The sequence below is a fragment of the Cupressus sempervirens genome, chromosome 9 (assembly GCF_028749045.1).
Source record: "Cupressus sempervirens isolate cs-2001-9-10 chromosome 9, ASM2874904v1, whole genome shotgun sequence".
Classification (NCBI taxonomy): Eukaryota; Viridiplantae; Streptophyta; class Pinopsida; order Cupressales; family Cupressaceae; genus Cupressus; species Cupressus sempervirens.
The window spans coordinates 804,709,515-804,853,693 of record NC_143126.1 but is presented as its reverse complement, the minus strand read 5'-3'; the positions used below and the strand labels follow the sequence as shown (position 1 = coordinate 804,853,693).

The 144,179-nt window shown below is 35.4% G+C and overlaps 1 protein-coding gene across 5 annotated transcripts; it reads right to left on the bottom strand.

Moving 5' to 3' along the window:
- Positions 1 to 37,719: 37,719 nt before the first annotated feature.
- LOC149541147 (uncharacterized) lies at positions 37,720 to 136,846 on the bottom strand. Of its 5 annotated transcripts, none has more exons than XM_089802139.1 (9): positions 136,753 to 136,846; positions 136,536 to 136,630; positions 130,725 to 130,792; positions 129,630 to 130,611; positions 125,307 to 125,606; positions 124,733 to 125,110; positions 69,456 to 69,545; positions 39,440 to 39,667; positions 37,720 to 39,286 (listed from the first exon to the last, which is right to left on the bottom strand). In XM_089802139.1, exons 4-9 carry the CDS (start codon positions 130,560 to 130,562, stop codon positions 37,856 to 37,858), a joined length of 3,360 nt encoding a protein of 1,119 aa, XP_089658265.1. In that variant the 5' UTR covers positions 130,563 to 130,611; positions 130,725 to 130,792; positions 136,536 to 136,630; positions 136,753 to 136,846; the 3' UTR covers positions 37,720 to 37,855. The 5 variants fall into 5 exon arrangements, with proteins under 5 accessions (XP_089658265.1, XP_089658263.1, XP_089658267.1 ...); XM_089802137.1 differs by having other exon boundaries at positions 136,536 to 136,639; positions 136,753 to 136,819; XM_089802141.1 differs by having other exon boundaries at positions 129,630 to 130,593; positions 136,536 to 136,639; positions 136,753 to 136,786.
- Between the last annotated feature and the right edge of the window lie 7,333 nt (positions 136,847 to 144,179).

Below are 144,179 nucleotides of genomic sequence, written 5' to 3'. Positions count from 1 at the left end.
TTCATTGTCTAGAATTTTTCCCTAAAATTTTTAAGAATTAACTACCACTAAAGAGTAGAGCTTGGATACTAGTTATTAGTATCCAACTTGAATCAAAACCAACACATTTGACATAGAAATTTTGGTTATGAAAAAATCCAACTTGAATCAAAACCACAACGGGGATTAATATCCACAAATCACTTGTACTCTTCTAAAGTACACCTTATTAGGAGTTTAACCCTGTTAAGAATTTATAAAGACACAATTAAGTGACACATTGATAGGGGATTTACCTCTATCACTAATAGGATATTTACCCTATTAAAGGATTTACCATAAGGACCTATTAGAATCCACCTGGTTAAGGTATTTCACCTATTATAAATGTTGGGGGACAATAGAAAGACTGATCTATAAAACATCACTACATCTACCTAATCATATCTTCTTAAAATTTATTACTCTTCTCAACTAACGTCTCTTCTTCTTGGCTAGAGCACACTTCCCACTTCTTTGCACACAAACTAGACCATGATCAACAATATCAAATTTTCCTTCATTTATCTATTTATATTGGTTTATCGTTGCTTCCTTTGACTTAACAAAACCCTAAATATATTATAGTTGGGAAATACAAATATTCTTCTTAGGTCCAACTACCATAAGATATTATCTTATGTTAAATTTATCTTTACAAGACCACAAAAAATTAATCATAGTATTATGTTCTAGAGGTCAACATGTTTTGACCTGTCATAAGATTCCTCTAAAATCTTCTCTGCAAAATCAGTCTTGGTCACTATGATGCTAGATCAACACCTTTGCATATACATCCATGTCACTAGGTTACAACTAACTCACTAAATCATTGCAACCTTGTCACATATAATTGATTCTAATTTAATCATTGTCACTCAAGATCTCATTCTTCCTTAACATGTCTGTCACTTATTTAACTTGTTTTTCAAAGCTTCACCAATCACTTGTCTAATCTAAAATTGTCCTAGTTATCACCTTTCCATCATGGAAATCCTTTACTTGTCATAATAATGCATTGCTAGCATAACTATATCAACTCCACTATCTAGTAAATGTCATCCTACTCATAATCATGTGAGCTTCACTTCATTCACCATGGATTTGGTAAACTAATCAGATCACCTATCATTTTTCACTAATTTTTCTAGTAGTTGTACACTTACCTCACTAGTCATCTTATTCTTCTCTTCACCAATAGGAATAAAAATTTGCATCTCAAGAGATATCCCCAATGATACCTTTATGAGAATACACTTCATTCTCACTACAACACTCAAATCTTCATGATTATTCTTAGAAACATACTAAGAACACTAGGTCAAAGGTTGACATCAACGAAAAGAAAATGATCATCATGCAATTAAACACCATTCTTCTTGTTATCATCACATCATCAGTTATACCAAAACTTTCTACCATCTACATATGTTAATCCTCCACTTCAACCACAAACAAGCAAGTCTCAAATGAGTTTTACAAGGAACCCAATAGAAAATCCATCTCCTAAATTCAATGACTCATCTCATCTCATTTTATCATGTGAATTCAATACTAATGAGGCATTTCCATCTCTTGAACCCATCATTCCTCTCTCATCTCCCACACCTATCATCCCTCTTTTATTCACCACATGTATTGATCTCCTTTTATCTCCTACCTCTATTGAAACCCTTGCATTCATTGACTATGTTGGCTTCTGATCTGACAGAATTTCATATACCTTTTGGGATGTGAAAAATACCTAGAAATTGGCTACAAATCATAACAAGTATTCCCATCCAAACCAATAGGACCAACTGAGAAGACATTTAGTCTTCCTCCCTTTGAATTGTGTAGGATTCATGTGGGTATATCTTAGAATTGATCAATACTTCCCATTACAATAATATTTAACATTAATTGCCATTAAGAAGAAAATAGCCCTCGAATCGTCTAATTCAGGAACAAAAAGAGGAATACAAGATAGCCAACCTTACAATTCCTAAAGCTCTCTAAATCAAGTATGCTCTAACCTTTTGAAATCTACAATAAAACATAAAACAATTAAGAGTTTGATTTATAAGTTTTGATACTATGTAATCTTAGTAACTTGCTCAAAATCAACTTATGATCAGTGCTTTATCCATTAGGTTATCTGTTTACAAACCTTGACACCACAATTTTAGATATGTTCCCTCTCTTTGTGAGAAAAACCAATACACAACTTAGACCACATTCTTATCACAATCTACATATGAAACCCTTTTAATTATCTCATATCACATTAAGCATTTACTTAATCAATTTGATTAATAGAAAACTATGAGATGAGATATAATTTAAAATGGATTACAATTGAAAATCAATATTCTTGATATTGAATTACAAAAAACTAAAAGAAACACAAGAAGGGATAAGATCTAAACTAAGAAACTCCAAATAATTCTTCATTTGTATTAATTTTCTTGAAAATATACAATTGGAATATTAGGACTTATGAAATGAAAAAACTCAAGATAAATTTAAAACACTAGAACTCTATATTCCTTTCATACAAGCAAAGTCAAAAATTATAGCACTACATAGTATTGGACCAACTTAAAGCATGAAAATAACATTCATTTTATCAAAATTTGGACCCCCAATCCTAGTCTTGGAAATCCTATTATAAGAAAGGATTGCAACAAGCTTCAAATGTGGGAGAGAAAAGACACATGTCATACTTTCATTTGACAACAACTAAGTATTACAAATAATACAAATTAACAAGATCAATATTGGAGATAGTTTCAAAATGAATAAATGGCAACATGTGTCTTTAGGGTCAGCTTTTTATTTATAATATAGGTGTATCCATAGTAGGTGAACTACAAAAGTAAGATACCCCATTTTGATGAGTGTCCTCCCTCTATTGGCTCTTCATGTTTTGTTCCAACTATGTTCAATCACTATCTCCATTAGGAAAAGCCTTGATCTCTACTACAACCTCCCAGATGGTAATGTTTGTGTCTAGGTCTAGGTCTATCCATGTGGCATCCCTAACTATATTCAATTCATTTAGGCTCTTTACCCACCTAGAATTTATTATGGATTTTGCATCATAAACTACCTTGTTCATATCCATTAAAATTTTATATAGTGTATTAATAATCTCATAAAAATTTGAGACATCTACATCTCCATTGCAATAAGCTATAACTCTTTCATTGTTCAAGATATTCTTAAAAGATGTAGCTCACTCCTTCCAATCTCAACAATGGGAGGTATGAAGCTATGTGTTCCATCTACAATAGTCTTCATCTCATTTTGTATCAATTGTAATATTCCATTAATAAATCCATCTAACTCCCTGACACTATCAAGCATCTTTCTAGTAGGAATGATAATTTCCTTTAGAAACTCATTTTTCTAGGTTATTATTGGAATTATCTTATCAAAGAATTCATTATATGAGACCCACTACTTATACAAAGGAATTAGTAATGAAAGTGCCTTAGAATATCGGTGATCTGTACCTTGTAAAGAAATAAAGACACTATGTACACTTTGAGGAACATTCTTTAAGATATTTATTTTATGGCACAAAATGCCCTTCATTAAAGTTACCTCTTCCTCTTTGCCTGAATCTTTCTCATCAATTTCCATGCTCACTTGTTGCTCTAATTTTTCTACTCTCTCTATCTAAACCTATTTATCATTCACCTCAGTGATAGGACTACTAGCACTTTTCAAAGTTATTATTTATGTTTCTAATTCCTTAATCTTGTGTTCCATCACATAATTTATCTCCATTTCTTCCTCATATTGTTTCCTAGTGGAAACATAATTCTTGACAGTCTGAGTAAGTTGGTTTTCAATCTAATTCATCTTATCTTTGTTCAACTCTAATATTGCACTTAGTAGATCAAAAACTTCTCCACTAGATGAGGATTCCACACTCCAAAAGATTACACTCCCTTAAGGTGTAACTTTTACCTCCATACCTTTGGCTTGTCTGATTTTGGAGCTATACTACATACACCCATGGTCTGTGCATCAATATTGTAACTTGGACCTCTTTACAAACCACCTAGGCTAAAAGATTCAAGTGAAATTGACCTCTATTATCTTATGATCTGATCTAACATAAAAGAGGAGCTTAGATCCCATCCTGGGAGTAACAACATCCCACTCTTTTTAACTAATTCTCTGGCCTTCTTAATAATAAATGTCTCATTGTTGGAGTCATAGGCCTACAAATTTTTTTGCTAATTCAATAACCTTTTCATCTAAGTCATGAGGCTGTAAAGTCAAAGTCAATTCATTTTGTCTCAATTTAAACAAAAAACTTTTGAATTCATCACTTTTCACAAAATCATCATCCTGTAAATATTCTTATGCTTGGATCATTGTGGTATCTGATATTTTGGCAGTCATTTCTAGTTCTCTAGGAGCCTTCTCACTTTCAATGGCTTGATCTATCAAAAAACTATGCCTTAAGTTAGCAAAGTATTGACTTCTCCCTGGAAATATTTGTAAAGCTTTCTCTTTAGCCTTCTAAGGAATATCATTTTTTTTTCTTTTATCTTCCCCCTTATGCCCATGATGATGTTTTAGGTTGTTCCTCCTCATCTTCTACTTCAAGGGAAACATCAGGTTCAAGGGACATAGGGTTCACTCTCTCTTCCAATGGCTCTTGCACTTGATCAAGCATATGAGACATGATTTCTTGATAATATTCAATACATTTATTAAATCTGTCTAAATATTTGATATCATTGGAGAAACCTAGGAATGTCGGGTCATTTCTTCTCATCTCCTCCTTAACCCTCATAATATCCCTCTATTTTAGGGTTTTTTTAAATGTCTTCAAATAGACAATTCCTAATCACATTCTCTTCCCATAATTATTCATTTGGGGGCACATTGTATCCCCTCATTACCACAATGTCACCCTCACTACATCTGCAGGATCATATGTCCTATCAACTGAATAAGGAAATTTAAAATGTCTAAGGAATGCATCAATTTCATCAATTGCATCCTTACCAATATTGAATCCCCAACCTTCAAATTTCTGAATAAAAATGTCCCCTTCCTCCTTGTTGGGCCTAAGTGCTCCTTATTCATCAAAACCAATTGCCAAAAGAATTCCATGATGCCTACTATTCTAGGTACAAATCTAGGTAAAACATGGGGTGCTTGTGGGCATCCATAAACCCTCATGATAGTACATTCCTCAAGAAAATATATATCCCCCCCAATTTTGTTCTAATTTAGCATCACCATCATAACATAAAGTAGGCCTAAAAAAAATTCTCATTGTTCGTGGAATTGTCTCTAAATTGATTTCTAGCATATTCATTATTAGAAACACAAAACCATTATAAAATGAAATAGAATTTTCATAAGGGTAAAACCTATTCCATATCCTTGTTCATTACAAGAAAGGTTTCTCCAAACTCTTCAATCTGGTCAATGAAATCTAACTTGATATGGCCAATGTTCTTGTATAGAATCAAGTCCATGAGCAATGAATAATGGTGAAATTTAAAATTTCCCATTTCTCCCTGTTATATAACTATAATCTTGTTGTACAAAATTGTGATTATGTGCTGGACATAATCTTACTCCACATTAGTATACAAATCTTGAATATTTATGGCCATTATATATGTGGCACCAGTGGCATTCATCATTCCATCAACCCCTAGTACCTTGTCCAAACCAAATATTGTCTTCACGAAATATCCTCGAAAATACTCAAGATGCATGAGCTTGTCAATCTTTTTTGGTATTTTTCCCATCTCTTCTTATTCATGGGAATGTGTTGCCTCGTAACCCTACTAGCGAAGAAACTTTTATATGATTTGGAAAGCTTCCTTAAACTTCTTGAGATCAATTTCTACACCCATGGGTCCTTCAAGACCAAATACTTCAATAAACGACTCTCTATCTAATGTACATAGCACACTCTTCTCTCGTTTATGAAATGATTGGGTGGCGAGGTTATAAGCCTTGATTAAGGCCTTCACCAAATCTACTTCAACAAAAACTTCTAAGAAATTCAACTTACCCAAATATCTAAACCATGGGTTAGAAGACAGAGGGTTCTTCATAGAAAAATCAAAAGAGTTCTTCTCCATTGGTATCAGGGACTGTGGCATCCCTACAGAAACTATATGGGTCTCTTATCTCATGGCCATTTGAAGACTCTGCATTTGAAGAGCCAAGGAGAATTTTTAACCATTCTTCAGTGAAAGGACTCAGATTTTTAGCTCTTGTGTGCATCGGGCTTGCCGAAACTGCTTCAACTTCTGCTTGTGCAATCAACTCACCTTATTTCTCTTCCATCTCTAGGTCAACAATCAACTCTGCAATTCTCACTAAATTTCTTGTCTCTGCAAATTCCCTCAGCTCTAAAAATTTCTCTATAATGATGACTTCTATAGGTTACACAATAATACCTTTAGAATCTAAAGCCAACATTTATGGCATCAAACTCTGCATGCACGAATTCAATTTTAGAATCCTCAAAGTTACTTCATTAAAATATTTTGGTGACATTGCACAACGAGACACTCAAAATTTTGCTGTCAGCAATGGTGTTAAAACAATTAGTTGGACCCACCTATTCTTTCAATGTAGGCTTGCTGAGACTTTTTAAACTGAAAGTTGTGATGTTGTGCTCAACCATTCTCATAACCCTCATTGTTCCTTCGCATCAATTTATCTTTTCATCCCTTGAAGTCTTGTGAAGTCACATTCTTCTAATTTATGTTTATCGCAACCGGCTTCTGACAACAATACTTAACTATTGCGATATAGCGCTTAGTTGGTAGCTTTAACATTTAAATTCATCAGGACTTCACAATTGTCATCTTCAAACTCTGTAAGGGAACTGCAAGGGCTTGCCTAACATTTTATCTTCACTTCATAAGATCACAACTCCACGCCCTAACTGTGTGGCTAATCTCACTATGTCATGCTCAGCCTTATATTCCCAGATCGCAACTTTACTTTACCATTTGAACCTTATCCTTGTGAAGTAAAACTTCAACATTTTCAACCTTCATCATAACATCACGATAGTTTAAAAACTAAGTCACATTCAAGTGGAGATGTTACGCTTTCTTTCTTTTCATTATCAATCGCAACATCTCTACATAAACCCTTAACAATTTTATAAAGTTGTGAACACACGCGGTTGCCAAATATGATAGCCCACCTGATTCAGTGAGCATTATTTTCCACCATTGATCTTCCAGTTCTTCTATTTTGAATTCTCCATGTGCCAACATACCATTTGTAATCACCCCTTGAAATTTTGCACAGAAAATTTTTCCACTACATGAGTTAAACTCCTTGTTTAGACAAACCGTAGTGAGGTAGCACTCATAATAATTTATGGACCATAGTAACTTCGCAAGTTGCAAATTCACCATGGAGCTAACTACAGATATTTTGTTCTTATTCGCCATCATAAGTGTCACTACTTTGCAAATATGTTATTCATTTCACACTTAACTGTTGAGAAGTTACGATGTTACTGTTGAGAAGTTACGATGTTATGACAAAGGGGTACTTTTCAACTTCACAATCTTGAAGACTGATGTCTAAGAGAAACAAGAGATGTTATGATCAATTGTTAATCGTTACTTTGTAACTGAAAACTTATAAGACCAAATACATCTCATGAATTCATGCACTTCTTCATGTCTCTAGATAAAGAAACAATAGCTTTAAACCTTGGAATGAGGCTAGAGATGTTGTGAACAAAAGGATATCGCTGCAACCTACACCTCTTGTAAAGTCACAAACCATGGAGAAAAATTAAGGCAAAGGCTAGGAAAAACAAAAATTTTGAGGATTAATATGAATCATTTGATAAACCTAGGGTTTTATTCTTAGGGAAAAACATGACAAGGTTAAAATTAAGGTAAGCCCTCTATAGGGCAAGGTGAAAGAACTATCTCTGAGACATAACCAAAATTTATATCTTATCAAAAATAGGACTAACAGATTGCATCCAATTCCCATCCACAACTCCTCCTCGTAGCATTATCCAAATCCTATTTAATGAACCTCATGAATCCATCCTACATCTATCCATCTCCATTGAAGAACCTCAAATCCATCCATCTACCATATTTGAAGAGTCCATCCATATATCCACCACTAAACCAATCCAACATCTCCCAAATCTTTCCCAACATCATATTGAAACATCCATTAGCATAAACAAAGATCCCACCATTCCATGAACTCCGTGTCAAGAACCTATCATCTAAATTCTCCTACATGATCAATTGTTACCATCCACTCCATCAAAAGAGCATTCATCGTCCCCTCCATATCAAGATCCTACCAATTTGCCTACTCCATCTCAAGACGCACTACCATCCATGTAATGAGCCTTGCTCAAACTTGCCACAATTTGCCCTAATTTGCTGCTTGTAATTTTTTCAAAAATTCATGTGCAACCTTGTAACTTGTTGGTCTGAGTGCATAAATATTTTCCCAATGATATTCAATGTATATACTACTTGCAAAAGAGTCCTATGATGTTTAGACAAGGTCCTAGATGCAATGCAAATTTCTTTTTGTATTTTGAAATGCAATAGATGAAGTATCATGACCTAAATGTGCAGCTACAGCCTATAGTCATTATATCAAATAGTTGGCATACATCCCTTTTAAAACTTTCAAATAGACAATAACTCAAATAGAGAATTCCCAACTTCAGATATATTATTGACAGTGGAACAATTCTACAATGGCAATGAGATGAGACGCTAAGACTCTTGGCTTACATACATATGCTTAAATCTAATATGAGCTTTCACCTACAATAGTACCTCCTAAATTGCAACTAGATGAAATATAATAGCATGAATTGAACAAAGGAACCTGGTTATTGAAGTTGCCTTGATTCTCCAATGAAGATGCAAGCAATGTCCCAAAGAGTGATGGCCTCTAATGCCCAATGTAAATGTTTGAAGCAGCCACCCCTGTTATGATATAAAAGATTATTATAAAATAATTCCTAGCTATTATGGGCTCCAAAATGCAACTAGCTTCATCCAATAATCCTCCTATATAGTGTGCCCAAGGTAGGAAAGGAAATCAAATAAAGATGAGGGAGTAATGAACAAACCGTGGTCTCCACAAGCATCCCTAATGTGACTAAGTTTTTATTTTCAGAATCTGAAAATAATATCAGACCTTCTCCTTTCAATATTTGATTCCAAGGAAGAGTGTAATGCTTCTCCAAAATTGTGCCTAGGCTAAGAATGCTTGAATGATGCACCAAGTTACTGTAGCGAACACTGTAGTAGATCACTATAGCCCGACACTATTCATAGGTACTGTAGCAGCCAACACTAAATCTAATCTGCAAGTAATAACCTTTAAACCCTTTATTCAGAAAGTACAATAATACATCAGCTATTGTACTCCATTATTTTTCTCAATGTAGCACAAATAGAAGACTAAATTATCTTCCTCCCTGCTGCAATAATTTAAGTGATATTTCACACCCTCAAAATTGCTATCAATAGAAAGTTTTCATTTTCTATGACAAAGAATTAATCTGCAGAAACCCTAGGCTCCACAAGATGAAACAACAAGAAGAACATCAAATCTGCCTACCAAGAATGAAGCGCAGGATACCTATTTATTCTTTTTTCTCCACTTTCTCCAAAAAGTTTTACAACATTATTTTATTTATTAAGTGACTTTATGATTTTTTTTTAAGTCACTTTATTAAATTAATTAAATATAAAGTTACCTTTTAATATTTATTTATTTGATAACTTTATAAATAATTAACTTAATACCACTTTTTAATTTAATTAAAATAATCAATTAGTCATCCTCATAAAATAATCATTATATTGGACAACTTAATTAATTAGATTAATTAAATCAAACTACCTCTAAAATGGGGACATTACAATCCACCCATTCAAATCAAGAGAATATCGTCCCATCTTATCCCATCCCCTTCACTACATGATACTTTATTGGCTCTAATTAGAAATATTATACCAAAACCTCTATACCCCATTGATTCACTTGCTATCATCTATAGTTTTCCACTTTTAGTAGAAGAAATGAATTCCATATCCACAATTTTCACTCTATCTAATAATAGACTTGCATCTTTTTCACCAATTAATATGTGTCCTAGCTTGGTTTGAGTTCTCAATAAATAGAATTATCAATGTAGAGGTTTGGGACCACGTGAGAAAGGTACCATGGAGTCCATCCATGTCAAAGAACATCCACAATGTTATGGTCTTGAGCACACATACAAAGGCTCTTTATCCAAAAAAATTGGTACATTGCATCCAAAATCCCATTGCACTTCCAAACCCACAATTTCATCTTTCCATCATTCTTCCAAGATATCTAACGACACCCCATCTCCTCTGTCATTACATCCCAAAAAAATTATCATATTTCTCCTTCCTCCTCTAATTCCACTTTGGGTCCATATATCCAAAAATATACCACTGCATATCCTCCGCATGCCAAATGAAATTTGGGGACTTACATCCCAAAATCACATCCCCCATCTTATCCTACTCAAACCTTTATCAACGAAAGGCATACTTGTATCATCCATCACAGATATCCTACCCCTTACAGTCCCAATCAGGATTTACAAAAGACACATACCATCCCATAACCTCTTACTATAAGTTCCTCCATGTCCTCCCCCCCCCCCCCCCCCACCCCCATCTCATAAAACTTCTTATATCCTTCTAATGTTTCTCATAGTAATGTGGGTGAGAAATTAAAAATGCATAGAGATAACTATCCACAACAACCTAAACATTGTTATGTCCACTCTAAAAGACATACTCAAACTAAGAATTCCAATTTAAAAATGCACTAAAACCCAAATGCAAAAAAGGAGGGTCAAAGAAAAAGAAAAAACTATGTGGATCCCAAAGAAAAATGATGAAACGAATTTAAAATAAAAATGCACAATGGAATCCAAAGTTGTTTAACCACCAGCTAGTAACTCCTCTCATCCATTTTGGGTCCTTGTGTCCCAACACTCACTTCCATAACTTCTTATATAATTTCAGTGCTTCTCATAGTGATATGGATGATAAATTAAAAATACATAGATATAATTATCCACAACTGCCTAAAGATTTTTATTTCCACTCTAAATGACATACTCAAACAAAGAAATCCAATTTAAAAATGCACTAAAATCCAAATGCCATAAAGGCCCATCAAAGAAAAAGAAAAAATTATGTGGATTCCATAGAAAAAAGATGAAATGAATTTAAAAGAAAAATTCACAACAACATCCAAAGTTGCTAATCCACTAGCTAGTAACTCCTCTCCTCCATCCCCTAAATCATTTTTGAGTTTGTATGTCCATAACCCACTTCCATAACTCCTCCATCATACCCACATCTACCATCCACTTCTCATACACTCTTTGCACACCCCTCATATCATGTTCCAAAGTTTGCATACCCTTCTCACACATGTTTCCAATCATTACATCCAAACACTTCCTACCATATCCCTTTTCCCACATTCACACACCCCCCCCCCCCCCCCGCCTCAATCAAATTCATCTAATCCAAGTCTTTTCATAATCCCTCATCCCAAATAAGGTTGTACCAACATCCAGTGATGACTCCAAATGGGTTCCTATTACCTCAATATTGAACATTATGCTTGAGTCCATGAAATTTGTCCAAAAAGTCCAAAAATATTTAAAAGGGTCAAAAAAAGAAAAGGAGAAAAAAATCCATCCATTGGTGAAAACATGGAAAATAGGCACCTTGGTAAAGTACCATGATGAAAGCATGACAAACATGCCTCATATGTAATCCCTCCACACTTGGCAAAAAGTTCTTTTAGCCCATCCTATCCATCCCTTCCCTCATCCTATTCCTATCACATCTTAGACATTTCACCTTATCTGTCTACCTTTGGATCTTGATAATAAAAAAAGTTACCATTTATACAATCTTTTGACACCCATTGGCATCCATTCCCATCATCTTATCTTTCATCCACCTCTCTCATTCACCTTTCATCCTAACTTTCATCTACCTTCTTCATCCTCTTGTTGTCTTATATCCTAGCCTATCATACTAAAATGTCCCTTTTCTGATTTTATATGATATTTCCAACCTCTAATCAGATCTTTAAGATCAAACAACTAATATCACAAAGATCCACCAAATTTCTCCAGAAACCCCAAATCGGGTATGCTGAAAATAGTGCCAAAAGCTTCACAACTTCACAAATTATTAATAAATCTGAAAATGGACATTTTTATAGAAATTTCAGCAGAATAACAGCCTACAAAATGACATTTTCAGATCCATATAGCCTTTACACAACAGTTCACAAATGTAGGACAAAAACTATGCTCATCGGGCTCCTGAAATTAACACAAAAATGCCCGAAAACACCACAAAAACACTAATAATCTATCTCAGAAGTTTAATCACATCCCAATACATATATTCAACTCTATTTTAACACCTTAAAGTCTGAAATACAGCAGCAACCCAAACTGATATGAAATACTCAACTGGAAACACCAAACTCATACCAAAAACACACTCGAAAACCAACAAATCTGCACTGTTCAGCACAAGGCAAACTCTGTATGAGCATGCACATGGAATAGCTTCAAACTCCCGTCCTTAGCCTTCCTGAAAACCTGCAAACTCCCATTCTTGGGTCTCCTTGGAAACTTGCAAACTCTCATTCTTGGGTCTCCTTCTCCACAGGTTTGGCAGCCTCTGAAGAATAACAAAGAATGAGCAAAAATCAAGTTCTGAAATCCCCCCAAAATGCCTCCAAACCCCTTAAAAAAGGGCATAATTGTAACTCACGTCCAAGAGAGGTTAATGGAACATATTTTAATAATAATTTTCATTTATTAGTCCAATGGTTTCCAAAGATTAACCCCCTTTTTCCGAAACTTCACTTTCTTGGGCTTGCCTGCCTTAGCAAAGATTATTATTTTTTTAATTATTTGAAAAGGGGACATGACAAGTCCTCCTCTCCCAAATATTTCTTGTCCTCAAGCAATGGCTGAACAATAAACCAATCAATCCACCTGGATCCCAAATGTAGTCATGAACTATACTACTGCCAAATAACATAGGCTCCTGCAATATCCTCTGCAATATGACCAAGAGGAATCCATAATCAAACTGACAATTACAGCTCAACCAAACTCCAAAATCACCACTACCACAATCAGAAACCCACGAGACACAAACTCTTAGGACATTAGAACCCAAGTAAAGTGGACAAATCAAACTGCCAACACAATAAATACCATCAACACATCCTACTGGCCTATACAGAATGTATAATCCAACTCTGCAACAATGGTGAATGCTCTCAAATGAAACTATACCAAGTATGGAGAATCCACACACTGTACAACTTTTTCAATCAACACAACTCTATAGATCATCGGCCACTGTCTCATAACCATAACTCCCATGCACCCCTGATGGTGAAAAGCCCTCACAAGATAAACAACAAGAAATGGAACCCAAACCAAATTTTCCTGCCATCAACTCCTCAACACAAGGATCAATTGCTAACTGATGTACATACCCTGCAATATAATGTTGATTAAAAAAACCAACCTCAGTCAACAACTCACCATGAACAAGTGATACAACCCACTGTGACTGATCACTAGCTAAGTTAGGAGATGTCATAGCCAAAGGAGTAGAATCAATAACAACACCTGCTGAAGCATCACTCCAAAACTCCCGCTCTAAGTCATGTATTATCAAGCTATCAATTGTAGGACCTATCGCCATGTCGTGCCCATCACAACTCTCATTCTGAGGAATCAAACTATTCCATAACTGATGATAAGCACTAGGAACCAAAGTACATCTCTGTATCATAATCTCATCAACATGGTCATCAAAGGTAAATTGATGGGCGTACCTCACAGTGTAATGCCAATAGAATGCGCCAATCTCAGTCAGTGGCTCAGACTGTAATCCAGATGAAACTAACTGCAATTGATCATTAACCATGTTGGAACTAACTACTACCTCCGAAGATATCACCAAGGGAGTAGTATTACTAGCAGCAACCATGCCAACTGTCGACTCACCAACATCACACATGATCTTTGATACATCTCTAGTCTTCATGCCATCAGTACTAGAGGCCACCACCATGTCAGGCATACAACAATCTGCTACAACACCCAACTCAACTGAACCTGACTCTAGTGGGAATGAACTTGATATGCCAATGTTAGTATCAAGAATGGATGCATCCCCATCTCCACTGTCTCTGACAATCTCGGCCATGGACACCCTCGGATCACCAAACACCACAGCTTGTGACTGTATAGAATCAAGTAAAGACTGTAGTCGCTCTAACTCCATGGTCACCTTAGCCAAATGAAACTGTGACTCCTTGAAAGCCAACTATGTACTCTCAAGAATCTCAGAAGTCACCTCAAGCTGCTCAGTAAGCTCACTCACCTCATCTTCCTTGGCCAACAATGCATCATATGCTGTACTGCCCCACTTCATAAGATAATCTCTGTCGGCTACCAACTGCATATAATCTTGTCTCAGAATCTGGATAGCCTCCCATAAAGAGTGGAACTCTGTCAAGGAAAGATAATTGCCTCCCTGCTCATCACTAGTAGGAGAACCCCATCCATAAACTGCTAACAACTGACGAGCAGCATCGAAATGCTGGCAAGTGATAGAAATGTCTCGATCACTAACTCTCAACTGATTAGACACATGATGGCACTGTCTTGAATGTCTCCTACAAACCTCCCCTAATGTACTGTCTAAAGGAGTATCCTCAAAGTTACTAGTCTCTAGAGTATTACCATCCATATCCTGTGAATCAAATCTAAAACTCATATCAACATATAGAGTATCAAAAACATTAGCATTGATGTCCAACTCCTCTATACCCAAGGAAACTAAGTCTTCAAAACTGCCCGCTGCATCCTCCTGGATGTCATCAATGCCAATATGATCCTGGGACTCATCTATACACACTGCCAAATATGAAATATCATCAACACATTCCAACAAGTATGGTCGACTGGATATATGAACAAAGCCCAACATCGGTGTATAAAAACTAATACCAACATCAGACAAGATATTGGCACAAGAAAAGACAACACCGTGTAATCTGCTAATCAAATCCATGATAGCACCCAAACAAACACTGCTACCAAAAAGTGTTAAAGATCTCCAGTCAACTAAATCCCAAATGCCAATATAACAATCTCGAGTCCATATCTGTAAACTAGAATCAACTGGTAACTCAAGAAAACTCCTCACCTGAGTAATATGACCAATACCAAATAACTCCACATACCTGTCATGATGAGATAATGAAGTCACAATACTATCTTTGTTCACCTTCAGCTGGCTGGACAAATCATGTGAAGTACTACCAGCCTCAACCTCATGTGGTGAAACATCTAACTGTGCCTAGTACTCTTTCTCAGCAAAGTCATGAATGCTCAACGTCTGCTCATCTCTACCAGGTATCTCACCATCCTGCACAACAACATCCTCATAATCATCATCTGAACCCCCTACACTGTAGTCACTGCCTGTTGTAACTATACCATCCTGAATACCTGTGGCATCACCCTTTGACGACCTGTAAACAATTGTCTCAATTTGAGTATCAAGTTGACCGTTACTATCAATCTATGTAATATCCTTTCCCACCACCTCCTGTGGCAAACCAGAATCTGAGACCTCTACCTGGCTATCAGTTAGTTTCTCAAACTCCTCATGCAAGTTCTTGGAAATTGTGTCATCTATCCTGTGAGAATATTTGCCAAATAGAAATCCAGTCAACTTATCCACCTTAGCTGGGTCGGAAAACATGTCATTCATTATACGGTGGTGCTCAACCAACTGTTCAGACATGTCATGGATTATTTTCATAAGTTTATCTCGAATGTCTAAATAACCATCCTTTCTACTATTTTGACTCTGGATATCAATTGTCCAAGATCGTGTCCTCTGAGACTTTGTACTATACCTGTCCATTCTGGATAAAGTAGAGTGTAACCCCAATAGGATATAACTTCTTCAAACACCAAGAACTAACATGCAAATGATTAGAAGTAGCATGCAACCATAGATTTTGACATGCAACTGATTAGAAGCAACATGCAACCACCAAATTCACCAAGAACTAACATGCAAATGATTAGAAGTAGCATGCAACCATAAATTTTAACATGCAGCTAATTAGAAGCAACATGCAATCATAAATTATGACATGCAAGATCTGGGTAGTTGTCAAAACTGACATGCAAGATCTGGGTAGTTGTCAAAACTGACATGCAAGATCTGGGTAGTTGTCAAAACTGACATGCAAACTTCTACAACCACCAAATTCACCAAGAACTAACATGAAAATGATTAGAAGTAGCATGCAACCATAAATTTTGACATGCGGCTGATTAGAAGCAACATGCAATCATAAATTATGACATGCAAGATTTGGGTAGTTCTCAAAACTGAAATGCAAGATCTGGGTAGTTGTCAAAACTGACATGCAAACTTCTACAAACCCTCAGGCTGGCAAGATCATGGCTCTGATACCACTGAAATGTCCCTTTTCTGATTTTATATGATATTTCCAACCTCTAATCAGATCTTTAAGATCAAACAACTAATATCACAAAGATCCACCAAATTTCTCCAGAAACCCCAAATCGGGTATGCTGAAAATAGTGCCAAAAGCTTCACAACTTCACAAATTATTAATAAATCTGAAAATGGACATTTTTACAGAAATTTCAGCAGCATAACAACCTAAAAAATGAAATTTCCAGATCCATATAGCCTTTACACAATAGTTCACAAATGTAGGACAAAAACTATGCTCATCGAGCTCCCGAAATTAACACAAAAATGCCTGAAAACACCACAAAAACACTAATAATCTATCTCAGAAGTTTAATCACGTCCCAATACATATATTCAACTCTATTTTAACACCTTAAAGTCTGAAATACAGCAGCAACCCAAACTGATATGAAATACTCAACTGGAAACAACAAACTCATACCAAAAACACACTCGAAAACCCACAAATCTGCACTGTTCAGCACAAGGAAAACTCTGTATGAGCATGCACATGGAATGGCTTCAAACTCCCATCCTTAGCCTTCCTAGAAACTTGCAAACTCTCATTCTTGGGTCTCCTTGGAAACCTGCAAACTCCTGTTCTTGGGTCTCCTTCTCCACAGGTTTGGCAGCCTCTGAAGAATAACAAAGAATGAGCAAAAATCAAGTTCTGGAATCCCCCCAAAATGCCTCCAAACCCCTTAAAAGAGGGCATAACTATAACTCACGTCCAAGAGAGGTTAATAAAACATATTTCAATAATAATTTTCATTTATTAGTCCAACGGTTTCCAAAGATTAACCCCTTTTTTTTTGAAACTTCACTTTCTTGGGTCTGCCTGCCTTAGCAAAGATTATTATTTTTTTAATTATTTGAAAAGGGGACATGACACATACCCCTCCTAATGCCTCCTCGTGAATGACCTATCCTATGTAGGAGTACACTATTCCTTGGTGATGTTTTCCTTGGAGACACTCTTGCATCCATATTTTGATCCACCATCCTTGTTTCATTCTCATCTTTTTATTCCCAATCATTTTATCTCACAATCCCTATCTTTCTCCATTCCTATTCCCAAATCCTACTATTCATCACTCCTTGTCCATTAATACATCCATTGTTGCACTATCCAACATATCCTCTATCATTCCTTCACTTGATACATACATTATCATTGGTATCTAGCTCTAGACTATCCCCATACAGCCCTTTCATATCCCAATGCTCCTATAAATCTACCACTGTGTGCATCAAATAATCCATCTCCTCCATCTATACAAAAAATTAAACAACAATTAACCCATCCAATCTCACCCTTAGTCTTATTTCTATCCTTATTGTGATCCTTGATCATAATTCAATCATCATTGGGATGCATCGTTCCCAATCCTTTTATTGCTTTGAGATATATCATCCCTTCGTACACATCACTCTATCCACCATCAGTTCATCTCATCTTTTTAGCTTGACTAGGGCACCATCGTGTATTTCTTTAAACCATCATCAAGTTCCCTAAGGCCTTGCAACTAGTGTAGTTTATATAGTGCCTATTGTGTATCCACCTAGGCTCATTTATACATATGTGTCTTTAGGTCTCATCCTTTGTGTTATTTGGTCATTTATGTCAAATCAAGGTCTCAAGTTCTTCCAACTATGTCCTCTTATAATTCCTTATGTGAGGTCCTTTTCCATCATGATTGTCCTAGATCCTCTTTCTACTAGATTATCATAGATTAATCAACGGGTCCTTAAAGGATGCATCCTTCCTCATGTAGGACCTAATCTTGTTAGTATTCCATCACACCGATCTCTTTGGAAAAAGTTGTTTTTTTGGATTTTTTTAATATTAAATTTCAATTTTTTTTATTGATAATATTTTTTGAGTTTTTTGGTTGTATCTCTCCTCAAGGTTATTGTGATTCTTTTATATCATGGTGCACTGCAAATGGGGAAACTTGAGAGGAAGGTATTATTATTTTTTCTTATTTTTGACTTCTAAGTCAATCAAATGTAATGCTTGTATATCCAAACATGTGGTCACTTGTGATTGCATGGTGCACTTGGGAAATGTCACATGTTTATGGGTTCTCTAGTATCAATTTCACCTTGAATCCTTATGGACTCATGTGTAGTTTTGGAGAAATCTTTTGTGTGTATTTTGAGTCGGTCATATGCAATGTTGGTAACAAGGTCCCAATGTTCTTGGTAACCTTGGTAGGCATCTGATATTGCTACATCAAACTAAGTGCTCAACTACATGGCAGTGTTCCATTTTGGAGTGCCTCGTGCTCAAGCTTCAAAAGACCATGCCCCTATCAAAAATCCCAACAATTCCCTATCAAATTCCAATCAAAATCTATCCTAAATCAATCCAAAATCCAAAATCTTAACAATCAAAATATTAGATCCTACAACTTCTCCCAAGAACCCCAAACAAAACGATTAAATCCGAAAGGAGAATGCCCCTATAATCTCCCAAGAATTGTTTCTTTCTAGTTGGGTTGCATTTCTTTTTGAGATGTTGTTTGGGCCCTTTTTCTATCCCAACCACCTTCTCAAGGGGGCATCACCTAGTCCAACTAGCCCTCTTTTCACACAATCTATGGAAACTTTATTGCTTCTAAAATTTCCTATGTCATCTATTATTTTAAACTTCTTTAAAATATTGTTATTCTAACACTATACCAAAAAGAAAAAAATGTAGACACCTAAATATGATTATACAAATTCATAATCTAATTTAATCCTCTTCTAGGGCATTATTAATTAAATATATATTTTATAAGTAATTTATGTGAACCCACTAATCAATGAATTCAATTAATTAAGTACAGTCTAATTAATCATTTAAAAATGCAACCCATAGTCAAATAATCAATTAAGAAACTCAGTTGCTTTTAAAATTTCTTCTATCATCTATTATTTTGAACTTCTTCGAGCCAATGTTATTCTAGAACTATGTAAAGAGGGGGGGAAAGTAGACAGCTAAATCTAGTTACACAAGTTTGTAATATAAATTAGTTCTCTTCTAGGGTATTGTTAATTAAATTTTAATTTTAAATAATTTATCTCATTCCACTAGTTTATCAATTCAATTAAGTAACTGTAGTCTAATTTATTATCTAAAAAGGCAACCCATAGTCAAATAATCAATTGAATCCCTCTTCCCCTACTAATATGTGTATGTGTGTGCTTATTTAAATCAATTCTAAAATTCCCCTTTTGATTAAATAATTCTCATTTAATCAATTAGAGCACATGGCTACTAACTTTAATCCTCAACTAACTATCCATCAACCACCTAGCTCTTAGTTCTAGCTCAACCCAACCCATTCACACATACTTAGCCCACATAATTAACTAACCCTAATTAATTAATGTGTGCACTTGCATCATAATCACTCCCTAATCCAAATTTTATCTCACCCTAATCATTTGCACAACCTTAAGTCTGAGGATTAAGAAATTCTAACCCAACCCAAGTCAACTCTCATGTCAAATCCTCCCAATCTCCAACCAAATGTATTAAATATCAACTTTAGATGCACTTGCACATCCCTTACACCTTTGTCCCCTTCACATCCCCAAAATGGTCAAATTCCCTTCATTTTTAACCCTCTCTCATTGTGTCACTTGTCATAATGAGAGCCATTTGAGAAAGCACAATCCATGTGCTTCTTCTCAAATGCATCTTGACCACTCATAAGCCATTTCCAAGAGTGCATATCAATCGTCAATATCACCTCACATTTGCCTCTAAATTAAACCCTCTCCCCTTCATTGTCCATCCACTATTGCAAGAAAAGTTATTAATGCTAATTTGGGAGACTAAAAACTATCAAATTACCTTTATTGTGCCCATTTTCTTCCATAAATTTATGGCTGTCATCTTCATCCATCTTCATTATTCAATGAATCCATCCATTGAAGCATTAACTATTATCTAGAGAATACGATCATTCATTTAGACAAGTCCTTTTCACTTGGAGTAATTGAAGGAGTGACGTTTGCACTTCTTTAAGTTATTGATTACATTTGAAAGTATTATCATATATGTGGTTAATGTTATAATTTGTGAATTCTTAGCTTCTTTGTATCCTCTTTTCATGTTCTCAATAGTTCTAATCTCCTCAATCGTAGTGACCTTCATTTTATAGAAATATGGAAAGCATATAAGAACTTTTGGCACAATTTAAACTTTGGTAATGGGTCCTCTAATAGCTCTAATTCCACAATAAACTTATGTTATCTTCTACACATATATTCTGATGTTCTTGTCTCACTCATCCTCATAGATTCCAACTTTCCTTTGAGACTTTGTAACCTTGCTTGTTGCACAAAATGGTTACCTTCATAAAGTATTTGCAATTTTGTCCAAATCTCATGAAGAATATTATGTTCCATCACATCTATAGATTTGATATTAGTTAGACCATTGAGTAAGAATTCTTAAGCAATCATGTTGCAATAGAATTTCTCCATCTTAGATGCATTTGCATTCTCAAGATTTGAAATGTAATAAGCATCCTTTGTAATGTTCCATTTCTCTATACGCATGCAAATCAAGTCTGTAATTGGCCTTCATTTTCATAGTTCACAGTTAGTTCCATAAACTTAAAACTACTTTTTTTAAAGGCCATTGCAAATCTCCTCAAGTGGTTAAGCTTCAAAAAGAAGACCAAAGCGCTCTGATACCAATTATTAAGAAAAACAATACACCACATCCAACTAAGAGGGCGGCTGAATCAATCGTGAGAAAATCAAAATATTAAACCATCTACAACTTAACCAATCTAAAACCTTAAATGCAATGCAAATAAAATAACACCATATTACATAACACTAGTATTTTGTTCTTAGAAAAGCTCAATTAAGGAAAAAATAGTGGTGCAATTCAAACCCACAAGATGATATATTGGCACATATAAAAACTTGTTAGAGGTACAATGGGGAATGCACGTGTATTCAAGCACTCGCCTAGACCTCACTATGCTATTAAAAAAAGAGCAACAACCCATATTGGACAACAATCCAATTATAACAAGGGAAACATACAAAAGAGTGAAAAACAATTCATGGTGGACAATAGTCCAATAAAATAATTTGGCTAAAAGAATCAACTATTCCAAAATTGTTCCTTTGAAATACATAACATTATATTCCACTCATACCTCTTCTCAATCAAGTTTTATCTTTTTCTCTGGTCTAATCTCACATCTTGTCTTTGCAGCATATCATTTTCTCTCCAATATATCTTTATTTAATTCTTAAATAAATTCATTTTCTTATACAAATCTTAAACACTTATTAGGTCAATTTAATATTAGATCTAATACCCAAATAAATTTCATCAACCAATGTGATTACATAAGTGTTAGTTAGGACACATATAGAGTACATTACAATTATAGTTAACATGATATCATCCAATAGATAATCATAATTTCCTGAGTAAGTCTTGAAATAAATTCCATTTAATTGTTTAATGAACAAACTAACTTCCAAACCAACAATCTTCAAACAACTCTATAGATAATTGTGAATGTACATCTTCGTGAAATATCATGAATCACATACCAGAAAAATTTTGGATTGGAACTCATTGATCAAAATACAAACCCACTATCTAAAACAATTCTCAGTAAATAATGACGGCTACCAGTGTTAGAATATATAGTCCACCAATATGACTAGGAGGGGGGGGTGAATTAGTTATCCAAATAATATCACAATTATCAACCTTATTAAACTTTAACCATATGAACAATATAGCCAGAAATCACAACAAGATACTTGTTTGATGGATATTTTACAATCGACAATTTTGGCTAAAAATTCAATCGCAAAATAGGATGACCAGCCACAACATGTGAGACAAAGCCTCTCCTACCTTAAAGGGAAAGCTACCCCTTCTCACCATTCCTTAGATCAACTCAAGTTAAGCAAGAAGTCGAGAGATTTTATAAAATAGGTGTTACCAATATCCTTTCTTCTTATCTTTCAAGAAAGAATCCATTTACTCGTGGAGCGAGAAATGGGTAGGGTGAATCTCTCACTACACTTCTATCAAGAGCTGGAAATAGTGATATCGATAAACCTTCACTAACTCTAAGTCTAGTCATACTTCTATATAGAAAATTTTTACAATTAGGGCACAAAGACTACTTCAAGTAAGAATAACTTAACTATTTTGTGAATTAAGAAAGAAGTATAAGCTACAAATAAAGCTTCTAGCTATATATTTCCACAATTTCTCCTAGTTAAAGCTTCGTCTCTAATTACTTCTTAAATTACTATGCTCTATTATTGAACACACAATAATAGCATGAATCAAGACAATAGGCACAAATTATAGTCAAAGCTTATAACATGCTCTATCACAATTGCTTCCAAACAAAGCTTTGAATTCAATTACTTATTTTATTCACTTTTCTCCAAATTCATACTACACAATCAAAGTTATGCTTGCACAAACATGGCAGAGCTTTCTTGCATACAACCAAAGATGATTTTTACAATGAGGGGGCACTCCTTTATACAGGCACAGGAGTTGAGAAAAGGTTGGAGGAAAAAGTGGGAGCAACTCAACCAACTTTGACCTAGTCTAACTAAAAGAGAAAATATAAGGTTACATGCAACTACACATGCAACTCGCATTACATCTTTTACGTATACAGGTAACTCACATTACATGCAATTACACATCTTCATCTAATACATCCTCTTCAATTACAACTATGAAAGAAGAAGAAAGAAGATGGAAGAGAAGGAAACAATCCTTAACAGCCCTGTACTTGATGATACAATCTCAGATGATCAAAGGATCGGGAATTCTTGTACTTTGTACCATGGTGTTGCGTCTTTTGATAACCTCTGACTTTGATGAATTGCCCGTTGTCATTTGAAAACTTAATGTGATCAATATTTTCTCACTCAAGTTGTTGTGAATTCTCCTTTGTAGATTGACACATTCTGGATTCTCCGACACTTTGAAAACCTTCTTGACGATGTCTAAATGTAAACTCGGATCAAATTTCTGACAAGCATCTGCAGCTTCTTCTTTTTTCTTTTTTTTGAAGTAAAGTGTTTGGCGCATGGGAATGTGTACAAATGGGAATTTTTTATTTCCAAAATGTAACTTAAAGTTTTCAAGGCATTATTACATGGAAAATGAGTACATGTAAGTGCAACATCTAACAAGAGATGAAAAGTGAGATGAGATGCGAATGCAGATGGTGGACAAGCTTTTACATGTAAGTGTGAATGAAAGATGAGGTGCAAAGCATAGAAAGATTTGAAAATATGTATTTTCTTATGGAGGTGTGAATGCATATGGAGAGATGAAAATGGAAAATGGAGTTGGAAGAAAATGAACTTTATAGTCATCTTAAGTGAAAAGGTGAATTCAAAGTACATGAAAGATGGAAATGACATCTTTTTGACTTTTCAAAAAGTCACTTTTAATCAAAATTGGACCTTTGAGATGCAATTACACGAAAGGATTTTCGTGTAATCATATCATGCGAATGGATGTGGAAAGTGAGATGAGTGAAAAAGGAAATGGAAAATGAAATTGCATGCATGTGCAGATGGTTAATGAGATGGAAAACATGTAATCAGATTTGTCGAATGAGATGTGAACTATTATGACATGAAAAATGGAAATGGAACATGACAATGCTTTCACACGAAGTGAAGCAACAAGTTCTTGGGAAAGAACTTGTGACTTCTCCAAAGTAGAGAAAATCGGCAAGCAAACACAAAGCACAAAAATTCAAAAGAAAAATGTACCTTTGAAAAGTGACTCAAACATGTCAAGAAGAAAAGCACTTCAACATGCAAATTTGAATTTGGAATTTGGAAAAATTTCAAAAATATGAAAATGAATCATTTCATCATTTTTAAAGGAAAAATGCACTATTCATGGCATATATATGGACAAATGTGCAATAACAAGCCATAATATGCATGGAAATAGTAAGATAAGCATGAATTGATGATCAAGTTTGAAAATGTTCACTTACTTGGAGGTTAAAGAGCCAAAATAGCAAGATTTTTAGATTTAAAGACCAATTATTCCTCAAATCTAGATTTTCAAACACCTTTTTGACTTTTTTTGTACTTGCATTTAACAAAAATTAATGAGCAATGAAGGGTCGCATTTGACATGAAAGTGTCAAACACATGGTCTCCAAAGACAATATCATGCATTTAAAACTCAAAAACAATCCCTCTTGATCAAAGATACGGGATGGAAATGCCATTTTTTGAGTTTTTTGAACAAAAACATGACTTTTTTATGCAAAAATTCGAGTCATTTTTGCAAAAATGTGGCCAAAAAATGCATGTTTTTGAGTCATTTTTGACTTGTGAGTGCAAAAATGACTTCCCAATTTGAATATACATGGATCCAAATGCAAAAAAGTGGATAAAAACCCCAAATTTATAGGTGTTTTTAGCAAAAATGTGATTTATAAAAGGCATGAAATGAATTTGTTTTTGGCTTCCAAGTGCAAAAATGTGAGCTAAGATGTATTGCAAATGATTGAAGATGTCAAAATGCCTCTTTTGCTTGCAAAAACATGATTTAAATTCACTCTAAATGGATTTATTTGAAGATTTTTTTTAAAAATGTGCCCTTGGAAGGAGTTTGAAAAAACATTTTTTAGCAAGATAAATCCATTTTTGATGTTAGAAAATCCATTGCCAAGCAAAAATGACCCTATTGGAGAAGATATCATGAAAATCCATCAAGAAAATCTCCCTTAATTATCAAAATTAGGTTATTGGAAGGCAAAGACATGTATTTCTTCAAAATCAAACTTTTTCGAGGCCAATACATATACTAAAACATGCTTTAGGTTGAAATCGGACCTTTTTGGAGTCAATAACATATTTCAAAATGTGCAACCAAGGCAAATCAAACCTTTTAGATGCAATAACATATTTTTAAATGCGCAATCATTCAAAATCGGACCTTTTAGATGCGATTGCACATTTTAAGTTACATCTCACATTTTAGATGCAAAGATATATAAACTTAACTTTTGATGCAATGACATCAAAAAGGTCCACCTTGACATCAAAAAGGTCCACCAAGTTGGGCTTTATATGCAATGACATGTAAAATATCCACTTTTGATAGATTTTACATGTAACTGCATATAAAATGTCCACTTTTGATAACTTGAAGTCATTTAATCCACTTAATTTTATTATAATATTACTAAATGGGTCATAAATAATATTTATATATCATATTTAAAAATACAACATATAAACATCATTTTAAAACTAACATTTAAATGAGCATTTGATTTAAAAATCAAAAATTAAATTGGAACTATATAGTTATATAGTCACTTTAAGTGAAAAATCAAAAAGTAACTCACTTAAAATTATAACATAAAGTGCACTATAGTCACTTTAAGTTAAAAAATTAAACTTAAAGTAACTTAAAAACATAACAAAGAGTGAATTTAAGTTATATTTATCAAAAAGTGAAAGTCAAATTAAAAGTATAACATCATATTTTTAATTCGTATTTTTCCACCAAAAGGTCCACTTTTGAGGCACTAAAATGAGCATATCTCTTGACTTACAACTCTGATTGAGCTCTAGATTAGACCGAATCGAATGGAAAACTAAAAGGCATGACATAAGCCAAACCAAAGGACTAAAAACCAACAAACATAAACTCAAAAGCAAAGAAAAGGATGATGAAGGCTTTAAAAATCAAGCAAAGGCTCGACAAATTACAAAATGAAAAAGACTTGACAAAAGCCTTCAGTAAAATGATTTAATATACGAATTGAAATGGATTGATCGATCAACATTAAACAATTGAATATCAAATTCAAGCTTAGAGAAATGCAAAACTAGTTTGAAAATTTTTTGTGGTGACAAAATGTAGAACAACAATACTCGTACACAATAACACCAGATATGTTAACTAGGGAAACCCTTGATTATAGGGAAAACCCTAGTAGGGATGGTACCCACAAGATGATGTACTAATAAAAATATTTCTTGTTGGAGGATGGAGCCTGTTAGGAGTCTATAGCAACATTCAATACATATTAGTCCTTGTTAGGAGACTTTGAGTCCCTGTTAGGAGTTGTGTAAGATAGGTGGACCCACTGTCCAAACAACTTCAGGGAAAGACCAATGAACCCACTGTCCAAATGATCTCTATTGTATACCTTGCAAAATAATAGAAATGAGCAGTACTGCTCCTTCCTCTTTCTCTATCCTGTCAATCGAACTTTTGCTCCTTCTAATCTTGTAACCAGATTACAAATATTGCATCTAATAATCCCTTGGATCACTCACATTCATCAAACACTCTTCTCCTTTTTGTACTTTACACTCAGTATAATGGTCACAACTTCCATACACATCTTACAAACAAGGAAAATATTTTTTCTTTATATCGTATCTTCAAAATAATTCCTTAAGTCGGCCTAGAGGCTTGCCTAATTAATTCATAATGCAAATAGCACTGTCATCTCATAATCTATTCAACTTCTCACGTGTGTGAAACTAGGACTTGCACATTTACTAACATCATCATCAGACTATCTTATGTGACTGGCTGACTATGCATCTCCAAATTATATCTATATTAGATGATATAATACGAACATCAGAAACTGCTTCTTACATACTCTGTCTCTATACTGCTCTCTGTAAATTAGGCAGATCTTTCCTACATCTTCAACTCAAGTACTCCGCATTGAACCTTCACATCAGGACATTGTATCGAACATATGCATGAATGCACATCATTAGACAATCAAAATATTGTCCGTACAACTAAGATCTTTGTCTACGAGTTTACCAATCTTTATGGACTTACTACTATGTTGACATCAATGACAAAAATGGACATGAATGCAACATGTCAATACTCTCCAATGCTTAGGATACTTCCCCAATGTAGCATCATCAGCATTCATGCTAATAATCTCCCCTTTTGGCGTTGATGGTAACATAGATAAAAAAACATGTAAGTTCCAAGAATACCAAAATAGTACTCTGCTACTATTGTTTTTGTTCTTATCTTTTCAAATCTTCTTTATCAATCAAATATGAAAACCTCTAAAACACTACTCTATTCTGCATTTTCTTTAGGATCGGCAACAATTGATCACAATAAATAACTCACCATACATTAGAATTCCTCATGTTGCATATTTCCCCCATAGAGATATTCATCCTTCTTTCTTACATAAATCTTTATAAATATCCCTAATAAAGTAAATATTTTCATACACCCTTCTCCCCATACATACTTAGGAGATATTTTGCATGCTTACTCTCCCCCATTGACACCAATGACAAAGGTCTCATCATGTCAATTTACTACTCCAATTCTTCAACCAACTCAACTGTCTAAAAATACTATTCAAGACCAAATACCAAGAGTCCTCAATGACTCAACTCATAACAGATACTCCCCCATACAGGAAGTATGAGCATTTAGTCCAATCTAATAATAGTGCTATGTATCACTGGACTGATGCAATCTCTGCATCATCTACTCAAAAGTAGGCAAGGGCATAACTCTAAGCATACATGTCAAGTACTCATATGTATATTTAGGTAAGGGCTTCGTAAAGATATTTACAATCTGATCTTTAGTACTCACATGTTCCAATCTAATCTCTTTTTATGTTGCCTTCTTTCTCAAGACATGATACTTAATAGATATATACTTAGTCTTAGAATGCAACACAGGAGTCTTAGACATATTTATTGTACTTGTGTTGTCACAATATTTGACAATAGGTTCTTTAAACGCAATCCTGATATCCTTTAGCATTTGTTTCATCCACATAACTTTATTTCAATTGTTTGTTGTTGCAACATACACTATCTCAGTCGTACTCTGTGAAATACAATCTTGTTTCTTGCTTAGCCAAGAAACCAATCTTCCTCCAAGGAAAAATGCCCCACCACTGGTGTTCTTTCTATCATCCATACTACCTTGCCAGTCTGCATCAGTATATGCACATAGAGTGAAATCACTCGATTTGTCATATCATATTCCATAACCAGATGTTCCTTTCAAATATATGAATATCCTCTTTACTGTTGCATAATAATACTCCTTATGATCAGCTTGAAATCTAGCTGCACTCCCGACTACATTTGCTAAATCTGTTTAGGTGTGAGTCAAATATTGCAAACCTCCAATCATGGATCTGTACTTCTGCTTAACTATGGGTGTCTCATAATTGTTAGATAACTTGTGACCAATTATCATAGGTGTAGTAATAGGCTTACAATTTTCCAATCAAAACCTTTTCAACAAATCTTTCAAGTACTTATCTTGTGAAATAAAATACCATAACTATTTTGCACAATCTGCAACCTAAGGAAAAACTTCATTTCTCCTAACATGCTCATCTCAAACTCATTCTTCATTTTTTCAGCAAACTTATCACTTGCTTCATCATTACCTCAATATATTATGTCATCAACAAATATACTATTATCAACAAACCATTCTCAATTTCTTTCACATACAAGTTACTATTTGTCGTACCTTTAGCAAATTCAAGTTTTGCCAAATAGTTGTCCAACCTTGCATAACAGGTTCTAAGTGCTTTCTTTGGACCATATAGCACTTTCTTCAATCTACATACCATATCTTTATCTTCTATCAGAGGGAAACCTTCAAGCTTCTCAATATATTCTTCTTCAAGTTCTCCATTCAGGAAAGCTGAATTAACATCCATTTGATATACTTCTTCCTTCATTGCTTGAATCCAATGATCATCTTTGTATTCTTCTTCTACACTTTTAGGTTCAACTTGAAACATCAAACTCAATTCACATACTTCTTCATTTACATGATTTCTATTTCTGCTCCCAATGTTTTGTCAAGAGAATGTTTCTTTGATATACTTCTACTAGGAGTTTTCAACTCAACTCTTTCTTCTACCCTAGGCTCAGATTATGCTCTTCAATCTTATTCCCATTCTGCAAATCATTGTTAATCTCAATGATAACTTCCACATTTTCATGGTTAGCCTTTAGATCAACAATAGTTACGAAAGCTATCTCTTCTAGTACTTCCTCTTTCTTAACCAATTCATGCTCATTATCTTTATCATCACAGTCATTGAAGAATCTTTCTATACTAGCTTTAAATTCTTCATCTTCATCAGAAAGTGAAATCTTTTTAGATTTTCTTACTCTCTTAGGACATCTAGAAGAAAAATGACCAAACTCTTTACCTGTCCAACAAACAAAAATTTGCATTCCTTATGACTTTATAACTAGATCAATACCTTCTTCTTCAGAACTGGTTCTGTCATTGCTTTTGCTTGTGTTCTTTTGTATGCAACAAAAGGATTCTGGACCTAGAAACTCAATCATCTATTCTCTACACAAATTTGATAACTCCCCAAGAAGATCTATCTTCTGTGAGATGATATTTCCTCTATCTGACTTAGGACTATCCTTTCTCGCCATTGATTTACCAAAGTTGTTAAGATTTTCCTTCAAGGACCTAAAGCTCTGATACCAATTGTTAGAATATATAGTCCACCAATATAACTGAGAGGGCGGGGGTAAATCAGTTATCCAACTAATATCAAAATTATCAACCTTATTAAACTTTAACCATATGAGCAATATAATTAGAAACCATAACAAGATACTCATACATAATGACACCAGATATGTTAACTAGGAAAACCCTTAATCAAAGGGAAAACCCGGTGGGGATGGTACCCACAAGATGATGTACTAATATAAATATTCCTTGTTAGAGGATGTACCCTATTAGGAGTCTATCACAACATTCAATAAATATCAGTCCATGTTAGGAGACTTTGAGTCCCTATTAGGAGATTTCAACCCTATTAGGAGTTGTGCCAACCTTGTTAGGAGTTGTGGAAGACAAATGGACCCACTATCCAAATAGCTTCAGGTCAAGACCAATGAACCCACTATCCAAATGATCTCTATATTATTCCTTGTAGAATAATAGAAATGAATAGTATTGCTCCTTCCTCTTTCTCTGTCTTGTCAACCAAACTTATGCTCCTTCTAATCTTGTAACCAAATCACAAATCTTCCATCCAATAATCCCTTGGATCGCTTATTCGCATTCACCAAACACTCTACTCCTTTTCGCATTTTGCACTCAATACAATGATCATGACTTCCATACACATCTTACAAACAAGGAAAACATCTTTCCTTTATACCGTATCTTCAAAATAATTCCTTGAGTCGGCCTTGAGGATTTCCCAATTAATTAATTCATGATTACAATAGCACGGTTACCTCATAGCCTATGCAACTTCTCACACGTGTAACACTAGGACTTGTGCATTCGCTGACATCATCATCAAATTTCTTATGTCACTGGCTGACTATGCATCTCCAGATTATATCTCTGTCAAACAATATAATATAAACATCTAAAACTTCTTCTTAGGAACTCTTTCTCTATACTCCTCTCTGTAAATTAGGCATATCTTCTATACGTCTTCGACTCAAGTACTGTGCATTGAACCTTCACGTCAAGACATTGTATCGAGCATGTCCATGATTGTGCATCACCAAACATTCGAAATAGTGTCCATACAACTAAGATCTATGTCTGCTACTTTACTAGTCTATGACCAACCTTCTTAGACTTATTGTTATGTTGACATCAATGACAGACATAGTCATGAATGCAACATGTCAATACTCTCCAATGCTTAGGATACTCCCTCAATGTAGTATCATCAACATTCATGCTAACAACTAGTCTTTAGCATATCCTTTGTAACTTTACTGAGTCAACTCAAAAAAATATGTATATGAATCATAGCATGTAGACTCACCAAATAACATCTCATAACATCCACACACATAGGTGCATCAAATTGAATCTCTACCCAATCTATCTTTGCACTTATCAATAGTGTGAATATACTATGATAAACATATATATTGACATCAATGGAAAAACATTATGCCAAGCATGACCAATGACAGGTCCACTTTCCAATAGTCTAATAATCTTCATCTCTAGCGACAATCCAACAGTAGCATTCCTCTTTTCTTACTTCAACATTGACATGGCTCTTTTCTTACCCTGAAGATTCTAATATCTTATATCAAGGGGATTTTATCTCATGAGGAAGGGTACATGAGTATTTATGGGGTATGATCTACACACCCTCAATCACTATGGGATATTAAGCTTCTACTCACATATTGGCTATCAATAATTATCAGGGAAGCACCACCACATTCAGTCTTACATGACAAGCCACTAAAAGATGTGACAACACTTATCGATCCAAGACCATTGGATACCAAACTCATATTGCACCTTGTTTGTGCTACTTTGGATTGGAAAATCTTATATCTTCTACATATTATATAGTGACTCAAAGAGAGAAACTAATTGAGGACAAACAATAAGGTGATCAAATTCCCAAAGGAGTTTGTATTTAAAATTATAAAAATTGTGTATTATTTTACATTTTTCTTCACCCAAGGTTTGTGAAGGAAATGAGAGGATTATTCATATATCTAGTAGGTCCACCCTAAAAAAAAGTCCAAGAAAACCAAGCACAATGAACACTCATGTATTCCCTTGATGAATTGGAGTGTAAACTATGTCACCAAGCACAATTAGTAAATTAGTCCTTCAAAGCATGATAAAACATTCTAGAAAATCACTAAAAGCACAAATTTGTTAAAGAATAGTGTACTCACCATACAAAAGCAAATCCTCCTAAATAAAGAGAAAATTCACCTAAAAATAAGATCATTCCAAACACAGGTCAAATTCACCACACTAAGGTGAAATCCACCCAAATAAGACTACGAGATATAACAAGTCGAATCCCACCAAGTAGGATTAGTAGATATACTAGGTCAAATATGCCCAATTAAGGCACACCTATTTCCTTAGTCAAATCCACCCAAAAAGGTTTAGTATATATGTTAGGTCAAATTTGTCTAATAGGATAGCAAACTTTCCTATTTGCATAAAATCATACAAACGTATCTAAGGTGTGTCTTGGTTGCAAATCTATCAAATCACAATGTGTATTTCCCAATTGCAATGTATCAACCTTTCTAAGTAGGTATTTTGGTGTAGGAGCGCCTAAGGATCATATAATTACAAGAGATCATAGTGGATATTATAATGATTTATGTTCATTCTTGCATGTTGCAATGTCATTCCATGTAATGGAATCCAATTGAAAAAAAAAGTTGTAACAAAAATGTAATGTTATCCACATTCTCATAGTTAAGGTCCCAATTGGTTTAATACATCAAAGGTTGTAAAATAACTCTTCAAAGGGTAATAACCATGTAAAAGATTATTAAATGGTCATTTGGATATGCCTTGAATGTTTATGCAAAGTCATGGCATCACATTTGCCAAAAGACTCAAAATTTGTCAAGAAGATGAAGAGTTTGCAAAAATATACAAGAATGTAAAATTACATTAAAGTTGTAAAAGTAAGTCCAAAGATCAAGGGTAGTATTCGTAAGGTCTAAGCTGACCAAGAAACTATAAAATTTATTATAAGGTTGAACCAAGCAAGACAGTGAAGAAAAGTTAATAGTTAAGATCTTTTGGAGCACTTTATACTTGTTATTTTGATTTTTTCTTCTAGTTCTTTTGTTGTTTCCAGGCTTTGTACACTCGTGTACAACCTGGAAATAATGTATTATTGATATGGTAGAGTAGGAAAATGAATAATAAAATTGAAAAGACTAATAGATATAACAAGTCTAATCCCACCAAGTAGGATTAGTAGATATACTAGGTCAAATATATTGAGTTAGGGCACACCAATTTACTTAGTCAAATCCACCCAAATAGGTTTAGTATATATGCCAAGTCAAATTTGTCAAGTAAGATTAGCAGACTTTCCTATTTGCATAAAATCATATAAATATACCTAAGGTATGTCTTAGTTGCAAATCTACCCAATCACAATGTATATCTGCCAAATTGCAGTATCAACCTTTCTAAGTAGGTATTTGGTAAACTTTCTGGAGGTATATATGCTAAATTGAGTGAAGTATCCAAGAAAAATCCATCAATCCAATCCAAGAATTATAAGCCTAAAAGTGTTAAATGATATTAAAAAAATATTAGGTTTGAACTTGTGATGTAAGTCCTGCCAAATTTGCTACAATTCGTGCAACAAAATGTGATTCAATTGAATGCAATAACTATTTTAAAACACTCGAATCATAACTCAAAACAACACATTAATATTAGGATAAAAGAGTTAAGAGCATATAAACATTATGTCAAACCTCTTTGTAGTTGATTTGCCCATTATGTTTGTTAAAGTTTTAGGTGACTGTACAACACCCCCAAGCTCAAATGAAAGACCAAGATAACTTCCACAAGAGAATGGTAAGATAGTTGCATTAAGATGCAAGAATCATATTATTGATAATGGACATGCATAAGACTTTCTAATACAGACAAGGCAATAGGAGGCTATGATAAGGAGAAGATATTATCCACACATGGTGGACTCACATGTCCACCAAAGGTGGATCATCCTCTATTTTGTAATGAAGTATATGTCATCTGATGGAGATGATAATGTGATATGTGCACTAAAGGTAGATCGCGTACATAAAGTGGAATTCTCCTACATCATGTGCTTAATATAGGTGCAAAATCCTAGTTGTCTCATATACAAACTACTATGCAATGCAATATCCTAAGTAAGCTTAAATGAAGTGTAATCAATGTATATTTAATTACACCAACACCCACCCTAAGTACAACTTATGGTAATGCACTTAAACTCACAATGCAAGATGAGTCCTAGCTACAAGGCCATCTTAGGTGCTTATCAAAAATATGCAAAGCAATATATGATATGCAATATCTCATTAAGCTGAAAAAGAGAGAAAATTTTATGGGACAAACTCCCCTCCAAAAAGAGAAATAAAGGAATCAAGACCCTCCAAGGACTACAAACACCATGCATATACAATGATTTGAAAAAACTACCTACACCATTGTTTAGACCATAAAATTATACCCCAAAACAGATACCATTTCCCAAATCGCTATTTGAAATGAAAATCGTCTCCATAATTATTTTTCTTGAATCGTCATTGTTGCACCTTCAAAATTCAAATGACACTAGATTTAGCTTTTCGTATCCAATTTGGATGAAACAAAATTTTATTTGAAGTTTTTTGGACCTCTTTAATATGATATCAACCTTTGATTTGCACTAGCAAACTCCCACTTTGACCTACAATAAAAAGTCACAAAATACAAAACCTCAAACTTCCTTCAAGTGGACTATGCAATGGTGATGCTCAAATAGCCTTATTCTACACCCAAAGTTGAATTAAACGAAAGTTGCTGCTCTATAGAGTGTCTTTCTACCTTGAAAGCTTTGGTACCATGGTGGAATTTATATGCTACCACGTTAGTATTTTAGGTGACTCTACAACACCCCCAAAATCAAATGAAAGACTAAGATAACTTCCACAAGAGAATAACAAGATAATTGCATTAAGATGCAAAAACGGTATTATTGCTAATGGGCATAATCAAAATGTACATAATAGGTTTTCTTATATAAGCAATGCAATAAGAGACTATGATAAGGAGAAGGTAAATCATCTTTTATTATGTAATGAAGTATGTAACATATGATGAGAATGATAATGTGATCTGTCCACTAAAAATGGATCTCACACTTCAACTAAAGGAGGATTCATACATAAAATGAAATATGATAACAAATATCACTACCTAAAGTTGAATTATCTTATATCATGTGTGTAATATAGGTGTAAACTCTTAGATATATATAAACCATTATACAATGTAGTTATAAGCTAAATAAGTTTAATTGAAGTATAATTAGTCATTATTCAATTACACCAACAAAATATGATTTAGATTTATGATCATTCAAAATTTTGGTAGCAGAATAGTGCACCAATGTGAAATAGGTGAGAGGACGAAATGGTGAAGGGTTGGATTTATAAATTTTGGATGAAATAAATGGACAATGAAAGATTGATCATAGAGATCAATGGTTGAGGATAGGTTGAATATATAGGGGGCAAGCTCATGTACTTGTGTAAGAACTATATGTGCTTGGTGTAATGGGGGTATTTGACTTATTTTTCTTATCTTTATGATTAGATGTGTGCACATGATTAGACTACATGACTAGACTTAATGGAAGAGGGTTTAAGGATAAGTGGAAAAACTAGGAGGATGTGATTACAAGAAAGATTTAAAAATTCTTTTAATTTCAAGTGGAAGGAAAGGGATTAGATTAAGTGACAAGATTTACATAATTAATAGAGGGATTAATATTGCAAATTTTCAATTATATTTAAATCAAATTTGAAGGAAAGTGGAAGATGCAAATTAATTAAAAATATTTAATAATTGTTTAATTAAATGAGATCGCAAGCTATAGATAAATTAAATTAATTAATTTACATTAGACAAAAATAAACAATTTAAAAATAAACAAAATATTTAATTAATATTACTACTATAGAAAGAGATTTAGATGATTAGCATCATATAAGTGTCTACAACGAGATAGTGAAATTAGATCCAATTCTACTTCTTCAAACTACACATGCATATCCTTACTCATACCTTGTAAACTATTGAATGTGGTAATCAAGTATTGTTGGTCCACCATGTCCAACTGAAGAATGATGAAGTATAATGACTTGTCAGAAAATATTGCATTATTGGATGAACGTTGTCATCGAGTATTGTTGGTCCACCATCTCCAACTTAAGAATGATGAAGTATAATGACTTGTCAGAAAATATTGCATTATTGAATGTGCACATTGATAATTATTTATAATTATTGGATGTGCACATTGATAATTATTTATAATTACTGGATGTGCACATCTATAATTCAGTAAACTAAGTTTTCAGAATCCATAGATATAGATGTGCTTAATTTTTTGGATTCCATAGATGTTCTAAGTTTCTGGTTTCAATGTGCACATTTATAATTATTGGATGTACACATTTATAATTGAGTAAGCTTGTTATAAGTTGAGAGACTAAATTTTCACAACCCATAGATGTGCTAAGTTTTTGTATTTTATAGATGTTCTAAGTTTCTGGATTCAACTGCTTTGTTATTTTTTACATCAACGTTTTAGATCACACTCTATGATAACAGTATTAGTGATAGCAAAGTTGACATAATTGAAAAAACCGATATGATGCATTTGGGTGCAAATTTAAAAAATGTATTATCTTGTACAGATTAGTCCAACTTCTACTTGACCGTTCAAATTTTCTTATAAATCCATGGACAATGGTAAAAATTATGCCATCCCGTGCTCTCATAAAAAATTTCAGAAAAAATGAAAACAACGATAAGACCACAACTGTGATAATGCGATCCAGCAAAATTTATTCTCTCAGTAAAGACAGAGAAGTCCTGCTTCAATAATCTGATGCTCTTTATTTGGTTTAATATGTCTTTAACTTCTAACATAGAGTATTCAAGTTACACACCTCTGACGCATTTTCTCGCAAATTTTCTCGTTGGTTAAACTGACATGGACCAGGACTAAATGGGTTTTGACCACTTTCTTCGTTTCATCTAAAGAATACTCTTTTACAAGCAGTGCAATCTTCCAAGAAGCTATCTAATAAATTTATATGCATCCAATCAATGGGCATAGAATAACACCTTTGGTTTGCATGCATGTATGCTTTGAGTTTCAAGTTTCATATATAAGCAGTAGTAGCTTATTGTAAATGAAAGGCTTGTGAAAACCAAATTTGAAACGATATCTCATTTCAAAACAGTTATCCTGAACTAATTAGTGAAAACAACCTCATAATCTAAAAACATAGTAAGATAGTGGGAAAAAAACACATAAGAAAAAAATCATTTTTTCCAAATAATACGGACTTAAAACAATTATCATTAACTTGAGAAATGTTTTCAATGTAGTACGATATCAAAGTTCATCTCGGTGAGAACTGCCCCAGGACAACTCTATATGAAGATTTAGAAGTAGTGGACCTAATTGGGCATGCAATAAGGCAACCGTCATCAATAAGAAAGTTATATTCATACTTGGCTCAACTATAAACATATGCATGTAATTTGCCTCTTTGCAGATGCAACTCCCAGGAAATATCAAAAAGAGGTAGTTGCTGAGTACCGTTCATTCAACTTTAATGTACCTTCAAACTTGTGATCTTCTTGGTTCGGAACATTTCCTCTTCCTTTTTCCAGCATCTTTCGATTCAGGACTGCTCTTATGTTTTGTGTTACTTCTTGGTCTAACACGTAAAATAAAATTTTCCGTTCCATTATCAAGACTGTTGTCAGATGGAGCTTCTCCTGCAGCCTCCAATAGACAATTTGCTGACTGTGATACCTTCCGTGATTCTTCATGCCACATGAAGCTATCAGCTTCACCTTTCACAATCTTATCCAATGTATCATGGGACTCTATTGGCATGTACGAATGAGATGGACTGACAATCTGAGAAGAACTCTTCGTTCGAGCATATCCCACTAAACCTACAGTTTTCTCTGCATGGACCGATGGCAAAGAAAATTGATGTTGTGCCGGAATTGCCTTCTTTGAACGCATTCGTCCTGTTGATTTACTTCCACTCACTGTAGAGTTGAGTGTACTCTTGCGTTTTCTTCTTTTCTGCCTTTCAAGACAAGATGGACAATACCAGTTACTATCAGGAATTACATCCAGGGGCGGGTTGAGGCAATATGTGTGATAAGCATCATCACAACCATCACAAAGGACAATATGAGCATCATTCTCATCCATAAAACAGTGTCTACAGAGACACGAAGGGCAATACCATGTGGGTGGAGGAACACTTGCCAATGGAGGTCTTAAGCATCTTAAATGGTAAAATTTATAGAGACAATTCTCATTACTACATTGTATAAGATGATCATCGTCCCTTGTACCAGTACTACAGATTTTACACAGTTTCAGATTTAATTGTTTGTAATCATGATGCAATTCTGATTCTTGCCCATTTGCATGAACTAGCCTTTCTGTTTGATTTGTATGCAGATGAATCTGTTCACCATCTTCTTGAATTCCAATCACATTATCACTAGCCTTAGCCTCGAGTTTTTTCATAATGCTTTCAGATTCTAATTGTTCTCCAGATGTGTCAACATTACAATTTTCTTGAGCATTTTTCATTTCCATCAGTCCACTATGCAGGTCAGAGGTCGAACAACCAAGAACAGCATTGTTAGTGTCCTCTTTATGCATTGTGCCCTCCCCATCATGCACAGAAGGAACTTCATAAGAATCCTTCCTTATTGCAGAACAAAATGAACAATACCAGCTTGTCCTTGGGATAGCCTCCAGAGGGGGTGAAACGCAATATATATGATAAGCATTCTGGCATTTATTGCAGACTACAATGCTATCATTACATTCACTACTGCTACAGGATGTACACTGAATTTGCCTACCTGATGAACCCAATTCTTTAAAATTTGGAAGGTCATTCTGTTCAAAGTCCTCAATATTTTCCATAGAAGTTCCCCTGCTTGAAACCTGTGCTTTCCCAGGAATATGATTGATTTTAACTTCAAAACCAACTACTTTCCTGCTATGACCATCCACCTAAAACAAATTTACAAACGATAATTACATTAGCATGTACAACTCTCAATCAGAAACAAGAAAAGCTTTCAAAGAAAAAAAAGAAGCTATACATATAAATTAGAATTCTCTATCAATCTTACAGGCTATAGCATTAATCAAATCAACACATACCATATTTTTTGAAGAAATGCATGGAGGATTATAGTCAGACTCAACTCTTGGAATTTCTGTTGTTTTATTATTCTGTCTATTGTTGTTGCAATGGCCAGTGGCTCCCTGAGGCTGCTCACGCAGAATATCTTTATCAACTGCTATTCCATTAACACACTCACTCATAGTTGCATCTGTACGATTTGTATTGTTGTCAACATCACCCTCTCCTCCAAGCAGACAAGACACCTATAATGTTCAGGGTTAATCAGACAGTAAAATTTAATATAAAAATTAGTTACTATAAAATTACACCTTGAAGAAAAAGAAAGATGGAAATAAAATCTGGTACAAAAGAACTTGGGCTGCCAGAAATGAAATAGCAATAGCAGCCTAATCCAACCTCAAACTGACTAAGGCATTCCACATATAAAAGTATTTAATAATATATTACCATCTAAGTGATGCATACACTAAATAGAAGATTCTTAACTAAGAAATTATATGTTTTTCAACCCAGAAGAGCCATGTCATGATTTCTGCCATTGGCTATCTGCAACCACTCATCGTCCCATGACATAATGATTTCCACTGTGTTTCTAAACAGATTAATCTGAACCCTAGAAAAAAAAAGTTTCAGACAAAGCAATATCATTTATATGTGAAAGCCAAAGGCTCATGTAGGTCAGATCCTAGCCATATCAATGTATTTTAGCCAATCATTTATCAGTTACCGGATTCTTGCCCCCTGCCCCTGGATGCTGCTGCGGATGTGTCCAGATACCCTGTGGATGTGTCAGTGTGCTCATCCTTAGTGAATCCACCCACATCCGGGTTTGCATCAGTCAAGATATTTTATTTCAATGTATATATAATTACTAGATTCTAACCACAGAAGGCATATCTTGAAAGGCCTTTCTTACCTAATCACCATTTCAGTGCATTCTACATCCCAAGTTAGGAACTCACAGCACAGCATTGTTCCAACATTGCAATAGCATTTGAGGAGAGTTGCACAATAATTGGCCTCAGCGAGGTCAGATACTAGAATAGGATCAAGTTTCACTGAATAAATCTCACCACAGCATCCACTATCCAGGTCCTCTTGATCAGCAAATTATAACATAAAATGGGCTCGTTTGGGTTCTACATGAAATTTTTGAATGCCATACCAACAAGACTGTGTTAAGTTGCTTCCACAAAAGGTTATGCAAGCACAGTAACACCCTTTCGAACAGATCTAAGATGAGTTAGAACTTTCCAACCAGCCAGAGCTTATCATTGAAATAAGTCCCTACAAGTGAGATAGCAAGATCTTGGAACAGGGCAGAACATTAAGGATATAAGTGCAACTATGGGCTCTTGGTTTTTAATTGCTGTTATGCATACATTTCCTGTGAGTATGTAGAATTGTACAAGCATTCTTGTTCCTCAACTTCCCAGCAACCTGCTGCACTAAAGCATTTGAATACAGTATGTACATAGTAAGACGGACACATCCTACCCCCCTCTCTTTTCCCCACATCCCGGAGACAGGGATGCATCGGAGAGTTGGGGACTCCGTTCCCCCATCCCCAGCAGTGCCACCAGATTCCGTGACCCCCGCCAAGGATGGGGGGTTGTCCCAGCATTGACTATTTACTGATTTGACTATTTATGTTCACTGTTTGATGTTCCAATTCAAAGCAATGTTCAAGTATTTACTCTTTACATTTTTATATCTTCTATTGCAATACATCTTTTCATAACTAGCATTTTAAGTACCATATACAACACCCCCCCCCCCCCCCAAATCCACCGCCACTGTCCCCCAGCCACCCCAAATTAAGGCCCCACTGTCCCCCCATCCCAAAAACATTCCCCCCCCTCCCGCGTTCCTCAGACTAGTGTAACTATGAGTATGTATGTTAAACACTGAAATTTTAATAGTAATCCGATTTGTCTGCATCATCTCAATGATTTTCTAACATGTTTTTGCTGAGTACTTTGTTAGTATATTTTCATTTATCAATGTTGGGTTGCAAATATAGAGTATTTTCATCTCTCTGTCCATGACTATGAAGGGGTACCAAAGCTAGTTGAGGGTAGGCTGCTAGGAGGGTTCACGGTAACCCCATAGAAGACACGAGTCCATCAGATGCACTGCAGGTTAGCCATTGGAGATCATGCTTAAAAAAAAGGTTGACAAACGCAGAGAGGATAACAAGTTGATATAGTTAGCAGTCAGCACCCATCATTGGATGGCTTTATTAGAACCTAATAGACCCATTTTGGCATTTTTGAGATCTAACTATCCATTATGCTTGATCATGACAAGCTGATTCCTCTTTTCCCAATACCTTTTCACTCTTCGCGGCACCTCATTTTAAATTAGGCCAGTTTCTCCAAGGACAATGGCAACATGTCACAAGGTTTCGGGGCCCAAATTTTACCTAGGGCCCGATGCTGGAATTTTATCAAGGGATTTGCTTTTGTGGTTGGCCAGGATCAATTTTGAGTCCCAAAATGGAATAAGTATAAAAACCCTCTATCTCTCCTCATTTTGTAATCAAGATCAATACTCAAGCATTTGGCAATCAAGCTATCAAATTTTCAAGTTCAAGTTTTGAAGGCAAGCATCTGCAGGTCTCCAACTCTTCATGACCATTCAAATCAAAGACAATCATATCCATTTGTTGCAAGATTCTCTCACATGATGGCCATATAGAACAATTATCAATCAAGCATCATATACCTTCTCTCTCCTCCTTTGCAAGTGACTATCAAGCATATCTACATTCAAGATCTAAGATTGACATTCATTTATCTATAAATTTGTGAGGGCATCCTTGATTCTCATCACATTCTAAGTTGATGTTTAGAACCTCATGTGCATTCAAGCATCTGCATGGATATGCACAATTTCTACGTGTCCATGAGGGTTTATCCAAGGTGAATCTATCATTTGCCTTTCTATTTACTTTAAGCAACTTCATTTCATTTTCAAAGTTGATTCCTAAACTAAGGTTGACCAATTTTTCCCCATTTTCCTATGCAGTAATAGGTTGCAGAGCTGTCAGAGAGGATTTGCACATATTGCAAACAGCCAGATGATCTGTGAAAAAAAGTTAGATGAAAACATCAAAGAGAAGTCACCATTACCATCATGTCCTAAGTACATGTCGCCATTGTTGTCATGAGCTCAAATTTCAACCACATGTCAAATCTATGTTTTGATTTCCATTTTGCAAAACTCAGCTCATTGTCTATCTGTTACAATCTGCTTTTACCAGGTTTTAAGTAACTTTCTTAATTAACCATTTATATTCCTATATTTCATCAATTTCATTTTATCAATTACATATTTCAAAGGAGGACCATTATCCCACTTAGTGTTTGAGTCTCCTCTTGGACCTAGCGGAGCATCTTCCTTCCAAAATGTGAAATTCATAAAAAGGGATGTGATTTACCTATCTATACACGATTGGTCCCTTTTTCCATTGCACATCTTTAGTGAACCCCAGCCATTACATTTCTAATTCTGATTCGTTGTTTGGATCTACATTATATGCATTAACTTAATCACATCTTTGTTACATTTTATGAATTTAGATCACTATTGTAGGCATGTTTTACATTAAATGTACTATTATGATAATAGATAACTTCTATTATTAGTTAATGGTTATTGCAAATATTAAGATGTTTCGAGTATTTAGTTTCCCTGTAGATAATTGTTTGTTTTCTATTAGCTAGAATACAATTTTTCTATTCTTTACGATTGTTTCGGAAGGAAACATCGTTCATTCTTCTTGTATGTATTGACCTATTGATCATTGTTAATATGACGCAAATAATTTACCAATTACTTCATAATATGGTATCAAAGACATTTTTTTTATTTTTTTGAAAATCATAATTTCTTTTCCGAAATTATCAAACCCTATTTTTTATATTATTTTCCCAAGACACTTCCTTTGAACTCGGGTTTGTCTAAAAATACTGCCATCAGTATTAACATTTTTTTTGAAAAAAAACTCGAGCCCATACAAAAACGAAGGTCGTTTTTTCCATGGTTATTTTTTTGCTCGCGACTAGCAAAAATTAGGCCTTCTCTCTAAAAAAAATCACAACTTCTCTTTGTTGTTTTGGGCTTGATCGACCACTACAATCTGCTTGTTTTTTCCCTCAAATCGCGTGACCTCTAATGGCATCATTTTCTTGTGTATATGAGCTTGTGTTGGCCTTCATTTTTTTCAAATTTGAAGCAATACAGCCGCATTTTTTATGTTTTTTCTACCAAAACTGTAGTGCCCTTGACGCCTCTACAATACACCAACTTTTGGTCTAGTTCTGCAACTATTTTGCCCAAATCCACCATTATTTGCAGCTTTTATGCAGCCGGCTAGGGTTTGCTTGAAACCCTAATTTTTTGTACCAAATCTGAAATATTTATACACATTCTCAACGGGCTTTTCGAGAGCTCAATTGGATTGTCATTAGATTTTTTGGGTGTTTCAATTTCCACCCAATGGATCCAGAAACCAACATATTCTTTCTTGGTTTTTCGAACTCTCCTATAGGTACCACTTCAGTTTTTTTGGGTCTGCCATTTTTTTGCCTTGAAGTGCTTGGCTTCACAAGTTTTCATGGTTTTCACTGAAAATGTAATATGGCATCGCTGACAAATATTCTACTTGAAGGCAACTCAAAATTCATTGGGCAGAACAGCACATGGAAGCAACGGATACTAGCAATCTTAAGATATTGGAATACCAATCAAATTGTTCTAGGTGTTACACAACATCCGACTACAACTGATACTAATCAGCATACATGGGATCTAAATAATCGGGAGACGATGATGCTTCTCAAATTATCCGTAGCTGATGATCAGCTCCCTCAAGTTCCATCCGGAAAAACAGCTTCCGAGATATGGGAGCATCTAAAAAAACATCATGAGACATCAAACAAAAAAGCAGAACCTTTTATTTTCAAGAACACCATTTTTTTATTATCATGGATGAGCGGAAATCACTCCAACAACACTGTTGATGTCAATTTTATACCACTACATAACATATAGCAATTGAATACTTGATATAGAATACCAAACACTCAACCCTCTCTTGAAAAGTAAATACTCATGAGGAACATGAAAAAACTCCAAGGTTCCTTACACTTGTGGATACTAACTCAGTTATATTAATGTGATTTGTTGGTTAATCACGTAGGTGGGCTTACTTTGTTCTTTCAAGGATGTCGAACTTTTGTTGTGATGGTGATGGAATCTAGCATTGCAATGTATATTGACTTGACTTTCTCAATTTACTTTTCCAATTTATCTCACTTCCAACTTTGCTCTTCCAAACTCCAACTAGTAAACTACTTGTTGCTTTACTTCTACTCCTACGAGTGAAAAGATTAGCAGATGGATAGGGATCAAATCTAATGAAAGCTTACCAGCAGCGCTACCTCCATAGATGCAATGATTCAAGGGGAAAAAGACTAGATTACCACGCAAGACTTCCTAACAAGCCACTAGGATACTAGTGGCCTAGTTTATGGATCCCTATCAAACATCCACTAATATCACCACACAACTATCCATCTATTCTTACTCTTGCTTAACAACTTTCTTGAAATATAATCTACTTTAACAACTTCAATGGAATTTAACTTTAACTATTGGAAGTAGAAACCATGCAATAACACCACGTGTTCTTAATCACCATGCAAGACACAACAATGATAAGAAAAGCAATTTTGGTATTATATAAGCAAAAAAATTCTTCAACTCTTTACAAATGAGGGCAAATGGCCTTATATAGGGGCCAAAAATACAACCAACGGTAGAGATTAAGAAGCAAAATCAAAAATCCGGATCAAATCCCAAAAAACCTAACTGAGAAGACGCCACCTCATCAATGGACCAATGAAAAAAGGAAAAGTGGCAACCAATCAAACACTTTTCCTACCCAAGAAGAAAGGAGAATTTTCCACTTTGGCTTACATCAAATAATCTTCTAATATAATTCTACCCTTTTCTTTCATCTTCTTAGCCAAGGCAATGAACTTGGCTAGCCTGTCGTTGACTTCCTTCAGGGAGGGCAAGGAATGTGCTTCATCTTGAGCCCAGCTGAATTTATGTTACTCATTGCTTGCAGTGTCTTCTCATGATTTTTCTCATATTCTTTCGCATATCCGATAAAGGCATTGAGGGAGGCAAGGGTGCCCAAATGCTTCTTCCTGATGGCAACCTTTCCCAACTTATCCAATCTTGAACCAAACTCTGTCTCATTGACCTTCTCCTCTTTGATATCTTCAAAATCAAGTGCAACCCCAACATCGCTCATCATGGTCGAAATGGAAGTGTCAACGCCTAGGCTGTGTTGTGAAATCTCATTTTGTATCTCTTCAAGTATCCTCAATCTAATGGTCAAGGCAACATACCAAGACTCCACCGTACTCCTCCCTCCTCCATCCACCAACTTGGTTCTCTCCAAATACCTCTCCAGTAGCCTAATAACTGCCCTTAGCCTGGCAATGGGTAAGTCCTTGACTGGAAGGAAATCCTTCCACACCCCTTCAAATGTTCTGATGCAATCTCATTCCATATCTCTTCAAGTATCCTCAATCTAATGGTCAAGGAAACATACAAGACTCCACCATACTAATTCCTCCTCCATCCACCAACTTGGTTCTCTCTAAATATTTCTTCGGTAGCCCAATAACTGCACGTAGCCTAAGAATGGCTAAATCCTTGACTGGAAGGAAATCCTTCCACTCCCCTTCAAATGTTCTAAATTTGTCTCTAATAGCCACCAATGACCTGAATGTCGAGATGAAGGCAAGAAATTTTGCCCATCTTGAATTACATCACTGATCCAATCCTTGATTTCTAGCAGCTAAGCTGATATCTCTTCAATGTTGCTCTCGCTGTCTTGCGGAAGGGCTGTCTGATGCAACTGTTGGATAGGTTGGCAATCTCTCCAATACTTGTTTTCAGCCTCCAACTTTACAATCCTCTCGTTTGCCTTCCTCAACCTTTCTCTAATTGAAACCATGACTTTGTTGGATCTCCTCACATTCCATGTCATCCGTGATTCTTCCCAAGTCATGCTCTACTATCTCATACTCTTGGGCTACAATCTCATCCACTGCCATGCTACCCTTTGGTATAGCAATCTGAACTTTTCGATGACCCTCATCATCGCTCCTGATCACCTTTGCCACCGCTTTTGCAATTTATTTATGTTTCTCACTATCTTCCTTTTCCACTAACCCTTTGTTAGTACCCAAGGTGGTCTCATTTTTAAAACTTTCAGTTTCAGAGGTTGAACCTCTTTGAACCACTTCGAACTGAAGTTCGAAGTAGTTCAAAGTAGTTCGACAATTCAAAGCAGTTCAATTCAAAAATACAGAACGGTTAGAAAAGTTCAGAATTCTGTCTCAATGCATTCGCCAGGTTCAGTTTGTTAGTCCCATGACTTCAAGAAAATGCAAGGGTGCAGATTAAGATGAAGTTCAAATGTAGTGGTTCAAAGTGTTTCAATAGTTCAAACTGGTTCGATAGTTCACTAGTTCAACTGCAGGTTCAATACAAGCGAAGTTCAAATTTTGGGTTCGAAATACAGTTTTGGCAATTCAGGAAAATTTGAAGTCCAACCTCAGTTCATGATTCAGAGTCAGTGCAGAAGTTCAGAGGTTGTAATTTGGAGATGCACCTTGGTTAAAGAACAAAATACCACCATGGCAAATCTTCAAAGTGTCTTTATTCTAAGGTTCAGTGTTCAAGCTCAAAGGTCAAATTCAACCCAACGAAGTTCAACACAGAGGATGGCACCCATGATGGTCGAGCTTCCACAATGCTTAAGCGCGTTGCCACTCAAGCTGTTTGAAAGATAGTAACAAAATGCGTGCATAGGCCATTTCACAGAAACACGATGAAGACAGTAGTTTTCATCATTAAAAACATTAGCGTCAGCCCCAACACAAACACAATTATGAAGGTTTGTAATGCTCGTGGGTGAAGAGTCATGATCTTGGCGGTTTGTGCAATGATGTCTCAATATGCCTGATCCCAATGCAAAGGTATTAGCAGCCGCAGGTGTCCCCTCCTTTCACAGCATAAGATCATTTTCGATGGAGGTTAATACAGGTTATGCGGCTCGGGTTTTCATCAAATTTGGTAACCTTGGTGTTACTTCCAATTTGTAGTACTTTTTCTTCTCCACAAACGTATGTGCGGACATGAAAGACATGTTAGGAACAAATGATAATTGCTCGAAGAGATGTTAGAATGAGACGATGCCGAGAACTAATAAGCATTTCAGGATGGAAGCCCGCGCGTCCTGTGGCAGTGAGAAGGAATTACCAAAATAAGAGATGGCATATTATGCTCACCATGATCATATGCCCAAACTAGCCTTCGTGATTTCATAATCAGTTTGAACACCCATCATTTGAGAAGAGCTCAAGGTCACGTTTAGCAATAGAGCAAGATTTCCCAAGTGGTAAACATTCAATGAACCGCAAATTAACAAATTTAAAAGCATTGGGTGATATATTTATATGCTATCCGTGGATTTCAAAGAGATTATTGGAAACGTATGATGAAAATATTATATGCCATCAAAATAATGCTTCAAAGTCTTAAAAAACTACACCAAATGAAGTCTTTGTACTGGTGAATTAAGCAGAGATAATGAGGATGAAGATATATTCCACGTATTTATCAAATTAAGAATGGTGAGTCATCACCCATCTTAAAGATTTGACGAGTCATTTGTGTAAAGGAGCATCTACACATCTTTAAAATGATAGGTCAATCTAAAGTCACTCATGACTTTAAGACTTATAAAATATTATAAGCCCAACTTGAAAGATGGAAGATTATGGGTCAGTTTTAATAACTGAAAAATGAATGAAGTCATGGGGGGTCTGGGGAATTCTATTAACACATGATGCTATGAGGGGACCAAGAATCAGTTATAGAAGCTGAACAATTTGCCCGCAAATTCTATATATGATGAAAGCATCAAACAAATAAAGGGGGTTTCCACTTTCTGCTGGGTTTGTAGACTTTGGGCTGCAGAACAGAGGAGTTGGATTGAAATTTTCATTTGCTGGGAGAGAAAGAGCAGAGTTTTGTTTAATTTTCCGGACTGTGAGCTAGAAAACAAGGGATATTTTGATTTTGAATGTATGCAGGGAGAGGGAATTCAGGTTTCCTTTTTGGTTAGTGATTTAGATGTATGATGTAATGAGAACTTTGTTGTTTCAGCATTTTTAGAGGAGGGAGACTCGGAAGATAATTGCATACCAGAACTTTGAGTCCAGGCAATTTTCTTCCCACTAAGTGTTATCTTTGTATGACTTTCAGTTTTCTCTAAATGCATTTATGTCATGAATTCTTGAATATATTTGATTTCAAAGTGTTCTAAAAGCTTTGTCTCTTTACTTTCTCAGATTTCATCCTATGCTGCATGCAAATGAACTTTGTGTCATTTGTTAATACTTTCTTGCTGTAGTTTAGATTTCCGCATCTACACTGTATTTACAGGTAGATGTTTGATATCCTTTTATGCTTTCTGGTAAAAGCATTCACATTTGATTCATTGAACATTTCATACGGGGAGCTGTACCCAATAAAATTCAGAGGAAGGTTATTAATCTAATAATGACCTATCCAACTGTTGGTGTTGATCTGTCCTTCCACTTGGGCATTCAGGGTTAGATTGGCATACATTTCTTCAAAGGACAATCTGTTCACTAACACCCTTGAATATCTTCAAATATTTGAACAGTCACCACCTCGCCTCTTGGCATAAGCATTTGCCTCAACCATAGTGGTGTAGTGCATCCCCCCCAAATCTACATTCAGTTCAACTAGCAAAGCATCACCAACAACCTCAGGCACCTAGTTTACTTCCTCTATATTAATTGGCCTATACTCTTCTTCAATAGTGACTGTCATATCATCTCCATGTTGGATCTCCAAGAGAGGAGAGTATTCAATACTGTTATTGTAACCACTTGATCTGAATCAGAGCTCACCTCTACTGCGACCCTTTGTCTACTTGAATTAACCCATTGGCTCCTAGCCTCAATTATGCTCTCCCTTGAAAGTGTTGCATTCTATCTCTTTGCTAGAGGCTCCTGATGTTCTTTTCTCAACCTCCAAATTCCTCTTCTTCCTCTTAACTCCTCTTTGTTTCCAGCTACTACCCCCACCTTTTTGTCTGATTGACTCCGTTGGACCTTCTTTCTCCGGTTTCATCTTCTCATAAGTAAGGCGTACCTTCCGACTTTGTAATTGCCTTGACTTCTCATTGTACCAAGACTCAGTGTGTAGATCAATTGTCCTTGTAACTGCCTCTAAGGAAGGATCCTAATGATCATCCCAATCCACTGGACCCAATTTTGTTCCATCCACTGTATCATAATCTTCTCTTAGCACATTTTCATCATCATCCAGCTGATCAAGAATATCAAGGCCTCTCCATCTGATTGCCCCTCATCATGCCCACTGACAACCTTGAGAAAGCTAGCTTCCTCACATGAAAGTCATCATGTGCATTGGCCCAAGAATCTTCTATAGTAGGAATATAATTGAATGTGCTTTTGTGAGATGCCTTGATGAGACCATTAGGATTGAATCCATGTCTTGCTCTATACCATCCTAGATGATACCGTTCTAACTCCTCCTCTGCAGCTACAAAGGCGATAGGATTGGGGCAAGTATCATTGACTATTCCAAATGAGAAGGTAATCCATGTCTCACCTTTAAGTTTCATCATCTTGTCATAATGCTCAAGTTGCCTGGCCATCTCCATCAAAACTATTCTATCAGGTGGGTACCTTGGAAGTCTCTTGGGACAAATTGTACTTTCTGCTACTCTGATATATGTGAATTGCAGAAATTGGACAAACCAACTCCCATACTTAACTTTTGCTTCTACTTCTGATGAGAGACTCCTAGCAGGTGTCCCTTGTAATATTCTTACCGTCTTCATGGCAAAGGCATCATAAAACATCTTATAATCTTTGGTGTTGTGCAATTGACGCTGTGGATAGCACTCATGCACCAAACATTGCCCCGACACATTGCCAAACACTCTAAGGCCTTAAGTCCAGGATGTTCATATAGTCTCACAATCAGATAGAAAAAATAGGACCCCATGTAGAATTGCTTTTGAATTTGTACTGTCCTTAGTTGCAACTCTAAATTTTCGTTTATAGTCAAGGTTGCATGGGTACTCGTACCCACGTTGATGCAGAAGCATCTTGGGTCTGCTTGCAATCTTGCATGTTTGGAGGGATTTTGGTCAAGTGTTGAGGAGCATCGAGCTTGGATATTAGTGAAGCTATGTTTTCATGGTTAGGGATGTGTTGGAGACACATTGGGGAACCTTCCCTAATGATTTCATAGAGATTGTATGGATTGAGTTAAAAGTTTGAACTGTTTGAACCTTGCTGCTAGAACTGCGTTCTTCTGGTTTCTCAGTGCCTATTGTAGAGAGTGTAACTAATTATCCTTAATGAATGAGAGGCTGCGCACTTCAGGGATTGAAGAGGGCCTAGAGTACTTCCTTGTGTCAAGTGCGCAAGTTCTAACTCTTTATAGATTGGGAGATATGGCAATTCTCCTACAGTATCAATTTCTGCCAAACTGCGCGACAAGTTTCTGTGCTTGACTTTCAGAGTGGATGCGCACTTTTCCTTGGGGAATCTGCCTTTGCGCATTTAAGGGGTTTTAGAGGACCTATATTTCTACCTACAGTTCAAAGCACGAGTTCTAATTCAATCAGAGCTAGGAGATATCGCAATTTTACTAGGATATCGATTTTTGGGCATTTAATTGTTGTTGCAGGCTGACTTGTGGAATTTAATTTATGTATTTGTATTTAATTTATGTTCTGGACCGACTTGTGGCTTATAGATTGGTATAAGTAGGGGGTCTTGTGGAGTCTTTTAGCCATTCATTCATGATGGAATGATTCGTGGGAGTAGCTGATGGGCGAGTTTTCCTGAGTTTGTAAGCAGATCGCCAAATGTGAGGCAGCTTACAACAGGATTGTGATGAAGTTGTGGATGTGTGGACAGAGTGCCGAATGTGAGGCAGTTTACACTTGGATTATGGAGTTGAGATGGAATGAAGGACGGATGCGAATTTGAAGAGAAAAGCTAGGGTTGCGGCTGGAAAACAAGGAGATTGTTTGGTAGGCTTGCGAGCAAAAGTTTAGATTTCCTTGGTGGTTTTCTTCCAGATTGTTGTTATGTTACAGATCTGGACTAGCTGAGATTGGTTGTAAGTTGGATCATGTTGGATCTTGTAGAACTGATTTTGTAATTTTCTATTTGTATTTGGCCCTAACCCAAAAGGTCGGGCATGTTGCATGTAATCAATTATCTTTTATAAATCAAGTATTGTAATTTAGTATTAGATATTGCATTATTGTTTCTTGCTGTTGTGTTTCCGCTGTGTGGTTGTATAGCTGGGGGCTAGGACATCTCCTTTGGGGATTCTCCTACCTTGTGCTACATCACACGTACCCAGGTATCGAGTACACGTATCCCAAGTACCGGATACTTGGTGAAGAGAATCATAGCTAAGGATCTTGATTATGATTTCTAGTTTTATTTTTTTTGGTTTCTTGTTTGTGTATCAACTTGTTGTCTATCAAGCTTAATTCAATACCTAACCAATTTGAAAATTTGATGCAATATTGATTAACAATAAATTTTATCACTGTTCAAGTCAGAAGTTTATCATTTGCAATATGTCATTGTCATATGATTTAAGATCTTGTTCATGTTTAAAGTCCGCCTTCTCTGTTATGCGTCTAAACATTTAATTTTTCAAACATATAGCAAATCTGAAATTGAAAACAATACATTACATCTGCAAACTTAATAATTGTTGTTTTCAAATACCATTGTCTTGACTCATAATTTCAGATTTTCTATAAAAGTAAAAGTATAATTAAAAATAAAGTTTGACATACCCACGTACCCCCGTCCCCTATTATGAAAAATTGTCATACCCATACCCATACCAATATCCTAGTACCCCAAGTACCCCCATCCCCATGCAACTGTGCTTATGATTCTAGCCCAATCAAGCTTTCTCCTTCTATTTTCAATTTTATCAATAAAATAGTACATCCAGTTCTCGAATTGCATACCTTGAGCCACGCTCATGATTCTGCTAAGAAGCACAATAAGGTCGCCATACTCGGATTTGAAATCTGACTCAGTGAGCTTTGACGACTTGGTAATTCCCCTCTTGCCTTCATGTAACCTATTATGCTTTAGATGAATGAAGTAAGCATCCTGATTATCCTGAAAGAACTTGATTGTTTCATCCATCATTACCACTGTCATGACTTTATGCTAGGGAATATTGAATACTTCTTCGACGACTTTACCACTGATGTTAGCCAACACTCCCTTCCCTTCATCAAAAACAATGGACTTGATCACAATATCACACCAGGATGCACACTCTATTACCAATTCCGGACAAAGCAAGGTAGGAGGGAAAGTCGCCACGTGTCCAATTCCGCTCTTGTAGATCTTCTTCACCAAGCAAGAACAAGGGATAAAATCCACCTTTAAAACAAATCTTCACCTCTAAAGATGAACGAAAATCTTACCTTAAATCTGCCTTCTACCAACAATCGGGCCTCTTCAAATTCAGATCTAATCTCAAAAATTTCAGTCCTCCAAAAATGTGATGCCTTAGCAAATGGATTACTTGCAAAAATCTGCTCCTTTCACCAAATTTCGACCTCCTTGACAAAATCACCCAACTAGAAGGAAAATCGCTGTCCTAGGGTAGAAAAGTCTGCTCCAAATTAGAATTTTGTCCATCTAAATTCGCCCACACTTGCAAAAATCAGACCTCAAAGCACCTTGTCTCTTCACCAAACAAAATTGCCCCAGCTGAAGGAAAAAATTCACTACTCTAGGAGGAAAATCAGACCTCCAAAATCATCCAATCTTGCCTAAAATCAGATCTTCACCCACAAATTTACCTTAGGGCAGAAATCGCCCAACCTGTAGGAAGAAATTCACTGCCCAAAAACAGAAATCCTCAAGCCAAAACCGTTGCTAAAGGAGAAATCGCTCAACACCAAGCAAGAGGAGTGGAAATGGAATGAGGAAATAAGAGGGGGGGAAACCCCTTCTTATATACTCCTGTTGACCTCCAGCGTAGGCCGACCTGTCTGGAAGGAAACAAAAACTTAAGTTAAACCCCCCCAAATGGCCCAGTTTTAAATAAAACATGAAAATAACTAAGCCCCATAATGAAATTGACCCCTTTAATTGCCAATTTGACCCACAATTGCAAAATAGAAATAAGGTAAGTCTAGAAGATGTCAAAATTTTCATTTAATAACATTTTGGCAATTCAATAACCTTTGGACAACTCCAAATTTTGCTAAGACAACCGAAAAATTCCCCAACACCTGTGAAAATTGCCAAGGCTTGCCCAAAAAAGGGGGTCCCCAAAAATTTTGGGGAGATGGTGTGAAAACCTCACAACAAACACCTGAATCGAATTCAAGAACTCTATGATCAGTTGCTTCCCATTGGACGCAAGATGGAGGAAGAGGACATTATGGTCATAACCCTCAAAAATTTGCCCAAATCCTACGAAACTCTCAACATCACTTCTATTGGTGTTGATCTAAAGTTCACAAATCTTTGCACACTTTTGCTTTGGCAAGATCGGTGGAAACAACAGTACAGTATGAGTTCTAGCTCTGCCTCCATAGAGTAAGCCTTTGCTATCAAATCCTTTCAGAAGAATAAAGGCAAGTCTCAACAATCTTCTCAGCAGAAATCCTCTACTCAAGCTTCAGAAGGCTCCAAGAAATAGAACACTCAATGCAACTATTGTCACAAGTATGGTCACATGAAGGTTGCATGTCACAAATGCTTAGCTGCCCAATCTAAGTAATTAGGTTCACAGCCCAAAGTGAACAATGTTGACCATTGGCTAATGAAGAAATGTAATTGTTGTCATTTATGACAACACATGATGTACATGCTTATAGGAAACCTCGGAAATAAAGATAACTTCTGGTACTCAAAAAATTGTCCAAGTATGAATTTGGTTTACAGCAGTGTATTGTTTTGTATGTAACTTGTTACTAACGTCATATTATGACTAGCGAAGTTACATGGAGATAGTATACATGTTGATGATGACGTGTATAACCTCGAACATCAATACGGATTGTACAGAAAGAGATATTCGTGTTTTACCAGTGAAATAGGACAGCAAAATTAAAGGAAACAATTATTTTGTTTACAAAATAATTACTTGACCAATCAGGGCTGACATACTAGATGTTTACTCTAAATTGTAAAAGTATCTTATGGTCTTAGCCAACCTAGCAACAATTTGTGAAAAGGCATGGTATTTATGTGAAGGGCATCTTGCGAAGATAAGTGTAAGTTGTGTAGAAAGTTGTGAAAGTGTGCAACTATTCTGATATGCGAACTTTTTTTAAACCAATATATGCGAAGCTTTTTGTGAAGCTATTTTGTGATCCAAGATCGAACTGAGGAAGAACCTATATTCCTAAAGACTAATTACTTATTTGGCCAGTAAGTTCTTCTTGTAATTGGAAGTGCATGTTTGGGCAGTGGGCTCATCTTGCATCTACTGTACTACAACTCCTAACAGGGTTGGAATCTCCTAACAGGCATTCAAAGTCTCCTAACAAGGACTCTATACTGAATTTGCTCATTGAATCCTAACAGGGTCCATCCTCGAAAAAGGAACTTATATATCAGTATATTATCTAGTGGGTATCATCCCCATCAAGGTTTTCCCTTGGCTAGAGTTTCCCTAGTTAACAAAATATGGTGTTATGAGTTATCTTTGTGCATGGTTATTGTTATTGTTCAGCATTACTTTATTACTTTCTTATGTATGGTTCAAAGTGATAAATAATATTCAGTTGGCGACTAAAGTTTGTAAATTACAAATTCACCCTCCCCCTCAGTAATTCCTATTTCTAACAAACATTGCAATGCACCCTGAGCAGACATAATCTACCTTTCACACCTTCATGACTAAAAGATTTGCAGAGCATGTGAAGTCACTTGCCCGCCTCTCGTCATTTCACCCACTACAGAGACTGGTTCACTGACTACCAACCTTATTCAGATTCTGTTATTTTTGGTGGCGGACAAGAATACATAATTGTCGGCAAAGGCAACATTCAAATTCAATCTACCAAGAAGAATCCCATTTTCTTTTATGTGTACTACGTTCCAAAGATGGAACTAAATCTACTCTCAGTCATTCAATAGTTGCAACACTCTCCACAGTTGGATATCACCTTCAGTTCACATCAATGTACCATCACTAATAGGGTCACTCAGTCTATTGGTGCAATTGGTCTTGAGGATCGTAGTCTTTTTCGACTTACTAACTCTACTGATTCTCAGGACATAGCTATGGCTATTTAGTGGTCTTCTATCAACACACTTTGGCATTAGTGGTATGGGCACTTAAATTTGCATTATCTCTCTCAGCTTGCTTGGGAAGAGCTTGTCCTCCGATTGCCAGAGATTCGGACTCAACAAGTTGAAGTTTCTAATTCATGCCACGCTGGAAAGCAACATCGCACACCATTCAACAGTGGGGATTCATGGCAAGCATCTCAAATACTTCAGCTTGTTCATGCCCATATCTATCACCTTACGGTCACTCCTTTTGTTCTTAGGTACAAATATTTTCTATTGTTTGTTGATGATTTCAATAGAAAAATGTGGTTATATTTTCTTAAAAAGAAATCACATGCATTTACTGTATTTCAAAAGTTTAAACCTTTGGTTGGAAAAAGGTCTAAGAAATCTATTATTACTCTTAGGTTAGACGATACGGGGGAATTTTGTTCTAATGAATTCTCTAGCTTCTTGGATACTCATAGCATCAAACATCGATTAACCACACCCCACACACCACAACAGAACATTGTAGTTGGACATCAAAACAAGACAATCACCTTGATGGCTCAATCCATGCTTGAACACAAACATGTTCGAAAAAAGTTTTGGGCAGAAGCAGTTAACATTGTAGTTTATCTTTTGAACCGATCACCCACAGTGGCGATCAAAGGTAAGACTCTAAAAGAGGCCTAGTCAAGTCGCAAGCCCAGAATCAATGAAGGTTTTTGGCTCTTGCTTTTTTTTAATCCCTGATGCGTCATGCACCAAGTTGGATGCCAAGAGTCAGAAACTCATGCTTGTTGAATACAGTAGTCTACACAAAACCTAACGCTTGATCGACACTGAGACATTTAGTCTCCTGTACAGTCGTGATGTAGTCTTTGATGAGCACTGAGGACCATTCATGCCTATTCTCATGTTCCTGATCTAGCACACACGTCTATGAAGGCTCATAATTTGGGAATTAGGCTTCCATTAGGTCCACCTGATGGGAGGGCTCCTGAAGCTCTAGTTATACCAATTATCCTTGTACAGACACCTCCAACTTCTCCTTCAGGATCACCTAGATTTGTAGATGCTTCACCTGATTTTGATCTAGATTCTTCTAGTGAGGAACACGATCATAGAGCAAATCTTGATACTAATATTGGTCACTCTCCTCTCCAACCTGATTCGTCGGCTAAGACACTTGTTGATCTTCGAGATGATGAGCTCATTGATGGGAGAACTGCTTGAAAAAAAAGCAAACCTACAAAGTCAGTTAATTTTGCTCTTATAGCCAACATTCACAGTTTGCTTGAATCTTAAACATATTATGAGGCTAAGGGAATTCCAAAGTGGGAACAAGCCATGACATCTAAACACCAGAGCCCGCTGAAAAATAACACCTTGGTCCTCTCTGATCTTCCACCAAGGAAGAAACCCATCGAGTAGCAAATAGGTTTACAAAATCAAATACAAATCTAATGGTACTTTGGGTAAGTACAAAGCTCGTCTAGTTGCAAAGGGTTTTTTTCCAGTGCCGAGGCATTGATTATGAGACCTTTTTTCCTACTGCAAAGATGAGCACAATCAGATTAGTCCTAACCATGGCAGCACAGTTTGGCTGGAAGGTCCATCAGATGGACATCAAGAGTGCTTTCTTGAATGGTGACCTATAAGAAGAGGTCTTCATGATGTAGCCTCCTGGTTTCAAGGTTGTTGGTAAAGAACATCAGGTTCTCAGATTAGTGAAAGCTCTCTTTGGCTTGAAGCAAGCCCCTAGGGCATGGTACATGAAAATTGATAAGTGCTCTGTGATCAAGGCTTTCAGAGGAGTTCTTCAGACTCAAATTTGTATATCAAGACTACTAACAATGACATCATCCTTCTAGTTTTTTATGTAGATGATTTGATCATCACTGGCAGTTCGGCATCTTTGACTCAAGGAATCAAACAAAATTTATGTCGAATTTTGATATGACTGACCTTGGGCTCATGCATTATTGCCTAGGTGTTGAGGCTTGGCAACAGTCTTCTGGTATATTCATGTCTTAGTCCAAATATGTCAAGGTTCTATTAGATGAATTTCGTATAAGGGATTGCAAGCCTGCATCTACACCCATGGAGAAAGCTCTCAAGTTATCAATCAAATTTGATTCTCCTCTCGTTGACTATACTACATGCAAGCAATTAGTAGACAGCCTCATCTACCTCTCTGCTACTAGGCTTTATATCAACTTTGCACCCAACTACATCTCACACTTTATGACAACTTCCAAAGTTGATCACTGGATGCCAGCAAAGTGTGTGCTTCATTATGTGAAGGTCACTACAGATTGTGAACTTCTTTACTCTTAGAGTTTTAATCATACACTCAGTGATTTTACATATTCAGATTGGGTAGTCTCTGTTGATGATAAAAAGTCAACTTATGGATACGTGTTCAGTATGGGATCCAATGTCGTGACATGGTCTAGTAAGAAACAACGCAAATTTTCTCTCTCCTTCGCGGAGGTTGAATACAAAGGGACAATTAACGCAAGATGTGAAGTTATTTGGCTTCATCGGATGCTTGGGGATATGCAGATGTCACCAACAGGACCGACCACTTCTTTTGTTGATAACAAAGGCGTTATCAAATTATTACAGAATCCAATCTTCCATGACCAAACCAAGCATGTGGATGTTCATTGTCACTACATACAACAACTGATTGAAGAAGGGGCAATAGTCAGTATGTTTCTAATATTCAATTAGCCTATAGATAATTGTTCGTTCTCTAAAAGCTAGAATAGAATGTTTCTATTCTTTACGATTGTTTCTTGAGAAAACATTGTTCATTCTTCTTGTATATATTGATCTATTGATCATTGTTAATATCAAGCAAATATTTTTACCAATTACTTCATAATATGTACTTTACATTAAACAAGTTGCTATTTTAATTTGAATTGTATATATCATTCACATCTTAAGTTTATATTAGATCAATCTTTCTTTCATTCTCTTGTACATGAATGTCATCACTTTTGAGTTCTAATTATATTAGGTCGTTTAGGAGAAGTCGTGGACTCTTGAGTTCCTTTGCTCCTAGGCTTTCTATTTTCCTAGGAATCGTGATGAGACTAACATGCATACTAATGGCATTAATTCTATTATTGAAGACAGATTTTGCAACTCTTCTCAAGATGAAGATAAGGCTTTAAGAGTCCTTCCTATGGAACTTCAAAAAAATTCCCATGTCTTTGAAAAATTTGAGCAATAATCAGGTCAAGAACACTCTAATCCCAAGGTCATCTCCATTGTAGAAGGTTCGAGGAAGATAATTCATAATTATGAGCATGGTGTCAATATCTTGCATAGTATCTCTCATCTCATTAGAGATTGTGCTGAAGACCTAGGTTTCATTCTACCTACCACTAGTGTTAAGACAACCATGCCTTAGTCCATCTCCATTCAAATCTCAATCATACACATGTTAGGATTCCTAATCGTATTGTCCTCACTAGTCCTTCAAGTGTGTCGTATTTCTTTACCTTCATCATCAACCACTTACAATGGTTTTCTTTTTCATACTCTATCATTCCTTCCATTTCTCATAAAGCTCCAAAGGTTTCAAAGATATCTCCTTCAGATCTTTCTACTGATTCTACTATTAGTAGTGTTAGCGAACAAAATATCCTCCAACGAAATAAATGCAAATTAACCCCAAAAGCCCAGATAGGAAGAGAGAATATGTACTAACAGTTGGGTCACTTTGCTATTAAAAAGCGTAAATGCCCTCTGAATTTATCTGAGTACAGCTCCCCATGCATGATTTACAATGTATTCATAGCAATACAAATATGGATGCTTTTAACCAAAAAGCACAAAAGGTTTACAAACATCTATCCGTAAACACGAAATAGATGCAGAAAAACTAAAAAGCTAAAAGGAAATAAATGACACAAAGTCCATTTATCCAAATTTTACATAATAGAAATAACACAGAGAAAAGACAAACTATTCATCCCAAAGACACGAAAAGCATAGCACCAAGTCCAAAGGATAATTGCGATCACGATTAAATGCAGCAGATACACATTCAGAGAAAATCAATACCACTCCAAGTTGAATAATGATCAGAAAACATACATTTAAATTCAAAGTTTTAATATATTGCTGTTATCCCCTCTTTGTACAAAACAAAATGACAAAGACTCTGCTGTTTCTGTACAATAATCACTATCTGGAAATGAAAATACCCTTCCCCTGCATTACAACAGCATAGAAAAGAAAAGAAAAACCCCTCTCAGAAGCCCAAAATCTGCAAAAAAGAGCAGTTTCTCCTCCCCTAGCAAAAACTGAAATAAAACTGGAACCCCTTTCTCCTCATGTTTTTACAATATATAGTTTTGTTGGGTGGTTATTCAGTTTTATAACTAAATCTTGGAAGGATTATACTCTTTATCTACGTATTTATTTTTATCTCTTGCTAACTCCCACCTTTATATTTTAATATCATTATAAACTCTTGATTTAAAAGTTCATAAGAATATATTTCAGCATATTAAATTCTATCTGGACAAATGACTTAGTCTAAAATGATATATTCTTGATGTTGGGCGGATTTAAACCAACTTTGACAGCAAAAATAGGTCTCGGTACAAGAAGCATAACTAATTATCCCACCGTTGGATCTTGCTGATTTTTGGATATGTTGTCGAAATCCTAGTTTTTCACACTCACCGAAGCGATTTTGAAAATAATATCCGAGTCAAAAGTTATTCACTACTGTTTGAAGGTCTGTCAAACTGTCACAAATTAGAATTGTTAAGATAATGTTACCAGCATCAACCTTGTATTTCTCATCTTTGCTTAGAAAGGCCAAGTGAGCATCATAATTTTCCAATTGCCTATCAAGATATTCACTTTCATTTTAATTCCCTTAATCTGGATTCTGAATTCTGAAATTGCAATCATATCCGTTGATAATCAAACTTGGACTTCTTCACCTCAAGTGAGCTAATTGTACCAAAGTGGATCCCATAATTGTCATGAAAAAAGGACTTCGTACATATCTTTGAATCCCCCTAGGAACAATTTAAATCTCATGGACTTTCATTTTGAATAGGAACCAAAAGTCATGGAGCTTTTGAACCTGCACTTTAGAACTGTAATCACGAAAACCTTTGCAGTATGAAACTTGCTGAACTTGGAATCAGGCTGACTCAAAATAAGCTATATGAACCTGCTTCAGTAAATGGAACCACTTTGAACTGCTTTGAACCACCTGAACCACTTCAAACTGCTTTGAACCTTAGTTCAAAGAGGTTCAAGATTTCACAATGAAAATTTTAATCATTAATATTTCTGGGAGCAAAATTGGGTCCGGGTTCGGGAGGTATAACTTTTTATCCCACCGTTGGATCTTTCTGATTTTCGGATATGTTGACACAATCCTAATCTTCTTCCTTTCCACCGAAGAGATTTCTAAAATTATACCCATGTAAAAAGTTATAGGTGACTGTTTGATAGTATATAAAAATGTCATTTTAAACTGTCAAACCATCGAGCCCGTTGAACCAATCTGAACCATGTCATACCCTACTGAACCATCATGAGCCAAATGAACTGGAACGAACCCACACTGGAAATTTTAAATACTGGGTCCATTGGGTACCAACAAGTAGCTTGGCTAAAATTGTCTTCCTTGTAACAACAAATTGTTTCCATCACTCAATCCAAGTTCAACGTTTGTACTTGTAACATTGCTAGTCTTTTGCCCTTTGATACCATCAGTGTCTTTATTATGCAATACATAAAGACTCTCTTCATTTTGAGATCTATAATGTTAAAGGTGGTTCTTTTACCCATGTCAAAACCTTTCAAACATTGTGTAGTGATTTCTTTCATGATCATAGGTTCATGGCTTAATCGTTTATTAAAACCTTTCAAGACAAAGTCTTGCAATGGTAATGTTCTTTGCCTTATTATTCTATTAGCTCATTTCAAAAGTTTCCTAATGCTTTCATTCAACAATTTAAAAAAAATATTGGTCCTAAGATTTCTTTCACTAATTTAATGCATTGTAAATAAGTTATTAAAAAAATTGATTCATTTCAATAGTAGATTTAAGCATTTGCATTCTTAGATTTCTTATCTTGTGTCTGATATTGTTTTGCAAAGTATCTTGATTTCTAATTTACAAGAAGGCATTAGAGATAAGAGTGTGCTTTATGAATTCTCTTCTTCTACACATCACCTTCAAGTGCGTCAGTTTAAGAGCACCATTCCAATGGCTCTAGTTGATAAGAATGATGTCACATTCCAAAACTATAACAAGATTTAAAAATCAAAGGACTTTGCAAAGATCAATAATTCATCCAATATTATTGATAAGCAAGTGGAAGTAGCATCCAAAAGTGTTGCTCCTTGTCATCTATTTTTAAACCTTCTGACAATTTTACTCAACTTTCTCAAACTTTGCATAATGTGATGATGAAGTTTATTAATGCTAGAGTGTTATCTCCTCCTCTTATTAAATCGATTGACACATCCAAACCTTTGCCTAGGTCCTTTGACCACAAAGTTTTTGGTCAATACCATAATCAACCCGATCATGACAATAAAAGGTGTTTTCCATTTCAAATCTACTATTCAAGACCTCATTAATTATAATACTATTATATGTTGAGACCATTAATGATCAAAGAAAAAAATCAGTCTCCCAACCAAAACTTGCAAGTCTACCAACCCTTCACCATCTCATTTGACCAATACCATTGACCCTACTCTCTTGACCACCTTCCACTCATGTTATTGACTATGATGATGTAAACTGAAGCCGATAATGTTGTCAACCTCATTGATCAATCCCCACTTGAACCAAAACCATAACCTATACTTGAGCGTTGCTTTACTTTTGACCCTAGTGAATCAATTAAAGAAAATGATGGTCCAATTAACTTGTGGCAAAGGTTGATATTTTTGTTCTCGTGATATCAGTTGATGTCAGTTTTATACCACTACATAACATATAGCAATTGAATACTTGATATAGAATACCAAACACTCAAACCTCTCTTGAAAAGTAAATACTCATGAAGAACATGAGAAAAATTGGTTCCTTACACCTATGAATACTAACTCAATTATATTAATTTGATTTGTTGGTTAATCACGTAGACAGGATTATGTTATTCATTCGAAGATAAGTTGGTGGTACTTCACTTTGCTTGACTTGTTCTTTTCTCCTTGATCACTTTCACTTTCAACTACTCCTACCACTAATTACTTATTGCTCTACTACTACTCCTATGAATGAAGAGACAGAGATCCAACCAAATGAAAGCTTGCCAGTGACATTACCTCTATTGGTGCAATGATTCTACGGGATACTCTTAGGATTTTCACACTAACATCCATCTTCCAACCCAAATTGAAGTACAAGCGGAAAGATGAAATGCAAGTAGAACTTGGGAGCAATCGGACTAGATTACCACACAAGGCTTCCTAACAAGCCGCTAGGATGCTAGTGGCCTAGTATATAGATCCCTATCAAACAATCACTAACATCATCATAAAACTAGCCATCTACTTCTACTCAAACAACATGAAATGAAATCCTTCTTTATTTGAAAGATGAGAAGGAACATGCAAATACACCAAAATGATCATGTATATCCACCATGCAAGCCACAACAATGAATAAAAAACAATTTTGATAGTATTTTGGCAACAATTCTCCAACATAACTCTTTTTTACAAATGAGAACAAAATGGCCTTATATAGAGGCTCAAAATTACGAGTGGCCAAGACTAAGAGGCAAAATCAAAGGCCAAGATTAAACCTTACAAACCCTAATTAGGGTTACCATCATTCAACCAATTACATGAGGTCACCAACTTTGTGGGCCAATGAGAAAATTACAATAATTTGTTAGCCAATGAGAACATAGGACACTTGGCATGATTTGATTGCATGCACAAAAAATTGCCACCTCATCAACCTTGTCAATTACTTTGTAATATGGTATCAAATCCAATACTCTAAATTTTTTCGAATATAATTATTATTTCTTGGTTGAAACTAACTACCTTTTATTTTCGAAATTATTTACATGCATATTTGCTTCCAACTCTCTCTATAATCCGACTAGGGTTTCCGTTCTGAGAGATCTGAATCCGCTAACTTTTGGTTCGGTCTTGCAACCCATTTCTATCCAGATCCCTCTGTGTTTTAATATTTCTACAATTTTTTGTGGTTTTTTTGTGGTTTTTTTGCAGTGGGTCTTGAGGGTCCTAGTCTTTTCCGACTTATTAATTTTGGTGATTCTCGGGACTTGGCTATGGGTGCTCGGCGGTCTTCTGTTAGCACACTTTGGCATAAGCAATACGGGCCCTTAAATGTAAATTATCTCTCACAGGTTGCTTGGGATGAGTTTCTCCTTGAATTGCCAAAGATTCAGACTTGACAGCTTGAAGTTTATGATGCATGCCAAGCTGGGAAGCAACATCACACAACTTTCACCAGTGGAGATTCATGGCAAGCTTCTCAAGTACTTAAGCTTATTTATGTCAATATCTGCAGCCCTATGGCCACTCCTGTTCTTGCGTCTAGGTATTTTCTATTGTTTGTTGATGATTTCAATAGAAAAATGTGGGTGTATTTCCTTAAAAAGAAATCAGATGCATTTCTTGTATTTCAGAAGTTTAAACCTTTAGTTGAAAAAGAGTCTGCGAAATCTATTATTACTCTTAGCTCAGACAATAGGGAGAATTTTGTTCCACTAATTTCTCTAGCTTCTTGGATACTCATGGTATCAAATGCCAGTTAACCACACCCCACACACCACAACAAAACAGTGTAGTTGAACAACGGAACAAAACAATCACCAAGATGGCTTGATCCATGCTCGAACACAGAGATGGTAAGAAGAAGTTCTGGGCATAAGCAATCAACATTGTCGTTTATCTTTTGAACCGATCACCCACAATGGCGGTCAAAGATAAAACTCTAAACGAGGCCTGGTGAGGTCGCAAGCCTAGGATTAGTCACTTGAAAGTTTTTGACTCCCTTGCTTTTGTTAGGATCCTTGATGCGTCATGCACCAAGTTGGATGCCAAGAGTCAGAAACTCATGCTTGTTGGATACAGTAGTCTTCATAAAGCCTACCGTTTGATCGAAACTAAGACATCTCGTCTCATCTACAGTCATGATGTACTCTTTGATGAGCAGCGAGGACCTTTCATGCTTGTTTCTCTTGTTCTTGGTCCAGCAAACCAGCCTATGAAGGCTCATGATTTGGGAGTTAGCCTTCCATTAGGTCCACTTGATGGGAGGGCTCCAGTAGCTCCTGCAGCTCCAGTTATACCAGTGATCCCTGTACAGACACCTCCTGCTTCTCCTGCAGGATCACCTTGATTGGTAGATGCTTCACCTGAGTTTGATCCAGATTCTTCTGGTGAGGAACCTGATCACCAAGCATCTCCTGATATAAATGTTGGTCGTTCTTCGTAATAAGATTCTCACAGGTCTATACTAAATCCCCTCACTGGTGTCACTTGGCAATGCCTTTTAATCTTTAAACATAGGTAAGCTCTTAATCAAGCGCACTTTAGGAGAGGGCAAGCTTTGTGAGGATCGTCTCACACACTGTGGTTTTCACCCTAGTTGGGTTTCCATGAGATAAATCTGTCTTATGTGATGCTAAATGTGTCTTGATTGGTTTTGCTTGATCCTAACCAGTTGAGTTCTAGTTATCCATTTCACCAAACTGGTGTGACGTAAGATTAGAAAAAGCTTAGAAGTTACTTGCAATATATTGATTCAATATTATTCCATATTTTATTTCCTAATTTTCCCTACTCCCTCCATATCCCCTTTCAAATCAAAGCTCCTCCCTTTGTATATCTTATTTTGAGGTAGACACAACTCTTCACTACATGCCCTAACCTTTCACTAAAGTATCTTGTAAAATTATTTTATTATTAGTTATTTATTAAATTTTATATTTACTTATTTTTATTTTCTTCATTATTTACTATTATAAAAAAAAAGGATTTCTTGTCCTCGAGCAATCAACTAGGATGCTTTCTTAGAGAAACATATTAGTTATGAACCAAACATGTCATACCTAAAAGCATGAGGCATGCGAATAGATATATGCAAACTTAGCATAAGCGAAGTATACATATGAATACGTTCAGCACAACAATTCAGAAAAAAGCATAAGCATGAATATGTATAGACATAGTTCACTTGGCCCAAATGAGTAAAGAATATCCAATCATAACTAAATTCATCTCTTGGGGTAATATTCACCACTTAGCCCACAAGACGCAGGAATTCCCAACCAAGACCAAATCCATCTCTTTGAATAATCAATTCACCAAGAAGTCCCTTACACAAGTAGGCACATGCTTTGAATACCCACTTGTAATGTCCCAAATTACGAATATCCAAATCTGCACTAGATTATAGTTTTTATAAGAAAATGAGTAGGGTTTTAGGATTTCTTCTATTCTGAGTGAGATACTGCAACGAGCTAGGGAACATTAAAATCATTATTCATTATTAGTCATAATCCATAATTAGACATTAAAAAGTAAGAGATTAACAAAATGCTTGAATCAGATTTAAGATGTCTCTATCATGGAGAAAATATGGTAGGGTCATTTGATTAGAAACTCAAGAGACCTCTGACCCTAAGCACTAGAGCAAATATACCATCCCTCTTGGGTTGATGCAGCCCTTGCCATAAAATGAGGTGGCATGCCTAGTGGGGTATCCTACCACCATTTTCCTCACCCTTATCAATTCTACTTTGTCTCCAGTGATTTAGCATCCTATTACATTTGTTCACCATGGTAAAGTAAATGAAGAGTATACAGCAAGGTGCCCAAAAGATCCCTCCTCCTAAGCTTAAAGGTGACTCTTTGCCCCCTTTGTCTAAATAAGACTTCTTAGTCCAACGTGAGGTGACATGCTTAGAAGGCCACCTAATCACCATTTTCCCTCTTGCGACTACATCATTTCTAGTACACCATGGCTAGTCACATATTCCATATGTCCATATTTTAGACTAGGTTAGAGAAAAGGATTCAGAAGTGGCATTATTATGCTATAGCTGATAAGTATAATCAACAATATACTTAGCTTCAAAAATATGTCACTACAAACGTTTGCAAGTAATATAGCAATCATTTATAAGTATAAAATATACGTATATGTTTAGGAGAGTGTAAAACACAACAGTAAATTGTGAGCCTCTTATCTCGAAGGTTTTTAGTTCGAGTCTACTTGAGCTTAAAAAATAATAATAATTAATTACAACACAATAATAATTAATCTTGGTTTCAGCCTCTTACCAATCCAAAAAAAATATGCATCTGTCGCGAAATAAGTAATCACGACAAATTCATTATGATGTATACAAATATGTGAATATCCGTACTAGATATTGCTGATTATGTATAAAATTGCTGGCAAAGCGAAGCAATCGCGAAATGAGATGATACCACTCAGCAAGCAGATCAAACCCAACAAGTAAAAGATCAAATTCCCCAATTCAAATTAGGGACAAAATCCAAATGTCCCAAAATATAAAGTGTATAACTGAAGTCCTTTCCAACACAATAAAGTCACTTTGCTTCAAAAGCAAATAGGTTAAAATAAAGCCACTCAAGAATAAATTGACTCAAATACCACAAATCTCCTTAAAACCCCACTAGATTTATTCAATAATTTCGAATTAAATGGAATAACACTGTAGCAAAATTGCCAGCAAATATAAATAACCACTCAATCAATAAAAACAAAATATAATCAAATCACTAACACTGTAAACACATTACTATGCACATAAATCACTTGTCAAACACAATTATGCAAAATATCAATCTGGACATTTACCCATCTAGTAACTAGATGTATATTAATGAATTATGGATACATCGTCCATAAAATTATGATATTTGCTAAATGTCTCAAACAACCATTGTAACCATCTCTTGTGCTACTATCAAGGACTTGTGGAGTCCAGTGAAGTTGATGTCTTGTATATAACATGCACACATCAAGTGTAGTTGCACACATATACAATAAACCATAAACAAAACTAATAGAAGTACATTTTAGCAGCATAATCATTCTTATATGTTTGAATGTTACAAAATGATTCATTTCATATTTAATCCTCAATAAACCTCAGAATTATCCATTTTATCTAAATTAAAGCATTGCATTGTATATTGATAGGATAATAACCAAGCATGTAAAGGCAAAGTATCACAATGACCAATAAAATATTCTCGAATACAAAGTAAACCAGATATCATCATATAACATCATTTCACACCTCATAGTCATCATACATATATGATCATCACTAAATCACAAGTAATCTACCATCTACAACAACAATGATATTAATATGAACAAAAGAAATCATAATAACTACCAAGTGCATCTCATAATGCCACTATAACAATCGTATCATATGAATAGTCACAGAATCGCATATAAGAGTCTAGCTTGGATCAAAATAGGGCAATACAGTATGACATCATAGAAGGCATTGCAGAAAGTATCTCCTATTTTTGCAATCTTCCCATCCATTATAAAAGGACACACCTAATTCAGGTTGTCTCTCCTTCGCCAATAAGGTGGTTCACACCTTTTCATTCCAGGATTAAGAAAATGAGGCGGAAATACAAAGGGTCTTCACCATATTCTGCTCATAAGGTCATCTAGCAATATTAAAAGGAAGTCCATCACCACAAGTGCAACAAGCAATTCTCTAATCAACAACCTCACTTCAGTTTTGAAGGGCTTTTGAATTTTCCCAAGAGGATTTTTGGCAAGACTAAAGCATCTCCTCTTCATAAAATGGTGGCATTGGCATGGAAGGATGTGGTTGAGCCAATTGTGAGAGGTTGCTAGGAGGTTTTGGTTTTTGAAAGCTCTTCTTAGAAAGAGGATGCGCAAGAGTCTTTGCTCCAATACTTGCCATGTCAACATCCTCTTTTTCTTCAATATAAGCTAATATTTGTTCCATTGGCAACCTTTTTAATTTGGCACTGAGCAAATTTTTGTCTTGTGTTCTTACTTGCTAGATCTTGTGTGTGTGTTTGATTAAGATTTTGAAGTATTGGTAATCACCTGCTCCACTTTTAAATGTTGTTTCTATTATTCTATAGATTTGGATATGCACATTACACACACAAATGATGCAGATTGCAGTCTTTTGCCACACAGCATATGTTAGAGCATAATCATCTTCCTTCCCTTTATGAGCCAATGTTATCAAACATTATCTCCAAATTGTGTTTTTGTGATAAGGATAAACAAATATAAGCTTCTGCAATTTAAAGTTATTCTTATGCAACTTAAGTAGTAACCCTAGAAACCAAATCATAAGCATTTGACTTCAGCTTTACCAACCAATCCGAATCAAAGCAGTCTCATTCTTATATCAAAAATTCCATGAAAAGAAAATCCAAACTTTTGAAAATGTTAAAAGAAAGATCTTTAAGTTTAGGTCATATATTTCATATGATAAGCATCCAAGATTTAAATTTAGCTCATACGTTCCATAAAATAGGCATCCTGCAATACCTGCTTTTCATATGAATCCTGTGAATAAAGTGCAAGATTATCTGCAAGTTGGATCATCTCCTGCCCAATTTCTCGCAATCTCTTCCAGTTCTGCAAAAGGCTTGAAATTTTTAGTATACTCGTTTTAAATTGAATTTATCATGTAGCATTGGAGTAAACAAAACCTCTTTTTTATTCTCAGAAGAATCAGCACAACAAAGATAAAAGTAATCACGGTGAAATAAGATTAGCAATTGGATCTCTCAAGTTCTCAACACACAATGGAGAAACCATTAGCATATGCATTTCAGGAACAACAATACACAAATAGAGTCTAGCTTCTAGAAACTGTCAATTATAAAATAAAAAAATATGGGCAGATTATTGAAATTAGCCTAAGCCTAGAATAAGTATTTCCATCATCCGCATAGACATGAACCATAGTGCATAAAGATAGCAAGTTATAATCTTTGTCCAAAATGCAGCTGACAAGGTGCTGCACTGAAGATGAACATAAACCTATCCAATGTAAAGTAAGATGAACTTCTAACAACTACTGATGGGCAGTAATCTAGTTTAGGTGGAAACTTGGTTGCAATTCTAGATGAAACAGCAAGGAAACTTCAGGAGTTAAAAAAAGAGGAAAAATATCAGAAAATTTTAGCAATAACGATTAAAACATAAATTCCAGACATTACATGATTCATAAATTAGAAAAAATTGGGCAGTGATAATAAGAATATCATTAACTCAATTTTCATTTAAGTGCACACCTAGTGTGCTACCCACCCATTTATAATAAGACTCAGTAATGCCAAAATGCCTATTTCGAAACAAATGGCAATCTAAAAAAATAAAGAAACAAACAAGGTGATTAATTGTCCTCATCAGACAATCGTTATCTGTACAGCTCCAACACTATTCATTGCTGGTAATGGAAGAATACCCAACCATCCTTCTCAAGCACACTCCATCAACTCATCAACAATATGCTGATTTCTACACATCCCACTCCCTGTAGATTGAAAATCCCACCTAGTCTATCATGGCAAAAGACATCAGATATCACATACACCGGCCAAGTATTTTACCCTACTTAACGCAACTGCTAATGAATCTGCTGCTGGAGGACCCTGTGTTCTAATTGTCATCATTTAATTTGATTGGCTTCTTCCTGTGATACTGCTTTTGCGCATGTTCATAGCTCTGAACTGCCTGTAGACCTTGCTTTAGCTGCCTCAGCCTTCACCTTTGCCTCTTACCATGCCACGACAGGATGCTTCAGCAGCTGGGTCTTACTCTCAATTAAGTAAACTGCTGCTCCTCCAAACTACATTCATGATAGCCCAACAGTCTTGGAATTATATATCATAATGAAACTTACCCAAATAAATGTGCCGGCAATTCCTCTTTGCTAATTCAATTTGTGCTCCATATGCTCTCTTAAGTAAATATGCCAGCAACAGCAGCCAAATTGCAAGCTTTAGTGTTCCTTCCAATAGGATGTATTCCTAAAGGTCCCTTATTTAATTATTAATTCATTTGTTGTCATATAACCTCACTTATCATTTTATATAAGCTTGACATGTTTAAACACTAATATATGTTGGATATAACAGCAACATAATAATGAATAAATAAATAATCAAATAAAGCAAAATAAATTAAGTGAGAAGGTTACGATCGAATTATGCTCCTTGTTTTTGGGAGCATGGGTCCTATTTTCAGCGCCTATAATATGCAAGAGAGCTGAATCAATATTGGAGGAGTTTGTTGGCCTGTGAGTATCCTAAATTCTTGTGCCCAGCCACATAATCTACTGGACTAACATTAGAGAAACTAACCTGCCAACAGTAGAATGGACAGTCAAGAAGAAGAGTTCAACGTGTCGTCTACTGGCGACTATTGTTAATTTCACCAGGTCTTACAAACCAACCACACCCAGTCACAGAGGGATTCAGACCACACCCAGTCACAGAGGGATTCAGACCTGGCAATTCTCCCCCTGCACGAAAGGCATGGGCAGATTACAATACAGTGTAGAATTTCGATGTTCTCTTAACATGATTACTTCCCATTAATCTCACATGATCTGCTCATTTAGGCAGATCGCCAGCTCCTCTACAGTCACATTTCTAGCCTACAGCAACAGCAACAAGCAAGGTGTATGCTTAGACCTACATTTGTTAACATTAAAGTCGGTTCTCAAATTTCAATTCAATGTTAGGATTATCTACTTCAGAAAAATTTACAGCTGTAAAAGGTTTGCAAGCTTGATGATTTTGGTGCATTGATCACTTCAGATTCAGAGATTTATTTGTCAATGTTATAAATGAATGGTTGTACATGTGTAATTGACTAGTGGATGCATCTGAAAGAGCCAGCAGTTCAAAAACTTATCAATCCAAAGGAAAAAAATGCTAGTGTCAAACAAACCTAGGCTCCTAGACCTAAGTAGACAACACCCCTAGGATATTAAAGTATTTAAAAAATTAAAAAGTGACATAGAAATTAAATTCTAAATATTCTGATGATTTGAATACTGAGAAGTTGATTGATGAGTTCATTGCCGTTGACGTTGACTATGAGTTTTAATTATTGAAGAGGTTAAAAAAATCTAAGACAAAAGATGCTATGAAAGAATCCATTGAACAATTCTGAAAGAACATCATGCAGACAGGAAATAGTTAAGCAAGCAAAGAGAAAAGGTTTCAAGATGCATCAATGTATTGAGATGAAGTATTCAAAAAGAACTAAGCATGGATAACATAAGATAAGCTAAAATTATTAAGGTCCAACAAAAGACCACAAAAGGTCTATGGGACTGAGAATTTACAACTAGACAACTGACAACAGGAGCACCAAATGGTGTCTAAGAAATGCGAACAACAAGAAACAAGAAGAGAGAGGCCAAGGCCAAGACTAGGAGTCCTTCCTTGGCAAAAAGAAATCAGTCATAGAAAGATAAGACTGTGAGTGGACAAGAACCCTAAACTGTCTTTGTGAACTTGTGGAGGAGTGTCGCTAACGTAAGAAACCGTTAGAACTGGTTGAACTAGACGGCCTTTTCACACCCCGTAAAGGAGATAAGGGTGCAAAAAAAGGTAGTAAAAGGTTGATCAGAGGTATTTCGGTGAGGAAGTAGTGACTATAAAGTACTATCACGGAGCAGAGTGATCTCTTGAAGATATAACGCTAGACACCATTGGTCAAAATAAATGAAAAAAGCTGAAAGAGAAAAACAGTCCTAGAAAAAACAATAAAATCTCCCTTTGATCTCATAAAAGATAGAGCAGCGAAAAATAAAGTGAGTCTTCATCTCAACCTCAGCTAAAGTACATAGCTTACAAATCCGTTCTCTATCACTATGATGGTTGGTCTAAGCTCGAAGACGGTGAGAACCAACTCTAAAAGACCCCAGAGAAATACGCAGGGCATGAGACCATCGGCAAGAAAGGTAACTAGGACGAACAATAATCCCATCACTGATCTCCAGAAAGCACTCCGCATAGAAGGCCATCCTTGAACGTAAGGCACCATGAGGGTTAGTCCAAGTAGTGATAATATACTATCTGTAGATATCAAGTCTGACATGCTCATTTAACTCCTATCGAGAGAGGAGATGAGCAAGGGCATTCAACGAGAACTGAAAAGGAGGGAGACGATCAATATCAATCCCAATTGAACTCAGTAGAGAAGATGCCTGTGCATACTAGCAACGAGCACGAGAGCTAGTATCAGAACTCACTGTAGCAACAGAAGAACAATATGCTAGGTAGGAATATCTATCACATTCTACAACCAAATCTGCAAAACCACACAAGTGATGAAGGAACCAAATCAAATCAAATATAGCTGCAAGGCTGAAGAGATGAGAATCAAACTCAGCAAGAATGATACTATGAGGAGTAAACCTGTAACATCTAATGATGTGTCGTAAAAGGAATGTTTGAATCTGTTCAATCGAGGCCCAGTTAGAACCAAGGAGAGAAGGCCCCCAAACCATTGAACCATAAAGAACAGTCAGTCAAACAAGGAAGTCCAAGAGGGATAACTTAGACAAAGTATCCTAGAAATGGTGTCTAAAACACTATTTCTCAAGCATAGCAAGAGAACCCAATAAAAATGAAAACAATAAAAATAGCATATCAATTTGCACTCAAGATAGAAGACAAATTGAACAAGAGATTTTAGTGTTGACAAAAGAGGAAGGGGTCTTAAAACGACAATTGATTGAGATGTTCAATTGCAAAGGAGACATAATCAACTTAAATAGGGAATACAAGCACAGTTTCTAAAAGAAAAATGATAGAAAATATAAGAACTAGCTACATAAACAAAATTACCTACACTAACTTACTAAATGACCGATATAGAAATATTACAATATTACTTTAATACACTCCCTTCATGGTCATTCTACTTACCCTATAGAAGACTTGACATAATCTCCAGGTCATTTAGCCATAAATGCATAGAAGAATGACTCCTCTTCAAGATGCTCTGCAACATGGACCTGCTCCTAAAACCCATCTTGGTTTAACTTTTGATCAGCCAACCACTTTCTACAGAACGTTTGCACACAAACAAGTTTACCACAATAATGACCTGTAATAGGTTTTAGGTTCTTTAAAGAATATTCATTTGTCTTTTTTGTTGATGGACTTGCCTTTGCCTTTGTCCTCGGCAATAAACACCTATTACAAATTGGGGATTAAACCCCTATTCCACACTAGGATTTCGTTGTTGCTGCCAAACTCTTATATCCATTTAGCTTGTTGGAAGAGCTTATTGCACAATTCATCAAACTTAAAGTCAACATTAGTGAAAGTAATGTTAAAAGTTTCGATGAAGTGCTCATAAGACTCTAAAAAGTTTTTCAGAAAACGATAAGCCACCATATCTTTTTCTTCCATCTTTGATCCATAACCTCCATAACGATAACTCTATGCACCCTAAAATGGTCGCCTAGACTATGGGCCCCCATTATTCAATTTATCAATTTCCTGAATCAATGGCTTGCAGTATTTTATTTTAAATCAATTCAAATCAATTTTTTTGATCAAATTGTAATTAATTTAATTATTTCAATATTTCCTAAGGTTTCTTTATTATCCTAAGTCTTATTTAATTGAAAGAAAAAAAAAACCTCTCTTTTAATTAAACAATTAATCCACATTTGATTAATTAAGAGAAAACCCCCTCTTTTAACTTAGATATTTCCTATTTAATTAAAAGAACTTGGTCCCTTTTAATTAAATAAAATCCCACTTGAAAAAGAAAATAAAATAAATAAAAATTAAATGAATTCTTCTTTCCTCTACACTTAAATGCACATATTTCTAAGTGGAATTCCATTTAATTTTCCTCCTCTTTTCTCATTGGTGGAATTTTGTCTCACCCGAATCATTCTTTCTCCACCCTTGATTAAATCTTATTGCCTCTTAATCTTGATCGTTCATTCTTCTTTATAAGGGAAAGCCCTCTCCTCATTTTTGACATCCACGATTATGCTATTGTCATGCTATAGGTTTGGAGAGTGATTTTTGGAGGAGTTTGAGAATTAAAGCTTTTTGTGGGAAACCTCTATCTTCTTATCTTCTTCTTTCATGCATCAATGGTTTCCATCATCATGATCCATCCTTGCATTTTCATATTAGCTTAGATCCATATTTTCTTTCAAGAGTAATCTTGCATTGTTATTTCCTTTCATAGATTATAAATTTCCTTTCTTGCATTGCTTTACATTGTCATCATTTAGATTAGTTTGCATCTTCATTTGCATTCATATTTTGATCTTTGAATCTCTCATTTTATGGTGTACTTGCATGGGCACAAACTAGGTCAAACTAAGGGCCTCCATTACAAACCCTTGCACTCCATAAATAAAGAGCTATGAGCTGCCATTCGAGACATCATTCTTAAGCAATATTGGATACAATGACTCATAGAAGTGTGCTCACATTTTAGGCATACATTCTTTGCCGCCCACTGTGGGGCAACCCACCTTTACTTGCTGGTTTTAAATATTTTTGGAGCTAACCCCCTTATGCAAATTTATTTGAAGACAAAAAACCCTAGATCTGAAAGATTTGATCATATCTCCCAAATGGTTTGGTGTTTTGGTCTGAATTTTTTTTGCAAGGTGGTGCCATATCAAAGAAGCTTCAGTGAAATTTTCAAATTTTTCCAAGGTATTTTCAATTTTTATAATTATTTCTTGATTTTTCATGAAAACATTTTAGGGCACAAATTAGCGAATTTTTTGGAAAAGTACACATTTTTTGAAAGGTCTATAAATTCTAAACAAGGTTGGTTCTTTGTGTTTTGATTTTAGAGATCATATTAAAGCTCAATAATTCGATTTTGCAAAAATTGGTTTGTTTTGACAAAATGGCTCTCTTGGGCACAAATAAAAAGATCTTTTCAAAATCCTGACATTTTTGCAAAGCTCTTTGATTTTTTATAGGGGTCTTTTTTCTGCTTTTAGGGTTTTGGATCCGAATTCATATCATATAGGTCTAATCTTGTTAACTAGGTCAAAAATCAATATTAAAAAAAGGGCATTTAATGAATAGCTTGCATTTAATTTTCACATAGATCAATGCATGATGTGAGCTTCCATTTGGGTTATTTTCTGGTTATTATCACTCTTAAAAATCAGATTTTCAGCTCTAACCCTAGTTTTGGATAAGTTGGATATATATTGCATATCTTGTGTTTGCTTGTTTTTCTTATTGCTTTATTCGTTGCGAGCAAGCATTCAAGCGTAAACGAAAGGTACAACAAAGAAAAGACGCATTGCAAGGATTACCAAATATTTTGTTGGATCTCTATAACATTTGGATTTGGAAGTAAAATGAACCCTCTCATGTGTTTGGCTTGAGTGCTTTTACATGCTTTCATAGTCACACTTCATTTGGTGCTCCAAAATTGGATCTAGATTTACGTTCACGCATATGTGTTTCACATAGTAATTAGATCCTATGAAGACTATCTGTGGAGTTCTTGAGGGAACGTGCTTCATTTGCTTGCCTTTCATGCGAAGCTATTTTCGATGATAGATCCCCTTGTAGGTAGAGAAGGATATCTGTTATTATCTCACTATTCTGCTTGGGTTTCTCCTCAACATCCATCAGTACTTTCTCTTTTAAGATTGGTGGTGTTTGTTGTTGGCTTTTCCAAAAATTTGGTGCAGTGATTTCAAATTAGCGTGTTAAAGAATCTTGTTTGCTATGTTTGGGTAAGGTGAAGAGGCTAGAGGAGTATGCTTTGGTTCTTTTTGGGCACATCAAAAACTTGGAACCCTTGAATCCAAACCAAGTCCCCATATGATGATCAAATTAGTAAGCCTTTCTAGTTCTCATGTGAATGCAACATTTATTGATAACCGGTTTAGACAGTCAAGACCGTGTACACCGCTCATGACACCTTTAGGTAATGCGAGTGGCAAACTCAAAGTACTTGAGCGTGAGAGAAAAGCCCTTCTAGAAGAACAAGCTAAGAAGGAAGAACAATTTACACGCCTAGAGGAAGAAAGGCAAGTTATGATTGAGATAGAAAGGAAAGCTCGTCAAGAAGCACAAGACCTTCTCATGGCTTCGCAACTTGACAATAAATTCAGCAATGTGCACGTTGGTGGTAAAAACAACTCTCCTCAATCCACCCCTCCTAAGACTCCACGAAGTGGAAGACATTTACGATCTCCTAGCCCTAGAGGAAGGAGAGCTTCAAGACATGATTATTATAGGAGACCAACACCTAATAGAGTTTCAAGACAACCTTCACAACAAGCTCATCATGGTTCACAATATAGAGGTGGTAGCTCAAACATTGACTGAATTTCTTATGATTTCATGGCTATGCAACCAGACCCACATTTTCAGCAACATATGGAAGTATATATGGACCAAAACACGGATGCATGCTTTCAACATTTAATCAACAAGGGTGCTAAGGTCCCTTACAAATTTGATGTAGACAAAAAGATTCAAAAGCATGATCCCTCTATGAAAGAAGAAATTGACCAATTGAAGAAATAGCTACAGCAAATATCAGCATCCAAGAGTTTTTTTCACTTGATTCAATTTGTCCTGATACTTTTGATAAGAGTGTTGACATAAAAGATTTTCCTAGAAAAATTGAGATCCCCCAATATGACAAATATGATGGAAATGGGGATCCGAATGATCATGTGCGTCAGTTCTATACTATGGGTTTTGAGTTTCATCATGAGGACTCATACATTATGAGATTATTTCCAAGGAGTCTTAAGGGTCAAGCAATGGAACGATTTACCAATATAACTCCTATTAAGGCGTTCCCTAAGTTAATTCAAAGATTTGTTCAACACTTTGCATACAATTTTTCACGATCTGTCTCGCTATTGGATTTATGTCACATAGAGAACAACCAAGGAGAATCCTTTGTTACTTTCTTGCAAAGATGGAGACGACAGTGCTCTCGCTATTCTAAGACTATTCATGAGAAGGAGAATATTAAAATCCTCGTTAGTAACATGGTTCCGAAGATGAAGTACGAAGTTAAGAAGATGGTTTTTGAGTCCTCTGATACCATGATTGAAGCCATATCTAGAATTGAGGATGTTTTGAGAGAGCAAGGTATTTTGACATAAAATGGAAACAACAACAACAATGGTCAGAATAACAACAACAATAACAAGGATAAAGGAAAGAACACGTATTGGAATAAGAACACACAAGTGGTTAATGGAGTTGTGGATTCCTCTAAGCCTAAAGACCAAGCTGTTCTCCATTTGGCTAGTGTCAATCAACAAAGTAACAAGCCAAGATATCAAGAAAGGCCTAAAGGAGAGAAACGTAGCTTTACACAATTGGGTGAGTCATATGAAGAGATATTCACGAAGCTCCTTGCTTGTAATCTTGTGCACCCTTATGATGCCACAAACTTCCGCATACCTGAAGTTAAGCCATGGTGGTGGAATGAGAAGGCCTATTGCAAACCTCACAATGGCATGGGACACGATATTGAAAATTGTGGGAGATTTAAGCATATTGTTCAAGATCTTATTGAGAATGGAAAACTTGAAATAGATGGATTAAATACCAATGCTGATCAGACAGCATTCAAAGAGCCTTTGCCCAAGTATGAGAAAGGGGAAGCTTCCCAACCTAAGAATGGCAAGGCTGCAATCAATTACACTTATGCAAATGCAGAAAATGTTGTCAATATGCTTGAGGTTGTAGAAGAAAGTGTCAACATGATGGAAGATAAAGATCCTAGTGGTTATGATTTAAATTTGAGCTCTCCTTTCCTTGGTGAAAAACCTGTTTTTGTGCTAAGGGGTGCTCACTCTAGAGAGTCAACTCAAGGTCCCCTTGTAATTAGAGGACCCAATTCAAACCAGTCAAGTAAACCTAAGCGTCTTCCCAAAGTCTCAATGCTGTTACGCAAAGTCAAGGTCCCCTTGTCATTAAAGGACCCAATTCAAACCAACCAAGTAAGCCAAAACAAGTGCAATCAAAGTGTGTTCCTTCAAAACCAGTGGTTAATCCCAGGTTGAATTACAATCTTGTTGATCAATCGCAAAGAACCCCCGCTCAAATTTCGATCTTTGAGCTTTTAGAGTTGTCCCCGAGATACAAACAAGTCCTTGAGGATGCTTGCGCATGGCAAATGTCCCCAACAATTTAGATGTTGATCAATTCCAAAAAAAGGTTAATCATATTGCTAGCCCTCATTACCTTTCCTTTTCGGAGGAAGATGATAAATCTTTGAGCCATCTGCACAATCTTGCCCTCCATATTGAGGTCATGATCCATAGAACCCGTGTTAGGCGTGTGTTGATAGATGGGGGTGTTGGGCTTAATATTTGTTCTTTGAGTCTTTTAAAGACATTAGGTTATTCTGAACAAGTTATTGATACCATAAGGAAGATTATTATCAAAGCCTATGATGAGGCTAAGGAAGTTCAAAGGGGTTGGCAGTCCTTCGTGTTAGGATTGGTCCTGTTGAAAAAGATATTTTATTCCAAATAGTTGATGTTGGACCCCTTGCGTACAATATTTTACTTTGTAGACCATGGATTCATGATATGCAAGTAGTGTCATCTACCTATCATCAGTGTCTTGAGTTCACTTACAATGGAACAAAGATTTGTATACCTGGGGATAATAGTTTGTCTATTAACCCGATTTCAGCAAGTACTCATGTTCCCCTCAATAGAGAAGCAAATGATTTGGATGCAACTTTAGTTGAATGTAAAGACAAGTTCAAATTCATAAACCTTTGCATGGGGGGTATATCAACTCAACTCCCTCGCAGCATTACCAGTTTCAACTAGGTCTTATGGTAAACCTACACAAGAGATGAAACCTTCCTCTTCAGCTATGACATTATTTGACACATTTGTATAGTCGGTAGTGCCTATTCAAGATGAGAAAGAAGAATTGGCTGTAAGAAATTGGATTTATAGAGAAGAGAAGTATATGCACAATGAGAACTTCACTCCCTCTCCTAAAGCTTATGGAAGAAGGTATACTTCTGTCAAGAAGATGGGCTATCCTGGACATGGCCCTCTTAGTAATAGATTGGATGCTAGAGCTGAACCCCCTGATCATGGTCTTTTCGGATGCAAGTCTAAGAAGCTGGTTGGCCTAGGATATGCAAATCACAATAATGTTGCTCCTATCCTCGATGAGTCAGATAGTGAAGAAGAACAAGAGTACATACCTAATTTGGAAAATCAACAAGATATGTGTGAAGACTAGGTTCCTTCTACCAATCTCCTTTGGGAAAATTCAGATGGTCCAGTATCTCATGAGATAGTTGCAAATTTAGAACAAGAGAGTGCGATCCTTGATGATATTGAGGCTTCCATGGCTAGACATCCCAAGCCTTGGTGTAAGCATCCTAGTTGAGATTCAAAAATAAATTCCAATGAGTATGAATGGGACTCCCTCTTGGAGCCTTCTACAGTTGATATTGATATTGATGTTGTTCATACATATAGTTCTCAACCCGAGTTAGTTGACGATTTACGTGTAGGATCAAATGACTTGAACTCACATGTTACCTTAGTGGACGATTCTTTGCTTGTTAGGACGAATCCCGATTTGGGTAGTTTAGAAAGTTACTTGACGGACTTTGACTCTTTGGTCACCAGAGATATCATTCATATTCATAACCTTGAACCAGTCATTGATTTACCCCTTGTTCATCCTGATTTGATTGATTGGTCCCAATGCAATCACGAACATGAGCTTTTAATGTTTCAAAATGATTATGAGATAGCCTGCTATTTGAATGCTATTGAACCCGTGGTCTCTTCCACTAGTGAACCAGCTACCGACATGACAGAGCCAGACATCAAGTACCTTAGTCACAAAATAAAAAATAAAATAAAATAAAAAAGAATAGGAGTTCTGACGGCGAAAACCACTATGTGGCGGTGTTAGAACCGAAAAAAATAAAAAGAAAGGACGTATTCGAGGGTGAAAACAGCTTTGAGGAGCCTGAAGATGAGGTACTTGATTGTCTCCCTAGTTATTTTCAAGATAGATCTACATCGCTTATTGAACCAACGCAAGTAGTCAATTTGGGTACGGATGAAGCTCTGCAAATGGTACATTTGGCTCGGATGAAGCTCTGCAAATGGTACATTTGGCTCAGTCTTTGTCATCACAAGAAAAAGAAACCTACACTAAGTTCTTACTGCAAGATGTTGCACCTATTCAAAAGTGATTTTCCAGACGAGCACCTCATGTATATGATTGAAAGAACATGGAAGATGTTCTTTGATGGATCCTTTATGCAAAATGGTTCCGGAGCTAGTGTGTTTTTTGTTTCTCCCCATGTGTACACAATTCCTAAATCTTACAAGTTATTATTTCCATGTACAAATAACATTGTTGAGTATGAAGCTTTAACAAATGGACTTAAGATGGCTATTGAATGGAGAATTACAGAGTTACACATCTATGGAGATTCACAGCTGATAATCAACCAAGTCAATGACGATTATTTAACAAAAAATGAGAAATTGGTACCTTACAAACAAATGGTTGATTCCTTGAGACACTACTTCACATTTGTCTCATTTCAGCAAATCCCTAGAGCAGAAAACAAAGCAGCTGATGCTATGGCTACACTTGCTTCACTTCTTCAATTAGAGGAACATGAATCAAGATTTGACTTCTTGGTGGAAAAGCTACATCACCCTATCTATGATTCCCAAGAAAGTCATGCTATTTGTACCCTTGTTGGTCGTGAGTCATCCCATTACGGTGCCATATATTCATATCTTCATGATGGCATTATACCTGAAACCTTTAACCGATCTGAACACAAAAATCTTATTTGAAACACCTCTCGCCATTCCCTTATCTCTAGAGATTTGTATAGGAGGGGTCTAGATGGAACACTTTGTAGATGCTTAGAAAAGGAAGAATCTGATCAAGCGTTAGTTGAAATCGATGAGGGCATCTGTGGGGGGCATTCCAATGGTCTTTCCATGGCTCGAAGGTTGCTTAGGATGGGGTACTATTGGCCCGCAATGCAGATTGATGCAGTAGCTTTTGCAAAGTCATGTGAAAAGTGTCATAAACATGGTAACCTGATACATTCTCCGGATAGGGAACTCATTCCTTCTATATTTCATTGGTCGTTACAACGTTGGGCCTTTGATCTTGTTGGGCAGATTCATCCCAACTCATCATGTGGACACAAGTTTATTATCACTGCTACTAATTACTTCACTAAACGGGTAGAAGCTATACCACTTTCTGTTGCCTCAGGCAAGACAGTTTCTCTGTTTATTCTGAATCATATTATTTATAGATATGGAATTCCTTCCAAGATTATCACTAACAACGAAGGCCAGTTTAAAAATAAGGACCTTAAACAACTTTGTAAGAAATTCCAGAGAAAACAACATTGGTCCTCCATTTACTTCCCGCAAGGAAATGGTCAAGCAAAAGCATCAAATAAAACCATTCTCAAAATCTTACATAGAACAATTCATAAGAATGGTAGAGATTGGCACTTACAAATAAATCTGGCTTTGTAGACCTATAGAATGAGTATTCCTACTCCTACTGGGGCTTCTCCTTTTGCCCTTACATATGGTGTTGAAGCAGTATTACCTTCCGAGGTTGAGATTCCTTCACTCAGAGTTTCCCTCAAAGGTCTAGTTATAGATGAACACTACCGCACCATGAGACTTCAAGAGTCGAAACTTCTAGATGAAAAAACACCAAGCATCATTTGACCATATGAGGGTCTATCAAAAGCACATGTCAAAAGCATTCAACAAAAAGGTTCACCCTAGAGAATTCCCGGTGCGAGATCTTGTCATACGTAAAAATCCTAAGAATCAAGAGAATAGAGATCAAAAGGGTAAATTTGAACCTGATTGGCTTGGACCTTACATTATTACAGCAACTTTTGGATCTGGTGCCTATTTATTGTCTAAAGCAAAGGGAGAGCAGCTCCTTAATCCGATCAATGTCTTGCACCTGAAGAAGTTCTATCCATGATGCTCGTTCTGTCTGGGGGCATCTTTGTACATATTTATTGATGCTGAAAAAATACAAGAAAATGATATATTTCAAAAATACAAAAAAATGATATACTGTCAAAATTCTAAAAATTGGAAAATGTTCTGAAAAAATGATCATCTTAGTAATAAGCGCTTTGATGTATCTCCAAAAAAAATATATATTCCAAAAATAATAATCCAAGTGGTGAAAACCTGGAAGCGGGCGCTGCATGAGGCCTTTGCACCCCTATTTCTTAGCACGTGTCCTCGACACTTGGCCTTTCTCCATCATGCCTTGTCCTTGTTGCCTTGGTTTGGAATTGGTCTTTGTCTAGGGGGCATAACTATGTTAGCTTTGGTCTCTTGGCTGCGTTAGTCTTTAGGACACCTTGCAAGTGGTGTTTTTCAACACCACCCCAATTATATTTTTCAATAAAACCCCAAACATCAAGTGTTTTTCAACACTTATCAGTTTGGTCTTACCCAATTTCGTCATGTGATCTTACTTGCTTGCAAGCATTTGATCCTTATCCTCGGAACTCAATATCAATTAACACACTTAAATTTTTAAACATGACACTTAATGCTTGACCTATGTCATGATCTTTTCTTTGTGTGTTGACTGTTATTGATTTTCATTGAGTGTCCTTATCTGATAAGTCTCTCCGGGATGCATAGCCAGAGGACTTGGGGCATGGGGCATGTTCTTATTTTTCTTTCTGTTTGTGGGTGTGGTCTTGAAACTCTAGAGTGTCTCTTGTTGTCCCCTTGAAACACTTAGGAGATTTGAGGCATCATCCTTGACTATTTTTGCACAACCATTCTTATAGTCATCCTCGCATCTATGCCTTGATACGAGCATGGTTTTGCTACATTAAATTGGGTAAGCAAACATCGGAGTCATCTTGACCTTTATGTCTTTGATGCTTATGTTAGAATCCTTCCAAATTCCAATCCGATATAAATCACATTCATATCTTCACAATTGCGCTTGTCATTAGTGATGATTGTGTGATTTTCTGATGTTCGTTACTAATGGCCCAATGATGAAAATAAGTTCTTTTACATTCTCTAATGAATAATGAATACAAAATCCTATGTTACAATTGCTCTATTGCAAGTACACCTTTGCATTTTCATGTAGCTTGCATTATTAGACTTCATGTTAGTTTACATTTTTAGGCTGCATTATGAATTTGAGAGGGTTTTCCCTTCATCTTTCTTCTGGACTTTTAATCAACTGTGGTCATGTTTTGATCTTCATTTCCTTATCTTCTTTCGTAATCTCAATCAAAATTTCTATCTTAAACTGTTGATTGATTTTGGGGCATTTTATTTCTTACGAAAAATGTTCTTTTCTTCTTTCTGTTTCTTTCCATATCTTCCATTTGCTTTCACCCCACTTCTTTTCTTCTAATTCATGTTTGGGGCATAATATTTCATGCTTGATGATCTACCCTTGGTTCTATGATTCTTATATCTTTCATGTTACATCAAGAACTTTATCTTTTGTTTGATTTGATCAAATTTATCAATTTGTTGTTTCTCCTCTATCTCATTTTGATTTCGATCACAAGGGAGCAGTATTTATCAACTTCAATCCTTGATTCAATTTTATCAATTTTATCCTCGACTCTTTTAAGTCAAAATTTATTTGTATTCGTCCTAATGTGTTCCCGAATCAACCACACATTTAGGTTGTTTTGTGATCCCAAATCGATCTCATACTTCAATTTCTTTCTTTGATTACATGTGTTCTCAAATCGATCACACATTAGTCAAAGAGGGGCAAATGTATGCACCCTAAAATGGTCGCCTACACTATGGGCCCCCATTATTCAATTAATCAATTTCCTGAATCAATGGTTTACAATATTTTATTTTAAATCAATTCAAATCAATTTTTTTGATCAAATTGTAATTAATTTAATTATTTCAATATTTCCTAAGGTGATCATTTTATCCTACGTCTTATTTAATTAAAAGAAAACCTCTCTTTTAATTAAATAATTAATCTACATTTAAATAATTAAGAGAAGAACCCCTCTTTTAATTTACTTAAATATTTCCTATTTAATTAAAAAAACTTGCTCCCTTTTAATTAAATAAAATCCCATTTGAAAAAGGAAATAAAATAAATAAAAATTAAATAAATTCTTTTTTCCTCTACACTTAAATGCACATATTTCTAAGTGGAATTCCATTTAATTTTCCTTCTCTTTTCTCATTGGTGGAATTTTGTCTCACACGGATCATTCTTTCTTCACCCTTGATTAAATCTTATTACCTCTTAATCTTAATCGTCCATTCTTCTTTATAAGGGAAAGCCCTTTCCTCATTTTTGACATCCACGATTATGCTATTGTTATGCTGCAGGTTTAGAGAGCAATTTTTGGAGGAGTTTGAGCATTAAAGCTTTTTGTGGACAACTTCTATCTTCTTGTCTTCTTCTCTCGTGCATCCATGGCTTCCATCATCATGATCCATCCTTGCATTTTCTATTAGCTTAGATCCATATCCGGTTTCATAGATTAATCTTGCATTGTTATTTCCTTTCATAGATTAGATTTTCTTTCTTGCATTGCTTTGCATTGTCATCATTTAGATTAGTTTGCATCTTCATTTGCATTCATATTTTGATCTTTGAATCTCTCATTTTATGGTGTACTTGCATGGGCACAAACTAGGTCAAACTGAGGACCACCATTATGAACCCTTGCACTCCATGAATAGAGAGCTATGGGTTGCAATTCGAGACCTCATTCTTGAGCAATCTTAGATATAATGACTCATAGAAGTGTGCTCACATTTTAGGCATGCAATAACCACCATATCTTTTTCTTCCATCTTTGACCCATGACCTCCATTTGATCATGAATGGTCTTTGTTCTTTAAGAGATGACTCTACAAAACATCTATGTCATTCATCATAATTGAGAACAACATATTCTTAAGGAAGAAAGCTTTGTCTTTACCTAAGACCTTGTCCAGATCCTTTAAATGACTTTGAATCCCTATACCACTCTTGCCTAATGACACTTCCAAAAGCATATCATCAGTGACAAGTAACTTGAGTGAATGCCTCTTGATTATACTGAACAAACTTGTCCTATTCTTTTAATACCATTATAGGGCAAGTAGTTTGTTGTATTGTACACACACATCCCCCATTGCAAACGGGGACCCCCTTTTCTTTGCTTAGTTACGTTTTTGTTTTGTTTAGTGTTTTACTTAGCTTGGGAACATTTTGGTCTCTAAGCTTTTGAGCCATCGAGAAGATAGTAAACCCTACTGAGTTCAAAAATGATGCAAAATTCATAAATTATATATAAAATAGAGACAAAAAGCTCTATTTATGAGATATTACAAGAGGATGTTTCTACATGGAAAAGTCATTAACTAAAACCAAATTTAGAAACTAAACTAAAATGACCATTATAGAAACACTACAATTTAATTTTGATACCCTCCCTTAATGGTCATCATTCTAACTATCCTACTGAAGCCATAATATGTGGGTCGTTTAGTCGCAAATGGATAGAAGGATGCCTACTCTTTCGAACACTTTGCAACATGAGTCCACTTGTGATATTACTATTAGGGTTTAACTGTGTGATTTTGAGTCAAACTCATTGACTCATGTTTCATGAGTAGTGATTCAACATCAATCCATCTCTCATGAGAATAAATGGAACACTTAGCACTCATTGTGGCTCTAGGTGATGCTCACAGGGGTGAAGCACCTGGACTTCCTGAGAGGTCACCCATCCCAGTACTACTCCAGCCTAAGCGCGCTTAACTACGAAATTTCCTCCATGATTAAATCCTCCCTAGTTCTAGAGAACTTCTAGAAACAACCAAGATAACCACAATTCTTCCAACCTAACATTGTCTAACAAAGCTTCTCCTCTTTATAGCCGGAGACAAAAACATCACCTTCTCAAATTGAAACCATGATATTGAGGAAAATTGTCAAAGCCTCAAATGCTTCAAAAACAACACAATTTTGTTCAACAAAACTTCATAAACATTTGCAAATGAGCATATCACAAAAGCTGATTGCAACAAACCACGATTTTATCGAAAAAATCATATAACCATCCAAATTTTTTTTTCCAAAAAAATCAAAGAACCTTGGGATCACCAACACTAGTCAGAAAAAAAAATTGGAAAAACATCAAAAGACCCAAAGAAGATCTTTGAGGAGAAAACTGAAAAAATAAAAGCCAAACATAATTTTTAGAAACAATTATAAAACTCAATTGTAATTTAGTTAAGAAAACTTTATAGAAAGCAAACACAATTTTTTAGGGAAAATTTATAAAACCCGATAGACATCAAGTGGGTAAAAATGTCCAAAAATCATGAAAAAAAAAGTTCTTGCAAAAGGAATAAACTTCCAAGGGGGGGTGAAACCTGTAATTATAGGAAGAAAGCTCAAGAGTTTGTGCATTGAAAAACAAGCACAAATAAGAGTCATGCCAAATGAACTTGTGGAAATGCAGACATGATCGTTATGAAATGTCAACAATCATTGTGGAGATAAGATAAATTTATTAATGTCCAACAAGACACCGCTAAAAGGATCTTAGAAACTAAAAGCATACAACCAAGGAGACAGCGAACTACAGGAGCACCAAACGGTGTCCAAGAAAGAGCAAACCAAGAACACTAAACAAAGCATAAGAGAAAATAGACCATAAAGGCAAGGACTAGGGGTCCTTCCTCTATGAAAAAAAGTCTAACACTCAAGGATACGGTCCAAGACAGCCAAGAAACCTAGTATGTCTCTGAATACCGCTAGAGGAGTGGCAATGCCGAGTGAACTCGCTCCAAGGTCTTAGGTGGTACGAGCGTTGGCCAATCGCTTCTTATCTTGAACGAGAGGCAAGGGCAAGAAAAATGTCATGATAAGCTGATCTATGGCTTGGTGTTGCAAGAAAAGGAGATGCAAAGTGTGGTCACGGAGTTGTGACACCTCCCATATATAAAGGATGAGGCACTTCTGATCCATGTATCTAAAAAAAGTGGAGAGTGGATGGTATTCTTTGAATAAATAGTAGATGGGGCACCGCAAAATGAAGTGGGTCTTTGTCTCAACCTTGGCCATAGTACACAACCAACAAATCTAGTCCTCTCTATCAATTTGATGATCAGTCTGAATCCCAAGCCAATGAGAACCAACACAGAAGGAACGCAAGGAGATACGCAGGGCGTGGCTCCAACACCGAAACAAATAGGTTGGGCACGTAATAATCCCATCCTGGATATCTTTAAAGTGCTCACCATGGAAGGCCATCTGTGGACATAACCAACCCAAGGGGTTATTCCAGGTCAAGAAAATGTAACGTTTGTAAATGTCCAATCTGACATGCCTGTTCAACTCTTGCTAAGAGGGAAGGAGGTGAGCGGGAGCATCCAACAAAAACTGAAAGGGGGGAGAATACAACTAGTTATCAAAATTGTGGAAAACAAAAAAAATGTGTTGGCCTCAAAAAGTTATGTTACTAAAATAGCGCTTATTGAGATCTTCTAGTCAAACATAGAAACTTGCAAAATCTAAAGAAAACAAGTCGTCAATTGCAAAAGAAACCCATTGCACAAGAAAATAACCTTTTGGCTCTCAAGAAATGGATGAGGACCAAAGAAGTTGTGATCTACAAGCACGACGTGTAGCAATTTGCAAAAAGAACAACACGTGGAAGTAATGCACCAAACCCCTTCCCGTCGCACGAATAAAAAGAAGCGTTCCACGTAAAAAACAAACTTTAGAGAGACTGATTTTAGAGGTTGTGAGTTCAAGTAAAGAACATTGCACAAAAGAAACCCTCCAAAATTAAAGAGAGATTTTACTCAAAAAAATGATTTATAAAGATTTGGGAAAAGAATTCTAAGAGGCCACAAACTTCTGTAAAAAAAAAAAAATATGCCCAACAAACCTTGAAAAACCCCATTTACCTACTTTGATACCTTGTTATTATACATAGATGAAATATTCGTTTAGTAGTGAAAAGCTCACAAGTTTTTATGCCGACAAATATTTACTGCTTTTACTCACCACCTTCTTGGCAAGTTTTTCAGAAAAAAACACGAGTTTTCACGTAAAACTTAGTATTGGCATAAAAATGGCCCAAGGCGCAAAAAAATGAGTTATAATTCATATCCGAGCTATATTCCAGTCTCCTGATGCAATTAAAGCTTGTTCCAAGTCGTCAACACAAAGACGGGGAACAAGTTAACTCAAAATCGCCTCAATGACCTTGTCTTTGTGCAATATAATTTTCACTTGCGCACAAAGAAGGTAGAGGAAACACCAATTGGTCTAGCTAATTTAAATGATATAGAACTTTACAATGATTGGGCATCACTAGAGCAACATCCATTGTTAAGAGAGGATGAGATATATGATTTGGTGAGACAAGTTATGGAGGAGAAGGATTTGGAATCACACTCAATAATGTTGAGAAGGGTGAGGAGGATAAGGAGTCACTGTCTGTGCTAGCAGCATTTAAATCTAAGATGGTGGTCATGTTGAGAGAGGAGGCGTAGCCATAGAGGACTCTTAGTACTAGACATTCTACCTCTTCCTTAGTTTTAACTAGAGATTGGAAAACAAAGTTGTAAATTGTTTGGGTGTTGCATTTACTTATAGTTTTACAAAATCAATTCGCTTTTCAGTATCGCTTTAGCCTATCAAGCTACCCGCTATCAAAATTCCACATGAGGATGCCACTTTTTACTCAATTTGCATTTATATCAATCAAATGTATCTAGATACGACTTGTTTCTTTTATATGCTCATTTATTTACTCATTTGATGCACGTCGTCATCAAATTTAGCAAAACAAATGAATTTGTAATTAAATTTAAGCGCATTTTTAGTTTGCTGGGTTTTTCTAGGCCTTGGCTAATTTTTGCTTTTGAAAAGTGTTTCAACTATGTTATTATAAATTGATATGTACAATAGAGACAAAAGGCTCTATTTAAAATAGCTTACAAGAGGATGTTTCTAAACAAAACAATCATGAACTAAACTCAATAGTAGGAACTAACTTAATAACTAAGATGACCATTATAGAAACATTACATATTACTTAAATACATTCTCAATGGGGGTAGATCAATTCTAAAATGGGTAAGTTAAGATAGGAAATTCAAGTCCAAAATCCACAAGTCTTCAGAATTGACAATATGATGGGCATGAACAAGTTCACTTAATAAAAGATGGAGTTGAAAATTGTCAAAAATAAATTGCAAATCCACAATAGGGTCGTGGAAGATTCCAAAGACAGAAGGAGGATTTTATCCATGAGCAAAGGGTAAAATATGGAAACGATAAGGTAGAACGATTGTAAAAGAAAGAGTGGAAACTTCCAATGTTAGAAGAGCATTAGAGAAAATATCAAAATTATCCATAAGAAATCAACTAAATTTCGAGCAAAATCGTGAAGATTTATAAATTATGAAGGAAAAATAGAGGCAGAAATGATGAAAAATTCCAAGTTGGAAAAGTGGAATTTTATAAGTTTTGGAGTCTGATTGGAAGTGTTGTTGAAATGTTGTCAAGATGATGTGATTGATTTATAATGCATGAAATTGTAAAATGCTTAGTGAGAAACAGAAATGCCCAAACTTACAAACAATTCAAAGAAAAAAATCCTAAAAAACCTTATCAAGAAATTAAAACCTCAAGAGAATTCCAAATGAAAATGAAAAAAAATTTAGAATTCAGCCTCAAAATTATGTTTCCACTTTCATTTCCACCTAAACTTGCATTTCCACTTCCACTTAAAGCTTGATTTCCCTTCATAATTTCCACCTAAATTCAATTTTTGCTTGCCGTTTCTAGCTAATAATTTAATTTTAACCCAAGGTAAGATCATTCCCAGCTAAAATGTGAAAACCCGACCTTCCATTTCCAGCCAAAACCAAAATCCGTCCTTAGACAAAATGCAAAAATCTGCCCTTACATTGGCATTTTGACCTAAACTTCAAATCCCTACCCTTATCATTTCCACCTAAAATGCAAAATCAAGCCTTAGAAGAAATGGAATAAAAATGAAAAAAGATAAGTGAAATTTGGCTGCAATTTGCAAGTTTAAAATCCAAAATCATATGCATGATGAGGGTCTGAATTATCAAACAAAGCTAGGGATATATCAAAAGGACGAAAGACATTATATTAAACACAATCCAATTCAGAATCAATGTGGTTTTTAAAAGTGAACTATAGCAGAAGTGAATTGAAGAGGAGATGTGTGAATTTAAGAGCAGAAATAGGCGAATTACAAGCACAAGTTGTTTTGAGGAATGTGCAAGTGTGAGATGTGTTTTGGAGTTTTGAGTACACAAACATACATCTATATCCTTCCAACAAAGCTTGAGGTAAGAAAACAAATCTGACCGACCTCCTTGACTAAGGATAACCTAATATGTTAGCCGAATTTGTGAGAGGGAGTGATGAAACACATAAGATCAAAGTCATAAGCCCTTAAACTCTTTCATAATTATAACTCACTTCTAAATCAACTTGAAGAGCAAAAGCTATGAATTTGAAGGAGTGGAATGAATTCAAAAGAAATCAAAAGCAGATTAAAGTGAAATTGGAATGGATAAATGCAAGCAGAACTTAGAAGCGATCAAATATCTAATCTATATGAAAGTTTAAAAAGATCCAGATTGCATCAAAGGAAGGTGAACTTAAGAGCAGATAAAAGGATAAATTCCCAGAATGAAGATAAATCAAATCAAAACTTAAAACAATGGAATAAACAGATAAGACCAAAGAACAGCAGTCAAGGGGAGTTCAAGAGCAGAGGTGGAGTTAAACATCATTATCACAAGACAAATTCGATCAGAAATCAATGCAATTTCCAAACAGAAGATGTAAAATATGAAGATCAGATACAAAGTGATTTTCCTAAGCAAGAAAGATGTGCATTTAAATCAGGAAATTAAGCAAAATTCCCTCGTCAAAAGGTATTTTCCCGATCCATCAAGGACTGAATAAAAGTTTCAAAATCAACTTCCAAATCATTGAAAATGAAATAGAGCCTGTCTTTTCATTTATTTAGCCTCTGCATTTTCAAATATGGAGGACCCTTTCCACATTATTTAATAATTCTTTTTTTCTATTAAATTAAAATATTGTTACACTCTTCTTCCTTCAAGATTTATATTAAATATATATCCTTACTGAAACAATGTAACAAGTTCTGATTTTTGTTCTTCAATGAAACTGTCTTATATTATAGATCCACTGTTGTAACTGATATATTTTCCAACTGCAGGGATCTATCTTCATTACCATAGGGAGTCATGTCCCATATAAGGGCATGACTCAATGTGGCTTTTAGGCCACATAGGGCCATGTCCATACATGGATGTGCCCTTTAACTAAAACAGTATTAGTAATCCTTAATACCACCGTGGGTCAGACCAACCGTGCAATCTGTAATTGGTTGCTGCTTTTAATATATATGATATGAGACAATCGGGGTTTATAACACTCGATTCATATGTCTTGCATAATGTCCTATGGTAATTGGCAGTTACAGAAAGTATAAACTGCAGTATAATTTGATCAATTAAAATGTAATCATTTTGACTAATAATTATTAATTAACAGTTATTAATTTATGCATATATTTATGTATATAAAAATGTAATATTATATATATATATATATATATATATATATATAGTATAATAATTGGTTGTTAAAGGCACAATGATTAATCTATTAAATAAGATAACTGAATAGAATATATTTATCACTGATCAAAACAATCTGACTGATGCTAGAACATTAACACTCCCTGTTAGCCAGGGAGGAGAAACAACATAATCAGATTTTGCCTCAATACAATATCAGGCATGGCATGTTTAAGAATATCTTTGATCAGAAGATAATAACCATTTCATATTGTTAATGTTTTTATAGCTTCAGTCAGATAAATCTTAAGATGTAAGCTTAAAGGTCAAACTCCTGGTTTAAATATTATATATATTCACATAATTGTAATATATACATATATATTTTCCTTCTATATATATATATATAATCTAGTATAAGTTTTATCTATTTAATTTCATTGATTAAATACTCTTAAGTATTTAGTTATCTTAAATATTATACTAATGTTATTATTCGTATTATATTATATTTTCCTTGCAATCGTGGTTAATGCACGTAATTGTCTTTCTTAAATGCTATGGTGATCGGGGTCAAGGAATGGGCCATTCTATATTTCTAAGCCCTTCGTAATTCTGTTTCACCGGTCTCTTGCATCGTATGTCTAACATTGTCCCTGGTCAAACGTCGTGTCCTTGTCTCCATTCGGTGCGTATTTGTTCTCCTTTGTTCTTGCCGCTCTCCTTCGTTTTGTATATATGATCGGTCTTTTGATTCCTATAAAGATATATATAGATATCATTGAAAAACAGATCTTGCATGGTTTATAAGTTCAAACACCGATACAAATAAAATATTAACTCGAGCACAACAAAGGCGCTGTTAAGAGAGAAAGTATATTCAAGGAATATACTATAATATGAAATTATATTGATATATATGCAAGGGATTATTTAAGTATCTAGTTCATAAGGAGATATGTATGATATCTCTAAATTAATATAGAGATAGAATTGAAAGCCCTCTAACATTCATAAAGACAATTACTTTAATAAATCTAATCACTAATTCTAACACATATCATCTCATGATATCAGGAGTAATGGCCTCAAAACATCAAATCATGTGATATTCACCAAGTAATGGCCTCAAAGTAACCTGAGTAATGGCCTCAAAATATCAAGCCACATGATATTCATCAAGTACCCAAATGCTCATAAGTTAAGTGCACACATATCCTCAACAATACTTACCATAGGAACATTATATTCATGATTTGTTTGAGGAAATTCCTCCATCATGCAAGATATAATCTATCATGATCTGCTTAGACATCATAAGATATCCATCATCATAGGACATTAAGTTATTATAAGATTGTAACCTTCCAATAACTTAAACAAACACAAGTGATAATCATTTATAACTTGTCACTTCCTCATGATGTACACAACAGTCAAATAGTCATGAAATAACACTCATGATTAATAAAAAATAATCGCATTTAATAATAATCAAATATGTTAAGACTCATTCTCAATAAGTACAATCATACCAAGTTTACCTCATAAGTGTTCCACCTTTATTTTGCATGAGGTTTGGTAAGGATGATAAAGAACAATGAACTCCTTTTCAATCCAGTATTTCACAAAATTTTGAGATATTTGGAAGGTCTTTAGAATGCAGGTTTCTCTGAATCCAAGTTTGAATTACTGACTTCAGCAAAGGAAGCTTGATGTTTAAGTCTGTCAGGACATTTTGCTGCAGTATGACCATAGCTGTTGCATCTATAACAATGTATTTTAGAATTTTCCCTCTGTTTCTTGAATGGGGTTGCTTACCATTTGAGTTCTTGCCCTTTTTCCTTTTCAAATTATTGGTGAGAATCTGAATGTCTTCATTTGTGGATTCCATATCAATTCCTCTAGATATTAGATTACACTCTTCTTGAATGCAGTCAACTTTTAGTTGATCAAATTGGGTGAGCTTAGAACGAGCACTTATTCCTTCTCTAAAGTCTTCCCGTGAGATAGGGAGACCATTTAAAGTTATAGTTAACTCTTTACTATCATAGATGTGACCAATTATTGAGAGTTGGTTTCTTAATTCTCTTATCCTCATAAAGTATGAGGTGATGGTCCCTCCTTTATTCCTTTTAATATTAGAAAGTTGATTTTTAAGGGTAAGAATTCTGCTACTATTGTTGATCTCAAACATGTTTTTCAAGGCTTTGAGCATATCATATGCAGAGTCTAACTTTGTGATAATTGGTAGTAGATGATCTTTTTTACTCCATATACTAAGAGTTCCATTGCTTTGGTGTTGTCCTATTCCCATTGACTCTTTCGCAATTCTCTTTAGATTTAGGAGTATTTTCTATGATTGTTTTTAACTCATGCTTTCTTAGTATTAGCATCATTTGCAGTTTCCAAGTTCAAAATTTGAAGCACCTTCAAGTCTGATTTCATTCACCATTTTGATAAGTATAATATTTTAAAAAATATGTATACCATATTGAGAAATAAAGATCAGATATAATACCTTTTGAGACTTGTGTATGTATATATATATATAGTTTTACCAACTACTCTCTTCTTCCTTGCAGATTAATATTACATATATATCCTTACTCAACCAATGTAACAAGTTCTCATTTTCGTTCTTCAATGAAATTGTCTTATATTATGGATCCACTGCAGATGTACTAATATTGTTGTGACTGATATATTTTCCAATTGCAGGGATCTATCTTCATTATAGTATCATAAGGAGTCACATTCCATGTACAAACATGACTCTACATGGCTTTTAGGCTACATAGGGTGATGTCCATACATGGACATGCCCTTTCACTTAAACAGAATTAGTAATCCTTAATATGATTATGGGTCAGACCAACCCATGTGATCTGCAATTGATTGCTGATTTTAACATACACAATATGAGAGTGTCAGGGTTTATAATACCCGAATCACATGTCTCACATAATGTCCGATGGTAATCAGTGTTACAGAAAGTATAAACTGCTGTAAAATTTGATCAATTAAATTAATATCATTTTGACTAATACTTATTAATTATCATTTAACAGTTATTAATATATGTATATATATAAAGGTACACTTATATATATATATATATATATATATATATATGTGTGTGTGTGTGTGTGTGTGTGTACATATTAATTGTATAATAATGAATTGTCAAAGGCATAATGATTAATTTATTAACTAAATAACTAAATTAAGTATAGTTTACCTCTAATCAAATCAATCCGACTGATGCTACAACATTAACAATTCTGATAGCATGCAGATGAACCAAAGTAGGAGAAAAGTCGGAATAACATAATCTGATAAATTGCACATAAGCAAGAATTCAAAAGCATTGGGAAGACATATACTGAGAGCAGAATGAACAAGTGAAAGCAGACATAGGGAAAACATATCTTGATAGATTTATGGGAAGATAGCCGTAGAGCCCTACTAAACGAGTAACGTAATACTATCAGAGAATGAAATTTGGAGTCACATCAACACTCAATGGGTCAGTCCGAATAACTTACACCAATGGATATCCCAAATGAGAAAGTAAGATCATCAGAGAAAGCCTTCCCAATAATACTTATCGAAATGGCTAACGAAGATGGCCAAACAATATAAATACTTCTCCGATACATGATGGTTTATTGAATAACTTATGGCAACAAGATATCCTATTAAAAATTAGAATATCTCTTGGTGATGATCGGAATAGATTTACACTGCAGACAAACAAATTTAAACCTACTCCGACACCCGATAAAACTATCAGAATAAGTTATATTGAAAAATGAAGAAAACGAACAACGGGTTATGTAATGTCAATGAAGATATTGACACAGACATGCAAGACCATCGAGACAACACATGCCAAATTGGCAGATTGAATATTGGAATAAACCATACCAATATGGGACCATCAGAGTAAGATTACACAAGCAGAAATAACAATTCAGAAAATATACCGACAACCGATGAGGTTATCGGTCTAATTAATGTCGATGAACGACCCAAAAGGATTTTTGAAGATGCTATACTAACGACACCAAAAGAGTGATGACAGACAATGGAGAACAAATTACAATGAAACACTATTGAAGTAGATGCAGAAAATTTAATTGTGAGTAACATGATCAAAAACAGACAATTGATGAGGTTCTCGATTTGATTAATGTTGATGAACGTCCCAAAAGGATTTTTGAAGATGTTATAATGACAGTGCCAAAAGAGTGATGACAGGCAATGGAGAAGAAATTACAATGAAACAAAATTGGAGTAGATGCAGAAAATTTAATTGTAACATGATCAAAAACAAATTAGACATATTGTTACATGACAAGACTTTATTACAAGTTGATGCTCAAGAAATTGGTGCTATACAGAAGGTCGTTGAGAAGTATGAGAAATATTTGAATTCAAAATTAGATGAATTTACATCTACAGTGGAAGAGGGTATACCAAGCTTGACAGATGAACACAGTGAAAGAAAAGGATAAGAATCAATGGTTAAATGAATGCTAATGAACTCTTCCAAGGGCCCTAGATGTTGCACACACTGATGAGGTTGGACTAAAGGATGTTACATCACACATGGAGCGACTCGTCAAAATGGAGATAATCATCAAGGACACCATACATGATGCCAATACTTATCAATCCAAGATCTATCTCAAGCATACCCAGAAATGTGACATCCTCTTAGGAGTTGATCATTTGCCATCTAGTTTTATGTTCCAGTTTATTGTTATTTTAATTAGTTGTGTTGCAATTATGTTCAGAGTAGTTATCAATTAGAAAAAAATTGTCTCTTAGTTGTAAAAAGGCATGCCCTTTGTCATGTCCCTTTTTCTAGCCAATGAGTTTTGTTGTGCCATTGGCCCATCTTGCCTTGGTCCCCATGGGAAAACCTGGTTTTCTATAAGGTCAGAGCTGTTTTTGGCCTAGGGGATTTCAGTTGCAAGCTAATCGGGTTTGTTTCAGTGGGGTTCCAAACAATTATTGTTCTTAGCAAGTCAACATGCTTAGCATTTTTGGCATTTCAGGGTTGGACTAGGAGCGTCTTGTCAAGACCTTTCTAGCGACTATCACACATGCACATCTAATTAGGTAGTTTAATGCCCGAAGATTTAACCGATTTATAATAAAGTGACTTTGTAATTTAAGCTCATATTGTTAATGTCACTTTATTATCTATGGGCACTGTATTTCCTTAAATGGGGGGAATGGTATTATTTTTAAAAGGAAATAAAGAAATAGAATGGGGAATTTGAAGAGTCGCCTATTTGTTCTTAAAAGGGAAGGAGCCCATTTCCAGCGTACTTGGTTTCATGATTTGAATTTCACTCACTTGGACAGTTGTTTTCGAAAGTTAGCAGGTGAGAGGACGAAAACTCTCAAGCTTGGATAGTGAACGGAAACCCATTGTTGGTTCGAGACATCGCACCAGTATATCACATTGTATAACAGGTTCATCTTTTCTAATATCTAATCTTGATGTAGTTACTATATCTACAATTGGATTTCTTGGTCATTTTGCTGAAGACCTTCAATCAAACATTATTTTTAAATATGAATTGCTGCCGGAGATTTATTGCAATAATAGCAATAATATTTGAGTTTTCTTTTTATCTAGTTATTTAATGGGGTTTTGCTGGTAAAGTCTGAAAATCATTGTATGGATTTATTTGTTTTAAATGTCTAAGAAACTGTTAAGGGTATTGGGGAAAATATCCAGTTAGTTATATTGCAGTGGTATCAGAGCATCCAACCTGCCTGCCGGTGGGAAATATTTAGGGTTTATTATTTTCAGAGCTGGAAATTTACAAAATCTGAGAGTTTGATAAGCATTTTTGTGATACAAAATTTGTAACGAACTTATTATTAAGTACAGCAAAATTAAGAATATTTACAGGACCAAAATATTCTCACATTTTGGTGATAAAAATCTGCTTTAGAAATAAATATTGGAAGGTGAATAGTTTTAAGCTGGGCCTTCATATTTGCCATTGATACCAAAATTTGAATATATTAACGTTGAAAGGTGGAGATTAATATCCAGCCTTATGACTATGAATTGAAATTGACCTTGCCAAACTATATGTTATTATAACTCTTCAGACTACCCATTTAAATGTTATTGGAGCTACTGTAAATGAAAAAGTCAGGCAAGATATACTTGAACGTCGTTTGTAAATAATAAAGTTCAGCCATTATTTATATGGGCAATTAATATTGTTTTATTTTCTATCTCTTTGCCCGTGTGTAAGCATAACATCTTAGCTATGAAACTTCTTCACCTCGGGACCTACATGTTGGGGGGCTCGAGTTGTCTCATTAAAGACTGCCCTACGGCGTGGAGTCAATATTTTAATATTGGGGACAAGTTTAAATATTTCTTTCCCTATTTGAATGATGTTTTGGGTGCTTTTAATCTGATATTTTTCAGCATGATAAAATTGACAGAGACGGAGGATAGGTGCCAAGAAATTACTGGCATACCATGCGACTCTGAATTCTGCCGGCTTGGAGAGGCAACAGCATTGTGTATTGGCAGTTTTGAGCACTGATACAGGAAGACGACATATTCATCTGCACATCAACAGTCTCTGAGTTCTTAGTGTAATGTCGCAGGAGGAACTGCCACGGAATCATTTTTATTGTCCAATAACAGTTTACAACAGGTTCTGTATATTCTTTCAAGCCCCTAAATGGCAGGTGTGGACTTATTTCAAGCATCAACACATGAAGAACAGTGCTTGACAGGTCTGTGTTTGGTAGAGATGAAGTAGAAACCCAACAGCGATTCTGAAGTTGATTATTGTTCTTGCGGATTATAATTGGAGGAAAAATATGTGGAGCAGATTTATATCTTCAGTCTGCAAGCCAATATTAATGTTTTCAGCAATAAAGTATGGTTGGCGCAGGTTCTGAGGTATATCAGCAATCATAACAAAATACTGCCACAAGCTGTGCACATCTTACTAGCAGGGGATTCGTTGCTAAATTCTCATGTACAAGCTTTGGTTATTGCTATCGACAGTGTACCAGATTATACTTGTTTACAGTGTGTAATCCTATAATGGACTCAATTGGCAGTGCGTAGTGACTAATCAATAGATCCACTGTATACACAGTCACCATAAGGAGATCCATAATTTGAGACACAGCAAGCATATTTCGCTATACCTGTGCATCACAACACGGATATCATTATTGAAAGGCTCATCATTTTGTATCTAATTTCATTTGATTAATTTATTGATCAGTGTTGATATTTAATCTCTGTTCATAAGATTGTTTAGCATTATAACTTCTTGTCAATTGATGTTTGGTACATTACAGAAACCTAGCTTCCCCTTGGGTGAATTATTCTAAGGGTTCACAGTTGCACTTCTATGGTCAAATTGCGAAGATTTTAGAAATTCGTGAAGCCTTTCCCAACAGAAAAGTTTCAGAGATTTTTCTGACTAATTTTATAAATTATAGGTGCAGGGTTTGAGCAGGGAATATCTGATATGAATTTACAGCAGATCTTTTTAAGTATATTGGAAGCCACGTCATTTATGCAACTCCATATCAAACTCAGTCAACAATGTAAAGCAAGATTTCAAGAAATAAATTACAGGTCAGAGCAGAGAGAAACTTATTTGCAGAAGTCCACAGTTATTGTATTTTAGACCTTTATTGTTCTTTCCAAGATTCTGAGTATCTGTATCTTGGCCATTGTTCCTTAATGTTGCTTTTTCCTGAGGTGTGACTTGTATGAGTCTTTCTACTATATTCCAGTGTTACACGGGAACATGCAGCCCCCTCCCAAACCTCTGAGTACCTGTCCCCGCACCGGGGGTACTCGCGTGCCCAAGTACCCCCACCTTTGCCATTCTGCAACCATGCTGCCACTGGAATGGGGAATTGGATTTCTATTTGAATTTTGATTTTTGAATGTTACTATTGGGTATTTAATACGTTACCATGGTAAATGCTCAATGGTTCTAGTTCATGTTGCGATTTTGCTATGTTCAAGTATTTTAATTTGGTATTTTCTACTGAAACATCATTTCATAACAAGCATTTCAAATTCGATATGTATGCTATACAACATCCCTCCCTGCCCCTTCCTCCCCTTGCTGCCGTCCCGAAAATTAGGCCCATTTTCCCCCCATCCTGGAAACTCATCCCGACATACCCCAGTACTGGTGTTACATTGCTATATTCATTTTTCTCTGCATTTGAGACAACTGGAAGTCTGAAAGCAAAGTATAGCAGCATTGAAGCATTTCTGAATTTTGGATCATCATAGGCAACTCTATTAATTCCTCACTCTTGATAAGTTCATACACAACATACTATATGACAAAACCATTGAAAGGAAAAGAGTGGTATCAGCATGGGTCCAGCATGCTGATACCATAGTGGTATCATATGTGGTATCAGCATGGGTCCAGCATGCTGTTACTATATGTGGTATCATTTATGGTATCAGAGTAGCTTCTATTCATCAGCATGGGTCCAGGCACAGGAATAAGTATGTTGGCCTTTAAATCAAGATATTTGGACTTATATGGAATTGTACTGATAGCTTTTTCAGTATAGGCAAAGGTTATTCTGATAGCATGCAAATGAACTAAAGTAGGAGAACAATCACAATTACATACTCCGATAAATTGCACAAGAGGAAGAGTACAAATGGATCGGAAGACATGCCGATAGCGAAATGAGCAAGTGAATGTGGACATAGGGAAAACATATCCTGATAGATTCATCAAAAAATATGATACTAACGGAGAAATATTTTTGGAGTCACATACACACCTGATGGGTCAGTCAAAATAACTTACACCAATGCATATCCAAATGAGAAAGTAAGATCATCGGAGAAAATCTTCTGGATAATAGTTATCAAAATAGCTAACGAAGTCGGTCAGACAATATAAATACTTCTTTGATGCCCAATAGGCTTATTAGAATAAGCTATGGCAACAAGATATCCTACAAGTATTCAAAATATCTTTTAGCGATGACCGGAATAACTTTACAATTTGAGGAAACAAATTTAAACCTACTCTAACACTAGATAAAACTATCGGAATAAGTTATGCTAATAAGAGGAGAAAAAAGAACAGTTTGTTATGTAAAGTTGATGGAGATATTAAGCATAGATGTGAAATATTGTTGGGAAAACACATGCCGATTTGGCTGATTGAACATCAAAATAAGCTATACCGATACAAGAGCATTGGAGTGAGATTACACAAGCAAAATAACAATTTAGAAACTATACTGACAACCAATGAGGTTATCAGTCTAACTAATGTTGATGAACGTCTCAAAAGGATTTTTGCAGATGCTATACCGACAGCCCTAAAAGAGTGACGACAGACAATGGAGAAGGAAAAATAACTGAAAGACTGTTGGAGGAGATGGGCTAACAAAATCAAAAACAAATTAGATATATTATCGCATGAGAAGACTTTATAACAAGTCGATGCTCAAAAAATTGGGGCTATACAGAAAGCCATTGAGAAGCATGAGAAATACATCTACAGTGGAAGAGGGTATACCAAGTTTTACAGAGGAACAAAGGGAAATAAAGGATAAGAAACAGAGGTTAAATGAATACCCGAGAATCCTTACAAGAGCCCTAGATGCTCCACACACCAATAAGGATGCACTGGAGAGTTGTACATCCCACATGGAGCGATTCATCAAGATAAAGATAATCATCAAGGATACCATACATGATGCAAATACTTATAAATCCAAGAGCTATCTCGAGCATATCCATAAATGTGGTATCCAATTAGGAGATTGATGATTTGCCAACTAAGTTTTATGTTCCAGTTTATTGTTATGTTAATCAGTTGTGTTGCAATTATGTCAAAGTAGTTATCAATTAGAAATAATTGTCTCTAAGTTGTGAAAGGGTATGCCCTTTTATTTTGGAACTAAATCCTAGTCCATAAGTAGTGGATCATTTCATCCAAGACAAAATAGAATCAGAGCAAGATCTGTTTGTATATTATTTTGAGTACTCTCTTGAGAATATAAGCCTGGCGACAAACATTTTGCAACTAGCAGATTATTTTATGCTTATTTCAATACAAAGATCAAGTGTTGTAGAATGGTTACAGTACAAGATAGATCAAACATGAATTAGATATTACCAATACCAATCGAAGCAATTATTACGAATGGCAACTGTACCTAGTATTCGTGAGGGAAATAGTATTCTTTATTTATTGTCAAGAACCAACTGTACATCATTCATGTTCCAATGTTCTTAAATAGTGCTCGGTTTGTTAGGGAGACCAACAGACGCACCCCCTCGCTTCCTAACTAATCCAACCCAATTACTAACTATCTTCAATTACGTTAATGCTTTATTATGCCCTACATTATCCCCCCCCCAAAATAGGTCATCTTCCAGATGACTCAAACATCATAACTTAGATCCAAGACGCTTATAGCAGATTGTTTAGAACGCAAATATAATGAAAGCTTTCAAAATGGCAAGAACTATAGAAAGCTTGAAGATTGCAAATTACGAATTAATAAATAAATGTGATAATGTTCTAAATAAACAATGAACACAACAAATCAATATATTAATTCCTCAATGGAAAAAAACGAAACAATTGCCAACATATGAATTATGAATCAAGAGTAATATAAAGACCAGTGCTTAATTAAATGGGCATCAAAGTCAATATTATAAGTTGAAACATACAACTTTATAAAATTCAATATATTTAAACTATAAACAATTTTAACAATTCAGATGTGACGGACCAATTATATAAATGCAATTTTAAACTAGTATAGGATGCACTTTAACTCCTATGATATAGAGACAAACTAGACATAAATACGGAATTAATTAAATATTTCACAATATTTATGTTTATCAAGTTTAAAATGCAATAATGACCGAGCCCACTTATCGGAATTTTAAAATATTTATAGAAAATAAATTTAAAAATTTATAAAGGACACAACTTAATAATAATTTAGAACTCCAAAATTTAAAATAAATAATTATGCCGGAAATAAAATTGCAATAAAGACGCTCCTTACAGATTATCTATCTACTGCATTTCAATTCTAGAATCGCATATAAATTTGCTCGATAATTCAATCCACGAGCTTTGTTCAAGAATTAATTTCTTCACCAATCGAAAAATATGATGCATCATAATATATTTAAAAAAATAAAAAATTTAAATATCAATATGAATTATATCTTCATTTGTTTTCAATCTCCTATTTATAGAGAACGATGGGTCATATGGTTATTTCCAAATAACACACCGCTTCAAAACAAATAACTAAATACTTGTTTACATAGCATGAGCTTCTAATTTATAATTTGGTATTATTGTAAGAGATTAAAACCAACACTTCACGACTATCTTCATATACTCCGAAAAACAATAAAAACACGGGCAATGATATATGTGGCCTTTGAATCTCTCCAGTTTTGGAGTGCATAGACATCAATCAAGATCTGCATTAAAGGAACAACCATAACATGCTCGCAATATTCCATACTCCAACTCTGCAATGAATCCTTCAGCCTACAACAAATACAGAATATGTGTTAAAAATAAATCATTGCACAATGATTGATCAAAAACAATGCTTCAGTAGCTCTTCTCCAGCAAGCTCATCCATCATGTCTTTAGCGTGCATATTGTACCGAGCTCTGAATATTTCTTAGAATCCATCGCTCCTGCTATTCAAGTATTCGTTATGCCTTGTAATACTTTAGATATTTCTATTGTTGTCTTTACCAATGAGGACTCCCACTAACTCTCAACGTTTCATCTCTATGCACTTTTTAATGTCATTTCAATGTGATTCTGACTTGGATATTTGCCACAATTTGTATCAAGTTGATTTCATAGCAACATACATCGATGATGTTACCATGGAGTCCTCTTCTATGAATCTGAACATTCAACTTCTAGTATTCCTTGATGGTGAAAATAGTATCCTTCTGTTTAATGCTTTCATTCCTTACATATATGCTTGGTGCGAATTGACGTGTATTGTGTATACTTATTCTGATGACTTCTAATTTGATTTATGTGTTAGCCCTCACAAATTCGTGATATTCCAGTGCTTCTTGTATGCCGCAAACTCTGCCTTTTGATTGGGATATTTTGAATATCACTGTTATGCTTAGTTTCATATGTTTGGTTCAATAAAGAGCATCAGCTATCGCATTCATAATCAAACCAATTTGTTATTTATTGACCATGCTATTTATTGTTGAATGCTCCATCATTCATATAGAGGCTTGTATCTTCTTCAACAATGTTTGATGACCAACATTGCTGCTTACTCTATTATGAGTCTGAACTCACTTGTTCCAGGCAGTAGTTCCAATGTAAAATGCTAGCCAAGTCCTCAATGGTTGTCATATGTAGCTATTCTCTGTTTTATAAAGCATTAGTAATCTTTAGACTGTCTATAAACCTACTCCTAATAATTCAATGATGAATGACAGGTATTTTGTACATAAAAGAAATGAACTTGATCTCTCCTTCATTATCGGTTATTTATGGCTTGTAGCTCTTTTGTGCATCCTTAAATAATCTTGACTGCATAACTCTTTAACATTTTTTACAATAATTCCCTCAATTTAATATTATTTCTTAAATAAAGGCCATAAATTTTTGGCAATAATTTGGGCTCCATCACGTCATTTGAATTTGTTCTTCACGTGTGTATATGGAACCTCCTTCCCTCTACTTGGGTTGCCAATACTTGTCCTTACCATTTTGCAATATTGTGCAACTATTTCAGTAATTTTGACTCTATTTTTTATCCAACCTTTTGTTTCTATGTGTCCCTGTGAGATTTCTCCAAATTCTCCTTGACGTGTTCTCCCTTTGAAGTGCGTATTGTACCACTTCTTCCACCACTCTTTGTCGTACGCGTATGGACGTACGCATCACCTTTGTGCTTCCCTTTTGTACAACTCGTAAGGCCTTTGCTCCTCCTTTTCATACGCCTTGTACGACCTTTGTTCCTCCCTTTTGTACGACTCATACAGCCTCTGTATCTCCTTCCCATATGACTCATACGAGCAATCCATGAGGCCTCCATGTTTCCTTGGTGCTCAAACGGATAATCTGTACCTTTGCACACACGTACACACTGTTCCTTTCCTCCTCATAGTTGTACATGCCCGTAAGGCTCTAGTTCTTAGCGCCTTGCTTGTGTGAGTGATGATCCCTGTTCCAGGTGTTGTTGCCTTTTATAAGTCTTGGACTTCGTTTAGCCAAGCCCTTATTTGTTTGATTTGTTTTCTCTCCTGTCATGTCCTTGCAAGAAAATTCCCTACCCTTATGTGACTCACATACCTCGTTATGGCTTGTTGTCTTTGCTGGTGTTTCCTTTTGATTTCCCAAGTTCTACCACCCTTGGCTCTTCATACTTTATCTCCTCATCTTCCCTAAACTGGTGGATTTGGTATAATCTATCTACCATTCATTTTTTGTACTCCTTAGGGTAAGTGGCTTCCTCTCCCCCCACCTCGGCAATTTCTAGCATATTACAATTTGGTTCAAACACCTCATAATCCTCCATTTGCCAATCGAACAATCTATTGAGAGAACTTGTTCCATCCTCTGAACACTTTTCCAACCATAGCACAGTGTTATTATCCTTCCTTTCTTTTACTTCCTCCTTCAGTGCTTCCTCCTTGGTACTGGTTCCATGTGCTATTGCCACCTTCAAATGTGGCAGGGTTCCAATAAATCTCCAATCTTGACTGGTACAGTGGCCTCAAGGACTTGCTTCATGATATTATTTTCCCAAATTGATTTAGTGAAAGGAGATTTAGAAGTGCTTACTTTTTCCTCCTCCATGATGTCTTGGATCACCTTCCTAGCCTCGTCCGACCTCTTCTTTTCCATAATAATGTAAGGATACAAAATTTTTCACCCCTGCATCCAGCAAGATAGCCAATACTTCCTATTCTGGCTCTACCACCTTAAGCATGTTCCCACTTTTCTATTTGGGGTAGTTGGCATCCTCGTGGTTGCCTGGTCCGCACCACTTACAAAGAATCCCTCGATCTGTCCACCACCCTAACAATCGTGTGCAAAGGGTCCCCATTCATGACACCTCCTAAATTGTATCATAGGCCACCCCCTAGAGTCATATTGTAGTATGCTCTTTGGAGTGTTATTATTACTTTTGTTGTTGTTGCCTCTTCTGTTATTTCAACATCCTCCAAGTGATGCTTATGTGCTTGTATTACGTAGAGGAGTGGAAGGTGTGGATGGTTCTCCTTGAGTAAACAATACTTGAGCACTGTGGGCCCTCAAATTGTAGGGACAATCCTTAATAGAGTGCCCCAAAACTTGGCATATGTACCTTTCGGGGACAATTATTCTTTTTGTCCTTCCTTGTCACATTCTGTGCACCATAGTTCTTTTTCCTTCTCTTTTCTCCTCCTTGCTTGCAGTTAGTTCCCGCATCATCCTCATCATTTCCTTTTGCAAAACTTGGATAGTTTTAGACTCATCCTCACTTCCTTCAGAACTCTTGCTTCCACTTCCATGTCTTCTTCCTTCATTTGTTTTGCTTTCACTTTCTATATCCATTGCACAAGTACATAACTCGGCAAATGATGATGGTAAAACAATTTTCATTTTCCTCCTTAGAGAGGGAGTTAGCCCTTCAATAAACCACCTTTTCTTTATCTCATCTACAGGTTTGTAATCTAGTTTCCCTATCATCTCCTTTAGGCTCCTGCTATAAGCTCTCACCGATTCATTTTTTCCTTGTCTTGTGTTGTATATCTCTATCACGATCTCATCATCATCCCTTAGGAGTTTGAATTCTTCCTCAAAGGTTGTGCAGAGATCCTTCCATGTGGCCTTCTTCACGACCTCCAAGTCTGTGTATCAATTAATAGCCATACCCCTTAGGGTGGCAGGAAATGCCTTTAACCATTTATCGGTGTCATTCTCCCCATTCGCCTACCATATAGTAATATAAATTTTACAATGTCGTGTCGGATCCTCGATTCCTTCCCCCAAAAATTTTGACAATTTTTGCTTTCCAGTAGACATTCAATCTCTTCTGCTATTTGTCTTTTGGGTTACTAGCATTCATCAAGCACCTCCTAGTTTGTTGGCATACTCGTACTTCAGATAATTCTCGTACAGCAGAATTATCGTATGGCAAAAAAATTGTATGTTGACATTTCGTACACCATGATTCTCATACGGGTCAAATTCTTGTACGAAATCGATTTCTCGCTCATGAGAGATTCTCGTACAGGACAGATTTTCTCTTACAAGATAGATTTCTCGTACAAGACAAATGTCTTGCACTCATACTCTGATATCTCAATGATTCTTGGACCAAGTCTCCAAGACTCTAGCCTCTAGGTCATTTTTCTACACAATCATATAAGGCCGGTAGTACTCAAAAGCTCATTCCGTATCGTGTTTTGAGGGACCACTCCCTATTAGCTTCCTCTTGCACGTACTGGCAACTAGGACTTCACTCATTTCCACCAACCCTTGTCACCTAATTCGTCTTTTCCTTCCTAGTGGTTGTTTACAACCCGTACTTGTGATAGTAATAGCCTGCCAATTATTTCATCCGCCTATTGTAGGACCTCCAAGTTCGAACTTAGGCAACGGCACCAAAATGTAGAATGGTTACAATAAAGGATAGATCAAACATGAATTCGAATTTACCAATACCAATTGAAGAAATATTTATGGGTAGTCAATAATATTTTGTCATCGCCATTTTTGTGCTTCTTGTGGATTAGATGGTTTTGTTCCTGGCATTAATGCATGTAAGTCGAGCCAATACATATCCGCTGCACTCAAAGTAAAGAAAATTGTTGGTGTTCCAATTTGATGCAAGAGATCACTTAATTCAGCTCGACATTTTGCCCAATAAGACCTTGCACCCCTTAAGAGTTGTACCAAACGGCATCAAGCGATCTGCTAGATGTGAGTGAGGGACATTTCCTATATGTTCTCGTAACTCATTGATTGTGATTGGCATATCTTGCAAGCTCTTTTTGGCAAATACTACTGATGAATTTTGAGCACAATGTCGCATGATCATATTCATCATATAATACCTAAATCGTGGGTGTCGTCCAAAGCGATGATCTCTACATTGAAGTAAATGCTTAACAAATTCATGAAGATAAACTCTTCTCAATCTTGGTTCGATCCAATCGCATCATCCTAGAAAGTGTTGGAAAAGTCATATCAAGTAATCCTTGTGTGACATACTCATTTCCCAGAGATGTTCCAATTCCTGGCCAATCAATTAGTGATCCAAGATCTACATTTGGGTTATTTATCCATGCACGAATTAGTTCCATCTCTCTTCTTTCTCTATCAAGTTGGTTTCGATGATTCCTTTCTTCTTCTCTTTCTGTGTCAGTCATTTGTTCACGTCGTTGTCTCATATAATTTCGTGCATATTCTTTGTGTTCTATTTGTTGCTCACCATTTGTAGGACTTTTAGCTTCCTCTATTTGAGCATTATGGAAGTAAAGATTAATATATTTCATAGACAAATATGATTTTCTCATAGTAAATTATGGACAAAACCTTTCTTTGTATTACAATTATAGACAATTAAAATGGAGATTAATATAAATCTTAATCTAAATCTATCGTTGTTTGAAAGATATAAACAAATTTAATATACACAAAACCCTAAACTATACTCTAATTTTATTAACGTTAACACTAATTCAACTATAACCTAAAGCCCAACTTAAATAAGCTATAATTATACTTGGGGCACTAATTTACCCTTACTCACCCGTAACCCTAATCGTTCCTCAAAGAGTACTTGAAACGTACTCTTTAGCTTGTAATTATACACATCTTAGCAAGAACAATTGCTCTATCTTAGCATATTCTAGTCCATCACAGTCTACTCTTAGCTGTCTATAGAGGCAAAGTCTCGTGGGTTGTAATCCTGTGATATGTACACTACTTTAGTGTTATCTTCTGATAGTCTTCATGAAGAAAAAAAATGGAGAAGCAAGTTCGTTGGGGACTAACATGAATGAGAGACATTAATATTATTGGCGCTTCTATGGAAGTAGATGTAAGAGTAGTGTAAACAGGAAATTATTGATCTTATATATTAAAAGAGAATAAATCTATATTTCAAAGATGGGCTCGAAACTCATTAATTGTAATATAAAGTGCATGTTTCTTAAAGGCTTAGGTTCAGTTCCTCCATTGATGTACACTGAATAGGAGCTATGGGGCATTAAGACTAATATAAAATCCCTTGTATGGCAAAGACAATCTTGAAGCACTTCCTAAACCTGGAGCTTCACTTTCGCTGGAATTTCAGCCTGGGGCTCTAGCGATGCTTTCTAAGAGAGTTTAGTAGTCTAAACAAACATTGAAGGCAACAATTTTAAGTTGCAATAATGAAAATCCCAGTTAACCCAATTATCTACAGAAAATAAAATGTAGAATAAAGCACAAACATTTGGAGCACTTGTTGAAACATGGGTAGGACATACAATAGGGTAAAATAGTGAAACAGACACTGGGGACTATATCACAATGATCGTAGTCAAAATTTGGCTACTGCTCAAGAAAAGTCCAATCAGCACATTGTCCAAATCAATGAAAAACCAAAACAAAAATTCAATAAGAGGCTATTGGCCAAAAGCTAGTTAGCTTGGGTGCAATTAAAGTTTATGTAGACAACTTCTTTTAAATGTGTGCTATTGCCAAGATGTGTGCCCATAAAGCTTTGATTGTTCATAGGAGATGAGTGATCATGTGAATGGTAGTGGGCTGAAGGTGTACACTTTTTTAAGTGCATTGAAGTCTTGAAAGCTTGCCATCTCTCACCTACCATATATACATCTTTACTTGTGAATTCTCTAATTGTCAATGCTTGCTATAAGAGCTTGCCTATGCACTAATACTTTTGATCTTCCTATCCATTAGATACGTGTCTTCACACAAAGTGGGGGAATATTTCGGAATAGGCTTGTTCTAGGTCAGAATGTCTGAATGTACAGATTGTGTTGGATTGCAGTGTCATCTAGATTTCATTGCCTTTCAATTCCAGCAACGAGCCGTAGGGAAAAGATTACGCTATTAGTCAACTATAGAAATGCCAGGGCACCCGTGCCATAATAGGAACATCTGAGAAGATTTTTGAAACTACAAAGGTCCAATTGTGATCCCAAAATTTAAAAAAGGCAAAGAGAAAACTTGACCTAATTTGATAACAGGCAACAACAGGCTTTCCAACGAGAGAAAACCGCTTCTGACTTCTAAATGGCGTATGCTTTCTTTCTTTTTTTGCTCTTCTGCTATGACTGATATGTTTGAGTGATGCAATACATTAATTTATGCGTTCTTTACAAGCTCGAACTGCCAAATTTCAATCATTTAATGTCGCGATATATGTGAAAAATGATAAACTGTTGTTTAGGTTGAGAGAGGGATACACTGCGCCCTCTATATTTATATCATTAATTTAACAAGATGTGACAATACATAAGACTTAAATTTTCAATAAAAAAGTTATTAGTTGGCCGTTAATTTTGAAAATGAAAAAGTTAACATTAACACGGTCACAACACTTCATTCCCCCATTCTGCCACTGTAGGTTATGCCTCTCGGCGTAATTAATTAGAAATTAATTAAATATGCACTTCAGTTTAAAATATTTATTTTAAAAGTCTACTTTAAGAAGTTGGATAAAAATAGAATTAAAATATTAAAACATTAAAGATTTATTATTGTACGATTATTTAATAAATAATTATTAAATTAGAGTTGCATTTAAATAATAAGCTTTAATTATTTTTATTAGTTTAAATAATAAACTGTGCTTTAAATAGTGCTTACACTAATTAACAAATGGAGAAAAAGAAAATATAAAAGAATATTTTAATTTAAAAAGTTCTTTAAACGATTTGATTGAAATTCTAATTTAAGTGTATTTATATTTATTTAATTTAATAATAATTTATTTAGGAGTTTTTTTTTTTTTTTTAACTCTAAATAATATTATTAGTTAAATTAATAAATATTATATAAAAAACGTCGCATGATTTAATAAGGGAGAGAAAGTTTTAATTTAAACAAGTTTAGTTTAATTAAATTGCATAAAGTGTGTGCATGAAAATTAAAATATAGTAATTAAAGACAAAGGTTTTTCGCATGATTGCATGATCAAAGCCTTGATTTGTGGGAAAAATTCTTTATTAAGGAAATTAGAGCTCATGTGTAGACACACAGGTTTGAAGGAGCCAATTTTAGAAAAGAGGGTTTTCAAAGGAAAGGGAAGATTCTTGTGTGTTTGCACATTCATTGTTTTAGCATTAGATCCAGGTAGGATCTTGTGGGTTTGTGCAATAGTAGAATTTGTAGGACACATAAAAGAAGCATACTTGCCTGAAGATGTATATGAACAGAAATATATAGAATGGCAGTTGCTTCGACAAAAGAGGGATCAATCTATGCAAGATTACACCAATACATTCCATGCACTCTCTACAAAACATGGCATAGAAGACTCAGAGAAGCATCGAATTCTGAAATATCATAGTGGGTTTTATAAAGACATTCAAACTGAAATGGAATTCTTGAATATTAAAACATTGGCAACTGCTTACAAATATGTTACAAAAATTGAGTTAAAACATAAAGGAAAAAGGGATTACTTTCCAAATAATAAGCCAAGTGTGAAGGCAGTAATAAATTCGGGGGAAAACCAGTGGAGAAGGACCCTTCCTCAAATCCACCCAAGAACAGATGGTGGGCTACAAAAAAGACACAAACAGAGACAGGCATGTGGTGTGAGATACATAAGAGTCCAACTCATAACACAAAGGACTGTCGAAGAATTAAGAATTTGATGACAGAAATAGAAGGAGAGGAAGTTGAGCCTGAACCCACACCAATAAAAACTCCTAAAAATGATTCAATAATAGAAGCAGACCCATATGCCATTGTTGCAGCAGCAAAAGTAGTTCCACAAGAAGATGAGGAGAGATTGTTCCACTCGCAAAGGTGGGTTGATGGAAAGCCTCTACATTTTATTGTTGATAGTGGGAGCCAAAAGAACTTAATTTCTATGGAGACAGCCAAGAGATTAAATTTAAAAATGACAAGACACCCACAACCATACTCTATGGGATGGGTTAGTGAAGGAAAAGATATTCAGGTAAATTGGCAGTGTCACCTACCATATTCAATCAAACCATTCAAGGATGAAATAATCTGTGATGTAGCACCTTTAGATGTATGTGATGTTTTGCTGGGACAGCCATTCATGTATCAAATCCATGGGGTGTATGAATCCAAGCCACTTTCAGTGTCACAATCAAGCTTGGTGAAAAAAGATATCGAATACCAGAGGTATGCCCAACTCAAGTTGCTTCTTTAATTACTGCTAAGCAATGTAAACGTTTAATTGCTCAAACCAAAACTTTTGTACTCCTCATGATTCGTTCTAAGAAAACAAAGTCAGTTGTCCTTAACACACATACTAAGGTGGCCACCACAATGGAACAAAAAAAGGAGATGGATAAAATCTTACAAGAATATCATAGTGTGTTTAAATCACCAACAGGGGTCCCAACACACTGCCAAGTCAAGCATTCTATTGATCTAATTCCAAGTACACCATTGCCCCATGAGCCAATATATAGGAGATCAGTTTTGGAAAATGATGAAATTCAGAGACAGATTCAGGAATTGATTGAAAAGGGACATATGAGGCCAAGTTCTTCTCCTTGTGGCAGCTCTATTGTTTTGGTGAGAAAGAAAGATGGGACATGGAGACTTTGTATTGATTACAGAGCACTTAACCAAATTACTGTGAAAAATAGATATCCAATTCCTTGAATTGATGACCTTTTGGATCAACTTAAGGGGGCTAAGTTATTTACAAAAATTGATTTGAAATCTGGGTATCACCAAGTACCAATTGACCCAGTAGATGTATGGAATACTACATTCAAGTCTAAGGAAGGGTTGTTTGAATGGCTGGTTATGCCTTTTGGCCTGACAAATGCACTAGCCACATTTATGAGGTTGATGAACGATGTGCTTAGACCCTTCATTGATTCTTTTGTAGTTGTTTATTTAGATGATATCCTCATATTTAGTAAAACTTGGTTTGAACACTTGCAACATGTTGAACTAGTACTCTTGAGTTTGCAGGAACATAAACTCTATGCCAACATAGACAAGTGCTCTTTTGGTATGCAAAGCATCCAGTACTCAGGATACATCATTGATCATGAAGGTGTTCATGTGGACGCTACAAAGATACAAATTATCAAAGATTGGCCACCTCCTCAAAATTCAAAATTTCACAAAACTTCACAGTTTCTTGGGTCTAGCCAACTTCTATCGCAGATTTGTATTTGGTTTTTCACATTCAACATGGCCTCTTAATCAATCACTCAAAGGTGGAACACAAGCAAAATTTCAATGGACAGAGGAAAAACAAAAAGCATTTGAGGACTTAAAACTCAAACTATGTTCAACTCCAGTATTGGTTCTTCCAAATTTGCAACAATCATTTGAAATAAAAACAAATGCATTAGATTATGCTCTTGGCATTGTACTCAAGCAACACGGGCATCCCGTTGCATATCATAGTGAGACATTTTCTAAAACAGTTCACAAGTACCCCACCTATGAAAAGGAGTTGTATGCAATTGATCAAGCCTGTAAACAGTGGAAGCACTACATTTTGGGAAAAGAAACTATGATACATACAGATCATAAACCTCTGCAATTCCTACAAACACAAGGGAAATTGCAGAATGATAGGCATTAGCGATGGTCAGCTTATTTCAGTGTAACACGGGGACGCGTCCCCCCCCCCAAAAAAAATTGGGTCGTTTCAAAGACGGGGACGTCCCCGGGACGGGGGGATGGCGTCTCGGCGTTTCGGGCGGCGCCACTCCCGCCGGAGACGGCGAGACGTCTCCGAGACGGCTAGAGGTCTCCAAATGTGGGGGTGTGGAGGGACACCAAGGAGTCTCCTTCATTGAGGGGGGACGCCAAAAAGTCTCCTTCATTGTGGGGGGACGCCAAGGAGTCTCCATTGATTTGACATTTTGATTTGGACTCTAGGAGACTTGTAGTTTTTGTTTGCATTATATACTTATTTTGATATCATGATTCATGGCACATGATACTTATTGTAATCATCTTTATGTCATGACTCATATGATCATTGATTACTATTAGATAGTAGAATCTGGATACTCATACTATTGATTTGAAGGCTGATATATAGAGTTTAGACTAATATTTATTATTTGTTGATGTTCAATGTTTAATGTTCATTGTTTGTTTGTCATTTGATCATGAATCATGATATTCCAGTTGATATGGTATATGTTATACCATATGTATAGTATATACACCCCTACTCCTTCTGCCACCCCCCCATCCCCCGCCGTCGTCCCCCCACCGTCCCCCTGCCATCCCTAAATCAAGGCCCCTCTGTCCCTCCGTCTCGGAAACTTGTCCCCCCGTCTCCCAGGGCGGTGTAACTATGGCTTAATTACAACAATTCCATCTCAACATTCATCATAAAAAGGGCAGCACTAATAAAGTAGCAGATTGTTTGAGTAGGCCTCCAATCATAGATTTGACAATGGTGTTGGATTCATGCAGCCATCAAACACAAACTTGGGCTCAACTATATGGTAAAGATCCTGATTTTCATAATATTTACAATGCAGCCTTAGAAGGGAAGAATGTTCCTGACTTCTATATATAGGATGGGTTACTTTGTCATATTGGTCACATATGTGTCCCCAGTGAAGAAAGAAAGAAATTGATATGGGAAGCACACTATAGCCGGGTGGCAGGACATTTTGGTATTGGTAAGACTACTACAATTCTCCAAAAGTATTTCTATTGGCCAAAAATGAAACATGATATCATTGCATATATAAAATCGTGTGTTTCTTGTGCCATTGCAAAGCCTTCAAATCGTAAATTGGGCCTCTATCTACCATTACATATTCCTAATAAAACATGGAATTTTGTTTCAATGGACTTTATGTCTAAGCTCCCAAGTAGCAAAAGGGGAAATGATTGTATATATGTGGTAGTAGATAGATTTTCTAAAATGGCTATCATGGTGGCTTGTAAAAAGATTATTTCAGCAGAGGAGACCGCTAAGCTCTTCTTTGAACATGTTTGGGTTCACTTCGGGTTGCCAAAAAGCATTATTTCAAATAGGGATAGTAGGTTCCTCAGCAATTTTTGGTCTTCATTATGGGCTAGAATGGACACCAAGTTGACAAAGTCTACAGCATTCCATCCTCAAATAGATGACCAAACAGAGGTAGTCAACAAAATGATTATCCATATCCTTCGGATGTACCACTCCAAACACCCATGTACATGGGATGAGAGCTCACCTTATGTCCAACATAGCTACAACCAGGCACTTCACACTACTATAGGACATAGTCCATTTGAGGTTTGTCTTGGGTATCAACCATTGGCACCCATAGATGTAGCATTACCCATCTCACAATCTTGCCAGCCACTCAATACTAAAAAGGAGGCAGATAAAGCAAACAAATTTATTGCAAAGATCAAACAGTTACAACAACAAGTTCATGACATTTAGAAGAGAGCAACAAGAAGTATAAGGAAAGACATGATCAGCATAGAACTCCTCATCATTTTCAAATTGATGACAAGGTATGGCTACATCTTTAGAAAGAGGGCCTCTAAGGACTGTATCGAAAGCTTCATCCTATTCGGTATGGGCCTTATACCATTAAGAAGCAAGTTGGTGAGAATGCTTTTGAACTTGATCTGTCACAATTTTTGGGAATACAACAAGTTTTTAATGTGGAACTATTGCAACCCTACTTTCCTCCATTATTGGACATCTGTCAAGCTATTGAACATATTCGTGCTACAAAATTGAATCCATCGACTACTACACCATTACAGTGTGATCATGTCACTGAAGTCATGTTGAAATATTTGAGAAATTAGAAAATTCCGCTATGTAGGATGGTTCGAGTTGGTCAATTCTTTCATCAAGTCAAATGGTTAACCAAGGAACAAGTTGCAGCACAATTCCCTCATCTACTGCAGAAGATTGATGCAATGGGGCCCATTGCCTCTCTATAGAAGATCTAATATTTTTGAAAGTATTTTTCATATTTTTTTAATAGTTTTTCTATATCTTTTTGTTTGGGCTTTTTGGAGGTCTTCTGCTCAAAATTTGAAGCCGAAACTGAAATCGGTCCCTAAAACTGGGCAGCCGAAGGCTCATTGTTTTAGGTACTGAACTAGAATTTCAGTTCTTTCCAATGGTCTAAGTGGTTTCGAATTTCGAGTTACAGGTCAAAAGTTATGACCCCGACAAGTTGGGGTAATTAAACACCTAGTTTTGCATAAGTTTAGTTTAATTTGTTGTTTTTATTTGTTAGCCACATAAACATTTCGAATTCATGTTATGGTGGTTGTTGATATTCCATCATTGTATATATTCCTTCAATCTCAATGAATAAGATGGCTTTTGGTTTGCATACAACTCTTTCAAGTTTTGCAAGATTTTCCAAAATTTGAACATTGGTATCACAGGTAATTGTTTCACCAGATATCGTGTTTGCAGCCCACTTTGTCAATTCAAATCATCACTAGTTCTTAAGCCCTGTCTCCTAACTTCCAATGGGTGCTTTTCATCCCTCACCATGTCTAGATGCTATACTACATTTAAGTACTTGGACATAGAGGTGGGGTTCCATGGCTCGATAAGCCAAAGAGTGGAGTATATACCCCTCTTTCCTTGGGGATCAACCCTACCCTCTTACTCACCTAGTCTCTTTACTTATTAACATATATTTGAATTCTTTGTATTCAAGATGATTGAAACATAATTTAATAATCTATCAAATAATTACTTCACCTTATTTAATTATCATATAATATAGTTATTACAAAATTACTAATATAATTCTTACTTAACTATATTATACATAACATTTTTCATTTCTTAAAATATACCTTACTAATCAAGATTAATGAATAAAGGGAAGTATGTACCTCTCTTACCTATGCCTTAGTGGTAGCCTACGATTGCTGACTTGACCCTGCACTATCATATCTAATGATTGTAAGTCAAAGGGTCCAGTAAATGTCTTATTTCTGGTCACCGCTCGATGTGCAGGGAATATGTGAATCTCTGATCCGTTGAATCTCATATCTCCTTTCAATGTATCTTGGCTTCCACACTGATGCAGAGGGATTTTAGAACCTTTAAAAAATCAAATACATGACTTCAAGCTTCACGTGCATGAATGCAGATTTCAGCAAATGCATAGAAATTTAATGAAATGAGGGTCAACACATGAAGATGTTGCCCATTCAAATCTGCATTACAACTGGGTTTTCCTGTAACCTGATATGAGACAACAATACAGAAATAAATAAATGCATGAAATTACAAAGGATCCTCCAATGGCTGACAAAGACCATTGGAGGATCTTTAGAAAACCCCCATGCAAAGACCACTCTCAAAACAACAGAAAGATCCGGCTGATAGGAAATGAAAAATAAGAAAATATTAAACTATTAAGATCTGATTTTCAGATTTCTTCCAAGATGTTGATCTAAATACAAACAGAAAAATGTATGTAGAATACTACACAATCACATTTGTACAACACTAGAAACTTAAGAAAATTACAGGAAAATTCAAGAACTTCATTCTATTCACTTTCTCCCAAAAAAAATCTCTCTTCAAAAATCTCCCTTACAATATGCACTCTTTCTCTTTTTGAAAATCCTTCTAATGTAACTCCCAAGAAAACCATCATAGCTTTCTTGTGGCAGTTACATTTTGAATGCCTACACATGATGCTTTAGGAATATTCATCATTTTCTTCCTTTTGATTTTTCCCATAAACATTTTCGAAAATTAGAAACCTTTAACACACCCAAAATAAACTAAAATAAACTCATACTAAGTCCTAAGTGAATAATGTTGGGTAGGCTTATAAGAATGCCACCTAAACATTTCCACCACAAAAAAAAAAAGGTCATTTATTTTAAAACATAAAACTCTAAACTCACACACACAAACATTTCAAATTTCAGATTTTAAACTCAAAACTTTCTGATATTTGCTTTGTGCCCTACATTTTAGTCATATTGCAGGTTGTCTTCCTATCGCCACCAAACTCCCTGTCGCAATATAATTCTGCATAAATAATATTGCATGTTATCTTCCTGTTGCAGACGTGCTCCTGCACCACACACCATACTTCATTTGATGATAACAATCAGTTTCAGGCAGCAAATATCCTTCGCATCCCTTAATTCTACGGGTGCCTTCATTCGCTCACTTGTCCTATTCAACCTTACGCATTTTATACTCCACGTACGTCACCCTCTTCGTTCGTTGATTTGATTTATTGCTCTTTTACGTGGTGCGCAAGATTGTATCACTTTGATATGTTACACAAAATGTGTATTGGGAGTTATATTCTATTCATTCTACATCTTCTTATTTTCCTCTATACGCTTTGGATGAGATTATAAGATTGCATCTTGTTAGTATATTTCCTACAACCTCATGTCATTGAGTGTTCTTCATTATTTAGTGATTCAACTTTCAAACAATGATTCTCCCCTTCACATAAACGATTCCAATTTCAATTATTTCTAGTAGTTTCTAATTATTTCCATTCTTCATGCAATTCTAAACACTAAGTCAATGTGCCTATCTATACTCAATATTTGCTTCATAGGCCTTTGGAGAACCTTCCACGCTACCTAGTCATGAAGCACGATACTCTATTGCCCATTATAAAAAACATGATACATTATGGTGCAAAAGCACCCACATAAAATATTTTGGATGTGATTTATGCACGAAGAATTTATCCCAATTTCATCATTAGAATAAGATTTTTTCTTGGGATTCGTTCAGATCATTGTGGAGTCATTCTTCCCTATTCTATATTGATCTAGAGTTTTTTGTAAGCCCTTTTGGCAGAAAGTCTCTTTGGGTCAATTTTCCTATTTTGCGATAATCTAGAATGTTCTGCAGACCGTTTTAGCAAGTATAAATAGAGTTTTTAGGTTTAGGTTTAGGTTGAAGTCAAGTTTTTGAAAATGAAATTACAGGAAGAAGAAATTTGTAAGAGAGCAAGTGTATATATTGTTCATTTGATGAATTAATTAACATCAAATGGTTCCTTTTGTTTTTGCTTCCGTTGAGTATATCGCTGCATCATTTTTGGTATCAGAGCTTAGGGAAAGCTCCTAAGGCACTTGGGAAAAGCTTGGGAAAGCTTGGGGAAAGCTTTCAGCTTCTAAGGCAAATTGGATTTTGTAATAGGCTGAGGAAAGAACCTGTAATTGTGGCCAAAAGACTAGGTTGAGTCGAGAGAACCTAGATAAGAGACAATGGTCACAAGAGGAGATTTATCTCATGATCAGAAGATATTATTCAATGCATGTGTTTCATATTGGGATTTTCAGAACAAGAAGAAGGAAGAAGCAAGGAAAAGAGCGGAAGAGAAAAGGAAGAAAAGAGAAGAGGAAGCCAAAATAGATCAAGAGATAAAAGAACGAATGGAATTCCTAATGCAGGAACTGAGAAAGCACGAAGAAAATTCAGTGCAACTAAAAGAGGAATTGCAGAAAAATATGGAAAAATAAAATACAAATCTGGAGCATCAACCAATTCAGATTACAAAAGCCTGTATTGAGACATTGGAAGAGAAGAGTTGTCCGTTGAAAGAACAACCTGATCACACCGATGCTGATATACCAAATGAACAGATCGATGCTGACATACCAAATGAACATAGTGATGCAGATATACAAGGTGAGCAACAACATGTTTTTGATGAAACTTATGATACAGAAGTTCTTGAAGATAGGAAGGAGGTTGAAGTGGTAATTGTTGATGATCCTTGTGATGAAAAGGTTCATAAAGATGGAAAAAAGATGAATGTGATGGTTCTTGATGGAACCAAGAAATGGCATTTGAAGTTAACAAAGAAGGTGGTCTGGCCTATCAAAAGGATACTGGCAGCAAGGAAGAAGACTTGTGATGAAGCTAAGAGGATAGAGCAAGCTCCAATAGTGATGAATTTGTCTCCAAGCATGGAGATATTGCAACATAAAGACATCACAGCAAAGGATGTAGCAATTCCTACAACAAACCAAATTGGTGAAGTCATATTTAATGAGGTTCTATCTAATCCATTCATTGTAGGTTTGCAGGAGTTCTATCAGAATATGGCAAAAGTTTACGCACATATGACAATTGATTTGGATACTGGTCAAGAATACAAACAACAAATACCAAAGAATTGGGAGACACGAAAGAGGAAGGCCAATCCAAGGGACTTGGATTATATTGTCCCCAGGAGTATGGTGTAAGAGCACCCACATAAAATATTTTGGATGTGATTTCTGCACAAAGAATTTATCCCAATTTCATCATTAGGATAAGATCTTTTCTTGGGATTCGTTCAGATTATTGTGGGGTTATTCTTCCCTATTCTATATTGATCTAGATTTTTCTGTAAGCCCTTTTGGCAGGAAGTCTCTTTGGGTCAGTTTTCCTATTTTGTAATAATCTAAAATGTTCCGTAAACCATCTTAGCAAGTATAAATAGAGTTTTTAGGTTTAGGTTTAGGTTAAGGTCAAGTTTTTGGATATGAAATTACAGGAAGGAGAAATCTGTAAGAGAGCAATTGTATATACTGTTCATTTGATGAATTAATTAGAAGAATATTATTATCTATCTCTTTATGATGCTGGTTCCTTTTGTTTTTGCTTCCGTTGAGTATATCTCTGCTTCACATTACCTAGCCTACGGTTTTCATTTTACTGCATGTTGGGTTTCATGTTCTGTCCATATATGTAGGTATCACAATACTGGGAACATCAAATATAATTTCTGTGAAGATATATTCACTAGTATGACTAGATATGTTCACCACATATTGACTGCAACATTTTTCCAATATATCTGCATCCATATAATCAGATATCACAAGCATCGGGAATATGTAGTCTCTCCTATACAAAGCACCAGTCTAGAAATATAATTTCCTCATCGTATGCACGACATTAGGTTTGTTAAGTGTTGTATGCACACAAATCTCTGCAAAATACTTCTACAATGAGTGCCAGATGTTCACCATTGTTATTCAATGGTTGATATTACTGTTGTCTAAGATTCATTTCATTAATCACTTTCTTACATTCGCAGTCCTGCTCTGATACCATGTTAAAGTAACTAAGAGTGTTTCTGCAAATGTACTAACATTGCCATTGTAATTGATGTTTTTCAAATGCAGATTTGGATCTCATATAAATATGAAAAGAGGAGACGTGTCTCTTCAAGAGACATGTTCCTATAGTTAATCATCTTTAGTTAACTATATGTATAACTCACCTTTAAGCATATATGTAATATTAATATATTAACCATATATATATATATAATTCTTTTGAATAGTATAAGACATAAAACAATGTTCATATAAATCATGAATACAAATACTCAATGTAATGAGTATATCACTTCGACTGATGCTATACTTCAACATTAAAAACCTACAAGTTGTCTTTTTTAAAATTGCCAAAAACACAAAACCACGATTTTTGGGAGAAATCATGAGAAAATCCCATCATTAGTTTTTCTGGATACACTTGCAAAACGTGGGAAAAAGCCACAGTTTTACAGAAAATAATGCAAAACTGATAAAGATACTTCAATTTTCTTTAAAAAGGGTTAAATCCTTATTTGAAAATCAATATAAAACTCTTTTAAAAACTAACTACAGAAAGGAAATTAAGTGAGCTAACAAACTAAATGAACATTACGGAAATGGTACAATATTACTTTAATAGATCTCAAAGCATGTTGCAGCAAAGGAATACCTTTATCAACCATATCCAAAATATTCTCTACAATATCCGTTGTCCCCAGAATTTCCACAATATCCACTACACACCAAAAATTCAGAGTATCCATTACACCACAGATTTTCGGCAATATCGTGATTGACAATGAGTTTCTGCTAAACTTCAAAAATGTCCATTTGATTGCCCATTGAAGTGGTAATGCGTCATTTTTCTGACATTAAAGATTATAACAGTTGCATGAGAATATGTCACGGATATCTCCGATTTTACAACAGAAATGAATGATGACATGTTGTTGCTAACATAGACTCTGAGTTCTCACAAGAAGTTGCACTAAAAAGCACTGTTTTTTGGCGCACTTCTTCTCACAACCCTACGAGTACAAGGTTATATTCTGTCTTCAAAAAAGAAATTTGTCATCAGCCTGAGCATTCAGATATTTCTGAAGGTTCAAATATTTCTAACAATCTGCAATTGATCTTTTGGACAAGATGAGTTTATTTTGTAAGAAATAATTGTTTGTGATCTATAGAGATCTTCTGTATTAGCATTGCATACTTTGATCTGAGGCACAGATGAATACAAGCTTCCATGCATTTCATCTCTTATTTGTGAAATGATATATCTTTAGGCAAAAACAGCAAGGATTTTAAAGTCCACCGATGCACATTTGTTGCCTCTATGATAATTTCATTGTTAGTCTTTGTTCGTGTATCATTGCATCTCTGTCACTGAAAAACTATAATAATAAAAACATTGATATCATAATGGATTTGAAGCATCATATTGTTGGCACGCAGAAATTCAAATTATTACAAGGTGAGAATTCGAAAATGACCATCAAAGTATATTGATGTGTTATAAAATGAAGATGCATGTCATCTTGGTGTTCTGTGACCCTGAACAGGCACTAATCAGTTGTTGTTTCCAACATACCATCAGAATTGATTTTAAAACGATAACTTCAAACCCATTTTTAACAGCAATTAATTGTATCCTCGCGTACAAATTAAACTGATCAAGGGAGCTTACAAGTTTTATGATATAATTCATAGATCCTTGTCAAAAGTGTGTGAGAATTGATCTACCAGGCACTGGGTCAAAATATATTTGTTACATATTTACAGACAGTGTCATCCAGGGAGACTCACTTAGGTCCTGCAGAGCCTAAAGTGCAGAGGAAACACAGTAAAGTGTTTTGTGTTCATTTGCCTAACTTCCAACAGCTTTGAGCATAAATTCAGGTTATTCTTTCAACGTTACTGAATAGAAGTTGAGGAAACTACATAAACATCTTCAACATGTGTTCCAAAAGTTTTCCTCTATACATTTATCTCCTTAGAGGTTACACTGGACATTGAGCTTTGCAACTACTTGCAGATGACAATGATCAATCCTAAGGTAAAGAGTCCCTATATAATCATCACTCGTGATCATTTGATTAGTAGTTCAGGTTACAGAATTTGATTGGATTTAGCTTAGGGTTAGTTGATAATTGATAAGCCTTGTATTGTACTATCATTTGAGAATTTTGTAGGAGACAGAGAGATGTTCCCATGTGCCTTGAAGAAGACCTCATATTGCACACTCTTCAGGCATACTGTAGTTCAACAAATGTTGTGAATCAATATGGATCATATTGTTGTTTCACTGAGCTCACTATGTGTTTGTTCATTCGGCTCCGAGGTTGGACAATCCTTCACTGTAAACTCAACCCATGACTGCAATAGATATCTCTGACAATCAGTATTTATTAAAAAATTCCAATATTATGAAATTTAAATTTGCATTTTAGGTTTGTATGTTGACAAGTTCCAAATCGCTCATCCTGTTAGAGTCTGGTCATGTCTGATTCTACACGTTATGGCACAAACAACCAGCCAAGTTTCAAAAAGTTATGATAGTTTCAGTTACCATGGAAATTAAATCCCCAATGAAATTGGTTTCCATCCTCTCCCCCACATATAACCATTCCATAACACACGCATTTGACTAGAAAAGAATCCAACCATGGAGCAGTTCAAAAACACATTATGAATCTTGCAACTTGGGACAAGAATACTATTAAGGGCAATGATTATGAAAATAGAAAATGCATTTGATAATTCACTTAACACAGTAACCTCCCCGGGTATTTCTCATGATGGTAAAAATAGTAAACATGCACCTGTTGGATATCTGAATCAAATAGTGCAGGTGACATGCCATAAGTTCCAGCATTCATTCTCAATTCTATAAGCCGGAAATCAAAAGCCTCATGTGTCCTGGATCCAGCAAAACTACCATGAATCAAGTTACAAAGCCGGGCAAATGTTTCTGCTGATGTGATGTCATGAAGTACATTGCGGCAATGCTTAGTGATCACATCTGAAGATGGTAATGCTTTCTGATCAGAGTTCTTCCTTGTTGAATCAGTTTCCACTATTCCTTGATCTGAATTTCCTGTTTCCCAACCATTAACAGGTGGTTCACATAATGTCTCCTCTGCATGCTTGTTACTTACTTCTTCACCCCGGTATTGTGCCAGCACTGACAAAATCATTTCCTGCATAAAGTTTAATATTATGATATGATCTATATTACTAAAATAGAAATTTATTATTTTAACATCACACAGTCGTGCAATAGCCAACCTTTCTCTTTCTTCACTGTTTCGGATTGACATAAAAATGGCAGGAACCAAATTACTATAATCAAACTATTAGTATCTTGCTGTATTTCAATAATTAATCTCTCTTTACCTTCACTGATCCCGATCCAGTTGTAGTAAGAACGTCTGTGGCAACTAAAGATTGCAGCTTCTGTTTGACCCATTCAGGTGGCTCCGATGCAATGACCTTAAAAATCTGACTCCTAATCCTGCTGACTGTCATGTTTGATGTTTTCAAGACCAGCTCAAGTAGTTCTGTCCAATGCATATGTTGTCTTCTATTTGCCTTATTTCCCCCACCAAGTTCTTTTACAACATCTGGTGTGCTCTTTTCCTTTAATCCTGAGGTCAATGATCCAATTGAAGGCTGGATTTCTGATTCTAGGGGAGGCTGACAACAACAAGAAACATTAGCAACAAACCAAAACATTGAATGCAACAATAAACACTGCCTGATAATGTTATAATTCAAATCAAAATCGTATATGCATAACTTTAAAACGAGGAAAAGGGAAAATGAGCAATTAAAAAGAAAAAGTGAAAAACAGGTTTCCTGACTTAGTTATTGACAATAGTTGGACAAGCCATGTTGCTGTGGAAGACAGATAAATTGATTTTCATGTAAAGCATCTCCAAATTTGTATTATACTGAAATCTAATACTAAGTATATCTAAATTACATGTGCTTTCTTTCAGTTAGCTTCCTTGTGAAGACAACTGATCAGAATTTCAAGAATCTTCAATTCACGAAAGAGTTGTAACTGTCAGAGCCAGATGATACGTGAAATGAGGCAGTTTCCATTTTTGAATCTGTTAGCAAATGAATTTGTCACTGTGCTTTCGTCACCAAAATTGCCCAATAGAAGTGACAAAATCTTGCAACATTTGGATAAATCATCATGGAAAAGATGATTTTCCTCTGCTTCAAAGGGGCAGCTCCCTCCAATGTTATATTTCTAATGTTTCAGACAATTCTTCCCCTCCATTACATGAATGTTTGCAACCAAGGTAAGGTATTATTGATTACCAAAAGAACACTGTCTATTAAAAATTTTTGCAAAATAATAGAATAGTGATATAGAATCTTGCAAATAAAAGGGTAAGAGCATATTTGGCACACAGGCTATGTGTATTATTTCAAATCTGCAAATAGATAAGAAGTGTAGAAAGCACAAAGACTGGCAATACCCTTTAAACCTGCAAATAAATAATTCCCAAAATATTGATGACACACAGACCACCAACATCCCTCTAAAATAATGATACACAGATCATTTTCGTTCTGATACAAAAGGGACTACTAAATGAAATAAATTCATGAGGATGAAATATTTTTCAAATACTTCCTATTACACTAACTTTTTACTGTCATAAAAATCTTGGAATTTCTGGTTAAAAATTTTCCTGTGGAAGAGGGAAGCCCTTTACAACAAGATTTTTCACCTTTTAAAGAATTCCACCTAAGGAGTAGGATAAATACCCGTAACTTCTCACCCAAATCATTTACAACTTTTTAATGGTTTTATCCCAATTTAATTCTTTCACCTATAAATCCCTTTATGGAAAACTTACATAGTTAAAATGCACATGATTAATTGTTTAAAAGAATTAATTTATTTGATATGTAAGATAAGAATTTTTCACCAAAGATAATATTTAATTGTTTAAAAAATTAAATATTCAAATTTAATGTAAAATAATTTGTAGCTTCCACTTCATTGTTTTATCAAAGTAATGATAATATCATAACATAATTAAAGGAGTTAGGTTTTGACAAAAATATAGCATGAGATACCAGAATCTCGTATCATTCCATGGAGATGACTGTTGCAGCATCCAACACATGATCTTATTGAAGATCCCCTGTCCACTTTGATTAATAGGGATCTCATCAAAGCAGTTCCAAAAGCACAAACAAATTCCAATCATCTTCCTGGGACTTGATGGCTCTCTGACTTGTTTTATCAAGCCATATAGGAGATCTTTGATCATGAAGTCTACAATGCAATGAATGAAGATAGGAAATCCAAAAAATCCTCAAGTGAACTGCCTGTCTTAGATCTTATTCCCAAAATGTCAGATGTCTCAAAGCAAATTTCAGGCCCTATTTGCCCTTTAACACTCTACAAGATCAATTCTAAAGCTGTGGTCAAAATATTAGAAAAATTCGCCCCCGTCATCATCTCAAAAGAGCAAGGCAATTTTATTCATGGCAAGAAAGTTTTTGACAAAACCTCTTTGACTTACAAAATTATGCACTAACTCAAAGGCTTCAACACCAAAGATATGATCACTGTACTCAATATCAGAAAGGCAGGGGACAAGATGCACTGGAATTTCCTGTCTAATATCCTCTTGAAATCTGTTTTTTCAACCGTTAAGTGAATGAATCTGAAATTAACCTGATTTGAGATATCCTGGGGGAGGGCTGGTGAACTGCTAGAAGCATAATCACACAGACTAACACTACGACTGTTGATTACTCTTTCTGGAAGTTGGATTAGTGATGGATAGGCTTTTATGTGTAAAATTGATCAATAAGTTCGAATTTGAACTTATATTCCTGGTCCTGAGAAACCCATTGTGTTGTAAGCGTCTTCTCAGGTGCCATTTCAGGCCAAAGTGACCTATATTTGTGGAACTGGCTAATGCCCAGAAATGACAAATTGAAGAGGCACCAAAGCCCTCAAACAGAAGGTTGAGGCTCCAAAGTTGCATACACTGTTTTTACAGCTTTCGATGATGAGAAAGAAAGTGGACAATGAAGGTAAGCTTTTATCTAGCTCTGCTCTTTGCCTTGTTTCCAGCCATCTTACAAACCACAAATCAATTCCACCCACAACCTAACTTGCATCCCAGTCTCTCACCTCCAACTCCCACCTCTCTTTCCAAACATTTATTTTTAGTTTCTTGTTCCGGAGGGCTCACAATTTGCAAATATCAAGTTTCATTCCTTGACAAGAATACATCTGAAAGAAACATAGAAGATGCACACCACCCTTCACCCAAACTGCCAACCTGCATATCCATACTTTATTTTTTCCAATGGGTTCACGATTTTGCAAATATCAAGTGTCCTTCCTAGAAAAGCATGCATCTGAAAGATACATACAAGATGCACAACCACCCTTCCCCCAACAACTCCAGCAACCCCCTCTGTTTCCTAACATTTATTAGTTTTACTTTCTTATTTCCAGCAGGTTCACGACCTGACTTGCATCCCAGTCTCTCACCCTCAATACCCACCTCTCTTTCCAAACATTTTTTTTTAGTTTCTTGTTTCCAGCAGGTTCGCCATTTTGCTAATTTCGAGTGTCCTTCCTAGACAAGAGTACGTCTGAAAGAAAAATAGAAGATGCACAACCACTCTTCCCCAAAACTACCAACCTGCATATCCATGCGCTACTCAGTATTTTTAGTACTAGATATAACTTTAGTGATTTTCCAAATATGGGGTAGAGTGTTCTTGCTGGTTGATAATATTGAAAGAAATCTGGACAATTGAGTGCTGATCATGAATTTGAGGAATTTCCAAATTTGTAACCTGAGGGAAGATTTCAAAGTGCAAGGTCAAAGACCTCTTTGAAGCCATGAATCTCTATGAGAACACAAGCCATGAATCTCTATGAGAACACACTGCTTAATTTGGGTGACCCCATCATGGCAGAGGAGATAAATATTCAGACCCTTGAAACTAGTCACGAAGCCAAAGACCTAGGCAGTCATCCTTCCCCAGCATTTAATGTGAGAACAATTGTTGTTCTGACATTAATTTTCTCAATCGGAACACTAGTACCTACTGCCATGCAACTACTAAGAATGTTTGTAATCCAAACTGCTGCGAGGCATTCTACTAATTTCTGTTGCAACATGAAGTTTTCATACAAGTGTGTTTGTGTATCTTTCGATATTTATGTACATATCGATAAATCTACATGCATTCCCTGTACTTTGCTTATTTGGATTAGATACATTTAATTTGCATAGCCAGCCATGCAGGGACAACTCTTTTTTCACTCTTTTCTACCACTTCAGAATAGGATATAATGGCATGCAGTTCTATATAATAAAGGCTACCATAAGAATAGTACGTAATGATAACAAAAAATGAATGGAGTGACCTTGAGAATTTGTAAAAAACATCCTAACACAAGCATTAAATAAACCCAGAAACATTTCTGCCATATTCAACAATAAATTTTACCCGTAATTGAAAATCTACAAAAATGCTCATAAAAACCAATGATCAAAAGAGCTGTCCAACATAAAGCAAAACAATTAAAAGAGCATGACAAAATCAACTTCAAAAAAATGTCTTCGAAACAATATAGCTTGATGGATAGAAAACAACTGCTTAAATTTATCTTTTCAAATTCACGTAACCAACAGTCATAGCTTGCCTCAAAATACATACCTTCACCTTTTTTCTTTTTTCTTTCACCATAACATGAGGCCCTAAAACTTCTTGCTGCCCCACTGATCTTTTTGCCATGCTTACACTTTTCCTGGGAATCTGATCAACCTCTACATTCTCAGTTATTTGCTGCAATTGAGTGCCTTTGGGAATCAAAAAGCGAGAAACACTGGCACTTGTCCCATCTAGCTTCCCTTTTGTACCTGTCGCATTTCTCTTCTTAGGGATAGCATCAACAAATCGTGCAATTTCTCTCATTGATCGGAATCTTTTGCCATCTGGTGAATGATAAGCCTTATATATAACATTATTTTTCCTTTTAGCTTGCACTTTCCACCCTTCTCCAATAGTCCCACCATGTTCATTTATGTACTTTTTCAACTTCTCTAGCAGATCTGATTCTACTTGTTGCATTTCATAAGCATAAGAGTTCTCATTGTGTGTTTCAAAATCTATGGAATTATTAGATGCCGCAGAAGCATCAGAATGTAGTGATTGATTTTTACGAGCCTTTGGAAATGATTCGCATTTTGGTGCAGGAATGTCTGTTTCCTTTAATGATAGCAGAGTACTAGCAAGCTTCTCATTATGCTCAGGGAAGAGATCTTTAGACCCATCATGACTTCCGTGGGACCCCCCTGTTTTCAAAGATACATGCATTACATCATTGGCTACATCACTTTGACTTCCACTGAGAATACCACATACTTGATTTTTGTTTTCCTTGGAATCTTCTAAGGATATTTTCCTTCCATCATCACATTCTCCTCTGTCTGCAGAATCCATACACAGAACATTCTTGAATGTCTTAGAATCTGAGATTCGCATGTCAGCATCTTGTCCTGTTGAATCAGAGTGTACAACAGAAACATCTGTCCCTGTTGGCCCAAATCTCTGCCTCTTACTTGATCGTAATTCTCTCTCCATTGTCATTTTTTCCCAATCCTTGTGTGTGCTTCAGCTCCTTATTCAGGATGCAACACTGCTATCATAAGAAATGATGAATATGGTACAATACAGATTGGTTCAACTGAGACATTTAAACCTCAAAAATAATAACCTGTCCCAATGCTCCCTCTGTGTACTTATACATACCTGCTTAGCTTACAGAGCAAGCACCTTGAAATGTATGCCACATGACTATTTTCAATCAATGCAACTGTCTGCAAAAACATAAAACGTTAAACTTTTTAATCATAAGATGAATACCATTGACCTCAAAACATAAGATTAAAAGAAATTTTCCACACCTCATTAAGTTGTCAAATCTCAAGAGAAACAATGCACGAACTAAATTTTCCACTAGAGCACATCTTTTTTCCAATATTTAAAAGCAAGAACTACAAACGTTTGAACAGTTTGATAATCCTTATTGAATAACACCACAAAATCAGACTTTACAAGCAATTGATCAAGATTTTCCACCCAAGGAAAATAGTATCAGCAAAAGAGAAAAGAATAGGTGAGTGAAAGGATGACTTCAAAATTTGAAATATAAAAGACCAAAGAAACATATAGTTATAAGAATAATGAGCATATAAACCTACAGTATCCTATTAATATTACAGAACATGAGGCGTCCATTAATGTGGTAATCAGTAATAACAACAGAAATAAAGCTTTGTAGAAACCTTTTAAAGATGGATTTTTAAAGTAGAACTTCAGCAATGCTTCTAACAGCAATCTAAACTTGGCTGATGCTGGAGCAGTAATTTATTGCTCTTGAGGTTGGTTTGTAAAGAGCAGCTCTTCTTGTCTTGGTGCCACGACAAGTAAAGAAGCTGAATTGTTAGTGCTTCTTAAAAGTCCTAAATTGGTTTCCTATTTGCATTGTAAGGTTTTGGAAACAAGGGGGATTGTCACATGATAGTCAGGGATAGATTCAAAACTCTCTTAATAACTGGACACTTGAAAACATCTCAAGGAAATTCTGAATGTAACTGCTCCCTTTGATTTAATCCACTTCAAGCACAACTAAACACAAATGATTTAATCCAGTTCCAGCACAACCAAAGAAAAAAAACTGGATCACTGATTGTCTAGTAAATACAAGAAAACGTCAATTCCAATCCTTGGCTAAAACACTTCATCCAAATGAGTGGAATATATGTCACTGGGTGAAGATAAAATACACCATGAGGTGCCCTTCTCCCTGACTAGATTTTAGATCACCACTGAGTGAGTGATCAAAGCGTCCAAGATGTTGAATACTTACAATTACTGGGGAATGATATATTGCTGCCATTCCTCATTTTATGATTTGGCTCTTATTGGAGACACCTGCAGAGATTATTAGCTGTACTCTTAAGTCTCTTCCTTTTTACCATAAGTATTTTCTCATTGTGATCAAGTTATCGAGGAATTTGGTTATTTGGCATCATACCAGTCAATACACTCTTGGCTGCAGGCATCAAAATGAATAAATGTCTAAACTGTGGTTCACCATATAGTAGCAGAGATACATACCAGTCACTGCAATACATTTTCCCGGTGAAGAAAAGGCTGCAAACTAAGGCTTCATCAAATCTATCATGGTTGCAGGTGGATTAGAGGAATCTTATCTTCAGCAAACCCATGTGCCAATTGTAGAAACTTTTATTTGCCACTAGGATACAGATTGTCTGATACAGTGGACCAAGATTTTTTATAATAATGAGGTCCTTCTTGTGGTTGACAGTTCTGATGAGAGGGCCATCTTGACTTGGAGGAGGAAAACTTTGTTTATCCCAAGGTGTCAAGTACAAAAAATACTAGACACTTCGAAGAAACAATCTGACCTGGCATTGTAATGCCAGGAATTAGCTTTATGTGTTGATAATACAAGGGCTATAGTAAGGATCTTTCCAGGAGCTGGAAGAAGCTTGAATCTAAAAACCGGGAGGGTTTCTCACCCAGTCAATCTGCTTATAGGTGGAAGCAGCTGGTAAATCTGTTTCTGTGGCAGCAATACTGTCTGTGATTTTGGTACTTCTGTAGTATTTTAGTGTTTATATTTTGTAGCGCGCCTTAGCGACTTTTCAGCTGTCTGCCTCAATTTAATAGCATTTACTACAGTAGTGGACCCCTATAGAAAAAGACTATAGGATATGGATTAATCAATATTGACAAGGAGTAGAGATGACTGACAAAATAAACATGTCAAATCAAGCTCCCGAAGAGATCTGGGCTAAATGTGCATATTATTTCCCAGAATTGATAGGCAAATGTCATACTGCCTGCAAACTAAATGTTTAAACTTGGCCCATTATATTGTTGCTTTCAACTTTGATGAGCCCATAAAGTTGAGGCCACCGTGCTGGCTGCCAACTGTGAAGTTTCATCTCCTTCCAAAAAATCAAGAAAAGAATAGATTGCTGCCAGCTATGCAGTCTTATCTAGTGTAGGAAGACAAGAATCAGATTTTGGTCTTGAATCTTCTAGTAAGAACCACCAACTTCTGGAAGAAGCCCAGTTTTGTCTTGTAGTGACAGCTGTCTCTAGAAAGAAACATCAGATTGCTACTAACTGTGCAATTTTTTCTTCTTGCAGAAAATTGGATTTTTGCCCTGTTTCATTTCGTTTTGTATCTTCTAACAACTACTAGAAAGGGGCCAAATCAGATTGCTTACATGCCTTGTACAGCAAGTTAATGAGCCGCCCGAATAGGTAATTATAGATACTCTGCCATGTTTTTTGTTACTCTTAATATTTGTTTTTGCCATTGAGCATGTTGGATCATGGGACAAAACCCCCAAGAGATCTGTGTAAACAGCATGTTGGAACTTGGGACGGAACCCCCACGAGATCTGTTTAATCTGCAAGCTTAAACTGCTACTATTAAAAGATCGTGTCAATCCTCTGTAGGCTTTGATTCCTGAATTTGCAGTTGCAATATCAAACTTATTTATTGATACTCTAAATCTGGGTAAGCGCTATTAAATATCTGAATGATCTTTAAGCAATCTGGAGATTCATGCAGTGAAAAATACTTCTCCTGAACCTATATTGTGCAATCGGTTTGTTTCTGAAAATTACAGTTTAAGAAAAGCAGAGAATTATATTGTACAGACATTGAGGTCTTTCCATAACAATTCAATATTAACGACCATAAATTTGTCAGCTTTCTATGATTTACATTATTCAGAACTAATACTAATAAATCTTTGAGAGTTTGCCTTTTGTTTGATGTTATACAAACTAATTGTTCTAGTTCCAAAGAGTCTCAAATGTAACAAATAATTGCGAAGTTACAAATAATGTATTTGTGGCCAAACTGAACATAACTAAGCAGTCATTAACTCCTACATTGCACTTCCTCGTGATGGTTTAAGCTATGCAATATCCATAGATACCATTTGTTGTTGCATGTATCACAAGACCAAAATCTACTGCTTCATCACATCCAGCACCCAGTCCTCCTCTTGTGTTATTGTAAAATCAGTAGGTTCAAACTTTCAGTAGTTGATATGATTGAAACTGAAACAATATGAAAAAAGTGCATGTTTAATTGCTAGACATCACATAAAAATAATTTAACATCCATAGGCATCACACCCTGTAGTCAAAATCTGCATTGTTTATGATTACCATGGTTCTGGCATAATTCATCTTGACATTATTGCCTGAGCTACGTATCTTCCATCTAGGCAAGCCATTCTCAAGTCACCAAGAGCATATTTGTGACACTGTGAAGTTGAAATAATGGCAGCCACCATACAGCAAGTTATGCCTATAATTATGATAAACAATCTGCATCCAGACCATTCTTTAGTTTCTTAGCTCAAAAGGCACCATACTTTCAAAACTGTTGAAATCATTCAATGTTGCATTTCCTTCTCTGTATTATTAATAATTAAAGCCTTTCATATTTACATCACAGTAAATTGTCTTGGGCTTCACAGTGACATTGGGAAGCTACAGAGTTAGAATATGAATTGTGTTCTCTGAAAATATTGGAACAGATTCAATTTTCAACTAACAGAACATTATTCTCACTCTGGCAAATAACCTTCCCATAGAACAACATGAACATAATAAAATGTCTTTTAGGGTGATATGTTGCAATACAATTTACATCTTCATTAAATATGAATTGTTCTCTGAAAATATTGGAACAGATTCAATTTTTCAACTAACAAAACATATTTCTTACTCTGGCAACACTTCCTGTATAACAACATGAACATAATAAAATGTCTTTTAGGGTGATATGTTGCCATACAATGTACATCTTCATTATGAAAATTGCAGCCTTTCCAGGAGTTCCCAGAAGTTCCTGTTGCATGCTGGGGCCCTATTATGTAGAACACTCCTGAAATATCTAATGTTGTTTCTAGTATTTCCCAAAAGCTTCTAGAACTATTTTTGACAGTTAACATAAATTACCATTTTCTACCACTCGCTTGGAAAAAAAAATCAAAATGCTTTCTTCCATTTCATGATCTAGCCATCCCTACTTCCTCTATTTTCATGTCGAAGTACGAATTCCCACCCTCAGATCAATATACTGATATAGCCTTTGCTATAAGTACACACATTGACCTTTGCAACAAATAAGTTGTCTTTTTCTAACGCACAACCCTCCTACGAGTGGAAATGAGAAAACTGCAATAACCAAGTAACATTTTTGTCTACAATGATTGACAAAGTAAAATGAACAAAAAATTACATTTCCATTTCACTTCTACTTCCTCAAATATAACACCAAACTGTCAATTACATTGCCCTTTCAATTTAAGATATATCTAGCATTTTGTAATTTAAACTAGAAAATTCTCTAATAACCAAACTACAATTATCTCCCAATGTGATCAAGGAAACCCGCTTCGAAGAATCAATTTAAAAAACAAAAGATGAATACTGTGGATTACACAGTTTGGTCTTTAAAGGGAAACCCTATAACCTATCAGTTACTTTACCCTATATTCACAGGAAAACTTGTGATTCAGGGACAAACTACACACCCAAAATACTCCTTTGCGACTGTTCAGAGGTAAAGTGGTGATACCCTGATTCATATGTTCCTATATCCTAAGTCATAATAGCATCCTGGTCGCAGTTCCCATCCCCATACTCGTCTCACAAACCAGTAATTCTACTTTACAATAGGAGCTTGCGGTGTTGCTGGGTTTTGTAACATTGTTAGTAACTTCCTCCTAATGCAATCAAAACCTCCACTCGCATGATCTAAAAGGTTATATGAAAGGTTAAGAGTGCTTATTTGATGATGACCACACAATCTGACCCTACAGGAAAAAAGAAACCAACACAAAAAAAAAATGTGAATGCGTGCTACTTATCTAGTGATTAGAAAACTTGCAGCAGCGAAATTGGATAGGGCGAAGCTTTTTATTAAAAATATCAGAACAACAACAATTTCATTAGACAGGAATTAATGAAAACGCAATCCCCAAATTGCCATGCAGATTACTCGGAACTTGCTTTCCATCAATGTGCTAAAGAGTGTCTAATTAATTCTAACAGTCTGATTCTCCTTCTTGAATATGTAAACAACCACCCACAATAAGCAAAACCAAGCATACTCCAAATGAGCAGAAAACATGCAGCATGGACCCAAAACAAATTTATTGATTACCCTGAGCTTGACAGAACTTAAAAATTACAGACACCTAAAAAGCCATGTCAAACAAAAAATACCATAAAAAACAACCTCAGAGTTTCCATGCAAATTAAGGCAAAATTGATTGCAATCAAATCTGTGAACGCACGTCATAGTTATTTATCCATAATCAGATAATAAAATTAGTAAAACACACACGCAATCAATTACAAAAGCTGGGTATGGCAGATAATATGCAAATCAAATCATGGATAAAACCCTATTACAGTACAGCTTGATACAGACACAGCACTGTACAGATATTGTTCTAACATACCAAAAGCAAAACAAAAAGCACACTCACTGACCCGAAGATTTTTAGGAAGCAGCTAACTCCTTGATTTATTCCATCATAGTCCCTCGCTGGAAACCTGCATTCGTGCATGCTATGTCGCTGTATCGACTAGGCGCACTCATTTTACAAAATAAAATGTATGAAGCAAAGCACCGAAAAGAAAAAGAATAGAACTTGAAAGCGCTCTATTTCCTGCCTGTAGAACAGCGGTAAGGGCAGTTTGAACATACATGAGATTGAAATGGATCTTGAGATCCGCAACATTACAACTTTTCTTGCAACATTTTTTGAGCTTCCCTTTCAAAGTTTTGCATTTAGCACTCTCGGATATTTGTTTGTTTTGGAACTTTGTATTTGCTTAAATGTGGGATCATAATCTTCAATTGGCATCCATGTAATATTGTTAAATCTTAATATTAGTGAAATGCTTCTGCCATGTGTGATGAGCACCACTTCAAATCATGAGAGCATCACATGTGTTACATAAATTGCTCAAGAATTATGGAGAGTTGTGTACATTGTACTAGTGTTCTTGTCACTCAAAATCAAATTATTAATTAGGGTTGGGATTAATATTTTTGATGATTATTTTAGACAAACAAATATGCTAGATAGGATCATTTATTTTTTTATGATTTAAGAATATAACTTAACTATGAAGATTTATATTAAAATAAAATGTGTGAAAGGAATGTTTTATATGTTTGCACTAATTTTGTGTTTTATATAGAATTATAAATTTATTTGTCTTTCATTTTGAAATTTATGTAATTGTATAGCTAACTAGTTTGCTTGTCAGATTGATGTTTGTCTACTCTATTAGGATAAGGTCAATAAAGCTTTCTAACAATTGCATTTTAGTGTATATCCTTTAACGTCTCCACACGAGTCATAGAGGCACATTTTCCTTTGGTTGCAAAAGAGGCATTAACCTTTTAGTTGTAAGTTAGCCTTATTAAGACGTTCATTACATTACACCAGTACAAAATTATCATATTATAATAACCATGAAATTTGACATGACATAATCATGTATCATGTATCATGTATAATATATATCAATAACATAATCATTCATTGTGTATCGTGTATCATGCATCATATCGCATGTATCATATATATAATGAATTAGTGAAAACATGGTTCAAGATATAGTCTTAAAGCATATAAAAGCGATGTAGGAGCATCTTGGGTCTTAAGCAATATTGCATCAACCAAAAAAAAAAAATTCTTGTTTTCAATACCAGTCTATTGCTCGTGAAGTGGTCGTTGTTGCTTTTGGTTTCTCTTTGTGTATAGTTGATATCATGTTGAGGACCTATCCTAGAACCTTGTCCTAAGCACGCAAGTTCAAACATTTCATAGTTCTTGAGTTTTGTGTCATTATTTGTGGTCCTTTTATTTCATCTAACGAGGTGTGTTATTTTGATTGACACAATTTCCTATGCTTATGTAGTGTCTTGCATAGTTGGGAGTTGACTCCTAACACATTTTTGGACCTATCTCTATGTGTGTGTGGTTTAATGTTGTCCTTTGCTTGGATTTTGGTTTCCTCTTCCAAGACTGGACCTGTATTGTAATTAAATGCTTGACTAGCTGACTTGTGGCTTAAGTAGCTATAAATGAAGCTTGATTGGATGTAGTAAGACATCATTCTTAAAGGGATAGAAAATAGAAGATGTGAGCTTGGACTTTGAATTAGAATTCTTAATTTTGTATAAGGTTGTAACCTTAAAGGCCTCACAATCGGGCAAGTTGTTATTTTGTATGAGAAGTTAACTAATCACACTTATAATATGTTGCATATGGTCTTGTGTTCTCTATGGTTTATTTGATTTTGTGAATAACTTTTGTCTGTAACTCTGAGCATAGAATGTTAGTGGGTTTAAGTTGAGTTTATTCCACATGTTTCGGGCTCCTTCTATTGTCTCTTGCATCAGGTGGTATTAGAGCGAGTTCTTTCTTGAGGCTTGGACCATAGAGAACCTTGTTGAATTTAGTTGCAAGGTGTTAGATCTAAAATCTAGCCTATAATTTGCAAAAGGTTACAATCTTGCAGGAACTATTGTTAAGATGGTTCATGGTAGAGGAAATGTTCATAATGATATTATAGATATGTTTTGGCAAATTGTAGTGAGACTTGAAGTTGTTAGTGATGATGAAGGGGCAGCACCCAACCCTGACCCTAAATCTGAGGTTGAGCAAGATGAGGAAAGGCTTATGAGAGTTTTGTTTAGGGTGAATGTTAGACCTATTATTGAAGTTGCTTGTTATGATGGAAGACTTGAGACAAATATTGTATTGGATTGGATCTCTAAGATGGATAAATACTTTTGAGTTGAAGATACTCCTCATAATAAGAAGGTTAAGATTGAAGTCACAAAGTTGAAGGGTCATGCTTCACATTCGTGGGATCATTTGCAAACTGAGAGGCAGAAAAGGGGAAAAGAAAATATCAAGACATGGATGAATATTATTAGAAAGACGAAGAAGAAGTTTCTCCCTGCTAATTACCAAGTGAATTTGTTGAGGAAAATACAAAATTTGAAGCAAAAGGACATGAGTTGTGAAGGAATGCATTGAGGAATTCTATAGATTGGATATCATATCTGGACATGTGGATGATGGCATTGAGAAAGTGGCTAGATACTTGAATGGCTTGCGGATATGAATTCAAGATGAGATCAATTATTTAAATATGGATAAAGTAGAAGAAGCATATCAATATGCTCTAGAGGTTGAAGAGAGATTGATGAAGAAACATGATCAGAGACAAAAAGGAAGAGATGGCAGATTTCAAAGAAATAAAAGTAGAACCTTTGGCAAAAATAGCAGATCTAAAGTGCAAGAGAAAGGAAAATCTAATTGGAAATACAACAATACTAGAAAAAGAGGTGGCTATATTGGTTACTCTAGGAATAGTAATCATGGTAAAAGGGATGAAATATCTTGGTTTAAGGGTACTTGTTATAAATATGGTGAAGAAGGCCATAGAGCTTTTGAATGTACTAATTCTGGTAAAAAGGTTAGAGGAAGTAGTTGAAATATTTTGTCTTATGAAGAAGTTTCTAAAAGACCTAATGAACTTGAGAATGGTGGGAATCTAATGATGAGAAGGGTCTTGTGGAATGAAAATTTAGATGAAGGACTTATTCTAAGGATGAGTCTATTTAAAATCATATGTAAAATTAATGGTGAATATTGTAAAGTGATCATTGGTAGTGGTAGTTCAGACAATTTGGCTTCTAAGGAACTAGTAAACAAGATGAAGTTGTAGAGGTTGAGACATCTAAACCCTTATTGTGTTGCTTGGATTTAGGATGAACATAAATTATTGGTAAGTGAACCATGCCTTGTGAAATTCAAAATTGGGACTTACTATGATGAACTCTTGTGTGATAGTATGCATATGGATTGTTGTCACATTTTGTTCGATAGACCTTGGTAGTATGACAAGCATTACATGATGGTAGATAGAATCGGTTTACTATTTGGGCAAATGGAAAGAAGCAAATTGTGTTACCTTTGATTAAGAAAAATGATGAGAAAGATTATACTATAGCAAGAGTTTGTTTGGTAAGTGTAAATCAATTTGTTAAAGATATGAAGGAACATAATATATGCCTTGTCTTGATTCCTAGGAAGTCTGTAAAACAAGATGAACTTGAACATGCACCTGAGATAACAATTTTTTTGGATGAATTTGAAGATGTTGTTTTTAAAGATGTACCTAAGGGATTGCCTCATGTAAGAAGTATTAGTCATTGTATAGTTTTGATACCTGGAGCTAGCCTGTTGAATAAAGCACCATGTAGAATAACCCCTATAGAGAATCTAAATTAAATAAACAAGTGAAAGAGTTACTTGAGACAGGTTTGATAAGAGAAAGTTTGAGTCCTTGTGTAGTGCATGTACTAGCACATAAGAAGAATGGACGATGGAGAATGGAGAATATGTATTGATTTCATATCTATAAATAAGAACACAATAAAGTATATGTTTCCTTTGCCTAGGACTGATGATATTATGGATTGTTTGAGTTGAGCTAGATACTTTATCAAACATGACCTGAAAAGTGGACATCATCACATTAGAATCAGAGAAGGAGATGAATGGAAAATTGATTTTAAGATTATGAAGGCATGCATGAATGGTCGGTTATGTCTTTTGGTTTAACTAATGCACCTAGTGCTAGAAATAAATAATACTGAGAGGGGGGTGAATCATTATTCTACAAATTTTTGCCTACAACTAAGTATTATTAATTACTTTATAACTTGCATATGAAAGTAAACCAACAATGTTGAATAGTAAATATAAACATACACATAGAGAACTCATAACACCATTATTGTTAACTAGGGAAACCCTAGCCAAGGGAAAACCTCGGTGTGGATGATAACCACAAGATGATTCACTAAAAAAAAGGAACTTTTTAAGGATATTGACCTTGTTAGGAGTCTATGAAGTACATATAGTGTCTCAATTCCTCGTTAGAGGACTAGGCCTTGTTAGAAACCTCAACCATGTTAGGAGTTGGTAGATCAAATACAATGTACGCAAAAAGATCACACTGCCCTAACCTCCATTTATACAATAAAGTTATTCGCAAAAGTAGATATACATACAATACATTCTAACTATTGTAATTCTCACTTTTTCTTCTCATAGATTAGATATCACATCACATAAGGCTCATATATATTTCAAGTTGTCGATACAATAGTTTGCATATCATACAACTTCCACATATAACACACTTATCTGTGCAAGATAAGAACTTTACTCATACTTCGCAAATTATTAATTCTCTCCTCAATCAGCTTTCATGTCTTCACACGCTTGATATAATATAAAATAACTTAGCTCACCATGACTAAGGAATTACTTAGTAATTATTTTGTCACCAAAATAATTCCTTAAGTTGTACAACCCAATTCTCTATTGTACTCTGACAAATACTCATACTGGTATTTCAACTGTAACTTGCATCATATATTCTATACACTTAATCATGTCATCATGACGTTGTCATAAAGCTATCCTTAACTGCACATAAGCTAATTCAAAGTGTGTCATCTGTACACATCATATTTGTCTTTGTGCTTCTACAAACTATCTAACACTTAGAAAATTTGTTAACTCTAAATGCATCAATGAAATGTTGAATATATGTCACCGAAAAATGACAATACTCAAGACATCTTACCGACCATAATGCAAATGCCTAGTACTTTCGTGAGATTGGTGAATGAAGTTTTGAAGATATTTTTTGGCAAATTTGTGATTGTATAACTTGATGACATATTGAATTTCAATAAATCTAAAGAGGAACATCTTAAGCATATCAGACAAGTGTTACAAAGATTGAAAGGGAAAATATTGTTAATTAACTTGAAGAAATATTCTTTTACGAAAGAGGAGTTAGCATATATTGGTTTTGCAATTTTAGATGAAGGTTTGAAGATGGATCCTAAGAAGTTAAAAGCTATACTGGAATGGCCTACATTTGCGACTATTGGAGAAGGTGTATCAACTCATGGGTTGGCAAGTTTTTATAGAAAATTTATCAAAAAATGATAGTTCAATATGTAATGTTATGACAGAGACTATGAGAGAAGATATAAAGGATTTCAATTCAACACAAGGAGAAAATAAGAGTTTTGAAAGACTAAAACAAAAAGTGGTAGAGTTACCTACACTTGATTTGTCTAATTTCACTGAGATTTTTCAAGTAGAGTGTGATGCTAGTGGGAATGCAATTGGAGTTATTTTGAGTCAAGAAGGAAGACTTGTAGCTTTCTTTAATGAAAAATTGAATGATGCTATAAATAAATACTTGGTTTATGATCAAGAATTATATGTCAATGTTCAAGCTTTAAAGAAATGGAGACATTATTTGATGCCTAAGAAATTTTCTTGTATAAAAATCATAATGCCTTGCAATACATTGGAAGTTAGAACAAACTAAATCAAAGACATGTGAAATGGGTAGAATTTTTTTTCAGAATTACACCTTTGCGTTGAAACATAGGAGTGGACAATCAAACAAAGTTGATGATGCTTTGAGTAGAAGAAGAATTTTTTTGACAAAAACGAATGTGGAAGTACTTGATTTTGATTATCGAAGACTTTGTATATAACTGATATTGATTTTATAATACCTTAGAAATATTCTAAGGACCATTTTAAAATTGAACAAGATAAGTGGATTGATTATTTCATTTAGGATGACATGTTGTTCAAAGGAATTCAACTTTGCATACCTAGAGGATCTATGAGATGAAACATCATTAAAGAGAAACATAATGGATTTGTCGGGCATTTTGGGATTGACAAGACACTAGAGTTGATTGCAGAAAGATACTATTGGCTAAAATTGTATAAGAATGTTCATAAATTTGTGAGAAGTTGTGGAGTTTGTCAAGTAGCAAAAGGAACTAGTCAAATTTTGGGTTTGTATTCACCTTTGCCTATTCCTAGCAGACCTTGGGAGGACATAAGCATGAATTTTGTACTTGGATTGCCAAAAACTCAAATAGGATTTGATTCTATATTTGTGGTGGTAGATTTTTTTTTCTAAAATGACACATTTCATACTTGCAAGAAAGCATTTGATGTAGTAGATATGGCATAGCTATTTTTCAAAGAGATAGTAAGGTTGCACAGATTGTCAAAGAGAATTATTTTAGATAGAGTTACTAAGCTCATTGGATACTTTGGAAGAAGCTAGATACTGAACTAAATTTTAGTTCTTCTACATTTCATCCTCAGACTGATGGGCAAAGCAAAGTTGTGAATAGAAGTTTGGGTAATTTGTTGAGATGCTTGGTTACAAGTAAGCCTACAAACTAGGACTTGGTCTTGACATTAGTTGAATTAGCATACAACAACTTTGTGATTGGAAGTATTAAGAAGACACCTTTTGAGATCATAAATGGACTACACCCTAGAGGAAATATAGAATTGAGAAACTTGAGTAAGGAAGAAAAGAGTGGTGTTGATGTTGAATATTTTGTAAGTTTCATAAAAGATTTGTATGATGATGTAAGAGACAATTTGCAAAAAAATAATCACAAATATAAATAGTGATTTGGATCAGAGGAGAAGACATTAATATTTCAATGAAGGTGATCATGTAATGGTTGGTTTGAAGAAAAATAAATCTCTAGTTAGAACCTACAAAAAATTGACAATGAAGAAGTTTGGACCTTGTAAAAGTTTGAGAAAAATTGACAATGGAAATGCTTTGTTGTACTAACTACTAATATTCCCCTTCGAGATTTGTGGCATGGCTCAACCGCTTCCTATGTTCTATAATTCTAGTAGTTGTATCGGGCATTGACAAGTTGATCTTTTGGTGTAACAAAAACGTTTGTAATAAGTGGCACTAGAGCTTGGTCATAGGTTTGAATCTCCTCAGGTAATGTTGGGGGGGGGGGGGGGGCATTGTTGGACTAACCACCAACTTCCCCTTCAAGATTCATGACATGGATTAATCGCCTCCCATGTTTTATAAGTCTAGTGGTTGTATAAGATATTGATAGGTCATTTTTTTGGTGTAACGCCAACTCTAGTTCGTAACATACTTTTGAAGTGAAGTTATTTGAAGATATGGATATTTCACCCATATTGAATATTTTTTATATCTTTGAGT

What these genes read in the sequence shown, in the direction of transcription:
- LOC149541147 (XM_089802139.1), bottom strand. Translation starts at nt 130,562, where the DNA reads ATGACAATGGAGAGAGAATTACGATCAAGTAAGAGGCAGAGATTTGGG. An exon ending in CTGGATCGGGATCAGTGAAG is followed by an intron (nt 125,111 to 125,306) that starts GTAAAGAGAGAT and finishes AACTTTATGCAG; the next exon opens with GAAATGATTTTGTCAGTGCT. An exon ending in AGGATTCATATGAAAAGCAG is followed by an intron (nt 39,668 to 69,455) that starts GTATTGCAGGAT and finishes TGAACATTATAG; the next exon opens with GTGTCTTGTCTGCTTGGAGG.